Genomic DNA, 111,885 nt, shown 5'->3' with positions numbered 1-111,885 from the left:
TTACCAGCCCCGAGCATGAAAAATTTTCTTCCTACATTTAGAGGACGTGGCTTTCACTCCCGAGAATCGTGGCAACTGTCGTTTGTGAAGGGTGCTGAGAGTTGTAGTTCGGGGGGGACGACACTAAAGTTCCCAGGATTCTTTGGTGGGGAAACCATGTATTTTAAATGTATGCAACCACACACGTGTACGCAGATATCAGGAGAGACTCGAAGGTGCTTTTGGTCAGGTGTGCTTTTTATTTGGGATTATTAACCTAGCAAAAAAGCTTTGTTATACCAGTTTTGTGGCAAAATAAACCCTGATGTTCCTCTTCTAAGATATCTCCAGGTATTGAACATGAATGGTTTTGTGTGTCCAAGTTTTAAAGCAAAACCTTTTGGCTTCCGCCAAAACCCCATCCTTTGATTCAGACATCAGATGAGCCGGAAAGGGCGGGAGCTGATCTATTTTGCTTTCGAAAGGTTAGTGTGTTTTGTTAGTCGATCTAATCCATATGGTTTGGGTGATTAACGGAGTCCTTCCACCATACAGGGAAAACTTCCTTGTTTGAGGCTTTCACCCTTTATATATATGCCCAGTGGTTGTTTTTAGCCCGTCAACCTGGCCGTATTAAACATTTCATGTTTCCAACCGCCCTGTGATTTCCGGGTGAAGGGCGGTATATAAACAGAATAAATAAGAATTGAAACTGAATTGAAATTGGGCTGTTAGGCTGCTGAATGAAAAGATAACAACAGGGCATTGAAATAAGAAGATACCATTGCGCCCTTATTGATTGATTGATTGATTGATTGATTGATTGATTATTAAAAAACCATGCTTGTAAATGCCCACACGCCCTGTGACGTAGCATTATTCCCGATTCATGGATCCCCTCTCTCCCTGGTCCCCCTGCCTCCATTTTTGGTCCTCGCCGCAATACCCCTGCGAGGTGGGTCAGGCGGAGCGAGAGGAACTAAGCCAGTGGCTCAGCCCAGCAGCCGCAGGTGGCGCCTTCCATCGGCAGCGTAGCTTGGGGCTCGCGGGCGCGCCACAGCCCAACCGGCGCTCTTTCCGGCACCGCCCGCCCGCCCGCCCGGCGCTTCTGCTTCTCCTCAGATGTGACCATGGTGGAAGTGAACTACCTTTTCCTGCACTCCGTGAGGGGAGGCCTCAAGATTGCCCGCATGGTATGAAGCCGGGCTGAGGGGAGGGGGGGAGCTGAGGTTAGATTTAAAATTAAAAACAGTTTTTAAAGCCTTGGCGTGTGGTGGTGGGTCTTCATATGTGCCTCCCTGCAGTCTCTTTGTAACCTCAGGGGCTCAACAGTGAAGCAAGAACAGAGGGGGAGGCAGTCTCTGAGCTTGTGCAGAGCGCATTCACTTTAAACCCCAGGATTCTAAGTTTTGGGAGGGGGACGTGGAGGGTAATGTTTCCAGATCCCTGGCATCTTTGCCTCTTCTGTTTACAAATTAAGTGCCCGGTAAACAAATTGTTGTATTTTGTGTGAGAGTACATATATTATTATTATTATTATTATTATTATTATTATTATTTATATACTGCCCTATACCCTGGGGTCTCAGGGCGATTCTCTGAGGTGGTGAGTGCTACTTGCATATTTATATGGATGTTGACAAGTTGGTTCACACCCATGAGGTGACTGCTGTCAAGCAATGCCACTCTGCCCTGTGTCTGTGTGCCTTAGTTTAAGTGAGCCTTCAAAACGTTTAACTTTGTTTTAGTGTTGCTTTCCAGCTCTTCTCTTTCACTGGAGCAAGGAGTGTTCCATGTTTGTCATTTTTAAAGGAACTGGAAAATTTCAGCAATGCTGATTTTTGCCTCTTGTAGCCAGCCATCTATTTCCACTTCTCTGGATGTCACCCTGTTAAACTCAAATAGGACCTGCTTTGGAGTAGATTTCTGGTGTTCTGGTGTTACAATACAAGTGTTGCCAGATATTTATTTATTTCCATGTATCAATCGCTTCTCATAAAATATCTCAGAGCGATTTCAGAACGAGAAGACCAGCACCAATTATTGCTTATATGAAAGTTAAAAGATGTTTGAAAATGCTTTTGTATGTAAACACAGTATAAAATCCAATACAGATATAAACTGGAATAACACATACATTCTCCTTTATCTGACTATTAGAATATATGTGTGTGTGCACGTGCACTGTTAAATCCCACTGCCTTATTATGATTATTTAATTCTTTGGGGCAAACTAGATGACAAGTGAATTCACTGAATATGTTTGGAGTTTTTGTTTTCTAAATAGCTGCATCTAGTCTGAGGTTTTTGCCACACGACAAAAGTAGCGTTCAAAACCATATGGTAGCTGTTTGTGTTCTTCAGTGCACACACATGCACACTTCTTTGGGGACCCATGTACAGAAGGCACCTCCTTAGTCTCTTTTTTTCTTTTTTTTTTTGAGGAGGGGAAGAAAACAGTACATCTCCAGATCTTTGAATCATAGGGAAGGCAAGTTGTATTCAGGCCCATTTTAAAGACACACGATAGAGCCAGTGTTTCCAAATAAAAAATTGATTGAACAAATACCAAATTTTAAATTTATAAATTACGGTAGGATTTTAAAGCTTGGGTGTGATTATTTTAGTATCTTGAAGGTAATAGCTCAGGAAGAGAACAACTGCCTAAAACCCTGGAAAGTCACTGCCAGCATTTGTGGCAAACAATACTGAGCAAGATGAACCAGTGGTCTGACTATATGACAGCATCCTATGTAAATAGTTTTGCAACATTGGAATATTTGTAGCATGATTATGTATGTATGTATGATCCTAAGTCAATATTCTGTCTTTCTTTCTTGCAGCTTGTAGCTTTTATGGCAATCATCTCTTTTGCAGTTAACAGATCTCATGAAGCATTTTTAGCACTCGTGATCATTGAATTTGTCATTACTTTATTATTCTTTTTACTATATCTGCTGAATCTGCAAAAAAAGCTGAATTTCTTGTTTTGGCCCTTGGCTGTAAGTATTAATGTGCACAAATTATTGTTGCGTATACATGTCTTGCAAAAGTACAAAACCAAACGGCGGGAATTGTGCTGGTATTTCAAACTTCCGCCCTTCCATTTCCAAAACAACTGTTGGGAGTAAGGAGCATCCTCCTCCCACCTGTCTTTATTACCACAATACAAGACAGTTATTAATATTCAGACAAAAGAAAAGCTACACTATTGAATACCGTACAGCAAAATAAGAAACAACAAAATGTTATATTTTCAGTCCTTTTAATTGTTTATTTATTTTTAATGCAGCTAATTCAATTTAAAAACAAATTGAACTGAAGAGTACATATATAGAGGTGGTTTTTAACTATTATTTTGGGGGGCTCTGGAGGTGTTGCCTCCCCCCACCCCGGCCTTCTGAGGACAGAAATGTGGCCTTAGGGGAATCAGCGACAGATCTGGGTTGGCTATAACATATTGTTTTGCTCTCTTTCTGCATCTTATGGCAGGGAAGGAAGTACTTAGCATACCTTGGGGATGTATTCAATTTTGTTGTTGAAACAGAGATTAGGTTCAAACAGATCTCTTTCACATAGAGTATTATATTTGGATGTAGGTGATTCACACATGCATATCTCCCAGGCTGAAATCCTAAAGACACATTTGCAAAAAAGTAAATTCCACTGAACACTCTGTGATTAATTCCATGCATAGGATTGCACTGCATGCCGATAAGACATTTTAAGCATATACTTAAAAATGTAAAGCATGAATGCTACAAATGCATGCTTGCAAACAGAATTACACTACCAGGGAGCAAATAGAGGCAGTACCTCCCAACTAACCATACCTTCACCATCTGAAATGTGTGAAATGGCCCTCACATCTGTTTGTATTGCAGGTGAAGTCTATATGATAGGAAAATTATGTGCAGTTTAAATTGCAATGGCAATTTAAATCGCATAAATGCAAATGATTGCTTGGTGATGCAATCACTAAGTGCTGAAGAAGTGTGTGAAGTTAAAATCTAAGCTTGTTATTTTATTTTGCGCATCTTATTCTGATCAATAATAATAATAGTTCACCGCCCTTTTTTGTTTGAGGCAACATGTTTACAGTGTCATATATTACAAAAGTGAATAATGTGCCTTTAACTATCCTACTTGCCCCCCCCCCAACCATATGGTTCAGTATTGTTAACTTAGTTAAGAAACACAAGGTTCTGTAACCTACAACAGAATATGCAGCAGAGAAATGATAGCCAGAATCCTGCTTGATTGTGTTTGAGAAAGTAAAATAATAAATACTTAACTGACCAATAACGTCGGTTCTGCCCCCCAACATAGTCTTGCCCTCCCAACAAAAAAACCTGGCTACAGCCATTTCCAGATTCAAGGGATGTTCTGACAAAGTCCCATCCAGGGGTCTTTCCCAATGTCTGTGGGTTTATCAGCACCTTCATCACAATCTCAGCTTCTGCCTTCTGGAAGAAGGTATAGGGTTATAAAGGCCAGGACTAGCCGCCTGAGAAACAGTTTCTACGCAAATGCAATTCTGGTTCTAAACGCAGCATAAGGGGTCTCTATAGTATAGTGTATTTTAAAATGGGGTTTCAGAGTTTTAGTGTATTTTAAAATGGGGTTTCAGAGTTTTGAGGGGTTTTTGAATGTTTTATGTAGTTTTTATGTAGTTTTTCAATTTCATTGTTCTACATGGGACAATGACAATAAAGGTATCGTATATATATCGTATATCTGCAGGCTATGAATGTGAACTATCTGCTATTTTAAGTTTCTCTTATAGTACCACTGCGGGCCACTGCTGGGAATTTAACATGGCAGATGGTTCACTCACCCACTACTAGGTAGGGGGTTGGACTAGATGACCCTTAAGGTCCCTTCCAACTCAACAATTCTATGATTCTATTAAATAACAAAATCCCTGATCATGGCTCTCCCATGTAATGTCTAATTTGACCCTAAACATGCAGATTAGAATCTGATGAGCGGTTCACTTGGGGATTTTTTTTTTGAAAACAATGAACTCTGAACTCTACTGAGACAGCACTACTGAGAGAAGGCCACTTGGTGTCACTGTTGCTTGGATTTGGATGTCTATCTCCTTTTATCATCTTTTGAGAGAGCATAAAATGATTAAAATAATGTAGATTTGCCATAGAAGTCTTCGTTGCTGTCCAACATAGGATTATTTGAATTGAATACATATATTTAAGATTGGCACCAGTCAGATTAAACTGTAATTAAAAAGTTTAAATTATTCCCCCTGCAAAAAAAAATAAATCCATTTTTTTCTCAATAAACAAAGGTAAACCTGGGGGGAATACAGAAAAAGAGAGCAGAGAAATGGGGACAAAAGATGAGAGAGTGGTAAGCAAAAAGGGGAAACTGAGCCTGTTGCACACCAGGTGGTGATGGGGTTGGGCCTTCTTTGGGATGGCACTCAGACTCTGTAATTCTAACCCCCTCGGAATGTCCCAACTTTGATGGGATTTGGCACCTTGTTAAAACGTGTGTCTTCTCCTGGACATATGGTCATTGCAATCTAGGCTATTCAAGGTCTGAGGAAATACTGCAGTTACATGTGATGGCCTCATACCTAACTGATAATTTTAGTTTTTTAATTGTTTCTTTGCATAATGTGTTGTTCTATTATATTTTGGTAACTGCTGCATGATTCTTTTTTGTAAATAAGGAACAGTCTAGATGTTTTGATAATATATAAATATCCTTGTATCTTGGGTGCCAAAATAACTTTCCTGGCCTCACGTATGTACTATGCACCCTGGCTTACAGGATGCCATTGACTACACAACCTCAGGTAGCAAAATGCCTGGTCCTGGAGTCAACATTAAGCCATGTTATTTGCTATATTTTTCAGGATGCTTTCAACTCCCTGGTGGGGGCGCTGTTTCTCTTCATTGTGGGACTGTGTGCAACAGTAATAAAAACCGTAGTTGAAACTTTGGTTGGAGGGGTAAGTAAGAGAGTCTGGATAGTATTGTCTCATAGAAATGAAAGCCAGAGGAGCCTTTCACATGTGACATTCCCAGCTTGGTAGACCATGGCTTGCAAAATTATGACTGCTTTCAGACACTATTTTAATCATTTTCCCTGACATTTCCTTACTTGATAATGTTTGCTTTTATGTGATCTTTCACACAATATAAAAGCCAGTTTTGGAAATCTAGCAAAATCTGCTCATTTTCATGTTAATTGTTTCCATTTGCAACACTGTTGACCTGGAAAATTGTGGGGTGGGATTTTGGGCAGCATCCTGGCCACTAGTCATGTCACAAATTTTGGGGTGGTATTCTAGCATATATTCCAAAATGTCTGTCAAGGCATTTTCATGGGTGAATCCGGGGGGGAGGGAGTACATGTGCATAAAGGTTGGGGTTGATAGCATACCATTCACTGGTGTCATGGTGGTGTCTCTTGATCAAAAAGCCACAGTTCCATAATGTAGTGTAAAAAGAATGTTACTTACTGGGACAGAAGTGCTAGCATCATAACCAGGAAAACCAACCCAATAATCCCCACATCTAAATGCACTCTGTGTTTGGACTCCAGCCATTGGTGAGAACTTTTCTCCTAATACAAATAGCTGGTTAGGACGGATCTAAATCAGGACTATGGTGAAGCATTTGAATCTCCTAGAAGAGAAGACTCCCTGGAAAAGACCCTGATGTTGGGAAAGATGGAGGGCACAAGGAGAAGGGGACGACAGAGGATGAGATGGTTAGATAGTGTCTTCGAAGCTACAAACATGAGTCTGACCAAACTGCGGGAGGCAGTGGAAGACAGAAGTGCCTGGCGTGCTCTGGTCCATGGGGTCACAAAGAGTTGGACACGACTAAACAACAACAAAATCCCAGGCCAGGATCATGATTGGACCTCCCACACCTGCTTTTTACTCTTAAAGAAAAATATCAGTGTGTTTCTAATTGCGTCAGTGGAATTACGTCTAGTTTGGCACAAGTAACAGTGAAATCAATGGGGTTCTGCAAACATTAATAATTTCATTCAGTGAGTTGTTATTCTACCAGTGGGGCCAATAATAGTATTTTCGGCATTAAAACAGAACAATAGCATACAAGTTCATATCACGTTTCTTATATGAAAGAGAAGAATATAATTTACATCCAGACTTGCCAAGTGCAACGGTGCCCAATCAGTTCTGTTAAAGTAGGTATGTTATCCTTCTCCACCATCCCCATTTGTCAAAGGTGCAACTACAGTGGTACCTCTGGTTGCGAACGGGATCCATTCTGGAGCCCTGTTCGCAATCTGAAAGGAACGCAACCCGCGTGGGTTGTGATTCGCTGCTTTTGCGTATGCACGTGACGTCATTTTGTGCTTCTGTGCATGCACAAGTGGTGAAACCCGGAAGTAACCCTTTCCGGTACTTCCAGGTCGCCGCGGGACGCAACCTGAAAAAATGTATCATGAAGCAAACGTAACAAGAGGTATGACTGTACTGTATCCCTATTTTACCATGGTCAGAGTAGCCTATTGAGATGAGTAAGTAATAATAATAATAATAATAATTTATTATTTGTACCCCACCCATCTGGCTGGGTTTCCCCAGCCACTCTGGGCGGCTTCCAACAAAGATGAAAAATACACTAAAATGTCACATATTAAAAACTTCCCTGAACAGGGCTGCCTTCAGATGTCTTCTGAATGTCAGGTAGTTGTTTATTGCTTTGACATCTGATGGGAGGGCGTTCCACAGGGCAGGCGCCACTACCGAGAAGGCCCTCTGCCTGGTTCCCTGTAACTTGGCCTCTCGCAGTGAGGGAACCGCCAGAAGGCCCTCGGAGCTGGACCTCAGTGTCCGGGCAGAACGATGGGGGAGGAGACGCTCCTTCAGATATACTGGACCAAGGCCATTTAGTATTGGAGCCTACTGGAAGAATACAACTGATAGAAGTCAGGCAAGGTCAAACCGGAGACGATTTCCCCAAAAACGTTGGGGCAGAGATTACTTTATGGAACACAAGATAAAAAGAATTCAGTTTTTTTCATCTATCACAAATTAAACATTAAAATTGAAATTCACAGGACAGGACTCTTTGATGAGCTGTGGCAGATGCTGTAAACTAGGCACAGGCTGTTGCTGTGATTCAATAAAGAATAATGCCCAGAACATTTTACTGGCATCTGAACTACTTTCTTTTCATTTGCAGGTGTTTTGTCTGATCCTGTGTGGTCTCTGCATAGTAGATGCTGCTTTTCTTTTGAGGAAGATTACATTTAACCAAGGAGCACCAGCAGGGGATGATAATAACAATTAGAATGATCAATGGCCAAAGTCTAATTTATAAACATTTGGAAAGCCTGTTTCAATAGGCTGCTCGTGCCAAATTTTATTTATATTTTTCTAAATCTGAAGAACATGAGCTAGCCAGTAGCACAAGTCAAACTGATTTCAAAGAGAGATTTTAAAGCAGAAGCTTAACTCTCCCAGGAAAGTGAGCAGGGTTCTGAAAATGTTTTTGTGCTCTTAGATTAGAAGAAACTTATTTATGAATGTTAATATATGGTATTCTCATGTACTACTTTTCTAAACTTGTTTACCTATTCACCTGTATGAGCCATCTTGAATTAAGAATAATCCTGTGAATTTTATTCTAACCAACATTACATTTCAAATTATTATCAGATGCAGCTTTATGAACTGGTTTGTGTTAATGTTTTTAATTAAAAAAGCTTTATCTGTAATAATACTGAATCATAAGTGTATTGTATATTGTTGAGCACATTCCCAATTTCCCTTAAAAAGTGCAAGGGTGGGTTGCACTGAAGGGTTTTATTTCTGAGTAAACATACATAGGATTGCAATGTAAGTATATTTTTCCTGAGAGAATATTGGAAAGTCGTGAACTTTTTGTAATGCAGGGGTGGGGACCAGGATTTGACCTGCATGCTATTTTCTGAGCTCCCTGCATCCTCCAACGGGCATTTAGGACTTCTGCTGAACCTTATTTAGCCAACAGAGTAGAGGTTCCCCATGCCTCTTGCAATGTGTGCTTTCCAGGCAACTCTCTGTTTGCCTGTAAGAGTGTCTGTATATACAGGCGGCGAACATTCTGCACGCGTCCAATTGACACATGGCCGCCAACACATAGAGCTCAGTGGAAGCAAGCAGATTCCTAAAAACCAACAGCACAAGCTCAAAGAGCAACACTGTAGCCAGTCAAGAAGCCAGTGTAGTTAAGTATACAGTGTTAGACACAAGCCATTAGTCGGTGACCACAGGCCAGTCACTCATTCTCAGCCTAACCTACACAGGAGGCACCATGTCATTTCTTTACATTCTGTTTTAGCCAAACAACCCAAGGTCAAACCATTATTGCTGATCCTGGTTTGTTTCGCTCAACCATAGTTAAAATTCATCATAGTTCCTTCCTACTTTGGACAGAATGACAAACTGCTGTTAGCTTAAAGGGGAGTAAGGTACATATAAAGACAAATGGACTTATGATGTCATGGTTTCATGAATTACTGGAGCTTGCTTCTTCAGGTGCATGATACCTGCCATCATGCATCCAGTGGCGTATATAAAAACTTACATCATTAGTAGTAGTCGGACCCTGCCCATCTGACTGGATTGCCCCAGTCACTCTGGGCAGCTTCCAGCATACAGTGGTACCTCGGGTTACATATACTTCAGGTTACAGACTCCGCTAACCCAGAAATATTACCTCAGGTTAAGAACTTTGCTTCAGGGTGAGAACTGAAACTGTGCAGTGGCGGCAAAGCAGCAGCAGGATGCACCATTAGCTAAAGTGGTGCTTCAGGTTAAGAACAGTTTCAGGTTAAGAACAGACCTCCAGAACGAATTAAGTTCTTAACCTGAGGTACCACTGTATATAAATACATTGTAAAACATTAAACCTTAAAAAGCTTCCCTATATACAGGGCTGCCTTCAGATGTCTCTGCCCTCCCTGCCCCCAAGAAACAATACTTCTGTCTTGTTGGAATTCAACCTCAATCCATTAGACGCCATCCATCCTCCAACCACCTCCAACCACTCACACAGGACATTCACCGCCTTCACTGGATCTGCTTTAAATAAGAGGTAGAGCTGGGTCTCATCCGCATACCCAGCCCAAACTAAGTCTTCATGCCATTGTTATTTTTGCTGCCAACAGGGTGTGACTGGTGAGAATGTGCTGCTTGTGAACATTCAGAGTCATCTATATCACATCCTCACCATATGGTAAAACACACTCTTAAAAACCACTTCAAGAGTCACTGATATTCCTGGGAAGTGTCATTAGTGTGGGGTGCTGGGAACCAGGAGTGTCAATTTAGTCCCATGGGTCCCGGGGCTGTGGGTGCCATGCAGTGTGCATAGCCCTGGCACCAAAATTTGTGGGTGCCCGGACCCTTCATGGGGAATTTTGTGGGTGCTCGGGCACCCTGGGAGTTGGCAGCTATGCTGGGAACTGAAGTTCTGCAAAGCCTGTACCCTTTAAATCACAGTTCCAAGGTTTCTTTGCGGGAATTCAAGACTGTTAAAGTGGTACAAGCGTGTTTTAAAAGTACCGTGTGGGGGTGACCGTGGCTGCTGGCCGCTGGGTGCTCTAGGAAACAGGGACCAGGTGGATCTTCCATCTCTGATGCAGCAAGGCTCTTCGAATCCTTCGAAGCAAAATTGCAGCGGGGCGCCAGCTCCCCGAGGGTCACGTCCTGGGGTTTGCAACAGCTGCGCACGGACTCGCCTGAGGAAGTACTCCCTGTTTCCAGCAGCTGCACGAGTCGGGGGCGGGGGTCGCCTAACGTGGCGCCCGCCCGGCTCTTCGTCGGAAGGGGCGGGGCGCACGAGATTGCCGCGCGGCAGCGGCTGCTCGGCAGCGTCCCCAGCTGTAGATTTGGCAACCGCTGAGGAAACTTTTTTTTTCTTCGGCTCGGCGTTTTCTGCCCCCCATTTCCGCAGAATCAGGATTTCCGTTTCCCTCCCTTTGAAAACGAGAAAAAAAAAACACTCGCAAACTCGGCGGGGCGCTCTGGTCTCCGCTCTTGGCTAGGCGACGCCTCGCTCGGATCCGCGCAGCCGAGCATGGAGCGAGACGAAGCGGAGGATCCCGAGTCCGGCGGCGCAGTTCCGCCGGGGGATCGCCTGCTCCTATCCTTCAAGGAGTTTCTGAGCTCCGGCAAAGGGAGGCTCCTGCTGGCCGAGGCGGTAAGATGGGGCGCGGAAGGGGGGGGCGGGGGCGAATGCATTGCAAACTCGAGTCAAGGGCTGCGCGTGAGGAAGGGAGGCGGAGAGGACGAGGAAGTGGGGCGGCGGCGGCGGCGGAGAAACTGCAGGCTCTGCTCGCAGTCTTTTCTGGCAAAAGGCTTCCACGCCGCGGGAAGTTTGCCAGGAGCAAAGGAGGGAAACGAGGTCGGGTTCCTTTGCCCTGAACGTGACCCTCTCCCACAGCAATCTTTCCTGTGCCCGTGGACTCAGAATCGAGCTCTGTCCAGTAGGCGCTTACTCTCAGGTAAACCGTGCGCGCTGGATCGCAGCCTGAGGCCCTTGGAAAAGCAAGACTGGCTCCAGCAGGCGTCCTGTAGGATTCGCCTAGAAACGAGGATTTTTTTTCCTCGCCTCGCAGGGACCCCGATGGTGGCCACCACGCCCACCCCGGAGGGGAGAGGGAGAGACAAGAGAGGGCAAAGGCCCGGGCGACTTCTGTACTAGTAAAAACAAAGAAAGAGGCTTCCGGCACCCTGGAAGCTAAGCAGTTTATTACGGCGCAAACGCTTTTCTGGGCGAGAGTCCACTTTGGAAGCATGAAGTTGCGGATGTGAATAGCACTCGTGGCGTTGGGGTTGTAGAATAGTGACGTATGAGGGAAAGGAACTGTATAAAGTCAAACAGATAGTGAGGACGGGGGTTATTAACGGTGGCCTTTTCCAGGCTGGCTGTATGTTGCAACCGAAATCAGTTTGCATCCTGTCATATTCAAGTTGAGCAATTAAAGTGGATTTGGCGCTCTTGGGCAATGAATGTGCTTAGCACACACACCCCCACGCATACACCCCACAGTCTTTTTAAGTTGGTGGTCATTTTAAGTTGAGGGGGAAATGCATTGGATAACATTTGGTTGACGTGAGGTCCTGGCAAACAAATCAGAATGAATGCTCAATACAACATTGTATGTGCCTATAACAGTCCTAAGGGCCGGCTGGGCATGGACTGAGGCAGCCACTTTGAGCAGTGGATTCCACACAGGTGTGGTGTCCCACCGCCCTGGAGAAGTGAGCAGAGGCAGCAGCTTCTGCTGAGATGTCGCCACAAAGTACTGTGGCACAACCCTGGTAAGCAAGGGTTCAGTGGGGGTGGCAACAGGAGGGGCAGCGAAACAACAGAATGAGCCACCCCTGACATCTCGGCAAAGTTTGTGCAAGCGGATGAGGATTAATACTCAACAACCAGGCCTGGAAGAAAGCAGTGATGGTACACAATGTAGGCGATAACACAAATCCTATCGTGGGTAAGTTAATTAACTCACTGTAGCGTGATAAGGTATGACTATCTCATTTAAAACCACAAATGATAGCATTCAATCCCTTGATAAATTCAAATCCAGCCGTTTCATGTTGTAGTCTTCCATTGAAGTTCCTTTGTTTGAGAATAGCTGCATTAAGGTTATACGACCTGGTTTAAAATAGCTTCCTTTGCTCAAGTCTCCCCTCATCTTGCCCTTAGAGCTTTTTCAGGGCTGCAGATTACCTGGATATTCATACCTGGTGATGCAACTTTTGAGAGGGATAATAATATAATAATAATTTATTATTTATACCCCACCCATCTGGCTGGGTTTCCCCAGCGACTCTGGGCGGCTTCCAACAAAAGATTAAAAATACATTAAAACATCAGTTATTAAAAACTTCCCTAAACAGGGCTGCCTTCAGATGTCTTCTAAACGTCAGATAGTTGTTTAATTCTTTGACATCTGATGGGAGGGCGTTCCACAGGGAGGAACTTTTCACACAAAAATTGAAAGGGGCAGAGTTTTGGGTGCTCTGTTGATTGTTCTAGTGCTGAGATCTCTTCTAGGGAGTCTCCTAAAAGCATCTCCATCTCTCTCTCTCCCTCCCTCTCTCTCTCTCTCTCTGGGTGGGAATATATGACATAACTTTTACAAAATGATGTGTCTTGTACAAAAAGTGGATACTAGATAGAGAAAATTCTATCGCTGCCTCTCCCAAAATCTGGTGTTAAGTGAGTCATCCAATGAAACTAAATTGGCAGGAGATTCAGGGCGGACAATGGAAAGGACTTCTGCACAAATCACATAATGAAATTATGGGATTCACTGCCACAAAATGTGGTGGGGATCAGCAATGCAGATAGCATCAGAAGGGGATTCAATAAATTCACAGAGCTCCATCAGCACCTGTTTAGTCACACTGGCTACCTGGGACCTCCTTGGTTCTCATGGGACTTGGTGGCACTTTTGGGGGAGAGGGCTATTACCTTTGTGTCCAACTTGTGGGCTTCCCAGAGGCAACTGGTTGGCTGCTGTCAGGTTGTTGGACTAGGCGAGCTGTGGCTCTTAAGGTTACCAGATGTCCCTGTTTCCTGGGGACAGTCCCCGGATTTCCAAATCAGTCCCCATACAAAATCCATTGAAGTTGAAAAGTGACACCGGATACATTGAAAAAAATCTGGTAAAAAAAAGCATAAGTTCTGATGCTTTTTCCAACCCCATGGTAGTGGTGAGGAGGCTCAGGGACCTCTAGGCCTCTCTGTATGGCCCTCAGAGCTCTCCCAAAGCTCTCTTCTATCCTGGACTCATTGATGATTGTTCAATGTCCTTATAAATTACTTGGATGAAGGAATTGAGGGGATGCTCATCAAATTTGCAGATGACACCAAACTGGGAGGGGTAGCTAATGCCACAGAAGACAGAATCAGAATTCAATATGACCTTAACAGATTGGAGAACTGGGTGCAAGCTAACAAAATGAATTTCAGTAGGGACAAATGTAAGGTTCTGCAGTTAGGCAGGAAGAAACAGATGCACAAATACAGGATGGGGGACACCTGGCTTACTAGCAGTACATGTTCAAAGGATCTAGGGGTCTTGGTGGACCACAAGCTTAACATGAGTCAACAGTGTGATGCAGCAGCAAAAAAAAAAGCTAATGCTATTCTAGGCTGCATCAACAGAAGTATATTGTCCAGATCAAGGGAAGTAATAGTACCACTCTATTCTGCCTTAGTCAGACCACACTTGGAATACAGTGTCCAATTCTGGGCCCAACAATTCAAGAAGGATATTGGCATGCTGGGATGTGTGCAGTGGAGGGCAACCAAGATAATCAGGGGTATGGAAACTAAGCCTTAGGCAGGCACTTGAAGGAGCTGGGTATGTTTAGCCTGGAGAAGAAGAGACTGAGGGGAGATATGATAGCCATCTTCAAATATCTTAAGGGCTGTCACATGGAAGATGGTGCAAGTTTGTTTTCTCCTGCTCTGGAAGGTAGGACTTGAACCAATGGCTTCAAGTTACAAGAAAGGAGATTCCGACTAAACATTCAGAAAAACTTTCTGACAGTAAGAGCAACAGACTCCCACTAGAGGTGGTGGGCTTTCCTTTCTTAGAGGTTTTTAAACAGAGGTTGGATGGCCATCTGTCATGGATGCTTTAGCTGAGATTCCTGCATTGCAGGGGGTAAGACTAGATGACCCTTGGGGTCAAATCAAATCAAATCAAATTTTATTAAACGGTCACAGACCAGATTAACTCGTACAGCTAGTCAGCAAAGCATAACACCGGAAAAAACAAAGGACAATTTCAATACAGATTAGGCCATAACAGCAATTTAAAATTAGACAGCATAAATAAAATTAAGTATTTGCCTTCGCCTGCATATTGGCATTGGAAAGCTCTTGTTTCCTGCGCCTAATAGCGGCTACACAGAATTTGGCAACATTGATCGTAATTTCAGGAACCTTATCTTCTACCAAGGCTCTCATACGTTGGAGTTCTGGTTCATTTTTAAGCTTTTGTAGAACTGGGGCAATAAAGGTCAGGCGTAGATCCTCGTAGTAACTACAGTGCAGCAATACATGCAGACTTGTTTCCACTTCCAATGAGCCACATGGGCAAACACGTGACTCATATGGTTTGCCCTCATATCTGCCTAGCAGCAGGGCAGAGGGCAGAACGTTAAATCTGGCCAGGGTAAAGGAGTGTCTGTACTTAGGTATTTGTAAATCAGCCAGATAATTTGCGGGTGAGAACTCTCTCCCAAAGTCTCTAATTGTGGCATGTTTATCCATTTTGCCCATATGACATTGCAGCTCTATGTCCCTAATGCGTTGAAGCACTTGACTTCTGGCTCTCTCATATCCTGCCACTATCAAGATCTGCGGGGAGATTCCCAAGCTTCTTATCTTTTCAAACAGGGAAGCTTTCCAGGTAGAATGAAAGGTGTCTAAGAGTGTTAAAGGAGCCAAACCGGCCGGGGAAAAAATAAGTTTTAACCAGTAGTGTATCTTTAGAATCCACAACCGCGCGTTAACGGGTGGTTGTCCAACTTCTAAGCGGACAGCTATATTAGATACACAGGGGGGGATCGATAGAATTTTGTTTGAAATGCCTCCATAGGCGCAAAATTTTTAAAACTGCAAACCTGGGATCCATAAGTGAGTTGTGGGAGTATTTTTGCAGCAAAAACCTGGGAGGCCGCCGGAACGTATTTACCCCCTTTCCCGTGAAAAAATCTTGTAAGGGCTTTATTGGCCCTTCCTGCGTTGCCAATGGCGTTTTCCATCTGTTGGTGCCACGAGACCCTTTCCTGAAAAGTTATTCACCCTTGGGGTCCATTCCAACTCTAGAATTCTATTATTCTCTTGATGTAGTTATTTCCCATTTTTTTGTTTTCCCCTTCTTTGTCCTCCTCCTTTCTGCCCTCCCTTCTAATACAGACGTCACAAACAGTTGTTGACAATGACTAGCAATTTCTTGCGCAAGATTTGCTTTTTCTTCATTTGCTGTATTTTTCTCTAATAATTATTGTCTCTGCCAAAGTGGCTCACATCAAACAGAAAGAGGGAGGGGGAGACAGGCCCAGCCATTCAGTTTACAAACAAGAAAGACAAGGTACGCAAGGAAAAAGGGAGTGGAGGGAAGAGGTAGAGGCAGGGGGTCAATTCAAGGCCAGAATGTTTGATGTATCATTGGAGAAAACAGTACAAGGCACTGTGAAACATTAATTATGTCCGGTTCCTTTCATAAGTTGCATGAATAACTGCGTAGATCCTCACCTACCTGCACCATGCCATGTGGCAACATGGAGGGGTTACTAGATGTGAATTTACCTGTGGATTGTGTTGCTTAGTGATCATGGTATCACAATGGGATATTATCTTTTGCATTTGTGCATTACCTCTTGAATCGCACTGCAACTTTGTTTGGTTTGAATTTAAAAAAGAACAAACCTTTAATACATGGGGGAAGCAAAGGAAGGTCAGAAAACAGGGGTGAGCTACAAGAGGGTCTTTATATCCAGTTTGGGCCACGCTGATCATCCCTTGCTGCTGTTCTTGCTTGAACAGCAATTGGTAGCTCGGTTCTTTGGCTGATGGACAGAGCCAGAGTGTGCTTTCCCTTGGCTTCTGCAGCCCCGAACAGCAGGCAGATGGAGCTGGAAGTTCTTTCAGGCAGAGACAGAGGAAATGATCTCCTTGCAGCTGTTCCTTCTTTGACCAATGGATGATGCCTGGCTGGCCTCCCCCATGCCATGATGTGATTCCTGGGAGGCAGGCTTCCAGTGGCCCTAAGAGAATCTACCTCAGAGTGTGCTTCCCATCTGCTCTCAAGTCCCAGAGCAATAAAAAAATCCCTACTACCTGAGTTGCCCACCGTGCCATCACTGTGCCATTTGGAACTCCAGAAAGGAAGGTCTGTGTGCATATGAGAGACTGTGTATAACGCAAGGAATATAGCTTCAAATATAGGCAGCGATATAAACACCCCCTCCCCCCGGCATTCTGTGTTCATCACAATCAGCGCTGCATCCATCCTGCATCCATTTGGCTTCTGCTATCCCCTAATGCTGAAAGTAATGTAATTAATTACACAATCAGTTTTAGTGGAATGGAAATGTCAAAAATGTTGAAGAAACAAGTGTCATTTACAATTTAAAAAAAAAAACATAGCTAATACCACTCGCATTTGCCTTTGTGGTTTTTGTTCCTATAAGACAAATCATTTCCAGATTCTAAATAAAGCATGTTGTATTACTGTTTCTGAAAACAGTGTGACTCTGGTTTCCTCAGAGTAAGCATTTGCTGCTTTGCATTGCTTGCTTGGAGTGGTTTAACAAATCTTTAAAAAGGAGGAAGTGCTGTCTGCTTCCTCTACAGAGCTTCCTTGGAACAACTGAGCAGAATAAAATTAAGATGGACTCGTTTGCTTCCTGCTGTCTCTCCTGCAGTGTTTACTCAGAAAAAAGTTTCCCTGTGTTCAGTGGGCCTTGCTCCCTAGTAAGTGAGTTTAGGATTGCAGCCTTAATCTTGCTTTGCCATAAAAATGACATTGCTTGGAGGTTTGTGCTCCTGGTGATGCTTTAGTTTGCCATATGTGGACTTCTGTGTTTTAGAATTGGAATCTACTGATCAATCTCTGGCTGATTTCCAGGTAGACCAGGCAAGAGTTTCAGATTCCCGGGTTTCTTTTAGCAATACTAACTTCCCAGCTCTACATTAGGCTGATGAAACTAAAGCAGTTTGGAAAGGGGGAAGCAAGGAATGGATGTTTGCATGAAAGGGCTGAACTCCATTCTGAGACTCAAAACCAGTTCTTTTGCTGAGTATCAGAGGTGCCAAGTTTGTTAACCCAACATGTCCTTTGAATCTTTGGCTCTGATTGGTGGATATTGGAGTTCTAATAAAGAAACAAGGCAGGTCTTGTAAGCCTGAAATGGGCCAGGCCTGTTCTAAAATACAACTTAGAGAAAAGTGCAAGAGAAGCCCCAAATAGTGCATTAGTGGTGGATTTCTACTGGACTGTCTGCACATCATTCCACTTTGTTGGTTGTTCTCCAATATGACTGTGTTATTCCCATTTAGAAGGGTACTCTTGCACTGTAGCACAACAAAAGCAGGACATGAAAAAACCAAACAGAGCATTTGTGGTATGAAAAGTGACAGGATTTCAACAGGAAAATATGGGACATGCAGTGCCGGGCGCTGTGGGTTAAACAATAGAGCCTAGGACTTGCCGATCAGAAGGTCGGCAGTTCGAATCCCCGCAACGGGGTGAGCTCCCGTTGCTCGGTCCCTGCTCCTGCCAACCTAGCAGTTTGAAAGCACCTCAAAGTGCAAGTAGATAAATAGGTACCGCTCCGGCGGGAAGGTAAACGGCGTATCCTTGCACTCCTCTGGTTCACCAGAAGCGGCTTAGTCATGCTGGCCACATGACCCGGAAGCTGTATGCTGGCTCCCTCGGCCAATAAAGCGAGATGAGCGCTGCAACCCCATAGTCGGTCACAACTGGACCCAATGGTCAGGGGTCCCTTTACCTTAAACAAGCTATACCTTAGGGTCCCACTCTCTTGGGGGCCCCAAAAATATTTAAAGGAAAACAGCCACAGTGTTTTGTGTTGTGTAGGCTCCTATTTGTATGTGCAAATGGCTTTAGATACCTATTAGGTCCATAAATTACCATATAGCATATATTAAAGATAAAAAACAGTGACAATTTGTTGGTGACAAATGGCAGCTGGACATATAAAGGGCCCCATTACCCCCAGTAGCTTAGGGCCCCATCAAACCTAAATCCGGCCCTGGTGATATGTCCCTATCTGCAGGCACAAACGGTACTGAAGGTGTGATTGTGTATAACAGCCCCAATAATATAATGAGCACAAATTGCAATGAATGCTGAATAACAAGGGACGCCTGGAGGAACCCACATGCTCTGAGCTCCAGATGACCAATAATGTTCTCCTTTGTGTTGCAGGTGCTGTCGTTCATCATCTTCATCTGTTATATTGCCTCCTCTGCTGGGTCTTTCCTGATTGTACCACTGTTAACCCTTCTGGCGGCCCTGTGTTTTTTCTTTGCATATTCTTTAAAGCTTAATGAGAGGTTCAAAGCAGTCTATTGGTTTTTGGCGGTAAGTGTGTGGACACATGCGATCAATCTGAGGCAAGTCAATGAAATGGTGGTTGGGGGCGGCAGGTTGCCAGTCACTGTCTAGACTGGGCAGTAGGGAATCTGTGGTCCTCCGGGTATTGCTGTCTGGAACTGAGGGCAATTGGGAGACTAACAGCTTCAGGAGAGTCACAGGGGACCATCCCTGCATAGCCTTGGAGTGAATATCCAAGGTTGGCAAGGAAGATGTGAAGGAGGTGCACATTTGAAGTGAAAGAATGATGGGTAGCTGAGAATTTGGGGAGAGCCTGCAGTGTTGATGGGCATAACCTCCTAGTATCATGACTGCTTTAGCGCCCAGCTACCACAGGCAAAAACGTGCCCATGTTGTCTCCCAGGATGACTTGTAGTGCCAGGCTGAGAGATTAATCTTGTGCGTAGCAGTCACTGTGTACCATATGAGATCTCTGAGGTGCACATCACTGTGTCTTAAACTGTTCAGCTACAACATCATTTGTCAGTTTTGTTACTGTGTTTGGATGAAATCTAAATTTCATTATTGCCATCATCGCCAGTTATCGCAACTACAAGTGGAATGTGCAAAATGTTGCCGTGGGGAATGCTCCTTGTTCACAGTTCCAACCAGCTGCCCTCCATTCCATTCGCCCTGTGACCACTACCATGCTCAGTCCTCACTGAGTGGTTTGGGGGGTAGGCTAGTTGCTGCCCACTTAGAGGGTTTTCCATTAATATTGCTTTTTTTTCTTTAAAAAAAGTTTAGGGGTACTCTCATTTTCCTCTACTTATATTGAAATACTGCCCTTCAATGAGGCCAAACTTAGATTCACAAAATGTTTAGGGGTATGCGTACCCCTGCGTCCCCCCAGAAAAAATATATATCTGCAAACCTTGGGATTCCCCCCAACACACTGGAACTTCCCTGTTGCCTTTCAGAGGTTTCATTTTGATGGCAAATCTGTTGTCACTTACCATCAGAGCTTATTTTTAGATGGAGTTGAGTATTCATATAACATAGTGACTGTGCAACTGAACCTTTGCAAATAACTCACTAGGTATCCTTAGACAAGCCACTCTTCCCTGACATTAGTTCTCAAAGATCTTTGGGGAAGTCTCTCTTAGTGGTCCCCTTGGCTCAAACACATGGCTTGCTCCCACCAGGAGCCATGCATTTGACAAAGACTTTCCTATTTTAGCAGGCATTTAAAGGTATTTTTATGTTTCTAGGGTGAATTTTAATTGTTCTCATTCTTTGTATGGGTTTAAAAGATTTTATATACACTTAGAAATTCTAAATATATAAATACCTTAAATAAATACTAAATAAATTAAAATTGTCTTCCTCCTGACTTAGCCTACCAATAGTTACTAGCTGCTCCTGAAACTGACCACTAGGTGCTGCTCTGGCTCCAAACAAATTCCCTATTTAGCAGTGCCATGTTTGAAAAATGCAAAGCTGCACTCCAGCTTAGTTTCTCAATGACAGCATATTATTTCCCATCAGCCTCTTGATGTTTCTTCCTGAGAAGCTGCCGTTAGAGATATAAGCAGCAGAGCTAGGCGTTTGCTGTAGAAACCCAATGAGGACTTGCCCCTAAACATTGCCCCATTTTATAAAATACTTAATAGGATGCTCTCCAAACAATTGTAAAAGGGAGAATTAACAATAAATCATTCTCCTGAAAAAAATAACACAAATGTTTTGCGGGGAAACTTCTCTACTAAATTTCAGTGGATTTCAAGGTAATGAAGCAAAGCCATATGTGTTGTGTCAAAAGAAGGCACTCAAGTATGCTTCTGTGAATCAGTTTTTGTTTCAAAAAGCATCGAGCAGCTTTTCTTTTCCTTTTAAGCCAATGAATTGTCTCAAACTAAAAGCACCCAGTGGCACAAATCAAGAATAGACATTGTCACCTGCACACTAGTAACAATGGCATAGAAAGATGATACTGTAGGTTTGCTTTTGTGGAAATTCTGCAACTGCACTGCAGGGGTGAGGTCTGAGTAACATTAGGTCTATTAACAGCAACTGTGGACAGTTCTCAGCATGGTTCATAATAGCAACCTCTTTCTGATCTCCAAAGGATTTCAGATTCTTGAAGGATTTGCATCTTACGATGGCCAACTAGTTCTCTCATCTGTTCTGTGTACTAGAACTTGGTACAGAAGATCTCCATGTATATTGCTTCTCAGAGAGGCTGCAATGAAATACCCTTCAGCCCAGTGTAGTAAGAGAGATTCACCTGGAAGCTTCTTTGTGACCAGCCAGTGGGCATGTTTCTGTGTTGTTCAGTTCATCTGGGCCCCACTGAACAGGCCTAAGGGTCTTTGATTCATTGACACATCTCCATATGGAACCTCTAATAGTTGCATATGATTAGAGCTGGATCAGGGCCAGTTGGTTTGATTAAACGCATGTCCTGCTTAAGAGCTTGCTAAAGGCAAGAGAACATATTGGTCCAGCGTATTTTGCTGCCCAGCACACTTTGCGGCTAGTCAGGTTCTAGACTAAATTCTGTGCTACTCAACACTGGGTTCCAACAGTGGAGCCATTGCTCTGCTTCTTGTTCTTCCCAAATAAAATGCCCCAGCTTAGGTGAAGGAGCCTATGCAACAGGTGTAGCTGAGAACACCCCAGCAAGTGTGCAAAGGAGTGGCACTTTTGCGGTTCCCATGAGAATCCAGAATTAGTAGGGTATCATAGTTGAGGAGCATGTGCATCTGAGTCTGGCTGAAAAATCCAGCGCAAAACCTAAATAAACCTCATATGCAGTTGGGTGCAGAAGCTTGATCGCATCCTGTTAATAACTTGGTAGAGCCGCCAGTGTTGAACTAAAAGTGATTTGGGGCTGTCAATTGACTATCTGGTTTGCAGCAATTAAGGGGATATGTGTTTTGCATAACCTTGCCACCCATCCAGCTTAAAACTTTGTCCCTAACTTGATTTCAAAACTCTTTGTCTTGCAGGACTTTTTATGTGGCATCATTGCTGCTATTATATATTTTGCCATCTCGATTGCCGCAGTCTCAAAATATTCTGACACAGCATCCAAGGCAGCAGGAGTAAGTTGATGTTTCAGGCTGGTTCATACCTGGGAGTTAATGATAAGGGGATAAATTCTACCTACCTACCTGATACTGATAGATGTCTTGCATCCATTCCATGCAACTAAGATTAAACAAAACGAAGGAAGATCTGTTGAATGGTATTGAGATACTCATGCAAAGGAACAGCTATGGCCATCTTAATATAGAAAGAAGAGCTGTGGTATTTAATCTATTAAAAACTTCTGATCACCTCACTAATCTTCCTGCCATCTCCCCCACATTAACCCCCTAGAGCTTCCCCTGCCTACTAAGCTTAATGTTTACCTTCCCAACCTCATTTCTAGAGCCCCTTTTCTCCTCTATTCTGCAGCCTCACCCATTTTCACCTTCACCCCATTATCTATGCTTCCCTTGCCCCTCCTTTACACAAGCCTCTTACATCCAAACAAGCTCCATGATAACCTCCTGCATCTTCATCCTGTCACACAATGCAGCTACTAAGCACCCTTTTCACCCTCCGCCCATTTAATGAAGCTCCGTGGCCACTGCTGTTGTGCAGCCTGCCTTCACAGTTGCTCCACTACATCACCCTGACTTCATGCAAATGCAGAATTGTGGTGCAACACAACAAATATTCCAGTGGGGGCTATGTGATTATATTATTATGTTTTATTATACGAAGAGGTGTTTTGCAATACACCCACACCCATATCTGTGTGCGCGCGCATGCTTCAGAACTACAGTTTTTACAAGAGCTGAATTCAACTAATGTTTATTTCTGATATGACGGGATATGTTTTCCTTACACACTCCCACTCTAAGAAAAAGACCACTTTGCAGAATTTATTCTAAATATATTTTATTTCATTTTTGCAAACCCGCCCCCCCATATCCTGGAATGTCCCTCCAATTTCTTTGCCTGTGATTCGGGTGGAGGGTTTTGAAAGGTCACTTCCACACAGCTCTAGTCTTCACTCAGATGTAAACTTTGTGTTTTAATTGTTAATATTTATTTACGTTTGATAACTGTCATGCTCGGAGTAGATTAACTGAAATTGTGACCCTTTAAGTACCTCCTTATGAAGACTAGAAATGCTTGAAATTCCCTAAAATAGGGACACACACAGCAGCTGATGCCAGCAGGGAAATGTTTTCAATAAGCTGTTCCTGCACAATTTTTTTCCTTTCATTTGTGCTTTCAAAAACTCTGCTTTTCAAAACCTTTTGCTCTTCAGGTGCTTGGATTCATCGCCACAGTTGTCTATTGTGTTTATGTCTACCTAACCTTTAATGACCTGATGACATATCTCAAGCAAGGAGCTTCTTCAGATGCCCCTGAGCCACGTAAATCAGAAGGTAGGTACAAACCAGCTTTGCATTGCCATCAGCCACAGATCCAAGCTCATTTGTGGGCTATATTTGCAATAGATGTAGATCTGCAATAGATGGGAGCAAGCCTTCTCTCCAGTATTGCTTCCTCTGTTTAGAAGCTAAATTTTTAAAAAAAACAACCTTCAGCTTCTGTATTTAGAATAAATGATCTGGCTGTGTTGTGCATCACACATTTCAAATTCCAATTTTTAAAAAAGTTATAGGAATGATAGGGTATTACAAAAGATACCAAGGCATGGAAGGATGGTTTGTTGCAAATGCAAAGCATTTATATTCACATATAAAATACAGTGGTGCCTCGCAAGACGAAATTAATTCGTTCCGTGAGTCTTTTCGTCTTGCGATGATTTTCGTCTTGCGAAGCACGGTCCGTCGCAACTGCGCCTCTTCAAGCGGCTTTAAGAAAAAAGCGAACAAACTCGCAAGACGTTTTCGTCTTGCGAAGCAAGCCCATAGGGAAAATCGTCTAGCGAAGCAACGCAAAAACCGAAAAACCCTTTCGTCTTGCGCGTTTTTCATTTTGCGAGGCATTCGTCTTGCGGGGCACCACTGTAGGACCCACCCCAACCCTGACATTTTTATTGACAACCTCTCTCTCTTTCAGATGATGACTCGGATTCAGATTCCGACTGAAGCAACAGTGCCTTGAGAAGATTGTAGAGCCAAAAGGGGTGGACAATGGGTACACTCTTCTTTTAGCAATTGTAACCTTTTTATGAACTTTTATTTCCATTGTACAGATCATCGCCCAAAGCCACTGCTGAGGATATGCTAGTCTCATGAAAGACTTCCTCAGAAAAAACTGCTGCTGTTTGAGCCTGGACATGTTTTCCTCTGTCTTTTCTCATTCAGCACTACAATGTACTGTTCAGTAAATTTTCTTAACCTTTTTTAAAAAACAGACTATAGTCAGGGTTGCGTACATCGATGATTGCATCAGACAAGCATGAAACCTGTTCAGTACTGGACACAAAACTCTAAACCAGTCTGAACTTCAGCACTCTTTTAAAAAATCAATTCCTTAGATTGAGATTTTAAGCTAGAGAGAAAAAGGAAATATGAGAAATGGATTTTTTGTGTGTGTGTGTGTGCTGGAGACCTCTTTATTACTTAATAGATGCAGGAAAAAGGCTATGAAGAAGACATATTCCAACATTATTGATACTTTACATTACATGCAGATGCATGGAAGCATCTTGTTTTTTGTTTAGAACAATGCATTAGAACAATGACTAAGAGACATAGGGATACTTAGTTTTGTCTTACCCACAATTTCTGAACACCATATGCCTTGTCTAGACATAGAGATGCAAGGTTCCAAAGAATCGGCTTGTGTTTTTGTTTTTTAGCAAAGGTTGTGGAAAATAGCTGGAGTAGGGAACTTGTCATACTACATATAAGCAGGTGAGAAAGTGGATAAGTGTCCCAACTTTCACCACATTATAGTCCCCCTTCTATCGCTTTTTGTCTTTTGAAGACCAGCTTCAAAGCTCTTGCACAATTAGTATGCAAGATGTAAGTACATACAGTGGGACCTCGGGTTAAGTACTTAATTCATTCTGGAGGTCCGTTCTTATCCTGAAACTATTCTTAACCTGAAGCACCACTTTAGCTAATGGGGCCTCCTGCTGCTGCCGCACGGCCAGAGCACAATTTCTGTTCTCATCCTGAAGCAAAGTTCTTAACCCGAGGTACTATTTCTGGGTTAGCGGAGTCTGTAACCTGAAGTGTATGTAACCTGAAGCATATGTAACCCGAGGTACCACTGTATTTGATTCATGGCAGTAGGCTTCAGGGATGCCCTGTTTTGCTGAGTTGGGTGGCATGTGCTTGAGTTTCCTATAAAGCCTTTGTTTGGTAATTTTTTAAAGTCAGGCTGTAGGTCAGTGGTAGAGCACACGTTTACTCTCTATTAAAAGGATTACAGAATCTAACATTTTCCTCCTATGTTATACTCCTGCTGCATCAGGGTAGACTTTGCAGGATTAGATAAGACCCATGGCAACTTCATGTACCTTCATGATATATCTGGCTTAACAAATAAGATAGCCAAGGATATGTAATGGTGATTTATTTTCAAGCAATGAATTGTTTTAGAGAAAGCAGGCAAGGATGCTCAGTATCTGTAATTCTTCCACTGTATGGGACTTTAAGCAATAACAGCAAATGAGATCTTGGCAGTGACAATCTAAAGGTGCATCAACTTTGTCCTTGAGATGATGCACAAGAAAAGTTTGAATTTCTAGGGGGGGGGGCAATTACTAAGCTTTTATGAAAAGAGGATAATCTTAACAAAACTGAACTGATATGAACAGGCCTACACTGTTTGAACCAAAGAAGCAGCTGGGAAACATGCTTAATTAGGATGCAGTTTTCCTCTAAATCAGGCATCCCCAACCTGCAGCCCTCCAAATGATCCCTAGCTAACAGGACCAGTGATCAGGGATGATGGGAATTGTAGTCCAAAACATCTGGAGGGCCAAAGGTTGGGGATGCCTGCTCTAAATCAACTGTTATTCAGTTTACAGAAGTGCATTTGAGGAGGTGGAAAAGAGAATTGGAATCTGCTTTTAATGTGGTAGCTTAAATAATTTACCAAAAAAAAACTACAAGCAATAGCGATCCTGAAGAACAGTAATACAAGCTGAACAGCACTTGTGGGGCAAAATCAACTGGGTACATCCAAGTGAGAAAGAAGTCACAAATACCTGCATTGTTTTTAAAGTGAGCTGCATCAGTAGCCCATCCTTAAACTGTGAGTTATGACTATACGTTGCAAGCCTGTATTTCTTTTTCCACTTTTTCGTCAACTAAAAGGTTCATCTGTTTTGTATTTCCTTCAACAATGTATTTCTACACAGTATTTACCACATATGATAAGCCGCAATATATTGATAGAGTAGTTTTGTAGATACATTAAGACTGGGGGGTGTGTGTGTCCTTATTTCAGTGACTTTTGCTAGCAATGCACTAGAGGTACTTTTTTCAGGCTTAAAAATGACAAAAATACTGCCCTCTTGAAGGCTGGCTCCTTCACAGGGTAACTAAGTGTCCTGTCTTAGTCTAGCGCATGGGCTTGGGAGTCTTGAAATGGGCATTTTATATTTCTGTCTTTTTTTACAGACACTTGAATGTGATATTTTTTTTAATGTGTCTTCACTTGACTTTTTAACACTGCATGTCAAAGCTGGCACAGAATTTATGAACCATGCTGGAATAAACTTCATTGATATGAAATGTGTAGCCTTACTTCTGATGTATTTTTAAATCTTCCAGGCAGCTCTCACAGGGTATTCAATAGGGTACAGAAATACGTTGGCATCTTGGGACATTAGCATCTGGAAGTGAGCAGGACCGACCCTTGATTTTTTAAAGGCTCCTTTTCCAAAGGAGATATTTCAGGAGCCGGTTATAATTCTTTCTCTTCCCCCCTTATGAAGGGTCTTCGGGAGGCATTTAACCCATTACATTTATGTAAATAAAGCCACATGACTGTGTGCAAAAGGTTTATTAGATTACATTTATTGAGTTTATATCCTGTCCCCTCCACCACAAGGAAATTTGAAAGCTCAGCATGCACACAAAGTATCCATGGGGTCATGAATAGCCACCGGAGGTGGGGTGTTCTGTGTTCATCTCCCAGCCTCTGTCACCATTGCAACTTTGTTTGTGACACTGTTGCAGATTTGAAGAGCTGCACTTTTGCTCCTCGTGGGTTTTGTACAGTCCCTTGGATTTCATTGATACTTATGCAAAAAATGAATCAATGGCCATTGCTTTTAGTCAATTTTGCCTGAATGGTAAAAGTTCTCAGCATCATTAAACTATTCAACAACTCACTTGGAGGTGGATTAAAGTGATATGTCATTTGAGGAATAAGACAAAGGATGGCACAAGTTGCTCCTATCCATTTATTAAACAAATCCTTTACGATGATTTCATACAAGATTAGGATTCAGAAAACCTATGGTTTTCTCTACATACAAAAATACAGATTTTTAAAAAACACTATGAAAACAGACATGTACCATGAGATTATTTTTTGTAGAGCTCAGTATCTTGGTGTATCAAAAAGAACAGAGGAAATATTAGCATTGATCAAAACAAGACAGCCACATTAAACTGTAAATTACCAATAAAAAGTCATGCCAATATACAAAGCAAAACTTACAGAAGTACACCGCTTAAGAATAAATTTTAAAACGGACAAGATCAAGCAGCGCTTTAGTGATTGCATTCAGTATCACAAGAAAAGTAAAAAATCATTACTACAATCCATCTTGAAATTTATAAAATGTATATTAATATTGCAAATTAAAAGGAAGTGCATGGCATACAGCTATCACTTGTCTCCATAATGATTTCAGGACCAGTTGAACTAAATTTTCGAAAGGTTTCACAGCACATATAGGATTCTGCACATATGGAACCAAAGGGGGTCTGTGCACAGGAAAGCTTCCTGCATACCCAAGTTAAATATTTTTTGCTGCTAAACCAGGAAGGCAGAAGTCGTCATCTGAATGCAGAGCGAAGTAATATAATTATGGTGCAAATCTCTTTTGTTAGTGTAAAGGTGCTGTGATTTGCAGTGAAAGCATCTAAGGAAACTGACTGATCTACTAGTCAGAATAAAACATTGAAGGCCTAGGTAGGATGAAAGCCACTTTCTTCTGAAGTCTACAGCAAAGCCTGTAGTGACTGCAACAAGATGGCAACTGGAGCAACTTTCTAACCTCTGTTCTTAAGCACATTTACTGTAAGTTAAGTCCCAAGCATTTCAATTATTATTGTTTGTTCAGAGTGTGCTTGGTATTGTACTCTAGGCACATGACTAACCACAGTTATTTGGAAGTAAGAACATTTAAATCCTTGGGACTTGCTTCCAAGAGTGTTTAGTGTGCTGTATACCAAGCAATGGGTTCTCTTAACTCTCTTCTGTACTTAGCTGGAATGTCTGAGTTATTTCACAGTACCCAATAAATCAAGAGAATTAAGGGCAGCTGCATGCTACCAAAAAGAAAACTGGATCCATTCTACCTAATTCAGGAATTGACCGATTCAAAAAGTTAACTCTTGAGTTAACCAAAAGATTCTTCTGCCACCATTTGAGAAGCCCACAATTTGCATTAAATTAAACATTTATAAGCAAAAAGTTAATAGCAACTTTCTGATTTTAAAACAAAGAGTATTTCACATACTAGATAACTTAATATTTGAAAGCAAACTAAAATTTTGAGTTCCAAAACACAGGCTTCTATGGTCACAAATCTCATACTGAACAAGAAATATCACAAAATGCAACAATGTTTTTGGTCACCAGAGTTTTGGTTTGTGAAACAGGTCTGCTGGAACACAGCATCAGTCAGTGGGAAGGGAACTGAGACACAGATTGCCACTACTTGGGGTTTGAATTTCCATGTCTAGCTCAGGTTTACAGGATTTCAGAGGCAGTCCCTTAAAAAGCAATATGTGTGGAAATGCAACCTTACTACATGTTTGAAACTGCTTTAAAAGAAGGGAAAATGACCAGTTCACCCACTAGTGCTACTTTCAATGTACTGCCTTGGGTTGGCACATAAACTGGGTATCACTCCTTTACTGCCAATTTCAAATTGGTTCCACCACTAACCAATTTTACTTTCTACGTAGATTAATTGGGGTCTTCAAAGCGCCTATACTTCCTTAAAAAAAACTTTAGTTTGGACATGACAGCACAATTGGAGCATACCTTTCAAGTCCAACTGGAAAGCAGAGTACTTAAGTGCATATTCCAAAAAGAAGCCTTGTTATTTCATTAAGGCTGGTATTTAACAGAAGCTTAAAGAAACTACAATTTAAGAGCCGTTCATGGTTACAAAAATAGTGTTTGTGTGTAGGATCTTAATTTGACTGAGCACGCACACACACGCGCACACAAAGGCACCCTAGGTGAGACTGTGTCTTGTTCATCAACAGATATGAAAAGGCATAACAAGTGTCAACGTCTCTAATCCAAACTGGGATGATACTATGAATAATAAATATACAGTTTACCTTTTCAATATTGGTATATCAGTTACTTAAACTTCAATATATACAAATAGGTTCCATCCGCAATAATGCAGATGTGAAATTTGTCCACAGAAGACAACTTAAGTGCATCAATTATTCCAGGGTGTCTAGGTGAATGGGAGCTATCCAAGAGTCACTAAATCTGATAATATATGCATTCTCCCCCTGCAAACTTTCACCAAAAGGTGCACTAACGGCAGTGCAGGAGTGCCCTAGGTGTTCATAACATGCAACAAGGGAAATACCAATACACATTCAAGTCTGAAACACTGGACAAATGAAGACAGTATTGAAAGGCAACAATGAAAACTAAGATGTTACAGTGTCTACTGGCCCTGGAAGTGTCAGGCTCCATCTAGTTTTACTGAAATGTTTAGACAGAGAAGTCCTCAGACGGCAATAGAAAGTGTCTGTGGCACACAAAAGTGATTAGCCTCCCCATAATAGACAACTCACACTATAAACATGTGTACTCAAAAGTGTCTCGCTGAGTTAAATGGAGCTTACGCCCATGTCCGTAGGTATATGATTGCAGCCTAAGCCACATTAAACATGGCTTGTTGGCAGAGCTCATGACTCCTGTCTTACCAAAAGGCCCACTTCAAGAATTGAGAGATTTCATATTACATCTTTGCAAGTGAAAGACATTTACAATCTTTAGTTACAATCTAAGTCTTTTGCTTCAGAACAGCCTTGCACTCTTGAACTTGAACAGGACAACTCCAGAGTAAAAGATTGGTGGAATGTATAGAAAAAAGGAATCAGATATTTCCTTCAAACCATCTATTTCTGTGCCTCTCAAGACATTTGAATTAAACTGCAACAGCGGTGAACTGTATTTTACAAAATCATCAGCTGTTTTTTTAAAAAGTAGATCCCACCCTTTTGCTTTTCACCTAGAGGATATTAGCACAGCTGTAGGGACCAGCCCTAACTATAGAAGTTAAAACTCCAAAAATATCTACATGTTGCCTTGGGTACTTACGTCTTCATAATTAACTACAAAACAAAGGCTGACAGCAAGCTTTAAAACAGATTGATTAACTTTCCATGAAAACCATAGGGAAGAAATTAACTCAATATCGAAATCACAAAGTCCTATAATATAAATATAAGAATCAAGGCTACTGTACAAACTATGCATAAAAAAACTGCTTTTGCCAAGTTTAAAATGATGCATACTTACAATGGGTAAAAGCAGGGGCTAGGGGAGAGAAACAATTGATGTGGTCCAAAAGGCGTGCGAAAGAGTTATTCAGATACTATCAACTACTAAAAGGAATTCAGCCACCCTTCCAGGACAGATTAAGAAAGGTACTATCCCAGATAAGTGATTAACATATACATAAATCAGGTTCCAAATAATATCACACTTTATAAAGTGGATAATTTTGTTTTGGACACAGGTTCAGTCATGCTTTTGAAACAACATAATAGGGAGTGAACCATTCCTACTAGGGCAAATGAATCCATCTCGGAAGGAACACAAAATCTGATTCTCTATAGAATCTACAGAGAGCTAATCAAGGTATACACGGTTAATCTCTTACATCAGTGGATACTCCCAGCACCATACAGATCACAACATTTAGCTGGACAGGTGAGCACATATGCATAATGGAGTGAAAAATACAATAAATTGCTGTACTAGAATATACATACATATGACAGTCACTCAGACACTGTCGCTTGCTGCATTTTATTACTTAAAATCTTAAGTTGTGGTGATACTGAATTTAGTCATACTCATAGTGTACCCACTGAAATCAATGTACTTAAATCCATTTATTTCAACAGGTCTGCTATCAATATGACTTCGCTGGATAGCATACATAGGCTATGAAAAGGACACTAGATCTCTAAGGCAATATCAAGTATCCCTGTTCTCTACCACAACTTTAAATCCTGTAAACATTCAATCAAGAGTCATCTTTGTATAGATCATACTCACACTCCCAAACAGAACTGCGACTCACATGGCATTAAGAAACTTCCTTTCAACTTAAGCTAAACTTGGCTGAAAATGAAAGCAAGCAAACAAATCTCATAGTGCACAAGGCTTGTGCAGCTGAATCAGTTTGCCCTTAAGCAAGCACTTTCAGAATAATGTAACAAGTTGAATAACGTTTGCAAACTTGAAAGAAAATGTCCAGTTTTTATCTGCAAGTTCTTCAGATATCATTGTCATCTCGTTTTCCTATCTCTCTATGTAATATTTGTGCTGGTCTGACATCACACTGTGATGGCAGTCCAAGTCGCTACGGTGTGCAAGAGGCACATGGGCTGAGCAGTGACTTGGATGTCAGCCCTTGCAGAATTTCATCTCAGAGTCTGAATGGATCACCTTAGGAAGAGGATGGTGGGTTGGAAAGATGCTGCTATGACCTGCCAAGGGGAAGCTCTCTTCTCTGGCACTAACATAGGCTTTGTCTGGCAGTTGAGAAAGACAGAGAAAACTGGGGAGGGGGCACGTTGAGGTGCGAAAATTAAGCAGGCAGGGGGAGTACTACCTAGTTTTAACTTATGTACTCTGGACAAAAAACTAGAGAGCTCTCATCACTGCCAATGGGATCTTAATGTCCGACTCCCTCACTAGCAGGTCATATTACAAATTGCTCTTGAAACTCCACTCAGTTTCAAAAACCGTTTGCTAAGCAGCTTGATGATTTGCTATTCAAGCAGTGCAAGGTCAAAGGACTTCTTGGAAATATGGATCTATGTGCATAATTCTTGGGATCACTGCTTCTGCGTCTAATACTCCCCTCTCTTCCCCCCAAAATCAAATAAAATCCTAAAAAGAAAGCCTTGTCATAGTATCAGGGACACTGCAGGGGAAATTCAGAACAAAAATGTTCTTAAATGTGTGTCCAAGCAGTCTGTGCTTCAGGAATGCCTGCATTTCGTTGGAGCATATTGTCAAAGCATACCATAAAATATACAATCTTTTTATATTAAATATGTACCATCACACCAAACCTATCCCTTTCAAATTACAAATGTGTCTCCAATCTAAAAATGTATAGCTATTCTTTGGTCCCCAAAAAACCCACTAGAACAAAAAATGGTTTTCTGGTAGCTTGAGTTCTTTTTCTTACTTTTAACAAATTGGGCAGAAATCAGAATACACCCTTGTTATTTGAGGAAATCAGCCATGGCAATAAGCAGAGTACTCTTGCATTACACAACTTTAAATAAAGTTACCATTCAAAAAGTAGAAGTTTATATGCTTTCAAAAGGTTCTGGGATTATTACTAAAATATAGCTCTGCACATGACTAATAAGTGACTAGCATATCTTATACTGTTTCTGCTGACAACAGGACCTATGCAGAGGACTGGATTTCCCTCCAGTCACTCCAGGGACAGCCCACAATTTTCAGGCTTATCTCCACCGCCTCAAGGAGTTCAAAATAGCTTTTTTGAAAAACGGAAGTCAATGCATTCTTAGGATACTGAATCTCACCCCAGCAGCTGGTGTTGAGATCATACATAGCCTTGGACAGTCCCAATTTTTACTTTTATTTTAGCATTTACTTCAAGTGTTAGGAAAAATAAAGGATCTTCAAGGCTTAAATGTGCTTTTAGGATCCAGAAGATTAGAGGGCTCACCAATATCATGCAACATGGTCAACATATATAAAAATGGGGACTCTCACACTCTACAGTCAGTGACATTCCACAGACATTCACAATTCTACTTCCTAGCTTTCAAGGTGCATACACAACTGTCCCAGGAATAAGTGTACCTCCACTGATAACTGTTCATCATCATAATGGAAACATATTGAGAAGAATTACTGATTTTATATACTCATTTTGTGGCTGACCTAAACAACAGATGCAAGAAGCATGAAGCAAGAAGCTAAAGAGAGATTCTAATGACTGGTTCCAAATCCCCTACCCACAGAGTACATTACTTTCCCCATGAAACACTGCTGGGAAGATTGAGGGAAAACCGGAATTATATAGAATGGTATGTAAACTAAATGAACCACATAAATGCTACTCGGCAAAATAAGTCTTCATCTGTGGACAATTATTCAAACATTTTGTAGATCTGCTCTCATGCCTAAAAAAACCTTACTATTCAGATAACTTTAGCAAAATTCATAAAAAGATTCTAATTCAGAAAATAATGCAGAGCAATCTGGGTAATCAAAATTTGAAGTCAGACACACACTCTCAGGGTATGTAATTACAGTGGTACCACGGTTTTCAAACATCTCTATTGATAAACATTTCGGCTTTCGAACGCCGTAAATGCTTCGGTTTTCAAACACACCTTGGAAGTCAAACATGCCATGCGGCTTCTGCTGAGTGCAAGATCCTGAGGCTTAGCTGTCGGCTATTGGGTTTTCGGTTTTCAAACTCGAACAGTCTTCTGGAATGGATTACATTCGAAAACCGAGGTACAACTGTATATAGTTTTAGGAATATTGCAGTATGGATATGAACTCAACACAAAACAACCCTGACCACAGTCGGTTTTCCTATGGTTGAATGTAAGAGGAACAGAGGGGCTCAATACCAACTTCACATTATTCCCTTGTAAAGTGGAAAAGGAAATCAATGTGTAGTGTTTTGAGGTGTTACATCCCAGTTCATACCTAGTTGAGGTCACAAATGGAGTGAGCTTTGTGTTTTCTGTTTAGCAGAAAGCTTATTTTCCACCAGTCAATCCTCGAACTAGCATGAATGGCTGTTATAGATACACAGTGGAACTGTAGGAGTGTGAGAACTAAAGTTAATTGGGGAATCTAGTTAAGGGAACATACACAGTGGCTGTGTAACTCAATACCTGATTTATGTTATTGCTATCTCTTTCCCTGATGCACTATGTCTACGGTTGGAAACTCCATTTTCAAAAGAAAAATCTTTTGCCAGTTCTAACTAGCATATTTCTACCGGATGGTGGGAATGTAGACTGAATACCAATCTTCTCTCTGGCTCTGCTAACTCAAAGTACTGTGCACCAAGACAATTCTTCACTCTAATGTATCCTTTTCTTCATTTACCACATTTATGGACAAGTATCTTCATTTGAAAAGTTCCGCAATTATGGCCTTCATGCCAATAATTTCTCAAGTCCTCTCTGTCTCTCTCTTTGTACATGCAAATGCTCACGGCCACCACATGCTCCTCCTTTTCCTATAAAAGTGAACATTTATTTTCTTTTTTTAAAAAAGTCTGCGGGCTTTTATTTTTCTTCTTCTGGGAAATCCCATTTTGTGTGAGATTTTCACCCATCCAGACGCTGAATCTCTGGGCGATGATCCACTTCTCTGGATTCTGTCCGAGCACGCATATAATCACTGGTCTGCCTCGTGTTTTGTTGTCGGCTGTTAATTCTCCAATTTTTAACAGCTAAAAATAAATTCACAGCATAAACTGCAGTTGCCAGAAAACCAAATATCTAAACAAAAAAGAAAAAAGAAAAAGAATGACATTTTATTGAAGTGATTAAGAATTTAGTAGTTTTATACAGAAATATTGCAGCCGATTGTTGGCTTTTATGTGTGTTGACCTTATACCTTCAATTATAATTACATAGCGTACATTTATCCTTCATGCTACTTCAAAGTTCTTTAAAAACAAGCCAGACATATTAAGTCTCTTCATTTTGTTGATTGGGTAATTAACTGCTTGCCTTTTTGGAATTGTCTATCCTGCTGGTACCTTTAATAAAGGGAGATCCATTGATAAGACAATAAGGCACAGCACCTGAAAATTACTAATAGGACTTCTCTAGAGACCTAAGTTAAGGAATCCATATACCCCAACTGCTTCCACTTATAACAACAGGACAGTCATTTAAGCATTGGAAAATGGTCGATGAGCTGATGTCATGCTAGATAGAATAAAAGCCTTTCCCATGCAGCTGATGAAAAATTATCCAATCATAGATTTGTTAATCTTTAAGGTGCTACAAGACACTGTCATTTGGGGGTGGAGAGTTTTCCTTTATTATCTAGAGCAAAATTTTGCCCCTGAAACTGGTGAGTGGAAGGCCAAGAACTGCATGTCAGTGGGCTTGGGAGGAGCCAGCAGTGGACAGACCCATTTGCATATATACTTATGGGGATGATGGGCATAGGACACTGCTAGACAATATTGGTGATTTATGGCATAGCACTGTCTACTTGGAGTTGCAGGTTTCACCACTGTTGCAAACTATTGACTAGACTAGCACGTCAAAGTTAGCATCCTATTAATAGCCTCCTCACTGCTTGCAAGCCGACTAAAAAAAAATAGCAGGAAATGATTAATCTTCAGAAAAAGAAAGTTGAGCAAAACATGCAATGCTGTTTAGCACTGTGAAAAGGATACAAGTTAACCGGTTATCTTTCCTATAAACTAATGAAAATAAATTAACATTGTTTCTTACCACAGCTGCAATTTCTGCTCCTTTGTTATGGTTTAGAGCAGCAAGTACAACAGATGCAATGAAAAAGAAAAAAGTGCAGAGTCCAGTATTGACCAAATCCTATTAAAACAGAATTAGGCAAGTTATTTCACAGTGATAATGTCTATGTGACTGGTTGAAAACAACAATTTTAACAGTTTGCACACAATATATTCTTTATGCAAAAGAGGTAATGATACAGAATAACACATATTATATACACCAATAGATAATTACTGCACTATAGTTTAGGGCCTGGCACTGTAATGAACAGGGAGGGAAACTGCTAAGAAAACAAGTAAAGCTTTCTGTAATTTGTTTAGAGCTTCCTTCCATTCCAAGTGATGAACCTTTGTGCAACATGTTTATTCAGCCAAAACTACTGTCCTTTCTTCAAGCCACAAAAATGTTCATGACCGAGCTATAGAGTATATAGCTCTATATATACTGCTAGCTCTCTGGAAATTAGAAAGTAACTCACATGTCTGCCACATGCATCTACTACATTATATAATACAGGATATATGTACTACATGTTGACTTTTTATTTGAATGGTACAGGATCTGTGTTGACATATATGAATATATCATTTCACACAGTGAAAGAAAAAAATTTAAATGTGTTATTTTCCCTGAAACATAACAAAGCTTTCAGAAACTCCTGCAGTTCAGTTTCATTGACTTGCTGTTACTTAGCAAAGAAACTCAAATAGTTTCAAGCTCAAAGCTTTCCAAACTATCTATTAATATATTGCTACAGGCATAATTATAATTCTGAGGAGTTACAGACATAAAGAAAACTTGCTTGGTATTTTATTGACTTACCAACATGCAAATAACAAAAACAAACAAACAAAATACATAGAACAAACACTCAAACTGATCATAATTTACATATGCCGTTTCTACCACTGCCAACAAATTTGGTGCTCTGGTTAGTGATACAGACTATATTTTGGATGCTCTCTATCACAAATACAAATTTCAATATTACTTTTCTCCCAGCCTAATGTTTTATAAACAACTTAAACTCCTTCAGAAAGTAAAATCCAGGGGTTCTCAACTATTAGCTTAGGCAAACCAAAATGGGGAATTGTAATATAGCAGAAATATGTTTTGGGTTCAAATTGGCCATTTCCTTGAACATAAACCTGTGAATTACCGTAGGTCAACATGCAGAGATTTTGGGGTTGTATGGACATATGTTATTAACAACATAGTGAACTGGTGAAAGCAGAATGCAACGAATACAACACTATTCTCAATCTCATGCTCAAATAAGTAGAAGACTTGTGTAATTTGTACATTCACTGAAACAGAATTTTCTGTCTGCAAAATATGTAATCATACAAGGGAAACAAGGAATCAAGTTTGCATTATTGAAGGCTACTATGCCTTTGAGCCTTACTGTTCTGGCTTGAGAACAGTGCAAATCAATTTGATTCCCAAGCAAGCAAATAAGAAGAGAAAGTTCTGTCTACAACGTATAAATGCAACTCCTTAACAATGCATACAACAAGCATCTCACCTTCCTCTTTCCAGACATGCTTAAATTGCTTATTCAAACCCACAGAATGTTGGCTTCAAGTTTTACCCAGACCATGTCCTGACACTATGGCACAGAGATAGCCCCAAGGACTTAAGGAAAGCAACAGTTCTGATGTCTACCAGAAAACTTCAACCTGTTGTACATAGCATGAATGGGGCTGGATTGGAATTGAGCAACCTCACATAAAGGGGATGAGGACTATTGCTCAAATACTAATTCCCCATGGAAATTTAATACTTCGGGGGCTTATTCAGAAAGATGATACTTAAAAATTCTTCTAAACCAGTTCAGTTAATTAAAAAGAGATGAGGTATTCTGAATTATGTCTCAGTGCAGGCTTTACTATGAAATCTTGTAGACAACACACACATCACACAGATGAAAGCAATTCAGCTGAAAGAAGAGCAGCTTTGAGACAGCAATTTCTTTAGTAAAATAGTTCTAGGATAGAAGAGTCTGCAGGACAATCTAGGAGAAGATTCAAAATCAATCTAAACTGCAAATATCCTTTATCTCATTCATAACTGATTTAATGAAAACTGCAGTTTTCTGTATTATTTCAGGTCATCTTGCTCCATCATTCAAGAAGTCTTATTAGCTGCCCCGGTCAAAAGGAAAGCAGCGTCTAAAGAGTTATGGATGGAAAGAGTTATTTTATTTTATTTTATTAGTCCAGTGGGCAAACTTTGGCCAGATACCTAGGCAATGCCTCCTAAACCCCAAATTACAAAATAATTCCCTAAGTGCCAGTTTCTTCAAGTGTTGGCAGACTCTGAGCCTTTCTATCCAGCGGCTTCATGTGTTTATTTTACTTGGGCAGGCAGAGTGTTGGCTATCGAAACAAGACTGGGCTTTCTGAGGTGATACAAAACAAAAGCAAAGGAAACTTTTCTGGACAATGCTGAAACTGAACTCTTTGTGCTAAGTTCAGAAAGACCAACATTATTATTTGGTCTCGTTCCAATGTCTACCAAGAAGGACAGGCAGAAAAGTTTATACAGGAATGATACAAAACAAAACCACAAATATCCAAGATACTGCTTGTTGATCTGTTATACAAAAGCTCTGTGGATTATTCTATCAAATGTAACCATCTACTGTATATGGTTACACTAATTTTTAAAAAGTTACCTTGCTAAGGAAGATTAGCTCAGATAGACCTCGTGTAAAACGGATGTTACGTTACCTCACAGTGACTGAAGGTGCAAGCATTAGTGAAGATTAAATATATTATGATATATTATCTGCACATTTTTAATCACTAAAGTCAAGAAATTGAACTATTAAAAGCCAATTATAAATTCCAATTCATTGTTAACGTGATTTTGGTAAAAAGGGAACATTTTTCCACTTATGAAGGGAATGCCCTCTGGCATCCATATTCTGGCCAGATGTTTTTGAAGAGAGAGAGAGAGAGAGAGAGAGAGAATGCCCTATTCAAGCCTCCCCACAATTTGCCATTTTGATCTAATGGAATGACCAAACAGCAATTTTCTGATCTAAGGAATGTGGATGCTGGCTGCAGCAATAACTTATTTGGCACAGAAATGAAAGATGCTACACGACTTAAAACTTCTCATTGTGGTACAAGAATATGCAGACTCTGGCTATTGCAGAGAAAATAACATTTCTAGGCTGTTCGGTAGGGTTTCATTTCTTATATGTCAAATTCATAAAAGCTTAACATGTAGCACGGGTTTTGGAAGAAAGTGTAAGTAAACCAACTGGCTGAAAATAAAGGCAGATGATATAGTTGTCTGCCTCATTCTGGTGTCCAGGAATAAGATTCCTGTGGGGCTTGTTACGAATAGGCTGCATGGGCTTGCAGGTTTTCCAGTTCATAAAAGAAATAAAGAATGTTCCTGTTCCATTAGAATAGAAGGGTAGAATACAGTCCATCCACAGCATTTGACAGACTTCCAGTGCTGGCCTATGCAGGAAGGCCTACAACAATACAGAGGCAAGTTGCCAGCAATATAGAAACAAGAACAAAAATGTTCCTTTACAAATCATAGATCTCTCTTTCTTGTATGTGGTGAAAGCTACTAATGGGCAGAACTTCTTATCCACAACCTGCTCTTCTGTTTCCCTAAAGCAACTGCTGGAATTCCGCTGAATTAGAGAAAAAATAATAAAGGGTTATCCTGAGTGCAGGACAGCTATCTCCCACTCTTGAATAGCCCAGCCTGTCTCCAGAGACAAGAGGTTTCTTAGCCAGTATTAACCTCTTCATTGGTTATTTTAGAAACAGACCACTGGCCAAGGGACACGTTAGATCACTTAAATGCCAGATACTGGCATTTAAGGGCAGAAATATACAAAATCTCTAGGCAGCTGACAGTTCTGAACAAAAATATATAAATGGGTTCTTTTCTCTTGACACTGGCAAAGGGAAAAAAAAAATTTCCCAGTCTTAGTTCCACATACAAGATGAAGGATGCTAGGAATCTAAAAACAAACCATTTCTTTCATTAGCCCGTATAATTCTAACATCTACAACCAATGAAAAGTAAGTGTTTGATTACACTTCACTATAACAAAATAAGTCTGCACATTGCTTTGATGTTAGCTCCTAGGGTATTTATATAATACAATACATTTCACCTTGGCACATTTGGTCATTAAAAAAATGCAGAGCTGCTGAAGGTCAATGGCCAAAACTTTCCATTACAATATGGAACAGGGAACTAAGCTGATTGTGCAGGTCACAGAATATCATTTAGAAACTCTGAATAGATACAGCAATTTTCTTATATGCATGGCAATTATAGGTCTTGTGTTTATGTTAGACGTAAGCCAAGAGTCAAGCACATTTAGCCAAAGCCAGAACATAATGGCACGGCATAACAAGCTTTCATTGAAATTATCGTTCCATGCTCCCATATACAAAGCTGGTTGAAGTTCTATAGAGGAAGAACAGAAAATAAAGGACTAAATGAAACAAACTGCAACAAAAGGATAAGTAAGTATATTTTATTGAAAGATTCTGAAGATGCCCACAATGACTTTTGCTTTCAGACCTTCATTTGAAACACAACATCTTTCTCGTTGAGCTATTTCAGCAACCTAGGCATCTGAAATCACTAGTGGTTAGAGCAACCTTAGAATTCTCTTAGATATGGATACCAAAAAAAAATTAACATGGAGTTAAATAAAAAATGTATTGCAAGGGGTGATTATCTAGCTTGGCTCATGACAAAGAACAGTTCTCTATTCACTTCCCTTATTCCTGATTTCACATATTTCTATTCTATGTGACTGGACCAACTTCTTTGCCACATAATGTTCTTTCCTTGAAATCCTCACTCAAAATCAATAATTGCTTTCCAATGCTAAGTCAAATTTCTAACATTTAGCCAAACCATTTGTTGTCAGAATCTTAGTGATTGAAACTAGATATCATCCTGTGCACTATTTGAAACATGATCTAGTCAAGCCAATGATATGGGAATGGAAAAGGGCAATTATAATAACTAAAATACATAACTTGATTATTTTCAATACATTTAAGCAAGCAGTATGAGTAAATATAAACTCATCTGAAACATGTGTTCAGATGCCCATCACATTCCTTTACGCTACTTGCACACATCCTTGCAGAGCTGATCTATTTGTTTTATTTAACAAAGGGGAAATTTCCACTATCATTTTTCATACTCTCATAGCAAAACTATCAGAGACAGGAGTATGACTTATCCACTCTTTCTCTGGACGCATTTTTTTCAGTTTTCTTCCTAGCATGCCATACTACAGTCCTTTACAAGCTTCACCTTCCATTTGTTGCATTTTGAATAATATTTCAGATGGCATGCAATTCCTCAGTTAGGATGTAAATGGGATCACTGCTGCCAAATGTAAAACATTTCTCTCTCTATTCTGTTGCTGCCAGAAAGTTGTGAATACTCATCATGTACAGTAAGACAAAGGAGGCAGAACTTCAAAATACAGTGTTCCTTAATCTAAACAGGAACAGAGATTAAGGATCATTGACTGGTCTAATGATCTAATTTACTGTGGCCAGCAGCTGAGACAGACTCATGACGCCACATAGTTTTTCCCCTTTCAAAGGTTTTCAGCATGTACACACAATTCAGGATACATACTAGAAGGTGGAGCACACACTCCTTGGCCTACCAGAATCCAAGAGATCGATCAAGGAACCAGTATTCCAACCTGCCAGTCTCTCATGCATACCCACAGAAAGGATGGGAGGACAAATGAAGTAAAATAATAAGCTACTGAATGTATCTGTTGAAAGAATTGCTCTGGCTGTCAGGCCAAATTCAATGTACTGGTTTTGGTGTACAAGGCTGTATACAGCTTGGGGCAAAGATACATGAAACATAATACCAGTCCTTATATGCTCAACTGATCACTGTGCTCTGCAATGAGGGCTTCCTGCAGATACCATCTTATCAGGAGGTCTGTTCTACAAAATGTAGGAATTGGGCCTTTGGTGTTGTGTCACCCACCCTTTGGAATTTCCTTCCCTTGAATATTAGACAGGTGCTATCTCTGTTGTCTTATTGGTACCTATTAAAGACCTTCTCTCAGCATGCCTTTTAAATTGAGATCTTTCCCAGTTAATTATGTATATTGTATATTGTTTTAGCATTTGTTGTTTACCACCCTAGGCTCATTTGGAAGGAAGAAAGGATATAAAGGTAGGGTCAAGAGGAAACTAACCAAAAGTTACAGAAACTGCAAAGGACCAACAAAACCCATTGAGATATCAGAAGAGTGTAAGGTGACTTTTTGGATTTGCCTTATAGGGATTCTAATGAATTCTAAATAGACCGTGTGCAACAATTATGTGAAATTTATGCCAAAAGGAAAACAGTGAAATCTGTGGCCCCTATCAGTTGCTTTCCACATTCTGGCCCTGCTCCTGTGTCTGACATGCAGGCATGTAGCAGGAGAAACTTTTCCTACTACTAATCTCCTTACCAGGAAAAAAAAATATCCCCAGCCAAATGCCTGTCTTCAAAAGAGTACAAGAGCAGGACTTGTGAAAACAGTGGCAACCCTATTCCTAAAAGAATGTGAGAAAGAAGATAAATGCATAAAGCACACACTTCCAACTTCCAAACTCAGAAAAGCAGGTTAATCCCAAAATATGACTGTTTTTAGAAGAGGGATTGATGGCCCACAGATTTACAGATTGACTCTACCTTGTAGTATGCACTCATTTCATATTTAATTTTTTAACCATTTGTAAATATAAAGTACAGTATTAAACAAAATCTGCAGACTATACTTTCCTCAGTTGTGAACAATAAAGACTAGCATTGAAGGAAAGTCTGCATTATGCAGGGAAGGGGTATGATTTTACACACAATTTCAGCTTTATATACTTTATCATCCAATATTTCATAATCCTTATTGCACCAGTGGGGTTCACTTTGAATATAAAGCAGCACATGAACTCTACTTGCTGCAAATAACATTTACTAACGGTTTCAAGTTTCTGTACAAGGCAGGCAGTGCTTGAAGTCTAAACTTCAAATGTTTATTCAGCTATTTTTATAAAGTGAAGGTTTGGATGAAAACTTACTGTAATGTTCCAGTTGATCTGTGGTATTCTTGCATGGAGATTTAGACTGAACATAAGCAACAAAACTCCAGTAACTACCGATGCACTACAGCTGACAAATTCAAAGAAATAAAGGCCTTCACAAGGGGAGCATACCATGATGGTTTCTATGCAGATGAAGGAAATCAATGCCAAAACCTACGGGGAGAAAAAGTGGTAAAATATAAATAGTTCTGTAACATTCTGAAGACGGCCACAAATTATCCTGAAATGTTCATTGGGAATTTGATACTCAAGAATGTGCAATGAAACTTCAGTAAGATTCACAGTTTAAAAGAAGAAATCAACACAAGATGCTTGTCTCACTCATATACCAAAGCATATTTTAGTACTAAAATAGCAATTCTGTGCACACTTACTTGAAAGTCCTACAGAACTCAGTGGGTCTTGCTTTCAAGTAAACATGCGTATGATAAGGCCCAGTTTAGTGATCCTGTGGCCATCCATATGTTGTGGGGACTCCACCATCAGTCCCAATCAACTAGGCCAATGACCAGACATGATAGTAGTTGGAGTTTACCATCATCATCTGGAGGGCCACAGGTTCCCCATCCCTAGCTTAGGCTGTAAATCGATCCAAGTAGTATTGGTACTGGTCCATTTCTCCTACTATAAAGAATATGCCTTTCATTCTGGCTTTTAAAGGCATTTGGGGGTTCAGAATAGTTAGCAACTAAACTTTACTGAGTAGTACTATGAAGGCCTATTTCAATTCAGCAAAACTATACACAAACAAGACTAGGAAGAAACTAAAGAATTCAGGTATATATTTGGGAGGCTAAAATGATATGCAAGGAGATAAGAGCTAAAGAATGCACTGTGTCTCTTATTCTCATTTTCGTATTCTTAAAAGGGGGCAGAGGTATAACAATCTCTCCCCTGGTTGATATGAATACGAAAGTGATCTTACCCGACTTTACCCAAGAGAAGTTGAAAGTAATTGAAAGAGATAACAAATAATACTATAACTAGTATTGCACTGAGGTCAGTAGTCAAAATATTACAGACGTTAATTTAGATTTCACTCCTTTCCCCCGCTCATCAGAGCTATAGAAGTAAGATTTGTTTTGAGTTCCACCAGATCACATCAAATGAAGGGGTCCTTAATTTCAACATGTGTGACAATTATTTAAGTCCTACTGGGATGGCCCAGAGGCAAGGAGTGGAGGTAACAGTGTAAAAGGATACATCTTGCCAACAAGGTGTGGTTGCTAAACCTCAGGAACTCACTCAAGGGGCAGTTAGCAGGAAACAGGGATGTATTCTATGTTTGGCCCTTCTTCTACTTTCTAGGCCATGAGGTGTTTTTTGACCCAGACTTGGCCAGCATGGCCCATGGTCAGAGATGGTGGGAGCTGTAGTCTAGTAGTATCTAGGAGACCACTAGTTTCCTATCCCTGCTATAGGCCTTTGCTTCTAAAAGATTCAATGACTTGGTGTTTCAGAGTGTACTTGAACCAACAGTACTAGTGGTTCAGGCCCAGGATATCTAAATGAGGGATGTGTCCTCTGTTAACTCCACTAGCAGTAGGCCTGAAAATGTCCCCCTCTCCCTCATTCCCATTTAACCAGAATTTGGCTCAGTGAGGTCATCTGCTCTTTTCATATTTCGCTGCCATGTTGCCAGAGCAACAGAGAGACTAGAATCAGAGGTATAGTAAGGAAAGGTGTGGGATTCTGACAACATAAGATCCTCAAATATCTTCTTTGCATACCAGTGGGAAAAGATGGGGGTTTCTATTGGATCGACAAAGGTTGCTCTAAATGTGCACACCTGGATTTCCAGCATTAACTTTCCTCACTTGCATTTCTCACATGTTCATGTCTCCTGACACCTGAAAATCAATGTTCCTTTTCAATCAATACAGTTCATGAGTTCAGTTGCAAATCTTTGAGTAATGTACATGCAGGTCCTGTTATCCGAAATTTCAGTTATATGAATGCAAATAATTATACCCAAACCTTACTACACTGCTTCAGATATCTGAACAGCCACTTCCTTACTTATTCTTGTTTTGCTGGTCGGCGGCAGCCATTTCAATAGAAAACCATGGAGGGAGGGAGGGAAGTTGGCCACATCACAGATTAGAAATGTTCCCATAGAAAATAATGGAAACCATCAGCTGACAAATGATTTTCTGGAAATGCATTGTGTTCAGCTAGTCGGATCTGCATGCATGAGTAAACAACATGCTCTTTACTGGAGTTTGGACTTGGAGTTTGGGAGTGTCCCAGCATGCTATAAGATAGATGAACACATCTCTGTCATTGCCCCCTACTTCCTAGTAACAGTCTCACTTTTCTGTCACCTGATAAATCATTGCCCTGGTTTTGTCTGTATTTTTTGTCTTTTTATAGAATCACAGGGCTGGGACAACAGAGGTCTTCTAGCCCAACCAATGCAGGAAGTCCATTGCTATAGGCAGTCATCCAGCACTGCTTAAACATCTCAAATGAAGCAAATTCTCCCACCTTCCATCTGTTCTACTGTGAAGGTTCTTGTTACCACTAGGAATTTCTCCGTAATTTTTGGCTGAAATTCCCTTTTCTGGTTATTTGAACCTGTAGGTTTGGGTCCTATTCCATCCTTCAATCTCATTCCATCAGGCTGCCTTAGTGGGGGGCGGGGAGGCCAGTGCTTATTCCACCAGCTTTGCCAAAAGACCAGCTCCATCAGGCACCTCCTATCCCTGAACTCTTTATTGCCAGTTGGTCATTATAAGAGCTACTATTTAAGGAACAATTCCTGAGTTTGTTTTCTTCTTCTTCCCTTGTGTGTAGTGGTTTTAGATTGCAAGCTTGTGGGCAGGGACTGCTTTGCTTTAATAGATTGTAAGTAAGCCACTCTGGCTAATGAGTGGAGCACAAATGCTGTAAATAAATAAGCAAGCGATCCCAGGACTTTCTCCTACATAAGTGATATGCCAAATACAAGATTGTTGAAGAGCATCCCATCTTAATCTACACCACTAAATTCTACCCCAAAGAAACCAGACCCAGGGCAGAGCACCTGCACACATTAAAGGAGAGAGAGGGAAGATAATGCAGAATTATTTCTTTCAAGATAGCAAGCACAATGTTTTTGCTTATTCTGACCATAGTAGAAATGATCACCAGACCTTGCAGTTCAGGTTCACATGAACATAGTAAAGCTGAGAAATCTGCATCATGTTATTGCCAATACATGCTCCTGAAACATGGATGTAGTATAAGTTGCAAAACACCACCCCTGCATTTCTCCAAATCCTTTCAAAGTACTGCAGCCAAAATAGTTTACCCTAATATTTTCTCATACTGGAAAACAATGTAGCAGAACAAGTTTCTGCATTTAAAATGATAATGTAATCTTATTATTTAAAAAAGGGAAATCAACTAATGAAAGCTTCGATCCTATGCACACTCATTCAATTCAATAGGTTTTTTTTCCAGTAAACATGAAAAGGAACAGACTGGAAATGAATTATTGCTGCACAAGATCCTCTTGGCAAATTGTCTATACTAATTATGACCGTCAGCCTTTAAGAAAAATGAAGAGAATGCATTGCAATATGTATTCAACCTCAACAGAAGACTTCATAAGGAAGAAAATTGCTACCACTACATTTTCTCTATTAAATATCAAATTTGCTGTGTTTTATTTTTTGATAAATCAAGCAACATAAGCACTAAAAATAGTTCCCTCAAGATTTTTAAAAGAAAGAAAATAGCTTTCCTGTTTATTTGAAGAGGCCCACAAAAAGACTTATTGTGTGGTTCAATCACATAATTACTTATGATTTCACAAAAACCACTGAATAGTGAACATTTTTCCTGCTTAAGAATACCCACAATATTTTTGTAAGAATATTACACTACTAGGATTTATTACTTAAACTAGTGGTACAGTATAAGTAGTCATATACAGCATAGATATAGGTAAAATGCTTTTAAAGGTAAAGGTAAAGGTACCCCTGCCCGTACGGGCCAGTCTTGACAGACTCTAGGGTTGTGCGCCCATCTCACTTAAGAGGCCGGGGGCCAGCGCTGTCCGAAGACCCTTCCGGGTCACGTGGCCAGTGTGACAAAGCTGCATCTGGCGAGCCAGCGCAGCACACGGAAACGCCGTTTACCTTCCCGCCAGTAAGCAGTCCCTATTTATCTACTTGCCCCCGGGGGTGCTTTCGAACTGCTAGGTTGGCAGGCGCTGGGACTGAGCAACGGGAGCGCACCCCGCCACGGGGATTCGAACCGCCGACCTTTCGATCGGCAAGCCCTAGGTGCTGAGGCTTTTACCCACAGCGCCACCCGTGTCCCTAAAATGCTTTTACACCTCCTCAAAATACACCCAAAGACATTTTTGAAAACCTCACACATTCAAATTTAGATTTATTGCTTTCATTTAACTTGGCCAATTCAACAGTCTAAATCTAAGTAGGCCTCATTCCTTGTAAAACGGGTGCATTTCTCACATCTAACACAGCTGGCATAAATACAAATATTTCAGTAATATGGCTTCAGTGAATCCCTGCCTCTCCAAGAGGAAACTATCTTTCATCACAGCAAAAATATGATTAATTTTCCACCTGGCATCACTAGGGCTGGATTTGCACATGTCCATAGGTGCACTTTTTTTATTCTACCCATGGAGTCCTCTGTCATGTACACAGGAATGCAAGAAAATGGGTCAATCCATTTAGTTCCTGTAATACATCAACAGATTCCACACCCCTGACCAAAAGCACCTACATGTGTTACAGAGAATTCCTTTTTACAACAAAAAACATGGCACAGTCCTGCTTACTTTCAGTGGAAGCCTCACAACTGTTTTGTGATGCAATTGCAACATGTGAAATTGTACCAGCCAAAGAAAAAATGTTAAATATCTTTAGTGAGGCAAGCAAAACAAAGCCCAAAACATTCCAAAGGGCTGCCTGCCACATCAAACACTGTCATGCATGGCTGCTGTTTGATAGTGGGGAGGCAGGAACTAAATTAGTTACATGGGCATTGCTGTTGCTTTATTCTGACGAATATGCTTCTTCACTCTTGTGACTTTTAAGTTAAGATTTCTTAATAGTTCAGTCGTAAGTTGTCATACTTGATCTACCATCCTTTGAAAAAAGTATACAACTAGTGCAAATATTAACCAACTGCTGCTTAGCAGCTGCTTTGCCAATTTGGCTATTTGGCTTGTGATGAAGTCTGATGTTGCCCTGTGGTAAATAAGTCGGCATCCTCTTGGTGAAAATTTTCCTTTCAACTACACCAAAATTGGCAACCATTTAAAAGTATTGTTGTCATACTGCTGATGAAGAGTCTAAATATATAATTATGTAAGAATATCACCTCTTAGAAAATTATATTTAAAATAGGATTGCATTTGTAAAGTGCTATTATTAAATTTTTATATACATTTATATGGCTTTATTGTTTCTAATTAATAGAACACTGTGGAATCAGAGGCATCAGTGTGCAGAGAAATACTGTTCACATGTTCTTGGATATTATAATAGTCCATGTCACCAGTGCCATTGCCCAATCTGATGAGGCTGATGATGATGATGCTTCTGTTATTTGCATTTGAAATATAAACATGTGTTCTGCATTATAAAGTTTGTCCAAAGCATAAGGTATGCTAATGAATGCAGTTAACTACATGTAAAGTCTAAGTATGAATTTTTATTTTCAACACAATCCCTCCCCCACACTTTGAACAGAAACCTCTGAAACAACTTTCACTGAGGATAAAGTGAGGTAATTCATAACTCTTTGTAAGCCATTTTTGTTGGATTTGTGGTAGGCTCTGCATTAGCAGTGAAGGTATATTTTGCTGTGGCTCTATAAGCTTATGAATGTAAACACAAGATGTAATGTAAACACCTTCCTCCCCCATAGCCACAGGTTTTCTTCTAAAGTCCCCCCCCCACCCTTAACGAATGATATTTTAAGTAGAGAAGGCTTTCAATGTTCCAGTTTGTATGTACAGCAATGGAGGCAACTGAGCTGAAACATTAATAGCACTTCACACTTTTTCTTAGCTTTAAAACGCACTGATGTAATGATGAACAACAATTTATTGTCGCATGAACAAGCTTCGGATTCATGTGTTTCCTCCTCCAATATGGCTATGAGGAGATCAGAAGCTTTCAATTTCAGCATTATGCCCAGGACTGAACATACTGTGGTTATACCCAACTGTGGTTTGTCTGAAGCTGACTTGTTTTAACTAACTATACTTAAAACTAACCACATTTTGTCTAGATTTGGATGTAAAGCTTAACTGATTATTCTAAAATGGAAAAGAGACCTTTCAAACTATTCCTCCCGGTCACTGGAGGGGGAGTAAAGGTAAAGGTAAAGGGACCCTTGACCATTAGGTCCAGTCGTGATCAACTCTGGGGTTGCGGCGCTCATCTCGCTTTATTGGCCAAGGGAGCCGGCGTACAACTTCTGGGTCATGTGGCCAGAATGACTAAGCTGCTTCTGGCAAACCAGAGCAGCGCACGGAAACGCCGTTTACCTTCCCGCCGGAGTGGTACCTATTTATCTACTTGCACTTTGAGGTGCTTTCGAACTGTTAGGTTGGCAGGAGCAGGGAACGAGCAATGGGAGCTCACCCCGTCGCGGGGATTCAAACCACTGACTTTCTGATTGGCAAGTCCTAGTCCAAAGTTCACTGTGGCTAATTCCTTTAATGATAAGCCATAGTTTATTGTTACATCAGAATGAAGTCACACAGACTAAAGAAGAAACTCAACTATGTCCTTAGATTAAGAACTCTAACTTTATACAGGAGTCTTATTTTAAGATTTTTCTTAAGTAAATAACAAGTATTCAAATTACATTGCCAGAGAAGGAAAAGTATTTTAATGAGAAAATAATCAGGAGCATAGTGTGACCTGAAAGGACCCCATTATACAAGAATTTTAACAGCTCAGATAAAAGTATTCACAATCCTAAGAATCCAGAGTTGTAATCTGATGGCCCCCTCAGATGCCATGCCTTAAAAGGCAAAATGGTCTAGACATACCAGAAAAACAGAATCTTACAACAAAAGCAAAAAAAGATAAAAAATACCGGCCACAATACTAAGAGCACTCTCAGTTATACCATAAATGCTGAATAGTTTCAAGCTTGCCCTGCCATTTCCTGTGCCAGCCCCAAACTCCGTTAAAAGCACTATGCGAAATAAATTAATAATAATAATTTGGCCAAAAGGTAAAACAGAAATTATCAGGCTTACTAGAGGTTTTGGTTTCTCCTGTTAAACCTTGTGGAAAGGCACAAATATCAAGTGGATACCATGTTTCAATTACAATTTTTGTATCTAATACAAAGTCAAACATTGCTTTCTAATTATAGGTATAGATGTGGATCAGGGCCAGGAAGTCCCTAAAACAATGAGGAGCCATTTCTAAAACTCAATACTTTCTTTGCATATTTAATGACTGCACCAGCACTTTGAATGAAATACAGTGCACGAAACTTCAACGATCAGTTTTTGCACTCATCAAATACTGAGCTTAAGTAAATACCAGAATTACTGTTTTAAATAAATTTAATTTGAAAGAATAACTGATCAAGATGCGACTCCAGGAACATTTGTTTACAAATAAGTGAACTAGAAACAACAAGTCTAAAAATAAAACAAAAATGTTTTTTGGACACAGTATGCTATCTCTTAAGAGATAAACACCTCCTCTATTTTTGTTGGAAGCCACCCAGAATGGCTTCGGCAACCCAATCAGATGGGTGTGGTATAATAAGTAAACCATCATCAGTTATGGGGCTTTACTTTCAGTTAAATGTGCCTGATAAGACTGTCAACATTATAGCCTGATCCTTTCCATTCTTCTTTGGGAGTAAGTTTCCATGAGTTCAACCATGAATGGGGCTTAATGCTTAAGTAAGTATGCACAGGATTCCAACTTTAATATTTCAATGCAATATTTTAGAATGAAAAGTAGTTTGATTTAGTTGCTTTTTAAAACAAATTGTAAAATGGCAAGTCTTTTCAGACTAAAGGAAACACTCCTTGCTTTTGAACTACAACTATATGTTACTTCAGCATAGCAGAATACGAGGAGTTTCTTCAAACTTAATAATCCAAAAATGGGGCAACAAAAAACAGCTTCCGCCTATATTAGGTTATGTGGGTGACAACTCTTTCCCTGTTCATTTTGATTTTAGAAAAGCTGACATTAGCAGGGGTCAGGTATACAGAGAAGTGAATTAAAGTGGCAGAGAAGGTGATAAAAGGAAGAAAGTGCACAAAATAAGAGAAAAATTAACAACTAAAAGTGCTCAAAAGTTTGACCAATAATACATGAAATATTGGTTCACTTGTACTGAAAAAAATAATAGTATACCAACACCTCAATGAGCAATATATGGTGAGACATGAGCACTATTCACTAAAATATCAAAAGTGAAAATGCAGGGGATCCCAAGTACCTGGCTCGGGGTCTACAGTGGGTCTCAAGTGTGAAGACCGCTGCTGTAGGGGATGACCAAACATGATCATTTATGAGTCAGGAATAACAAAAAAAACAAACAAACCTTATTTTCTCTCTTAGCTAGAAAGCTATTGTATCTTTTAATTTCAAACTGAAGGAAGCCTTGTAAAAAGTTGTCTGCCTGGTTGACCGTGGCAAGTAAAACACAATTAGAGGTGACAAGGCAAGGGATTTTTTTCAAGGTTGAATTTGGAGAGCTTATCTGTACAGCTAATCATTTTACTAGGAGTGACTGTTTTTCCATGTTTGACAACTGAGCTCCAGCAAATACACTATCAAGCTGAGGCTAAGATCTAGCTTAAAATATTCTCCACCAGAAAGCTACAGAAAGATAGCATGCCTGATTCTGCAACTGTATCCAAGAGTCTGTTTCAGAAGTGTGTGGGGGGGGTCAGTTTGAGGTTTGTATTCCCTTCTGTGTAACCTTTTGGGGGGCTACATACCACTTCTAGATGGGACCATAAGGTAAATTAGGTGGAGCAATGAATGTAAATGTTACCTTTGTAGTAGAATAGTTCCTACACACACAACCTCTATCCTCCCTCCCTGCAAGCATGTTCAAGTTCAAGTTCAAGGACACATTCCAGAAATGCAAAAGCTCTCAAGAAGGCATGAAGAGGGCCAAGTGAAGGGTGTGGCCTAGGGCCAGGGAGGGCGGGGTACAAATTTATTATTCTTAGGGAAAATTCCAAAAGCCAGATAAGAGATGCTTGGAGGACAACATTCACCCACCAGGGCCTAATGTTTCCTACACCAGTCTATAACAAAAAAAAGAATATATGTGAAAAGTATTTAGTTCATATCCTTCACTCAGATCTTCTCTGTGAAGCCCAAATCCTTAGCATTATATCCTATATCTTTCAGGACCTTTGCTGCTTTTATTATAGCAAAATACTCTTTCATTTTTGTAGAATATACACTCAATCCTATGTTGTAGTTAATTGAGATCAAAAGGACAACACTTTTTCTTCCTGAAGGTTCTCAAAGTAATTAATTCTAGTAAGTTGTAAACATGTCCAAGAGGCACTACAGGATAATATGCTATAATTTGAAGATTCAGGTACTTAATTGCATAGTTACCAATCCACAGAAGCATCAAGTCTCAAAAGCTAAAGCAACAAATAGCCACATAAAGCTCAGTTCAACTGCTGACTGCACAGTCTCATTTAAGCACAGGGCAAAAAACAATTAAAGGACAATTAAATAGGCTACAAAAATCCCTAAGTATGGCAAAAGTATGGCTAAGTATTAAGGGATAGCAAAATAATAGAAGGACCTGCACTAGGGCTACATGAAAGAAGTTAAATAAAGTAGACTTTGTTTAGATTATCTGAATAGATGCTTAAACCTTTTTCTCTTTCATATTATATTCCATTTGTTTTGGTGTTACCTTCCACTAACTTTTTATCTGTAATAGAATGAATAGGAATCATGGGAATAGAATGAATAGCAACCAAGTGAAGAAGCTGCTGTTTGTGGAAATTGAGTGAAACAGTGGAAGTTAAGTGCTTGGGATGAAGATGCAACATCAGGACTCCAAAGAGGTTGCTGGGATGCGGAAAGCAGCCTAAGATCTTGTGGATTTCAGCCATATGAAGATATCTCCTTAAGAACTTTAGATGCAGACATTCCAAAGCAGGAAAGGGAAACTGTAGCCCTCCAGATATTGTCAGACTCCAATTCCTATACACCTCAGTATTCCCAGCCATCATAGTTAATGGTAACTTGTGGTGGGAACTGTACTCTAGTAGTATCTGGTGGGTCATAGGCTCATCAGTATTTTCCTAAAACACAAACTCAGAATGCAGAGAAAGCGTATTGAAACTACTTCTATTCTTTCTTGACTCTCACCCATTCCTTTCCCAAATGTCTCACTCATTAGAGCATGACAAATACTATTTGACTCAATTGCACAGATCTCAGGTCAAACTAAGAACTCAACCAGAAGTGGTTCTGTGCCAGCAACATCTAAACATCCTCTTTAACCCATTGCTTACTGCAATGTTGAGCCATAAATAAATAAATCCAAAGACCACAGTCATAATTGTACACTATGTCCCTTTCCCTAGTTTCAAGGAGCAAGAGTTCCCTTTAAGAAACACAGAGTCTAGGCTTGTGGAATGCAAACTTTAAAATCAAATCAATAAGAGGCTGAGAGGACTCCACCTATTTGAGGTTTAGAGATTGTCATTAACTTTGCACAACGAAAATACCTTGCCAGCCAAAATGCCTGGCTGCATGGCCTACACACATACAAAAGCAAGAAGTCGGGCAGAGAAAGAGAAAGCTTTGTGGCAAATTACTTCAACATGTTCAATATACCAGCAACAGTATTTTTTACCAGATAACCTGTAGCTAACAATTCAAAACAGGCACTCAATGCTACAATCTATAGAACATGACATGCTTTAGGGAAGTAATGCACTACAGGAGATATTGATAAGTGCATTAAAATCCTGGACTGCTCAAATAATAGCTCTTGACTGTGGTTTGGACACACTCAGAACACTTCAGCAGCTTTTTCAAAGGACTTTTGAAAAACTACCTTCTACCCTTGGCTGAAACAAAGCCACACAAATGTGTTTCAAATTATGTCCCAAAAGTACACCCTTCCACTGTCTGGTTTTTTAAAATATATATTTATTTCATATTCCCTACAGTTTTGAAACTTCCCGCCATAATGTTTAATCCATCTGCCAATAACATGTCAGGAGGCCTCCAAAGCTGTAATAGTACTAGCTATATCATATTTTTTTCCATGGGGTGAGGAGGCCTCTAGCAGATCTTTTCCAAAAAGATCACAAATTTCTAACAAAATGAAGGTATGAAAGATGCAAATTTCCACTTGTTATTTCTTTAGCCACCCAAAAAAAGTCCAAATGAATCCTAGAGAACACAGAAAACACTGATGACCAAGGCATGCACAACTTGTTGAGAACCCCTGCAACTAGAATATCTCCTAAACTTCCAGTATCAATCATTTCATGTGCCTGGAATCTTAAATCAAATGGTGTCAGTAAAGCCCAGTTAACACCCAGGGTATGCCCAGGATTAAGACACTAGACTGCAATTTAGCAGAAGATGCAGTTTTAATTTTAACCAGAACAAGGCAGCTTGCATGCTGATTTTGACAACCAATAATTTGTTTCTGATACATTTGGAGATCACAGTAAGAGTCCCATTCTGCTCTAAAAATAATTTCAGATTCTTCAATCACAAACCTTGCATTTCACAGCTCCAAAAGCAAGCTACACAGTCATGCATTTCACACAATTTGCATGGCATCACAATGTGGAAAGATGTGCACAATGCACATCTGTCTGTGTTGTGAAGGGATAAGAAAAACAGGAGTTGGATTCATGGAAAAATGTTGAACTCAAGGAAATGGGTCATATGAACAGTCAGTGAAACACTGACGGAAAGCTATTACATGAGGAATGATTCTCAACTGAGCCCTGGAAACCCCTATCTGATGGAATATTCACAAAGATCATTTCTATTTTCAACCACCAACTTGGTATGAAAAATAACATTATCTAACTGTCCTAGTTTGCACACAACATTAAGCCAAACCATGGCTAAGTTATCATTGTGTGAGCATGCAGGAACTCATAGAGAAAACTGCAATGCTTCACTCTTCACCTTGTCCCACAACTGCTGCACTTCCCAGAGCTATCATTACATCCCAACACCAGCTTGTAGTTTATCTCCTGTAGATAAACCATTAATGGTAAGTCAAGAACAAAACTTGCTTTTTCTGGATCAAGACAAATCATGACCCTGGGTTCTGACAGAATTATTATTATTATTATTATTTATACCCTGCCCATCTGGCTCGGTTTCCCCAGCCACTCTGGGCAGCTTACGACACATATAAAACATAGTAAAATATCAAACATTAAAAACTTCCCGATATAGGGCTGATAAGCCAACCATGAAGCTCTCAATAACATAGCAGCAGCAGAACCAGGGGAGGAGCAAGGTGGCCATGATTTTTCCTGTGGGTATCTGTATGCTCATTTGTTTATGTCTGCTCTGTTCCCTGATATAAATGAATATTTGGTATGAAGAGGCATATTATGTAGAAAGGCAAGTTAAGCATTACAGAATTAACCAAGTTCTGAATTGCCACTGAAACCTTTCTGGTCTTTTATGGTATAAAAGGAAGCCACACAGCTACTCCTTCCATTTCACATGCCCTGAAATTTTCATTGATTAATGCTTCTGACTGCCAAGTTTTCATGTTTTGCTCCTTAAATATAAGGGCTATAAACTTATTCTTTAAAATGGAAATGGAAATACTCAAAATTCTCCTCAGATAACTGCACGCCATGGTCACAGTAAACTCTGAATGACGTCTCCATCAGTACCCATTTAAAAACATATATTTTTGTGGCATGCTGACACAATAGTTTCAGCAATCCCCATCTGTATTAATCTCACCTTTTGTTTGTGAACTCTCTGCCGCTGGTCTGAGTTTAAATAAGATGTTAAGACATTTGTTTCACTGCCTTTGAAAACAGTTCAAAAACTGCAGCTCATACCAAATTTGGCAGCCAGTTTATTAACTGGGACCATGCTGTCTGAGCACATAAACACCAATTCTAGCTCAACTACACTTCCTGCAAATTTGTTTCTGAACCCAATTCAAAGTGCTGATTTGACCTATAAAGCCTTATAGAAATGTCTGAAGGGTGGCACTAAGAGGCTGGGTCTTTCCAATGGTAGCTTCCCTACTTATGGAAACACACCAACCTGTCATCTAAGAGGTTTCTCCAAACATACACAGATCCTAAAATTATTTTAAACGAATGGAAAAGTTAGCAGCACTTTAAAAAAACCCAAAAAAACAAGTAAACCAGGGAACCAAGGAAAAGGAAAATTGGGCCTTCAGCCATCTCGTATCTAAACAAGGAGTAAAATTATGTGGATCACACATGTATTTAAATACCACTCCAAATAAATTTATGCAGAATGCTTTTTTTTTTTTACAGTAAAGACAAATTCACACAACTAGACTCACCCATTATCAGACCCTACACTATTCTAGGAATACAGATACAAATAAATTATATGGGTGTGGCTAATGATATGGTTCCTTCAAACATGAACAGTGTCCTAAGTGACCTTCCTATTCAGGATACATTCCAGTGACCATCCAGAATGCTTTTATGTCTCTTGCTAAAGCTAAACACAGTTCAAGCCCCACAACTGGAATAAGAATTCTGAGTATTAAAATATGCAAATTTATAGGGCCGTTTATACATTATCTGTCCCTATAAACAGCCTAACTGCAGCTTTTGTACCAGCTGAAACCTCTGGACCAGGCCCAAGGGTAGCTGCACAAATAGTGCATTGCTGTAATCAAGTCTTGAGGTTACCAATACATTAATCACGGTGGTCAAGCTATTCCAGTCCATTAGCTGGGGTTTGCTTACGAGCCATAACTCGTAAAATCACCATGGTATGGTGTGCAATGGGAAGAGTAAGTAAACAAACCCAAAGTTCCTGGATGATTATGCATGCAACACAAAACTATGGTTTACTGTCAGAACATTTTTTTGTGCTCCTTTGATCTGTACTTCAGAGCTTGAAATGTAATTTAAAAAATAGCCTGTATTCCAGCAGCACATTGTTTAAACACACCGATAAGAACAGTGGCACCTAAGCAAAGCACACAAAGACAAGCAACACTAAGCCAGTCTAAATACCCTCTCTCACACACATATCCTTTTGCCAATTACATTTACATCAACAGACACATGAAAGATAGAATATGGACACAATGTTAGGATATAAATCTGAGGTGCCACTAAAAGGTTACAATTAGCAAAACACAAAATGGCACCAAGCCAGGAAAGCAGAAGCTAATGTTCACAAAAATAAACAATACTATAGCAGACTCAATACACAAGATTTTATTTTAAATATTTTATATCACTATTTAAAAAAATCAAAGCAGTTCACAACATAAAAACATACACTAAAACCATTTTAAAAAAATTAAAATATCAGAATTACTTTGTAAAAAGTCAGTAGAATTCAGTGTTAATGATTAGGATTAGGTGTGCTTTCAGGAAATGTCCAGAGCATGCTACTGTCATTGTTCCCAAATAATTTGGGGGGAGCATCCCAGAGGAAAGGTACCACCACAGAGAAGGCCTGTTTCTGACAGGTGGCAATTTGCAGTTCATGGCATAGCTAACAAGGTGTCCCATGAAGATGCAATTGGTCTATACATGAGGAGGCAGTTCTGTACGTAACCTGTAACATTAATCACATTCTGTACTTTTCACGTTTAATAATCATCTACCACAACTATTTTTATGACTCCCAACTTATACTATCATCTTTTATGCCAGAAAACAATGGGGGCCATCATAACTGATTCCAGCCACAGAAACATTTTGAATTACAGATAGGTAGCCGTGTTGGTCTGCCATAGTCAAAACAAAAATTTTTTTTTCCTTCCAGTAGCACCTTAAAGACCAACTAAGTTAGTTCTTGGTATGAGCTTTCGTGTGCATGCACACTTCTTCAGATACACTGAAACAGAAGTTGCCAGATCCTTCTATATAGTGAGAAGGTGGGGAGGGGTATTTTGAAGTCACACTGCACTTGATCCACATGGCTTGTGATCGTGCAGATAGATCAACAATTGTCTGATCACAGGAAAGTACAAGTCGGCAACCTTGATTTCAACCCTTGCTAAATCAGCTGATCTTATCAGTGCTATGATCTATCAGAACAAGGATATTGAGACTTTTTTATCACAAAGAGGCTACAATATGTCAGCTTGTGCTTTTTAAAACAATAGTTTCTCAAGAACATATTTAGTATGTAGAAGGCACTACCCTTTTCCCCTTTAGATTACAAGCTTCTTTTGAACACCTACATATGAATCACCTGACCAGTATCTGGCAATGGTATTTAAAGGCAGAATTTTAAGCAAAGAAATATTCTACAAGTGTTTGCAAAATGTATGTAGATGGAAGTCAAATTAAATACCCCCCCAACAGCTGTAGCCATAAATGAAATTTTCCTGGTACTTCTAACTCCTCCAAATCAAAGGGCCACAGAAACATGAAGATAAAAGTATTTTAATGGTGCAGTTCTGTGCAACTTACATGAGAGTTTTACTGAACTGGTACTTAATTCTGAGTAAGCATACATAAGACATATTGTGGCACAAGTCTTTATAGATCAAAAGACTACTAAGTAGATTAGTGATGGGAAAACTCTGACCTTCCACATATTGTTGAACTACAACTCCCATCATTTATAAGCATTGGCTATGCTGGGTTGCACTGACAGGACAACAACATGTGGAGGGCCACAAGTTCCCTATCCCAGAAGTAGACTAGGTGCATGTCACACTTAAAAGACTAAGAAGATGACAGGAATCATTGGGTCAAGATGAGAAATCAGACCGTGCAACTATATCCACCCAACACACCCTAGAAAAACAGGAAAGGGTAAGAAGATGGAACAGGTGACCTTATAACATCTAACTGCTGTTTTTTCATCCAGTCACAAAAGGTGACCTTGAAAGATTACATAAATCATCACCTATCATCTAACTGCTTGCTCCCTTTCCCTCCCTAATTCAAATTCTTGCCCAACAGGATAAACTCTGGAAGGAATGGTGGTACCATTGCAGAAAAGATGGGGAAATATGTATCCTTCCCAAAAAAGAAAAAACTTAAGTAACAGTCAGAAGAATAGAAAGGGAAAGGCCAGTGTTACCTTACTGATGAAATACCTAGAGAGAATCAATACATAGTTGTGAAATTTGCCTTGCATTTAAATCAGACATTTTCAAAGAGGGATGATTGGGGCAATATAGAATGCTGCATTTATTTTAAATGTAACCCATCCTTCCTCTCAAAAAGGGTCAGACAGGTTTACTTCTCTAAATCTAAGTCTGGTAGCAGTTGACAAAAGAAGCCTTAAGGAGCACCTTAAAGACTAAGTGATTTTATGTGACAGAAGCTTTTGGGAACTAGCATTTTATCTGATGCAAGAAGCATTATCCTCAGTTGCCAGAGAGACGCCAGCTGTTGAGGAATGTAAGCAGTTTAGCTAAAATAAAATACATGAACTGCACCTTATGCATTTCATGGTCTTTTGCTCCATTTTTTTATAGGGTCTTCTATGCTCCCTCTCCCCCAGGTATGTGTGTATTTGCATCGCTCTACCAACTGGATAACACATCATGCATCTGGAAAAAAAGTGTGTGCTAGTCTATGAAAGCTTCTGCCACAATGAATCTGTTACATCTTTTAAAAAGTTATATCTATAATCTGCCTGCTGAAACAGAAATCCCACTGAGTTCAATGCAGTTCAACCCTGGGAAACTGGATATAAGATTGCAGCCTTAAGGTACCCCGGGTTTCTCTCCTTTTTTGTTGGCATCTGCCTAATACATTATTCATTTCAGCTATTTTTATCCCCCATCCTTCAGCAACAAATATGGCTAACAAGTTCAGCTAAGAAACCCAGAGTGTCCACCACCTTAAAAAAAAAAAAAAAAGATTTTAACAACCACCTTAGGAGGTAGATCAAGCTGACTGGCCCCAAGGTCACCCAGGGAGCTTCAGTCCTGATTTGGCATTCTGTTACTACTACTACTATTACACTCGAAGCTAACCCTGTGGTATTTGGCTGGAGTGGTAACAGCACATCTGGAGCCTCCAAGCCCATTCTCTAAATATGGGAATCCGCGAGAGTCTCTCTGAGAGAATCTTTTGGGTTGAAAAAACAAGCCTTCTCCACTGGAGGGGGGCGGGGGTGGGAACAGCAATCACCATGCTATGCGGCCATGGCTCAAAAAAGGAGGGCGACCCACACAGGAGGGCGATATTAAACCCAAAAACTCTCGTGTGTGCGTGTACGTGTGTACGTACACACGCGGACACACACGTTAACCGCCGTGACGATAATAATTAGAAACAGCGATAAGGAAAGGCGACCCCCCCCCCCAGACTGCAAACGACTCCCCCCCCCCTCGCGGCTCGGTACCCACCACCTGGGCGATCTTGAGCCTTCCGAAGGTGCCCCTCAAGTAATCGGGGTCGCAGCGGAGGCCGCGCAGCCCGTGGCCGTGACTGACGGGCTCGGTGGTGGGCTGGTACGGGCTGCTGGCGCCCGAGATCATGGAGGTGCTCGACGCTTCCCCGTCGAAGCCCTCCAGGTCCTCGGCGCGCCTCATGTCGCGGTTGCTGCTGCTGCCTCCGCCGCCGCCCTCCTCCTCCTCCTCCTGCGCCTGGGGTGGGGTCGGGGCCGCCTGGGAACTTCGGCTGGCAGAGGAGAAGAGGAAGGGGAAGGTCTCCTCCTGGCTTCAGGCGGCGGGCGGGGAGGGCGAGGACAACAACAACAACGGGGGCGGCGGCGGCGGCGGCAACGCCGAGGAAGCGGGAGGCATGTTGGGTCGCCGCCGCCGAGGCTGCCGAAGCGAAGCGGACCGCCCTGCCCTGCCCGCTTCGATCCCGTCCGCCGCGGGCGTCTCCCCTCCCCTCAGGCCGGCCTTCCGCCTCGGGAGCCCCACAGCGGGCGGCGTCGCCTGGGTCTTCGCTTCCCGTCTCTCTCACGAGGTGAAGCTGCAGCTGCGGCCACCAGAGACGCCGCCGCCGTTCCCGCAGCCTGCCTGCCAGCCTCTCTCCCTCCGGGACTTGCCGCTGCTCCTCGTCGGCGGAAAGGGAGGGAAGAGGAAGAGGGAAAGCCCGCCCTGAAGCGGAGTCAAGAAGGGGCTCGGCTGAGGAGGCGGCAGCCGCCGAGGGTTCTGCCCCCTTAGGGAAGGTCCTGAGCTGGACTCAGGCCCGGATCCTGTGGGGAAGGCAAGGGCTGCGCAGAGGAAGGTCGCCGCCGCCGCCTCGCCATTTCCTCCTTCCCCGCCAACGCGAGGTAAATAGGGAGACAGAAACACGCGCGCACACACAAATACCCGGTATATATAGATGCACAAATACACATACACAGAGGGATTTTTATATACTCTCTTTCCCCACATATTCAACAGTTAATTTGGGGGAGGCGGGGTTCACCTGTTGAATTCTTAGGCGCCAGTTGGAGCAGAACAATGACGCATCAGTCAGCTGCGTCCTGCAAAGTTTTCAAAAGCCACAAATACCGGTACTCTCAAAGGTATTTGAACACTTAACATTGAAAATGCTGATACAGTTACACCCCCACCCCAGTCTCCATGAACAAGTCAAGATTCCAATGCTCCAGGCACTAACCCCAAGGTTTATATTTCCTTTGAAAAGAGAGATGTCTTTATGATACGTGGCTTATATACAACCTGGAGAGACACGCAGCATTAACACTCCAAGAGGTTCTTGCTTCTCCCATGGCCAGTTTTGGATGCCACCAGAAATCAACCGTGACCCTCTGCTCAGCTTGTAGAATTTTACCAGCTGCCACTTTTCTCTCCAGCTTGCCTCCAAGCCAGCTGCAACCCTAAACCACAACAGCAGGAGCCTGGTGTTTGTCCTGCTAACTAACCCGGAGCTGACCCCATTGATGACTGGCAGAGAGACTTTGCCTTTTTAATGGCTCATCACCTTGCCTTTTGTTCTCTGTGATGGCTCTTCTCCCAAGTGATTTACTCAGCACAGAAAAACTGGTTTGGCCTAGATTTTGATACTGCTAAATTCAGTGTCTTGCAGCCTCTCTTAATAAGCCAAGCATTGATTAAACTACAATACCCACTAGAACCAGAAAATTATGGGAGAATCTGGCACCCAGGAATTTAGGGGAGTCAAAGCACCCACCAACTCTTAATATGAGTCAGTTCTTCCTGGTTTTTTGTTGTCTTTATCCAAAGGGAAACCTGCTTTCCTTTGCAGCCTTTGAAGATGCCCTTTCATGTGTTTTAAGGAACTTTCTATGCTCAGTAAGCTCTCACAGCTGCAGATTAGAATGCACATCTTATTGGAGGAACTAGCCTACTTGGTTGATTTTCCATCTCACATCTGTAGTGAAAACTACTGCCAAGGTGGGTTTTCAGTTTCCATGTCAAAAGGGAACCTTGCATGAATCAGAGATACAACAGGAGCAGTTTTAAAGTATTAACACCCCGGTTCTAAGCACGTTTACTCACTTACCCACTACATTAAATAGAATTTACTCTTAGGTGCATGGGATTGAAGGTTCAGTATTTCCTATCTATCCAAGAATGTATAACCTGTAAAGTATTCTGGGATCTGCACATTTGCAGCAAATAGCAGAATAGCCTTAAAGTGATCTTTATGCTCTTGAATATGATCTTAAATACAGGAATGCAGCTGGAGTGTGTAAAGTGTAACCCAGCCATTTTATAGAACAGTGTTTTGGTTTATTAAGGCTGCATCTTTTTATGTTATTTTATATTATGGTACATTGCTGCAGTAGCTTCTGGCTGTGAAGCAGTTTATAAAGCTATATCTTAACCAAAAGGCCAAGAAGTAATAAATCTGCAAAATTAATTCAAATAAGTTGGGGTTTTTTGAACACAAGAAGGAATTTAAATCATTACGGTTTAAATGGCCATAAAATAAAACCTTGCATTAGATACCCGAAACTGTGGGGGGGGGGGTCACTTACAGTAATGAATCTTAAGACAGAGAAATTCTGGAACAAAATTCTGAAACATGCCTTTGTTATCCTTCCTTATAATTACAGGAATTTAAGGTGACGTGTGCGAGAGAAAGACAGATATAGAGATATGAAACATTAAAAAAAACACCTGTAAAATTAACATTGGCAGTAAAAGCAAGAAATCTCACACAAAAAAACCAGAACTGTCACAGCATTAGATTATACATTTAAGTCTGGACAAATAAAAAGGTCCATGGTTACCCCATAAAGCTGTTTTTAAAAGGAGATTAGACAAATTCATGGAGGTAAATGCTATCAATGGCTGCTAACTATGGTGGCTATGCTCTGCCTCCACTGCCAGAGAATTATGCTTCTGAAAACCACAGGAGAATGCACTTGTGCTTGTCTTGCTTGCAAGTTTCCTACAAGTTGGCCATTATGAAAACAGGATGCTGAACTAGATGGCCCATTGACCTGATCCAGCAAGGTCTTATTCTGCTCTTGCCTAAGTTATGTAAATCTGCTTCAAGTTCCTTATATCCAATATCCCATCAATTGATATACCAAGTTCAGTGTAATGGACTTGAGACAGCTTTTCCTTTTTCACTGCAATTTTTTTTAATCAAGCGTAAGGCAAGAATAAAAGGCTACTTGAGCTGCTGGCAAAATAGCTTATTTATTTCCTGGAAAAAAATTATTGAAAGCAAGATATTTTTGGCAAACTATAATCTCTGGTTCCCTCACTTGGAAACAATTGAGCATACAGGACACGCTCATCATTGGAAAAAATGCACATTTAGTAATAATTTTTAAAAACTCTATTCCAAGTATGTACCCTTTTATCACATCTGATAATGAATGAATCCAAATATATATTGCCTAGTTTAAAACCAGGGTGTAAAAATCCATAGTTAATAGGTTTATAAATATTGGAAAAAGGTTTGTTTGTTTGTTTAAAAAAGTTCTAAAGCCTGGATGCCAACAGAGATGAAAGCAAAACAGTCACACCAAAGTGATGCAAAGCTGAGATGGGTGCTGCTGTCATTTAGGAACGATCAAAGGCTGCCTGATCTAAATAACTTTCACTTTTCTCCTGGGCACATTGCATATTTATGAAGGCTTTTTGTATTAAGTTGCAGAGGACATTTGTGATTTCTACTGCCCTGATGTTTAAAACTACACAAGCGATAAACTCCAAAACACCAGTTTCTTCATTTCTTGTAACTCTTGGTGGTTTAGTTCAGGACACCAGCAAGCAAAAGGCTAGGAGCAAGACTAGTTTGCCAGCACATCATGATTTGCTTAGTATCCTGAAGGTCTGATGGTCAATTCCTCCAACATCTGGAGGGCCACAGAGCTCTTCTATGCAATCAGTCTATAGTCCAATGAAGTATAGTGGAAATAGGATAAAGAAAGGTACAGGTGTAGCAAAACAAAAATTTATGAAATCTGTTTGGAACAAATTATATGAAGAACCACCTTCCCCCAGATGAATCTGCTCACACACTGTGCTCCAGATCAGAGTTCTTCCTCCATGTCCCCTTGCTATCAGAAGTTTAGTTGAATGGGACATTACTCATGACCTTTATAGGCACCCAATTTGTGACATTTCATTTCCCGGCAAGCCCAGTTGACTCCTTCCTTAATAGTTTGCCAATGAATTGTAAATAACATTTTATTTGGCCAAGCCTTCATTTGGACTTTTAAGTATTCTCCAAAGTAAGTATATTTTAGCATGCTGTATACATGTTTTATTTCATTTATTGTATTTTGTTTTTGAAATCGTATGCCACTTTGGAAACTTATTTGGGCCAAAAGACAAAGTAAAAAACAACTGGATAAATAAAATGGGTGGTGTTTGTGAGAAGCTAGTTCAGAGGTAGCCAATGTAGTCCAAAACAACTGGAGTGTACCACAACCCCCCTGAAGCCCAGTGGGTAAGGAGGATGGGAGTCCATAACATCTGGAGGGCTCCATGTTGGCTATCCCTGGGGTAGTTCATTCTGTTGCTCTGGTGTGATGTCCTGAATAACTTAACCAGCACTACATAATGGAACCATGTTTATTTGCCCTCTGTTCAAAAAGCAATAGACACAATAAGCTTCTGAGTGGTTTCTCTCCCCACTCTCATTACAGTATATCTAGCTTCACAATGCGAGACTAATCAGCAAATTAATCACCAATTCAGTCTACTCATCTTGTCTTTTCATCCTTCAGACACATTAAAAAAAAAATCTTGAATGCTGCATGCCTTAAACTTAAATGTGATTTCAGCCATCTGTTTGTTTGTTTCAAAATACAATATTCTGCTTTGGGGAAAGGGAGTGAGGTTTGTGATGTCTCAGTTCCTGCCACTCAGTTCAATAAGTAGAAAAAATAGGATCACAGCAAAAATCCCCCAACAAGCTGATGACAAAGCACCAAAAAGGGCTTAATAAAAATGTAAATGTATACAGGAAGTTACCTATATGAAAACCACAGTGCTTTATATTTTGTATCTAAACAGTAAACAGAGACCCTTTGTATGTGATCTTGTATAAATGCACATGGTCCATCATTATGTATGTTAGGGCTAAGGCTTCTTCTGAAATGCACATCTTTTAGACTGAACAAGCTGATTCTCTCCTCACTTCATCAGGGTTTCAAAGAAAACTGCATTGTAATGCTTGTGATTTGTCGTAAGTGCTGCTACAGTCCTGTTTACTAACAGCATTTCAAGCTACAAAGCTTAACGCTCACCACCCAAACTACTGGTATGTCATTATCCCCACCCTTTTTTGTCACCACCATCAAAATTGTTTGGGTCTTAGGCCCCAGGCTGGTGGTTAGTCCCACCACCACCACCCATCCCAGCTTTGTGAGAAGCAGTGAATTAACTCATAGAACAAACTGGCAGATTGTCACAATGGCTCAGCCATTAGTCCGCTCCAAAATGGCAGTTATTGTGCACTGCAAGGCAGCCATACAAACAAATTATTGTATATAAAGGTCAAAACATCCTTTGCCTCAAACCACAATTTGAGAACTGCCCTGCTTAGTAAAAAAAAGCAATTCAACACTGGTAAAGCAGTCTTGGTTGGTGTTTATTGAAGCCATTAATTAAAGAACATGTCCTCATTTTTGCCAGCACTAGAAAGCAAGATTCCACATGACTGCACCTGGTTAAAGCCATACAACTGGACTAAGGGTTGTGTTGGATACATCTGCAGTCCTCATTGGAAGTTAAAAACATCAATAAACTTAGTCATATAGGAGAGTGAACTTTCATTTACAGCATGGATATGGTTAAGTTCAGTCACTTTCAATGTAGTTAAATTAAATAAAATACAACAAGTTCTGTTCAGTTTAAACAAGTTTTAAAATGCCAATAAAAAGTGCAAACTTTAAAAAAAAATCAAGCAGCATAAACATAGCATTTTGATGGAGGGCCAATCCTTAATCCTTTATATTTGCCTTCTCTCTTCAAGTTGAATAGATTATTACTTTAAGTTTTAAACATGAACATTAGATGCAATCAATATACCGTATATAAATATAGCCATGTAATAATTTTAACAGTCTACCATACATGTGTATCCTGAAAAATAAAGTTAATTGTATTTTTAAAATGTAAAGGCTTTTGCAGTTTGGCCTTTGGTTCCAATGCTTGAGAACACCAGAAAAGACAACTGTGCAGCTTTCCAAAGTTGCTAGACTTTGGCAACCAAAAAACACTACATTACTTACAGCTTTCTTCCTTTGAGAAACTAGGAGCATTCACTTGCAGAGTTTCCTTAAGTACTATCCGAGTAGAGGTGGGAAATCAACTTCTGTTTGGATCCAAGCACTCTTTTGCACAACTGGAAAGTGGTATGTTACTGGCTTTTGCTCATTTGCAGCAGTTCTAACATTCATTTTATGAAAATGAAGAAACAAAAAAAAAAACCCAGTAGCCACTTGTACACATTATTGATATACAAAGTGAATTATCTGCATAAATGACAAAAACATTAACAGAAAGAGGCAGTTGTGTACTGAAGTTGTGTACTGAAGGCTTGGATTGGAACCGCATACCATCACAAAACACTTGCTTGCCCAACATACTTGTTTCCAATATGTTATGCCTTATCTCTAGGCAGCCAAAATCAGCTCTAGACTGGCCAGCCAATCATAAGGCTGGTTCTATGCCTTTTGCACGTGTGGCAAGGAGATTGAGACAGTGGTAAAGTTCCCTGTGCTAGAACCCAGCATGAACTCAACCATCCCAACATGCCATGCACTTATGCATGGCATAAAACGTGCAGCTGCCTAACAGTATAATAAAGCTGCATGCCACGAGGACAGGATGCAAGTCACATCTGCTAGAGTGGCCACAGTTTTCTTTAACATACATCTGGCAAATCATATGCCAGCAGAACCACACACCAAATTGCCCCAACCACAACTCGTCAATTTAAGATACAGGCAACTGTGGATGTAACTGAGGTTCTGAAATTATAAAAATGTAAAAAAAAGGAAAGGAAAACAACAACACATAACTGGCACAAGTAAACATGCTTTTAAGTTAATGCAAGTAAATACTCTTAGCTTTCTAGATAGTGTTAGACAGACTTACAAAAACAAAGAGACGGCCTCTTGATGTAACACAGGGTTTGCAATTACATCCAGTACTGTGTTAGTGGTCAATTCATTCTGTATATTTAACAATATATATATGTATGTATATATAAATATTAGGGATGTTCTATTCAGAAACAAGATTCAGCATAACACACAAATCCTTATCAATAAAAAGTAAACTCTGCATAATTCATACGGTGGTTTTTTCCCTTCTGTGTGTTGATTACAAAGATGTTTAGTACTATAATGCAAGGTAGTGTTTCTTTTTCAAATATATTGTACAGAAACTCAAAAGTGCCATTTCAGTTAACTGTGGGAGTCTTTCATAGCTCAAGCTGGCCATGGGTAATTATTTGAGTAGCAATGAGGGACAATTGTAAGATTCCTTTCCACATTTAAAAGGCTACACTAAAGGGCTATAATGAAGTCATTAGTTTCTATGCTTTAACAATGTAAACCTACAAACACTAGTAATTTACTGCGAAGTGGAACAAAAAATTTGGGAGCCTATAAGAAAATTATTACAGGTTTCACAAACCTTAAGGCAGGACTGAGTTTTCAGCTACTAAAAGAAAGATTTGTATTTCATAACACATTTCATCATGGGAAAGTGATATGTCACTCATTGCTCTTAACAGGCCATGTGATTGGCATTTAGAAAAGGGAAGAAAACCCAAGGCAGAAGCTATGAGAAAACAGGATTCAAAATTATACATTACTATAAAAAGTTACTGAGTTATTCAAAGTAAAGTCAAACAAACAAAGACTGTTTGTACTACAGTGCACAAGAGGTTCAAGCACCTTCCAAAAGACATCAGTCACTGTGCCAGGCACTTGGTCTAATCAAGCTTCTCCCTGTGTCAGCTGTGACAAAAAGGGCACCCACCACATTTCATGTAGCTTCTTGTTAAAACAAAAAACAAAAATGCAATTTATAACAAGAAAAATTCCCATGATACTCAGCATATAAGCTTTGGACACTTTCCAATTGTAAAGGCTTTTGTTTTTAAAACATGATTATCTGATCTCTATTCAACACAGGATGTATTAACACTGCTTTTCTCCAGTCTGTCCAACATACTTTTCACTTCTGAGCCAGATCTTGCACTTATTTTAAATGCAGCATCTTACACTTTCTTCATCTAACCATCACTCTACTACACCAGATTCTCTCCAAGTATAAATATGTTTTGAATGGCCAACTCCGGTATACTTGGAAAAGGGGACTTCATTCATCCTTAGTGCCAGCAGCCACTGGTGGCTTTTCAACAGGAATCCCGCATCTCACTTCTCTGTGCTCTTCCCTAGGAATTGCAGCTGCACCTTGTTTGCCACCCAAATCAAGAGAATTGCCCTATTTATATTCTAAAATGGTTATCTTAAAACAGAGGAATTTTATATGCAAATCTTCCTGAATGTGCACTTGATACTGGGACAAGCCAATGAAGGTTAAATTTCATTTCCCCCTGCCCCAAGAAAAACTTATAGCATCTGCCATAGCAGAGAACTCCTGGTCTTATCAGATCAATGTACATAGTTATTTGGTCATTTACATATGCAGGTTCAAGCATTAATCAAGCTTCGTTCTCTGTCGGAGAGGAGTTGGTCGTTACCATAGAGTCTGGTTTGCGAGTCATTCTATCCAGTTCTTCTTGGACATTTGTCAAAACCGTTTTTTGCCCTAAAGAAAACTTGAGGTTACTATTTCAGCCAAAGCACTCAAATAATAAAACAGTTGCAAACATGCTTTCTATGTTGTCATGGAAGATTCTAGAATCACAACAATAAGCAGAAACCAAGGTGTGGATAATGTAGACTGGGAACGGCTTAATTCTCTGTGAGACACAACTCTAGGTTCATTTATTTATTAAAATATTTGGCTGTGACATTAGCCAACTATCCATGGATTTCAGTGTGGTCTATGCAGAGTAAGTTAATATGAAAAAATATTAATGCTTTTAGAAGCATAGAAAACTTCCTTATACTGAACAATCTGAGTATTGTCTACACTGACTCGCAGCAGCCCTTCAAGGTTTCAGACAAGTGACATTCCCAGGCCTACCTAAAGATGCTACAGATTGAACATAGGATCTTCTGCATGCAAAGCAGATGTTCTACCCAAGCTAGGGCCCCTCCAGTGCTGCATTAGGCTCCAGACAGTACCTGATTTTTTGGCTGTGGTCTGCACTCCTCCGGCACCAGGACTCCCAGGAGAGCCAGTCTTTTTACTCAAGAGACTGTTGAAGAAGCTGGCTAGCACACCTTCACTTGCAGCATTATCTAATTAAAAGGAGGTGAGAAAAGTTTGAAACACACAGGACTGTGGCAGATTAACAATCCTTTATGTTCAAAATATATGAAAGGCATAAAATGATGCGTGGGAGGGAAATGAATGTTACAAAGAATGTAATTCCTAACTGGCATATCAACCCATTCCCTTTTCAAAGAGGTCTATACAAAAAATTTAACATATTTAAATACAGTGGTACCTCAGGTTACAGACACTTCAGGTTATAGACTCTGCTAACCCAGAAATAGCACCTTGGTTAAGAACTTTGCTTCAGGATGAGAACACAAATCGCGCCACGGCAGCAGCGGGAGGCCCCATTAATCATCAGGTTAAGAACAGACCTCCAGAACGAATTAAGTTCTTAGCCCGAAGTACCACTGTATATTGTCTTATATTTTATTCCTGCTTCCCAATTTACTGGCTCTTCGAGCAAAACTGGTCATCACTTCCATTCAGAAATAAAACTGTCTTCCTTGTTGGGTCCTAAATTGTGGCAAGAATATATCTATTAAATCCCATTACTTCAATAGTCAACGAAATCTGAATTTTTCTGCTATAATTTATTGTTATTATAGCAGATTATTATAGTTATATTATTAAACTATGGATACAAGTATCGTTCATAATTCTCTCTATCCCTGATAACTTAAAAAACATTTTTAAGCCCCAACAGCTGCCCACTGAGTATGCCACATGAATATTTGATTTTATCACTAAATTAGTATCTTCCTTTCATCTAATAAGCTCAGTGTTCCAAGAAAAGATTACAAACAAAATAGGTTGTTTAAGTTGCAGTGCATACTTTTAATTGTTGGATCTGGCTTCTTAACAGATGCTATTGGCGAGGCACTGGGGACAGTGACAGGGCCTGCCCTGCCCTGGGGTCTCGGTGATCCGGAAGGCCCTCGTGCAGGAGATTCCTGGACAATCACAAATTGCAACAATGCAATTAACAATAAAGGAAAAAAGGAAAACAATGCAACTGCTAAAGTGTACTCCAGCACTTCTTTGCTCAGAGATTCCCAAATTACACCAGTGAACTTCTCCAGATTAAAGAGAATTGATGAAGCAACAGCAATTTATATTTTCTCCCCCCAAAAAAGTAGCAGCTCTCTGCAATTTAAAAGTAAAATTTCAATTGCAAATCTAATTGCATAAATTACTTTATGTTTGGGTTTAGTGAAATATAAGGAAAACTGCTATCAGTTAAATTTTAGAGCTTCCACTATTTTTGAGTGATACTGGCTGCGTTCAGACATAACATTAATCCACAGAGTGTGGTTTGTTTAAAATATGACTAGTTTACCTATGCATGCAGTTTGAGCACTTCCACTCTGCTCCTCCCTTCCTCTGCTTCCTGATCATGACTAGTTTGGAGAGAAATAAACCACCAGCACTGCCTCACACATAACACTAAGCCTGCTGTTTCATAGTTTGCTTCCCCACTCAACTAAGGGTGAAGTGGGAGAGCTTTAACTGCACATACCAATACACTGCTCATGCACAGTTAAACAAAGCATTCTTAAAATGAACTATACTCCAGAGCTTACTGTTACATCCCAATGCAGCATACTAAGTTCTCAGAATGGGTTCCCCCTGCAGTGTGTTTTCTTTCTTTCTTTTCTCTTTTTAAATGTTCAACCTCTTTACACATACACAGCAGACGTCGTTCTCCTCCCACTTTATTTAGTAGCTTGTGCTTCCCTAGTCAATTGCCCATATATCATTTTGAGAACTCTGGAGTTTGCTGTAGAAATTGCATGTTTTCAATGATACCCCATTTATCACTGTAAAAAGTTAGTCGATTTCAAGTATCAATTTTTGGGTATATCTCAGGCACAGATTTGTAAATACATTCAGCTGCTAAAATGATCTATTCACATAGTTAACAAACAAACACCTTCAGTTGCTTGGGATACTTTTTAAAATGTTATGCATAAACTGCATGCAATATTCCAAAAAGATACTAAGCAAGCATTGCAGTAAGGTTTGATAATTTCAATCATTCAGGCTATGGGGCTCAGGCTTACATTTTAAACTACAAATTAAAGGGTAAAGGTAAAGGCACCCCTGACCGTCGTTAGGTCCAGTTGCGGACGACTCTGGGGTTGTGGTGCTCATCTCGATTTATTGGCCGAGGGAGCCAGCATACAGCTTCTGGGTCATGACTAAGCCGCTTCTGGTGAACCAGAGCAGCACACAGAAATGCCGTTTACCTTCCCGCCGGAGCGGTTCCTATTTATCTACTTGCACTTTGACGTGCTTTCGAACTGCTAGGTTGGCAGGAGCAGGGACTGAGCAACGGGAGCTCACCCTGTCGTGGGGATTTGAACTGCCAACCTTTCGATCGGCAAGCCGTAGGCACTGTGGTTTAGACCACAGCGCCACCTGTGTTACATTTTAAACTACAAATTACTTTCCTACAAACACATACTTACAGAAGCTCTTGTAGGTGTGGCTGGCTGCTTGGCAAGGTGAGACTGAAAAAGAACAAAGAGCTCTTAAATATACTGGGGAAAATGTCCCAAAATTTAAAAACGTGTGGCAATGATGCTATCTTGCGAACTTGAGCTTAACCTTACTCAATGTGACTCTGACACTTTTACAAAGTTATTCCCAAATGATATCACTGGAGGGCACCAGAATTAAACAGGAAAAGAGGTAGGATTCTGCAGTACAGTTGCATTACATAGTAAGTGGGGGTTAAGTTCCAAGAGTCATGTTTATGCAAAAATGAAACTGGTGATATATGCTTCTCAAGATGCTATGGAATTCCTCATGCTGTTGTTAAATGCTTCATGTGATAAAGTTGGGTCGTATCTTATACACATTTAACATGCAAATTCAGCTCAGCTGCAGTCCATTTCAGCCTTTTTCTTCTGCCAGCATCTCCCTCTGCCTCCCTCCTCCTCTCTTCTGCTGGCTTCTACCAGTCACTTGCATGGAGGAGTCAGGGGAGGCAGTGGAGACATGGGAGAGGCCTCCCCAAGGGATTTCCTCCCCACTTGCCAGCAAAGGAAAAGTAATTTTGGCTATATGTTATTTTCTTACCTGCTGCTTCATGAGAAACACTTGTTCATCTTCCGCTGCAAGTTCTTTGTCATGAACTAACTGATGAGAAGAGGAATGAAACACAGAAAACTTCATTATAAACAAAAAATGGCTGCACAAATTATAAGGGGGGGGCATTACCATGAAAAGTTGTATATATAGTAAATTATCCCTTCAGTGTCCTAATAATCTGGAATAATTCCTACTCTCTGCTGTCTGACACAAGTTATGTAGTAGACGTGTGTGTGTGTGTGTGTGTGTGTGTTTACATGCATGCAACTCCAGTGAGGGAATCCTGCAGCAGGCACAGCCGGAGAGATTATCTTCCTAGCAGCAAAAATTTAGTACCACAGCTGCTATGCCAACATTCCCACACTTAGAGCCCCCTCAATGTTTTGTGACTCCAGTTCCCATCAGCCGCAGCCGACATGGTCAATGGTCAGTTGGTGGGAGCTTTAGTATGAAAGATCTAGAAAGCACCATGTTGGGAAGGCTGTACTAGCCATGGAAGCTACAGGAAGACAGGGAGCATGTGGAAGCTTCTGGCCACAACAACTCCTTGCAATTCTTTCTGACTCCTTTCTTGCTTGGCTGGTTTCAGAAGGGGGGGGGCAAGAAGTACCCCAATTAGTATTCCATTCTTGTTGGATTAGTACCCCAAATTCATTAAGTCCTTAAACACATAGCAGCAGTAGTAGGCTGTTTGTTGGTTAAAGAGAGGATTTCCAACTTGGAGGGCTTGAAGACAGATTCAGTTTAGAAGTGTCCTCCACCCCAAGTTCCCCCCAAAATACAAGACACCTTATCCATAGACTCAATTGGAATTTAACAGATATGCTGTGTAGATGTCAAGAATTTTTCAGAACAAAAACTTTTATATGCAAAGTCACAAATATATATATATAGTCTGTGACCTGGCCTCCTCTTGTGCATCATTATTTTTTTAAATGTATATGGATAACATTCCCTAGGCAGTTTACAAAATTTAAAAGGCAGGGTGGTATTCAACTAACTCATCCTCAGAGCAGACCCCCTGCAAACTGTAGACTTGGAAGTCAATTAATTTAAATGAAGCTACTCCAAGTATGAACAACATATTTTAAAATATGTTGCTTTAAACATCAAGATTAATAAAAATCCAGGACCAGCTGTTCTGCCAACAACTCCATGGGAAATTATGATTTAGACAGAGCTGATCTACTGGAAGAGGTTGAGCCTATGCATTGGGGGGGTTCAGACTACAGGTCACATACTAAATTCCCTATCATCCTGATTCAATTTCACATATTGTAACACAACCCCAAATACACTGCATACATACACCAAATACACAGCAAGCAGTCTACAGCTAAAGCTTGCACCAGGATATTTAGAACTACATTAATCAATTTTCTTCTACTCATAGTACATTGGATCCAAGCCACCATTCTTTTGTCTCTTCCCATATGGAAATGCAATGTACTATATTTTGTCAGGGATTGAGAGCTGTGTTTTGTTTGCTTTTGAAACCTTTTGCATTAGTCCAATCAGACTTCAGTACACCTGCCTCACTGCAGTCCCCAAAGGGTTACAAATGTAAAAGGAATACTGTAGCCTAGGCAAAAAAATGAGGGTGGCGGTTTATAAAGTCAAATTATTGGCTTAGCATTCTTACCATGGCTCAGGATACTGAATTCACTGTAGTGGTTACTTACAGCCCTGCACACTCGATAAAGTAATGTATAATTCAATGGTGCTTACCTTTCTTACAGGAGGTTTTACAATGAAGTCTTCATATGGATCTTCTGGTTTCACTGTTGTGAAGTTTTCATGTAGAATTGAAATTTTCTTTTCATTGTCCCAGCCAGCAGGTCTAGCAAGAGAAAGGATTCATGTCAGCACATCAGCACATCCTTTTTTTCAGAAGTACAGCATAATGGTGACTGGCACAGGTACATTTTGAAAATATTTGTTTAGCTTGCCTTTTCGCATTTGAGAAAAATACAGAAAAGTGTTATTACACTGTTGTACATTAAACGGGACATTCTTCATTCTCCCACAAAGCAAAACTGTCCTAAATGAAGTAAGAAGTATGATGCTAATTCACGTTACTGTGAAATGCATGAAACCAAAAGAGACCAATTCCCTGGATCACCTTACAGTCAACTGCAAGCACTACAGCACATCTGGGTGCACTGGCAAGCACACACACAGCAGGAAGATGGAGCCAATCCTGGCTCTAAGTGTACCTGCTTTGATCACATTTATACTTTTAAAACTGTGCAGTGTGAAGTGACCTTACAGCTGAAGAACTGCACCTATGCCTAGAAGGCAAGGATGAATTTGGTGCAACGTGCCACAAAACCATCACCCCTTTCCTTATGATCATTTGTAATCAGATAAGCCCTCAACTCCTTGGGGAGGAAGGAGACAGAAATATAACACACAAATGAACGTATGGTTTGTGTTGGCATTGGCCTTTATATTGGCCAAATATCCCAAAGAGAATGTTATGTGGAGTCATATTAACTTAATTTTTCCAGAGCAGCACTACTATCCTTGCATGACACACCTGTGGCAAAAGACATTCAGGGATGGAGAAGCACCAGAGCAGCTTATTCTACTTCATGGTGGCAATGGGAAGGGGAGATACTTGTCTCCTTGCAGAAAGAACAGCAACTCCACATCAGATAATATAACCTGGTGCTTCAGAAAAGCAGTTCTAAAGTTCAGGCAGTAAGTTCAGGCATGCAATCTTGAGTGTTCTTATTGGAAAGGAACTTCCATTAAATCAACGTAGACTGACTTCTGGCTAGCATGATTAAGAGTTGTATATATATTGTGCTATCTTATTTATGTTTAATCTACTACAGTGTCTCCTTTTCATCCATCAGCACCCCCCCATCTTATTCTCAAATTAAAGGGGATTTTCAAGTCTTAGTGTAAATGTACAAGAAATTGCTCTTCAACTTACATGAAAACTGCATCCTTTTCTACCACTAAGGCAGGTGTGATAAAATGAAAGCCATATGTTTTATGTACAATGTACTTATATAACAAATCAAGATTCTTTTCCTCTTTAACTGATGAATAGATCAAGGCTGCACCATCTATTAATTTGCATTAAGGAAAACTTTGAAAATGTTATTAAGATCAATTGAAATTAATCTGCTAAATTTGCATTTTTTGTTTTTTAAACAGAGCAAAGTTTCCAGAAATGAAATACTTGAAATACTGTAATGGGATGGGCCCTATGTGCAATTCCTTAACATGAAATGGGCTGTACATTTCAGTGTCTAATGAAATACAAAGGGAACAGAGAGCTTGAAAGTAAAAAAATTAAGGTGGCAACATGACTAAATGCAATTTGCTAGGTTTAAACAGAAAGTGTCATTCCTAAGCGATCCACAGTATTTACTAATATATGTATATATCATATAATACGTGTATTAATTCCTACTTATAATTAACTAATTGTACTTACAGCACAATTCTATGCATGTCTACTCAAAACCAAGACCCACCATGTTCAATGTAAATATGTAAAAATGGAGCAAGCATGGACATAGTGGGATTTAATTCTGAATCAACATGCAGAGGATTGCACTGTTAGTTGTACATTTAAAAAAAAAATCTAAGATTGAGCAAATTTATCTATCCTTAAAGGCTGCCAGGCTACTACTGAAAAATAAAGTGTGGAGATAAATGTTCGTCTTTAGGTATGCAGTACAAAAAATGAAATATACAGGAAACAAATGGTTTTTTCTTTCAATAATGGGAAAGAAATAGCAGACTCAGACCATACATTTGGGTTGAGATGATGGCATACTGAGCTTTATGTAAAGTGACAGTGCTCAATATGGCACTGTTTTTTATTCCACTACTTATGCTCAAGTAAGAAAAAGATACATTGTAAGCAGAATCTACGAATGTGCGACTGAATGAAGTCAAAATGTTCTTCTCTGTAGTCAAGTTCCTTTTCTAATACACTCATTGCATCACACTGAAAAAGAAACACAAAGAAAAGTCTTAAGAATTCTAAAAGCCTGAAGTGAAAAATGTGTGCAGAAAATACACACTTTTGCATAAATTAGTGTTCAAAGCAAGCTTGGTTTGGTGTCATTAAGCAAAATACTTCAAAAGCCATCAGATATTGTATACCATCAAGTTTGGACAGACAAAATATCTTTTATTAAAATATCACAAAAGCACACATTTAAACTTTATAGACATCACATACTTTAAGACACCTTACTCCTCACCTTTGAAACAAATTCAGAAAGGTATTTTAATTTGCATATTCATGCTTCAGAAGATAAAAGTTTACAACTATTGATCACACTTTAAAGTTTGGGGCTTTTCTGTGGTGTGTGTATAAGATTAGAAACTGATCTTCCATTCTCTGAATTTAACTGACAGATATTTTACAGATTTGAAAATAGGGATAATAACTAATAGAACAGAGAATCCTGAAGAAAGAAATGGACTGCACTCAATGCTCTTCCCAGACATACTAAAAATCCAAATGTTTTTACATAAACACACAAATACTGACAATTACACTCTTTTAAATGGGCAGTGACAAACACTCACAATGTATATCAGGATCACAAGAAACGCAAGAGGGCAATAAAACATATCATTAGCAATAACCAAAATACTTTCCAAGAATTGCCAGTAAACGAGAGCTCAAACTTACCTTTGTACAAACTACTATCACAGGGATGCCGAGGTTGTGAGTCAGAACATTATCTCCAAGTGGTAGAATTACATTTTCGTCATCTTGTCCTGATGGGCCTCTTCTCTGCGGTGACCCCTGATACCCATCTTCAGGTTCTACATATTCCTGAAAAGCCTTCACAACTATGATAAAAAAGAATAGTTTTACATGTAATTATAAAATACTTTGGGTGATACACAGCACTGGGTGAGGGTAATTTCTCATTCCTGCCCCTTCCACTTTGGAGGGTCCCTCAACCTTTTGGAACCTATCTGGTGGGCACACAGAGCCTGGAGACGAGGGGAGAGAAGAGGGAATTCTCTTTTCTGCCAAGCACCACCTGATAATCACTCTTTAAAGTTATGCAAAGGGAAATATGTTTTGAGGTTAAGCAAAATGTGGAGGTTCAGTAAAACTATTTATTGTATTTTAAGCTACCCTTCATCCTTTTGGATACCAGGGAAGTTTGCAAAATAATCAAACAAAAATACAGAAGAGTTACTAAAAGATTAAAATGTCTAAAAGAAATTACACTCATAAACAAAATCAATACAGAAGAAGCAGCATATCAATTGTGAGATTCCAAACAATGTTTACCTCTCAGAGGAGAAGATGAGTCCTCAATTGACCAGCTAACTGATCAGGAAGGACTAGTTAACAACATGCAAAAAACCCGAGATCCTGGTCTATGGTTCCCAAAGAAGCCAAGGTGCTTTTAAAAAGGTCTGAAGTTAGCATACAAATCCAGACTTGTTTGGGAGAAACAAACCAGGATTCCTCCCAGGCTCCCACATCACAACAGGCTAGCAGTTCCTGGTTAGTTTTACCCACCTGCACAAAGGGTGGGGGAAGTGAACCAGCTGGATGCACCAGCATGCTGATCACTCACAGTAAGCCAGGATAAGCCAGGAATCCTGGCTTATTGTGAAATGCAAATGCAGCCTTTAACTTGCAAGTTTTCTTTTTAGCATAAAGCAACACTCTCTCCCTGCATAAATTATTTGTCATTACTGTAATGAGTTTTAATTCAGCATTCAGAGACCATTTGTGTACATCTTGGTTTGAAACTTCAACACTGCACCATTTCAGGAAAAAAATTAACAGAGACTTTGAAATGGTATTCCATTAAACATGTTATCACTAATTAGTAGATGAGCCTTGGCAACTCATCCAACAGGCCCCACAAGCAGAAGTGAGGCAGGCATGCGCTGGAATGCCTTGTGACACTGACACTGCTGCTGCTCTCCTTCCTGAACCCACACGGGAGGCAAACAGAGCAAGTAACAGTTAAAATCGTGGGCAAGGGTTAAGCACAGCTACTTCTCTTGGAGCAACATTTGCATTCCGCTGCTGTGGAAAACCAGGGAAGCCTGGTAGTGTGGACTGGAAGGGAGGGAGGCCTCTCAGATAAGAATTGTCCACTGGCAGCAGAGATGCATGTTAGAAATAAGGCGAGTGTCCGAGTCAAGGAAGGGCTGCAGCAATAGGATCCTTAGGCTGCCCTTAGTTGCTGCTTTAGGTACAATGATCCTTCTGTGGGGGAAAAGCACAGATCAGCAATGCTCTTCCCTCTGCATTTTTCAGCAGTTTACTTGGCAGCTTCCATTTCAGCAAAGGAATGAACACCACAAAAACTGCATGAAATGTGACAATGGGGAGACACAGAAATGGCAATTTATTTTGCTGAAGCTCAGAAGCAGGCATTGACTTTGGTCACAATAGGCATCATTGGCACATGACTTGCCTCATGAGACAGATATGGAGTGACGTAATCCCCAATACAAAATGTACTTCTTGGTAGGAAGAAAGGGATTATTTTGCCCACTGAATTTGATAGGATCGTCTTGGTTTAAAAAACTGCACAATACAGCTTTGACAGCCACCTTTTACATTGTCCCACTAGTTTAAAATGAGTGCACCGTTAATGTGCAAGTCTGCAAAAGCATTGGGAAATTCTTGTCAGATTGCATTTCTTTACAAAGAAGCAAAGTGTCAGAAAACTTTGGGACAGACAATGAGAAACCATTTATTTCAATCAAACTTGCTATACTATGAATGAACTATATTTTCAGGAACATTACGGCATGGTGAAGAGAGGTTCTCCAAGTTCCAGTAATAAGTCCAACCCTGTGCAGTGGAAAAACATTCCGGCACTGTACCCCTTATCAAGGGAATGTGCAATTAGATACCACTGTCTCCTAACCTGAACTATCATCTATTTAAATGACATTTCTATTGTGCACAAATTCTGCATAGGTATTTTCATGAGCACACTTTCCACCTCATTGCATTAATATATAAATACAGATTCAAGTTTTTAATATAGCAACCAACTATGCATACCCGAGGGCTCACACAATGAAGAATACTAAGTCGCAACTGTGGTTCTCCTTACAGTCTTTTTATGAACTTGGGGTATTATAACCTTGAAATTGATGCTATCAGTGACAGGAAAGCCAATACTACAGGGTGTTTATTGGTTTCACAGTTGACTATCTTTAAATTATGCCTGTTTCTGGAATTCAGCAAACTGCCACTATGCAGAAATGTTCCATACCTCACTCTGACTGTCCTCAAAACTTACGGGACTCCTGCATGCATTAACTGATGACCCATGATTACTCACATGTAAAAACCTCAAGTCATATTCTCTTAACTGCACTTCTCCCACCTCACAGGGGGTCTACCTTTGTTGACCAAGCATGACTGAAGCTGTACAACCTGAATATATTTTAGTAGGGCTTGCACAGATAGACCATCAAAGTCTTCTAGATGTGGAGATACTTTAAGAACCAGACAAGTTCTATTATTTGCTATCAATCCCCCCCATGTATGTGTGCATATGTGCACATTGCTCTGAATTTAATAGTCATTATTACTTACTAGTTTATTGCTCTTAGGTACTCTCTTAAATTTTGCAATGGATTTTATTATTATTGTAAGCTGTTCTGATAGCCAGTTTTGGCTGGAAAATGGAGTAAAATAATAAACAATCTCCATGCTAACCAACCTTCTTGCCAGAGATTTCTAAAAAATATTTAGCAACATAAGCTCTTGATGATGTTAGCAAGTAATTAAGTCAGTTTCTTAAGCAGCCTTCAGTGTGTCTTGCTCCCCAAATATATGTTTTATCTATATTATTCCAAAGTCTCCACACCTTGTTCTGCAAGGATATGGAAAAGAAACTGTATTTGATTTGTTTACAAATCTCAGAGTTTTCACAATTCCAAACTCTGTACAGTGATACCTCAGGTTACAGACGCTTCAGGTTACAGACTCCGCTAACCCAGAAATAGTACCTCGGGTTAAGAACTTTGCTTCAGGATGAGAACAGAAATCGCATGGCGGCGGCATGGCAGCAGTGGGAGGCCGCATTAGCTAAAGTAGTACCTCAGGTTAAGAACAGATTCAGGTTAAGAACGGACCTCCGGAATGAATTAAGTTCTTAACCCGAGGTACCACTGTAATAGGAATGACATTTTACAAGTCACTTGTGCATTAAACAAGTCCAGAACATATGCCCACAGCCACAATCCTCACCAAACTATCTATATTGTTTCAATTCATCTGCCAATTCCAAACTCTGTACTAGGAATGAGATTTTACAAATCACTTGTGCATCAAACAAGTCCAGAACATATGCCCACAGCCACAATGCTCACCGAACTATCTATATCGTTTCAATTCATGCGCAAAGCCTAGCTGAAAGGAAGACTCCCAAACATGAACTGCTGCCAGGGAGAATAAAGACAATGCTAGGATACATGACCACTGGTGGGTTACAATAAGGCAACTGCATATGAATTTAAAAGTGATCATCCCTGAAAGTTGTAGGGATACAAAAGAAACTTTCAGTCTCGCATTACTTACATTGCTGTTCCATATCTCTCATCTCTTCAGGGGGGATTTTCAGCTTATCAATATGTTCACGCAATACACTTGCCCATTTCTGTAAGGATTCCATAACAGTCCATGGTCTAGACATATCTGCCACAAAAATGACAAGGGTCTCTTGCAGCGATTCTGCCGAAACAGCGAATTTCAAGAGCCCTTTATGGTACAAGTCCCCATCAAGAATCCAGACGTTACAACGGGTCTGATCTGAAAGGAAGGAGAGATGTTCTCATTAAGAAATCATTTTCCACAGTTATTAGTATTAGCATCACCACCTATATACTTGGCATTTTACAAAGAATGAGAAGACAAATCCTTAATCCCACAGGGACACCTATCTCAAATTTGACACAAGTGAGACAAAAAAGGAAAAGGAAGGAACTGGAACCAGGATCAAGCAAATGATAGTATATGTGTGTATTGCAGTCACACACTTTGGCTTAGCTACAATGGATATTAGGACTAAGGGTTACTCCACAGAAGTGATGGGGAGCCTATGGCTCTTGAGATGCTGCTGGATTACAACTCCCATCATCCTTGATTATTGGCCACACTGGCACTGGCTGATGGGAAGTAGAGTCCAACAACATCTAGAGGCTCATGTGTTCCCCACGACTGTTCCAAAGGCTTCACAGAAAAAGTGGTTTTTTAAAGGAGGGATTTGAAAATAAAGGAAGGACATGTCTAGGCAGAAAGAGAGGAAGATCAAGGTAATTTCAGGGAGCAGGAAACTTGATGGTGTTGGAGCTGACTGAGAAACAGTCACAAATATGAGTATTCCAAGATATTAAAAGCAGAGAAATAAGAAGTGGATAGCCATGGAGGATTTTCAAGTGAGGACAAAAGTCTTGTGCAGTATCCAGGAGGGGAGAAGAAGTGTAGGGATTTAATGAAGGGTATCACATGGCTAGAGCAACAACAGAGGTGAATCATTTTGGGAGCATTTCTCAACATATAAAGAACAAATGGATTAAATTACAGCTGCAATTGTTATTCTGGATAGTGGTGCTCACCCTTTGGAATGCCCTTCCATCAGATGTTAAGGAGATGAGTAATTATATAACAGGAAACATCTGAAGGAAGCCCTGTATAGGGAAGCTTTTTAAGATTTAATGTTTTACTATGTTTTTATATATGCTGTAAACCACCTAGAGTGGCTGGGGCAACCCAGTCTGAGGGCGGGGTACAAATTAATAATAATAATGATAACAACTATTACTACTATTACATATATTCACATGGGACTAAGCTCTGTTGAACACTGTTGAGACTTAATTCCATGTGAACTTGCATAGTCAGAGGCTTTGAGAAGGCAGTAGAAAAATCAGCTGCCCTTTAGAAGAGGCCAGCCTTCAACTTTAAGCACAAGACATGCAAGTAAGGCAAATACATTACCATCTCTGTCTTCATCATGGATATTTAGGTACAGGTATTCCAGGCCTCTTCCTTTCTTCCCATGCTCTGCTCCTTGGATTTTAGTCATTAGTGTTGTTTTGCCCGAGCCATCATCACCTGCCAATAGGTTTAGAGGGCAGAAAACAAACATCAAGAAGCTCATCTCTTCCAGGAAATGATCAAGCCTCCGAGCTGAGAATTTAGTGGGCGCTGGAGAAACAACTCATTTATTCTGTTATAGGGTAGCAAAACAGCCCCATTACAGGAAAGAGAGACTCTCTTGGATTCAGCATCACAATTCACATTCATAAGCTGAACTTACTCTTCCACTTACTCTACAAAAAGGTCACATTTGCATCTTTAATATCTTGAATGTATCTTCTTAAGGCTATTAACATGCACCACAAGCTCTTTTGTCAATACATTAGATCTAAGATATTTTGTCAGCACAAAAAAAGATACAAGATCAACTTTAGCCTGACTATTATTTTATTACTTGCCTCCAAATAGGCTGTGTACTAAATTAAACAGCTCATTTTGTTCTATCAGTTAAATTTGTCTTTAAAAAGTAATCCAGTGTCAGAATTCCCATAAGAATCTCCCACTATTACTCACTGATACTTACCAAAGACAAGAATATTTTTGCCTGTGGGTAATTTAGACCTGGATCGTGTGGCAACTTCACTCAGTATTGAGTGCCTGCATAAAACAAGTTCACTTATTAGTTTGTCTGAGACATAACACAAATCAAATGAAACAAAATAACTGTCAAAGGGCATTTCTGTGCAGGAAAGGTTTATGTATTTCAGGGGTGGAGAACCTCATGCTCAGGGGTCAAATGCAGCCCTCCACAGGCCCCTCTCTCTTGCCCTTGGAACCCTCTCCAGGCCTCCCACTACCCCCAAGCCACACTGCCACCGGTCCTGTTCAGCACCCTCCTCAAGTGCCTTTGCTTGGCTGAAACATGTCCTTGAACTGTGATAATACCTCTTGCTTGCCAGGATAGAACATGGAGACGGTCAGGGGTTGGATGTGCAAGTGTAGAAACCTCTGGCTTTTGCATGGCTGGAATTTAGCCTCTTGTACAAATGTAAGAACTGTGTCCATTGGTTTACACACTTTTACCTCTGACCCTGCCCTGGCACACAGACTATGGGCCGAAAGAAAACCCAGAAGACACCAACCTATCACTCACCAGGATCATCCGCTGACTTCCAAGTCAATTAAGTCAGGAGGAATGAGAAACCTGCTTCAGCCAAAGGGACCAAATCCCTCATGAGCGACCTTCCAGGTGCCATATTCCAGCAGTGGATGGGGCAAGAAGCAAAAGTGGACAGAGTAAGAGATGTAACTTTTACCTTCGTACAGGCTACATTCCAGCCATGCAAAAGTCATAGGTTTCTGTTCACACACAGACACTTCTCCATCTTCCATCCAGGCAAGGAAACAGCATTATCACAGTTCAATAATACATTCCAGCCAGGCAAAAGTACTTGCAGAAGGTATGCTGCAGAGCCAGTGAAGGGTGTGGCCTGGAAGAGGGTAGGGCAGCCAGGAGAGAGTCCTGAGGGCCTAGAGGGGTTGCATGTCCCTTACCAAGTGAGCTTGCTTAGTGCTCCTGCATGTGTACGGAGGGCCAAACAGAAATCCACTGATTTCACAATCCAGCTCCTGCAGCCATCCCTACATAGATACAGTTGTGTAGTACAAAAGGCAGGTGGGTGACATGGCCAGAGGTTTTGGATTATGTTCCCAGATTGTATAAAGGCTCTATGCTGTTGCCAACCTTTTTTTTAATAAAGCAACCATTAGATATGCATGCTTGTTCAGGAAATGTACAATGTACAAGGAAACTTTATTTAAATCAGTTATGTTATATGATTCTATGTAAGTTGTCTTCACTTAAAATTATGTATTATTTATTTCAATACAATCAGAAAGCTCAATCCATCAGTTTTGGCCTATAATAGAAAACTACCATGACTGGAACACTGTGATGAGTTATGTGCTGTTTTTGTCTATGCAGCACTGCAATGACACTTGGTAGCAAAGGTGTTTTTGGAAACCTGACCTCTCATGAAATTCTGCTACTCTGAAGACAGCTGATTCACTGCTGATTGCTCAAATGATAGTAGTATATTTTAAGTCCACTAATCTTGTTAGTTTTGCTTAATAAATGAATTTTTAAAAAAGCAAAAAAAAAATACAATTTGTTTAGTTTCCAGTTTCACTTTAGTTACTGTGGATGAAATTTCTGGTTTTGTCTGTTTTAAATATACACATATATCTTCAAGAAAAGCAGAACTCACTGATAATGCTGTCTAATTCCACTATGCAGGGAGGGGGCTATGCTACTACCGTCAGATTCTTTATTACTACAACTAATGTTTTCCTTAAATATTGAAACTCAGTAAAAAAAAAAATTCAAAAAAAGAGGGGGGAGAGAAACAGTACTACTGAGCACCACTATTCTGAAGGGAATTTTCAATGTATTCCTAATTGTGATATACTTCTAGCAATATGTCAGCAGACCTGTATCCACCAGAATGCAAACACAGACACTCATGGGTAACAGATGCTCAAATCCCTAGCCACTTAAACCTCATTAGCAATGTGCACATTAGCCTTTCCTTTATCCTCACTTTAAATTCTACTGAGTGGCTTTGCTCAAATTCTAGATCTTCTCCTAGAGCACAGAAGTGGAGCTGGAAGATACATTTTTAGGCCAGACTGCCAGGTTTGGCCAACTTCTACAAAACATGTAGGGTTCCAGTAGCAGCTGAAAAACAAGAGTAAGCATCTGTCCAAATAAATAAGACCATGTCATACTAAATCACTCAGATTGCACATATAAAAACAAAACACAATAGCCCTATTAGTATTTGTTTGTATAGATCTGATATACTCTCTCTTGCTCAGGAGTACATCAAGTTATAATGCTACCTCCTTCACAATAGTAAAATTCCCCCAAGAGATAAATCAGTGGCATTGCTTTCAGATGCTCTCCACTGCAAGAGGCAAAATCAGAACCCATAATGCTTCAGTGGTCACAGAGCATATCTGATACAGCCTCTCTGTATATCACAATGTAACTATTACTACCTATTCCTATAAACTCCCAAGGGAAGTTACATAGTATTGTTAAAAATATTGTGCATATGCCAACACCTGAGCATAAACAAGAATAAAGGGAGCTTCCAAGCAGAGCATGAATTTCTGTAGTGCTTGCTGAGGGTCAGTTCTGCAACTTGATCTTGCAGTCCAACAAACATACACATTTATTTATAAAACTATTTATAGACCACACCTCATACAAAATTCTAGAGCAGGTTACAACAAAATATACAAAAGATCTAAGATACAACCAAAAACAATACAAAATAATCCTATAAATGAAGACTGGATGCAAAAGGTGCTGCACAAGAGAGAATGTGTGAAAAAAATAGTTGATCAATATAGGGTATTTTTTAATATAAATTAAGCTATTTTACAATGGGGCTACAGAATCTCAAATATATTCACAGGGAAAAAATGATTTCATAATAATTTAGTTTAGTATTTGCACCTCTCTTTTCTATTAAAATAAAAGTCAAAGCTGCTTACAAGAAAAGATAATGCCATAATTGATTTCTCCAAGTTAAGAGCATTATGTCCAGATCTGGGCACTACACTTTTAAGAAGGATATTGACAAACTAGCATTAAGATGATGACAACCTGGATGGTGAGAGGTCTGGAAACCAAGCTCTGTTTAGAATGGTTGAAAAGAATGTTTAGTTTGAAGAAGAGAAGGGGAAGTATAATACCAATCTCCAATTAGCTAAAGAGTTGTCACATTACAGATGGAGCTCTATTGCTCAAGAGAATAGGACCAGAATCAATGGAGGGAAAATGCAGGGAACAAAGATTTTGTCTAAATGCTAGCGTAATTTTCATATTGGCAATAGACAGTGGAACAAAACTGACTGTCACATGAGGAAGTGGGCTTTCCTAAACTAGGCATATATAAGAAACTGGACAGTCAATGTCAGGGGTGCTGTAGTTGCAAGATCCTGCACTAGGTGGGGAGGGCTCCTAGGTCTCTTCCAACTCTATAATTTAAAGAATTTTTATTCTTAATTTGACTGGCACTGCATTTTCAATCTACTCCATCTTCTAAAGCCGCCAAGATTTTATAACCCAGCCTATCAAGCAGGTGTCTGTGGGCAGTTCTGCAGCATTTGAAGAGTCCTTTGTCAGAGTGCTGTAGCTGATTCTACATTAAGCAGGTGTTTGGGCTAGATATCCTCCAAGGTCCCTTTCAATTCTATAGATCTACAATTGAAGAAAAGAAAGACCAGCACTAGCTACTTCAGAGTTCAGCCTGGCACAATATTTCTGGACAAAAGCTGTCAGGCTAGAACCACACATTGGTTTAGATATTTTTCTCCGTTTAAATAGATGGGTCTGAGTGTAGGAATGTTGTTTTTAAATATACCAAGAGAGTAGGCTGGGTGAAAATACAAAGTGCATCCACTGCTCATCTAAACCACCATCACATGAACACTTGAGAAGTCAGCCCTGCTACGGCATGGGTTTCTGCTGCATTCACACTGAAAGGAATCATCAACAAAGCAATCCAGAGCCTGTCATTTTATCTCATTAGCTTTTTCAACAACCATGGCTGCCAGCTAGGTCAAGATTAGGGCTGCTGGCATCGCATTTTAAGTGGGCACAAGAGGGTAACGCTGCATTTTTGTTCCTGGGCCTCCATGGGGGGCGGGGAGGTCCCTGCTGCATAATCCTTCGATGGAAAGCGGGGGTGGGGTGGGGGACAGAGAAGAGATAATCCTACTTGAAAAGGGATGCTCTGGACCCCAGCCTAGCTTCTTGGCTTCGCTGCCTACAAGGCTCACATCTATGCACCTTTGTAATTGCACAGCGAAAAAGAGACAGGGAGGGAGAAGCAACCCTTCCTACCCCAACCAGCCCTTCTTCCTCAAAGCTCATAACTGCACGAGGCGCCCCTCCCAACACTAGGCAGAGCCGGGCTTGAGCTGTCAAAGAGCCACTGGCGGGATCCTGAGGCCTCCAGGCAGACCCGGCGGAGCCCCGGCAACGGCTGCTCCCGGGAGCACGGAGGCTCCGAGCCCATCGCTGAAGCCCAGTCCCTGGTCAGGACTGTGGAAGGCAGACAGAGCAACCGCTGCCCCTCCCTGGCCAATGCCAGCCCGGCAGCCAGGAGCCGCCAGGAGCCCAGGCCAACCTAGTGCGCTTCCTCACCAAAGGCTCTGCCCTTCGTCCTCCTCGCTGGCGAACTCGGCGGCCACGGGCCCGTCCGGCCCCAGCAGCTTCTTCTCCGCCAGCACCGGCGCCATCTTGCCAACGGCAGCCACCACAAAGAGTGACCTCATCCGCCCAGGCCCCGCCGAGAGGACCCCGCCTTTCCCACGCGCAGCGCCGAGGACCCCGCGCGTCCTGCCCGGTGCCGGGTCGCCGCCACCCACTCAGGGCCCTTTCTCCGCGCCCAGCTCTCGTGGGCACGCTTGGCGCCTCCAGCAGCGGCTTCTCCGTGGGGCCAAGCGGCAGCTTCAAGGCGGCGCTCCTGCCTGACGAAGGGACGGGCGCTTCGTTCTAGTCAGGCAGCGTCCTGGGCTCCTAAGGAGCGGTACCATATTCTGGACGATGAGTTCAAGCTTTTTGGGGCCGCCGCCCAGTGTTTGTACGGAACAGGGACCCCTAGCGGAGACGGAGAGCGGCGCAGACTCTGCCGGCTACGCCCAGGCTTCGTAAAAGAACGCGGCGCAATTGTCGAGGCAAAATTGACTGGAAAGCTTGCATGTTCACAAATTGTGTATCGCATCTACACTCATAAGTGGAGTACAGGGAGGGATGCTGTCACAGATGAGGGGTTGCCCCAAAGGTGCTGAAAACACCAGTTTCTGGGGAACAAGGGTGGGACGGTGCTTCTGCGCTCGTGGTGATGTTTGCAGGCTTTCCTTAGGCATCTGGTTGGCACGATGAGAGCAAGCTGCAGGACACTTCTTAGGTGAACATGCAGTGTATGGAACAGCAAATATTGTATGCAGTATGGAACAGTTGCATCGTGTCATAACAGATAGTGAGGTGCGAATTCAAGCCTGCATTAAGTTTGTAAACTATAACAGGCAAAGTTCTCAAGGCAGCTGTCAAAATTTTTAATGCGCCTGATTTGCAAATTCGCCCATTCGATGGAATGATTTAGAACTCGGGGGACGACTTCACCTTTTGACTGGGCGCAATACCAGCAAACATCACAACTGTCCCCATAGGCAGGCTTGTTTATCAGGACTGTCCCTGTATGCAGTAGGGCTTATGAGGACTCAGACCCATAAATGGCAGCTTCTGGCCTGGCAGAGTTCCAAATCTTGGATCATAAAGCCAAAGCCCACCACAGGTGGCAGGTCACCACCAGCAGGGCAACCCAGGGGTTTTTGCGTAACTCCCTACAGGTCACCCTGCAAGGCTAACTGTAGATAAAGAGGTGACCACTAAATGAGAATTAAGGATTGCTCACCAGGGTTAGAGGCTGGCCTCTGGATGAATGCCACATGAAACTGGCCTTACTGACCCTGTGTAAGAATCGGGTTGAGCTGTATACTTACTACAGGGAAAGGGACCAAGTTCTAATATTGTGGCAATTCTTATATTATTAGAGATTATCATCTTGCATTACTACTTCACTTTATTATAATTGCACCTGAACCTTTGGAAACCTAGACTGGGCACTCAGCTACATTGGCAAAGAAAAAATGCTTTATATGCACTGTTTAAGCATTTTAACACTGTGACATCAGATGGCGTTGTGGAATTCCATTTTTGCTAACCCGGTTTCTCATACATAGTTTGCAGCATGTTTGACTGAAACGCTTATTTGATGTGTCTAGATTCAGCCTTGAAATGAACTTCTTTTTCTTGTTCATTTCGTAGCAAAATATTTCTCAGAATGGGTGCGGACTTAAATTTGAGAGAATGGGGAGATACTGGTTGTAGAATATATGAGTAAAATCAGAGGAGAGATAGGAAATGGGGGGGTGCCTATGGTTATACTCAGGGGGACAGGGCACTGGAGGTTGGACATAGCAGATAAGGAAAAGATGGGATAGATAGGTGACAGATCTATCTTCTGATTCTTCTCCCAGCCTATAGGATCTATGGTGCTCTATCAACCATCTGTTTAGAGATTTTTTAAATATCAAGCAGTAAAATCAATACTTTTAAATAAATAAACCATTCAGCCTGATCAAGTCTGCAACCACCCACAATTTAATCTTGGATGAAGGAACTGACCTAGTATGTATTACAGAAACCTGGGTGGACAAGTTGGGGGTGCGATTGCTCTTACCCAGTTCTGTTCACCTGAGTATTTGGTGCAGAACCAGCATAGGCTGATGGGGTGGGGGTTGCCATGATCCACACAGATTCCATCTCCTTCACCAGGAGGGCCCATGTGTTTGGATAACAGATTTAAAGATACTGGATCAGAAACACAAAACTGGGATGCTACTGTTATATTATGCACCCCGCTGCCCAAAATTATCCCTGCCCAAGCTAACAAAGTTGATTTCTGGGGTGGTACAGGAGAACCCCAGCACTGTTGTTTTGGGGTATTTAAACATTCAAATGGGGACCACCTTATGTAGAGCTGTTTGGGACTTCATGGCCACAACCATGGGGTTGTCCCCATACATCACTGTCCCAATGTAAGTGGCAGGACATGTCCTATGCCTAGTCTTTGTGACAGGGCATTTGGGGATGGTGTTAAGAACCCTTCCCTGATATTCAAATGGTCCACACATGAAGACTGAATCCCTGAATGCTCTGGAGGATTTTCTAGCTGATAGATGGTGATTCTGTTGGAACTCAGGTTTCACTATGAAATGGCAGGATGGAAAAGGGTAATAGTAGCAATGGCAGGGAAAGATAAAAAGGGGGAAACCAGTTATACCTTAAATGCTTTTATCCACTGAGAAAGTGAAATGCCCTAATAAGCACAAAATGCATATTTAAAGTATAATGATAAGTTTTAGCAATAAACTTGTTTTTAGCAATAAACTTGTTTTTCATTTGTGTAGCATTTTCATATTTATTTTTAAAGAACATTTATATCCAAAGCAAGTAAAAATACTGTAAGATAGAATAGTTACCAACTTTCTTGATTATACATATTGATAAATTATATTCAAAATAAATTTACTGATTAAGAGGACTTATAGCACACAAAATAATCAAGTACAAAATGGAGTACTCTCTTTAAAATAAAAATACTTATTACATTTTAAACAAACGAAAAAGAACCAACTTGATCCTGTTTCCTTGACAGAATACACGTAACTTATAAGATGTCATATGTTTTTCTCGTTTTTATTTTTCTGTGAGAGAGAAGAGAAAAAAGGAAACTAGACAAGGCAAATGTCAGTGCATTGGCACAGACAAATATTTGTTATCAAGTTGTGATTCATATGGCTATACAGGCTGGACATATCAGGTGAGAGGAAGGTATGTGAGAGAAGAATGTGGCTTTTTTAGAGCTCCAGCTCTGTCAGTACTTTATGTTGTGTTAGCAGTCAGAGTCAACATTTGCTTACCTGACAATTTATGTGACCCTGATAAGGGCGGTTTCTGCCATATGTTAGCTGCATGACCTACTGAGGAGAAAGCCAGAACCAGTTGCACAGAAAAGCAGAGCTGCTGGGCTAGTTTTGGCAAGGGACATCTTCAACTGACAGCGCAGCAGACTTTCTTGTATGGAGAAGAAAATGTAAACTGGGTGCAGAGGAATGGGAAGAGCTCCCAGGCTAGTTCTGGGAAGGAGGCATCCCAGGCTTGGAGCATCCACTTGTCAGGTGGCAATAGTAGTTTTGTGTGGAAATTTTCACGGGATGCCACAGTGCTGCTTTACATCTTGAATAACTTCCATCACCAAAGGAGAAAGGAACACTGGGCATAATTCCATTAAATGGGTGGAGCTAATCCAGGCCCTCTCAACAATTGTCTCATTGCTACAGTACATATCAGGTGTCTCTGACTCCCGGTCAGTAACATTCTCCCTGCTGAAATACAGAAGGTTCCATTGGTATTGGCGTTTCACCAACTCTTGAAGACATACCTGTTTGGACAAACATTTTCCTGCTATCCTGATTTGATTGCTGCTTTAACTGTTTTAGCTATTGTGCTGTTCTGATGGGCTTGCTTAGGTATATATTTTAGTTATGGATGTTTTAATGTAGTTGTTGTGCTAATTATTTTAATTACAGGTCGCTGTATTTTTATAATTGGCTTTATAGTACAGTGGTACCTCTGGATACGAACAGGATCCATTCCAGAGTCCTGTTTGCATCCAGAGCAGAACACAACCCGCATCTGCACGTGCGCGGGTCGCGATTTGCCGCTTCTGCGCATGCGTGTGACATCATTTTGACCATCTGCGCATGCGCGAGTGGCGAAACCCAGAAGTAACACGTTCCGTTACTTCTGGGTCGCCATGGAGCGCAACCTGAAAACGCTCAACCTTAAGCAACTTCAACCCAAGGTATGACTGTATTTTTCTTATTTTGTTGGCTTTTATTCACTTGAAAATGGCTGCTTACCCAGTCACAGGGGTGGGTGGCTGTTGCAGCCTGTTGCGCCAGGCCCCTCCCCCTTGGGAGCAACATCAGGGCTATGCAGCTGGCTGTGGGGGAATTCCCAGGCCAGCCACGGGAGATTGGTGGGCTTTCCCACCATAGGCTATTTGATTCCTAGCCAATCCAGCCAGGCCAGGTGGAGCCAATACGCCCAAACCCAGGACAAATAAATGAAACATTTTATTGAGAACAGCCTTGGTATTTCTTCTTGAAATGAAATGTACTATCTAAATGCTTTTATGGAAATGGTCTCATTGTAATGAGAGCCAGTGTGGTGTAGTGGTTAAGAGCAGCAGACTCATAATCTGGTGAACTGGGTTTGATTCCCTGCTCCTCCACTTGCAGCTGCTGGGTGACCTTGGGCCAGTCACACTTCTTTTAAGTCTCTCAGCCTCACTCACCTCACAGAGTGTTTGTTGTGGGGGAGGAAGGGAAAGGAGAATGTTAGCCGCTTTGAGACTCCTTCGGGTAGTGATAAAGCGGGATATCAAATCCAAACTCTTCTTCTTCATTGGTTATAAACAATAAAATTGATTGAAGTACAATCAATTAATATTATTGCAAAATACTATTGAGTCCCAGCGATGATATTTGAGTTTAATATAACCATACTTTCATAGTTTACACTAACAGAAGTAAATGGCTACTTGGATTCAAGTTCTAGTTTTTACTCAGTGAAAGCCACTCCCATTGTAGGGGCAAGTGTCATTATTTGTGTAGTCCTGCCTCCAACACTAATGGATAACCACCATCCACTGAAGATGGTGGTTCTTTCCTTTCCTCTCATCCTATCCCAAAGGTGTAAAATACTAGCACAAAATTAATCTGAAATATTACCTGTAAGTGGCAGTATTTCTTAGCAAGGTCAACATTTGTCCTTCCCTTCTGAAACGGGTAAGTCCATAAAATTAAATTCCAATGATGGCCCATTTTCTTTACACCATCCAAAAGAAATCTTATTTCTTCTGATGTAAAATTTTTCCTAGTTCTCCGTTTGCTTTTTTCAACAGCTGCTGCAGGTATATCTGGCAGATGAATATCAGTTTCCTGCATCATTAATGAAAACAGTACACATTCAGCAGATGTGCCAGAGCTCAATGGCAATATGCATACAAGGAAATAAAGAAGGTCCTATGTTCAGTCCCAAGACCAACACAAGCATTGTACAGGGATGTATTTCCCCAAAGTGGGGCTACCAGAGCTTTGGTTAAACTGTTTGTTTGTTTATTAACAATAACTTGTGGTTTACGGATATCCTTTCACCAGTTATGAATAATATTTATCAGTGTGCTGAGGCTGGGTCTCAGTTTAGGCAATAACACTTATTACAAATAACACTGTCATATGTATTAGAACATATACACAAATGTAAACATGCAGAACATTTGCCATTGAGGTGTCCATACCCCATCTTCAAATGAGAAAGTATGATCTTCATACAGATCCTGGTCTCTAAGCCTGTGTTTCTGTTGGATTATTTGTTTCTTTGAATATGCATCCTGTTTTGTTTGAAGATCTGCTGTTTGAAACAAAACATTTGCTTATTTAAAATTACTGAAAGTTATGGAAGACAAAGGCCAGAGCTAGATTTCATGAGAGAAATGCAGGGCTCCCCAAATCCTGTGTTTTCCATCATAGCTATGGGGAACTTTTGGCCTTTCATATGTTGCTGATCTATGGCACTGGCTGTGCTTGCTGAGGCTGATGGAAGTTGTAGTTCAGCAACATCTGGAGGGCCAAAGGTTCCACATACCTGCTTTATCATGATGCTAATGCTGGGATAGGCAGCCTTTGTAGGGCAGATTTCGTGGGCAGGCTTAACCCTTTTCCCAGCTGCTGAGTCTCCCCTGCAAAGGTATCCCTGGACATGTTATTTTACTGGCCCTCCCCCCAGGTTTCATAATTAGTAGAAGCCTGGTTGCAACAAAAAAATGAACCAGGGAGGGCTCTGGGAGGAAATTCAGCTAACTTGGGGGATCTGTGATTGAAGTCAGGAGATGACACATCCATTGAATTGAATTGAATTGAATATTGACATATATTTGCATTCTAATTGCTTCTTTTATTTCTTACATTTTATTTTATTGTATTTTGTTGTATTATAATTTAAATTATATGAAATATAATAAAATGCAGTATATAAAAAATTAAAAGGCAATAAATATATACCGGTAATTAAAATTCATACAGCGTATTGCACAGCATATTACAATTGCTGCAACAGGCAGAAAAATCATTAAGTGGTCTGCCAATACCCTCAGCAATTTTCAAGTGGTTGGGGGGGGTTGGAAACCACTGGGCTTGAGCATGCTCCACATGAAATTTTATGAAAAATTATTACTATTACCATTACAGTCTGTAGAAGTATTCTTGCTAGAGATAATAGATCTTTTTATCTTCCTTTTATATTTCAGTTCAGTTTCTAGAGTAACTTTGTGTTGTTCACATAGATATTGACAAGACCGCAAAATCTTGCTAAAATTTCGGCTGTTTAAGGGAATTCCTACTGTTATGCAACCTGAAAGATATAGAATATTACTAAAATAGCATGTGACTCTTTAGAAAAAGCATTTTAAAAAGGATTTCAGGCTGAATTTTTCATATCTGCTTTTAGTAAATTGTGATTTATATATTCTGGTCTTTCCAGGTTTAACATCAGTAAATTTAGCAAGTACTTTTTGGGAATTCATTGGTAAACCCAATATTGAACCAGTAAATTGAATAATAGAATTGTAGACTTGGAAGTGGCCTTGTTATTGCTCAAATATTCAAAATTGTGGAGTAGGATCCTTCTTTGCTTAGATTTCCAAAACAAAATTGCTAATTTTTAAGACACAATACAAAGTGATTGTGTCTTTAAATGTAAAAAAAAAATTCTGCCATTTTAAAGAAAAGAACTACAGTGGTACCTCGGGTTAAGCACTTAATTCGTTCTGGAGGTCCGTTCTTAACCTAAAACTGTTCTTAACCTGAGGTACCACTTTAGCTAATGCGGCCTCCCACTGCCGCCACGCCGCTGCCACGGGATTTCTGTTCTCATCCTGAAGCAAAGTTCTTAACCCGAGGTACTATTTCTGGGTTAGCAGAGTCTGTAACCTGAAGTGTCTGTAACCCGAGGTACCACTGTATCTGTTAGTGTCTAGAAGCCTAATTTAGGCTTCTTACAAAACTGAACAACAACAAAATCACCTGTGCACTGAAACTCCGCTATTTTAGAAGCAGACAGATTACAGTTTATCCTCCTGCTTGTTATTCTTGAACATAATGGATCTATAAAAGAGAAATGTTATTGGATTAATATGAAACATATGGTTAAGAATTCAGATGTTATGTATTTTATGTAGTTATAGACAATAATAACACAAAATTAAGATAAAGATAAAAAAGAAGCTGCTAAACTAAGTTATTTAGCCAGCATACCAGATGCAATTTCTAAGGCATTAATTTGTTCAGTTGACAGTGATGCAGGAGCATGGAGTCCAAGTCCATAGCACCTAACATAGTTTCCAGAACTTTATTACAATGTGTTGGAGGGACACACAAGTACCCCTTTAGGTAAGGTGGGTAGCCAACAAAGAAAAGTCCAACATTATGAGACTTCCGGGTTGGTGCCTCCGGCAATGGCGGAGCTCCTCCGATCGTGAAAAGCCGGGTCTGACCGCCACGGTGAAGGCGGAGACCCATAGAAATCACAGGCAGGAGAAGCCTGTGAACTTGGGATTCGGCTGGCACCCTTTGTGCCTCCCCTACTCGCGGGGAAACCATGTTTTGGGGATCCGGAGCGACGTGGGGTGAGTGGCGCGGTGCTTTGAATCGACCGCTTCTTTCACGGAGTGAAGCCGCATTGCTGCTGCCGGAGAGCGCTGACTTTTTCCTGTGGACAATTGGGATTTCAAACGATTACCCGTGAGTAGAACGAAAAATTGGATCTTGAAACACTAATTTGGCACCGAAGCGGGAAGGTTCTAAACAGGAAGTCCGCCTTCCGCTTTTGTAAATAGATTGAAGCAAAGACGCTACAAAGATGCAGGAGAGGAGAGAAGGGACCAAGTGCACAAGCCCAAGGCTTAGCATGATGTGCAAATGCAGCCACTAAGTATGGTATATGGTAAATATATATGTGTGCTTATTTTTCATCCAAATTAAAAAAAAACTAATTTCTAACAACGATCAACTTAGTAAAATGTCAGAAATTGAACACTTTTGATTAACAGTACCTACCTGTATTTTGTACCAGTTGAGTTCTTCTTTTACCTGCAATATCTGTCTGTTTACACAATAATTCACTAAAAGGATAAGAAAGACATTCTTAAAACTTGACCTAATATATACTTCATTGTGTTGTATCATGCTTCTCGACCCCCACAATTTCCCACATTGCACTACAGTGAATAATGCTAACCAGGGAAAGGGGGGCATGTTTCATATGCACATTGAAGCTTGGGATAATTTCATTTATTGCCTGCATTTATCTAATATAAATCATTTTCTTACACTTCGCTTCAAATAAAAATTCTCAGGGTAGCTTCCACACATGAGGCTATTCAGTAGCCATGAAGAAGTTCAAAAGCTGAAAGTAAAAGGTTTCATTTTGAAAGAGGTCTACAGCTCCCTATATATTCCAGATGGAATTTCAGTCCATTAGAGTTCATGACAAAGTTTAATAATATTAAATGCAGTTTGCTAATTTGATTCACAATCACGATTTTAAAGTATCAATTTAAAGTTGTATGTAGGATTCTAGATACAGTACCTTACTTGTACTTCAGACTTGCTAGATTCACCAACAGTGGTTTTATCTATAATATGTTTATGTTGGTGGGTTATGTTGGGTGTCCTCATTTTATCAGCTGCATGAAGATTAAGTTCATTTCGACTGACTGACGCATCAGTTGGATTCCTATTGGCAGGCTTTAGAAATTCATTCTTTGAATAGTCTTTTACAAATTTAGTAGCAATCGGTTTAGCAGACATGGAATCTAGTAATTGTTGGTTCACTTCTGTATGTGTTATGTCACTTGAATTTGGCTTGCTTGCATTTTCTTTAAGATGCATAGGGGTAGTCTGCAGAATCACTTCTTTGGGAATATCATCAATTAATATTTGTCTTCTCACTTTTTTCTGTGTTTAAAAAAATAGCAATTGAAGGTCATACAAAATACATCCAGGGGTGGGGGAGAGTGGAAAAAATGGCTACTTATATTGAAGGTTCAAGGCAGGAATGATCAACTCAGGAAGTTGACTTGACCTAGTTTCACACCTAGTCGTAAAAGCCAAACTTTGTGGATTAGAATGAAAACATCACTCACACCCCATTACACTCACACCCCATTACTTCTTTCATAATCTTATTTAACATTTCAGGTATGTATTTTTCCTGTGTTGTTTCCCTTTAAGTTGAAGTCAATTTTTATTTGCTGAACTCAGTTCTTGTTTTGACAATTGCATTTTGGTTCCACAATATTAATATTACTGCATATATACTTTGAAGCAAGAAGTATTTGTCAAATTCAGGTGAAATTGTTGTTGTTGTCTTTTCATGCTCAAGTCCCTTCAAAACAAGCAGCTGAAAATACTGCATAAAAACAAGACTGGGGCATAAAAATAATGAAACCTAAGAAATCATCGTCCTAGCGGGACGCGGGTGGCGCTGTGGGTAAAACCTCAGCGCCTAGGGCTTGCCGATCGCATGGTCGGCGGTTCGAATCCCCGTGGCGGGGTGAGCTCCCGTCTTTCGGTCCCAGCTCCTGCCCACCTAGCAGTTCAAAAGCACCCCTAAGTGCAAGTAGATAAATAGGTACCGCTTTATAGCGGGAAGGTAAACGGCGTTTCCGTGTGCTGCGCTGGTGCTGGCTCGCCAGAGCAGCTTCATCATGCTGGCCACATGACCCGGAAGTGTCTCCGGACAGCGCTGGCCCCCGGCCTCTTAAGTGAGATGGGCGCACAACCCTAGAGTCGGACACGACTGGCCTGTACGGGCAGGGGTACCTTTAAGAAATCATCCAACACAAACAAGACTTAGCGTTCCAAAGCATTTCAGAATGTGTAAACAGATAAGGAAGATGTTTCTTCCTGTGATATCCTAACCTTCACCGATCAAATTAAAATATTTTTAAAAATTAATAATTCACTACTGGAAATAACTGGAATTAAATTACTGAGGGAAAGCATGTGATCACAGAAGTTCATGTTGAATCACCATGACTATGTGGCTGAAGATGGGGAAGCAATAATTTTACAGGTGGGTAGGATATTTTATCTGAAGTACTATAAGTAGCTGAAATATGTTTGTTTGCATAACAAAGAATGGTCATGTTTGTGAATTTACACAAGCTAGGAATACTAGAATAGAAACAAACATCTTTAGCTAAAAAGTGAAGCCAAGACAGGATGGAAGCTTGAAAAAGGTGCTATTCCCCACAGAAGGCATACCATAAACTTGTTTTTGCTAGCCCTACCTTCTGGACTGACTGGGAGGAATAACCCAGATGATGATATCCTCCTTCCACCACAGGAAAATGGGGGGGGGGGGGCATTTTTTAAAAAAACTTACCAGACTTAGGCTTCCCTTTTTATAATTCACTCAGACACCATTTTCTTGCATAGAACTATTCCTCTGTTTTCAACATACTGCATCCTGTGGAGTTTGGAACTGACAGGGTTAAAACTCCGTGGTGTCCTTTATCTGGGAGGAGCTTGAAGCAGAGAAGTGAGTCACAGCGTGTGTCTGCTTTCAGACTTGCTTTCGTTTCTGACTGAGACGCAGCTCAGCTCAGAGGCTGTGTGTGTGCTTTTGGAGCACGGGAGAAAATGCAAGAAAGCTCCGATGGAGAAAGACTGATTTATGGCTTGTAAATAAACGCTTCTAGAGATAAGAACCGAACTGTCTCTGGACTTGATTTATCCCTCATCTCACACGGACACAGGACCGCTGCTACTCTGCTCTCCTGCCAGGTCAGCTCCCAAGCAGAGCCACGCAGGGAAGCTTACTGGACGCAGGGATTTTTTACGCAAAGGTTATGGTGGTAGCAGAGGATGGTTGCGATCTCCAAGGGAGAGGCTCCGTATCTCTCCAAAAGGGAGTCCCAGGACCCCTCCAAAGGTCTCTGTCAAGTCTGAGCTAGGGAGTGAATCATCCTCGCCAGCGGAACCAGCTGTTCGCCCTAAACGGCGCAGCAGGTCAGAGGGGGATGTTTCTGACACAGTGGGTGGTAGGGTTGATCCAGGTGATTCAGGCGCAGTTCCAGAATTCACGCTGAGGAGGTCAGCAAGATCAACCAAAGGGAAGCCACCTGAAAGGTATGAAGCCACGAGTGTCTGGGTTGGTGTGGCTAGATGTGAACCTGAATCCTTTGAGGATGTTCAGAAGTTGCCTCGGGAAGAAGCCAGCAAATGGCATGAGGCGATGCAGAAGGAGATGAACTCAATGGAGTCTCTTGGAGTGTTTTCACTCACACAGCTGCCGGCTAACCAGCAAGCTGTGAGTTGCAGATGGGTTTACCGACTGAAACCCACAGAAGCAGGAGAACCACAGTATAAAGCGAGATTAGTGGCCCGTGGATTCACACAGAGGAAGGGTGTCCACTTCACAGAGGTATATTCGCCGACCTCGAGAGTGGAGACTTTAAGAACGCTTTTGGCGATAGCAGCACAGAGAGGTTGGAAGGTGAACCATTTTGATGTAGATGTCGCCTACCTGAACTCAGATCTCCAGGAGGAGTTGTACATGCTTCCTCCTCCAGGGTTCGAAGTCAGTGAGCCAGGCGTCGTGTGGCGGTTGCACAAATCCATCTATGGATTATGCCAATCTGCCAGGAATTGGAATATGTGCCTACATGAAGCCTTAGAAGAGCTAGGTTTTAAGAGATCTCTTGCAGACAGTTGTCTTTACATTAGAGATTCAGGCTTGCAACAGCAAGTGGCTCAGGTGTTTGTTGACGACATCTTGCTCATGGCAAAGACAGGTGAACAGGTAGAGAAGTTTGCTAAGGAGCTTGGAAAGCGGTTCAAGCTAAAGCAGCTTGGAGATGTCAAGTCCTATCTAGGCGTAGAGATCACAAGAGCAAGTTATGGAAGCTTTTTGCTTCGCCAGAAAGGTAAGATTGAACAGTTGCTTGAGAAGTTCAGAATGTCTGATTGTGCAGGTGCCAGATCACCCATGGAGACTGGGTACGTGAAGGAATGTCAGCAAGTAGAGTGCGTGGTGTTCGAAAATACTGCACTCTTTCAGTCAGCTCTGGGTAGTCTGTTGTATCTGTCACAGTGGAGCAGACCAGACATAGCGTTTGCTGTCAATCTGCTCAGTAGAGAGGCTTCAAGTCCTAGTGTGCAGGCCTGGAATGGTATTAAGCGGGTGCTGCGTTACCTGCAAGATACCAAAGACTTTTGCCTCAAGATGTCAGCTGAGGGTGATGTCAAGCTGACCACCTGGGTGGATTCGGATTGGGCTAACCTTGAGGACCGCAAATCAGTGTCAGGCCTAGTGGTGAAGTTTGGGGACTCAGTGATTGGGTGGAGGTCCCGGAAGCAAAGTCTCATAGCGCTTCCATCTACTGAAGCTGAGTTCAGTGTGCTATCAGAGGTTTGCAGAGAACTGGAGTTCTATGTGTGTTTGGTCGAGGAAATCTGTGGAGAGAATTGTCTGCCCGTTGTGGTGCATGAAGACAATCAACCATGCCTCAAATTGGCTGAGACAGGGCAATTCAAGGCGAGGACCAAACATTTGGACATACGGTTCCGGAATGTATGTCAGAGCGTTCATGAGGGGCTAGTTGCTCTGAAATACTGTCCCTCAACCAAGAACCTCGCTGATGGTTTCACAAAACCATTAACCTTCCAGAAGCACGAGGAGTTCTGTGAGGGTCTGTGTATGGGGAAAGCATTGTTGGCTATTGTCCCCAGATGCAGGACAAGAGGGGGTGTGGAGTTTGGAACTGACAGGGTTAAAACTCCGTGGTGTCCTTTATCTGGGAGGAGCCTGAAGCAGAGAAGTGAGTCACAGCGTGTGTCTGCTTTCAGACTTGCTTTCGTTTCTGACTGAGACGCAGCTCAGCTCAGAGGCTGTGTGTGTGCTTTTGGAGCACGGGAGAAAATGCAAGAAAGCTCCGATGGAGAAAGACTGATTTATGGCTTGTAAATAAACGCTTCTAGAGATAAGAACCGAACTGTCTCTGGACTTGATTTATCCCTCATCTCACACGGACACAGGACCGCTGCTACTCTGCTCTCCTGCCAGGTCAGCTCCCAAGCAGAGCCACGCAGGGAAGCTTACTGGACGCAGGGATTTTTTACGCAAACATCCATTCTTATTTTTTTAAAAAAAACCCAAAAAACAAAGAACCACCTGTTGGTCATTTTCAAGTCCTTCGATTCTACGCAAAATTTCTTTGGCTTTGTCCCAGTAGTCTTCAAGGATCATCTCTCTGTTCTGCCAATCAACCTTCAACTGTTCTGCATCATCCAGTTTTAATGAATGTTTTCCTAACTTCAGTGACAACTTCTCAGCTTTAGGAAAAGTTAGAATAAGGCAAGGTAAGCTGGCTTTATAAAAACAGAATTATATTTCATTCTACATGCCAAAGTCTTAAAATATTGGCTCCCAATGAGAGTGACTTATTTAAGATGTGTTTTATTTTGCCTTTTACATCTCTCTGCAGTATCTAAAGGACCTTATACAAATACAGCCCCAGACATACTTCCTTCATTAATATTTCTGCTTCATCAAGGGAAGATGGAAGCATGAAGAGATCAAATTAACAAGTAGAAGAAAGTGGGAAGGGAAGCATAGAACAGAAGTTGATGATCTCTAACCTGGGTGAAATAGGAAATTTTGCAGACAAAGCTAATGGGCAAGAAGATATTCACAGATCTGCCCTATAAGTTTTTTAAAATAGTAATGAAAATAATGATAATCTTACTGATCTGTTTGCAATTTTGCAGCACAAAGGTGGCAGCCTTATTTAGTTCTTCATCCTGCGATTCAGTTAGTGCCTGAATCATAAGTGGAAGGCCATTGTTCTTGACCAGAGCAAATTGATTTTCCTCTAAAAAAAAATAATACCGTTAGTTTCTTGGAACATATTTGTCCAAACTGTACAGTTGTAACAGTACCTCTTATTATATTTAGAAGAATAAGCAATAAAATTACAATGGGATACAGTTATATTGAATTTTCAGCCCAACTTCAATTAGTCATATCTAGTTTATTTGCATATGCTCAGTAACATGCTGTAGTGTGACTTCATTTACATGAATCTGTCCTATTAGTTTTAATGGAAATATTGCATAGTGCCTTTTTAAGACTTCAGTGTTAAAGCAGAAATTTATACTTAGCTACCACTAATAACTCTAACTTGGCTTTGACAGTTGATTATCAGGATTTTGTAGAAGTTCCTAGATCCTGCACTAGAAATAACCACTAATGAAAAAGGTGCCTAATCATAATCCTATTTATAGTACAAAGCTAACCATGTTTACTTAAAAGTAAGTTTCACTGAGTTCAATGGGGCTTAGTCCCAGGTAAGTGGATATAAGATTACAGCCCAAATGTAGTAAGTTTCAAAGTGATGAGGGATAAAGCAGCTTGTTAAAACCAACCATGCATTACTCTAGTAACATCAGGTTTGGTATCTTCATAGGTTATTATTAAGCACAGTAATTGTGCACTGGAATTCTAATACAAACTGCATTTGAATGCAACATCTAACATGTTCAATTTAAGAAAGAAAGAACCAGTATCCTACCGCAGCCATCTGTACAGTGTCCAAGGGTAAGTATAATACTATTTTTTTCTCCCGGATCCAGATGTTTGTAAGAAAGCAGTGTTAGGAGATTTGGCACAATATTATACCTTGGCAGGTTAATTCCAACAGCAGCTATTGGTACAAAATAAATTTAAAAGGAAAAAACACCCATTAAACTCAACACGCAGTAAAGAAACATACTTTTATAGAACGCCTGTTCCATCCTTTCTTCCAGTTATCTCGAGCTTTCATCCAATACCAGGTACAACACTTAACTACAAGATTTGTGAGGACTGGGAATTAGAAGAATTTGCAACTCCCTTCCCCTCCTTGCAGGATCCTTAACTTATTTTGATGATATTTAATGTTTGTCATGTTAATAAATAAAGTCAGAAGCCAAGGCAGATCCTGGTAATATAAGTAATGAATGATCTGAGAGTACCTAATCCTATAGGGAGGCATGGACCTAACAAGCTTCATTTTCTGTTAAGATATTTATATAGAAAGATATTTCAATCTGTTCACTCACAGTTATCAGCAATACAGGCATCAATCGTTTTTGTCACCACTACGGCAAGTTTCGTGCTTGCAAGTGAATTGTGTCTCAATTTCACAAGAAGCTCATCCAAAACAGCTAATCCACCAACAGAAACAAAAAATTGCTGCATTCTTGCTTGAAGAAACAAAAACAAACCATAAAAATCACCAGTCATGCTTCTATCATAGTTTGCTTTAAGCTAAAGTTTTCCAGGCTTTCTGTCTAATGCAGAAGGTCTCCAGTTCAATCCCAAGCATCTCCAGGTAGGGCTGGGAAGGACCCCGTCTGAAATCCTGGAGACACTCCAATGCAATGTAGATGATACTGAGCTAGACAGATCAGTGCTCTGACTCAATGTAAGAAAACTTTTGTAAATTAATTTTAAGAGAAATTATTCACAAAAATTACTTTAGCTTGATCTCAATTCGTCCCTTCCTCAAATTGTTTCCTGCAGCAGCTCTTCCATCTGGTCATTACAAACCCTCAAGCATTTCTCAGATGAAAATAGGGACGTCGTATTCCATAACAATAATTTTACTATTTACACCCCACCCATCTGACTGGGTTGCCCTAGCCACTCTGGGTGGTTTCCAACATATATAAAAACATAATAAAACATTAAACATTTAAAAACTTCCCTATACAGGGTTGCCTTCAGTAAATCCAGCATTGTCTTTGGAAAATAGGAACACTTGGAAGGTCTGTTATTATATAACACTATGAAAGAGCTGGTACCTGAATGTACTGTTTTTCCTCTGAGTTCTCTGTTTCGTATCAAGACTGAAAGCCATTATTTTAAACTCTAAACTGCCCTGAATGCTTTGGTAGAAAGGCAACATATATATATTTACTATTTTAACAAATGAATATATAGTGATTTATAGAAAATGCAATACAAGCTGGAGAGGATGTGTCAACTCACTGTGCCGTGGAAAAGCCCTGCCCTCCTCTCTTTAAAGCAATACCTGGTTCCACTTTAAGTTCTAGAATTTGAAGATGATAACATCACCAAAGTAGTTGCCCTATTTCTGTACAGAAGATGCATGAAATTAAGCACTAGAAATGGCAAAAGAAATCCCAGCAGGCTTTTCACTGAAAAATAATGTGCTGGTACAATGGTTAGATACTTACAATTATTTGCAACTGTGAGCCCAATGAATGAACATACTGGGCGAACTATCTCAGGCTTTATACTACTTTGCAGCCAGTCTTTTGCATGAGGAAAAACCAAACTGCAAAATTTCTGATTCTCCTCTGTTGGTGACAAAACAATGGCACACTTAGATCTGCACTGAAAAATACTTGTATTTTTCCTCACTGTCATCAAACAAATAATGAAAGGAAATGTTTAACAAAAAAAATTACCATTCTGGGGGTTATTTACACTTGCACAGAGAGCACTGCAAGTTGAAGACCATAGATGATATTTGTTAATTTTTTGATCCAAAAGTTTCACATCACATACTGAAAGACTTGTTCTGTTAGGAAATTTAAAAAAAACATAACAAATAGCAATTAAAGCTTGGGGGAGGAATTTTTAGTTTAGTACAACATTCTTGCTTTATTACTTACCTGAATAATTGAAGCAGAGCATTAAGGCAACCAGACTCTCTCGCACACATCTGCCCACGCTCTATAAAATGACCACATTTTGGCATGTAAAGATTTAAAATAAAATATATGAAGTATTTCAAATATCAAGCAATCAATAATTCAGTGAAATCTTAGAATTGTTTCACACATGTGGTATGAAACATGCTTGTCACTGAGGGCCTCTTTAGACACTTTTTATTGTGCACTTGTGACAATTTGTGCTCATGATGCTAGCAGGGTGGTCATAAGTGATCTTACTTTGTGAGGGGTAAACTACAGTACCCAGAATTCTTTATGGGAAAAGGTATAGTGTGTACACAGCATGGTAGCCTTGGGGAAGCATCTCAGAAAAAACTAAAGCAGAATAAGTCAACCAGTAATGCACTTTATTGTGTCAAGGATATGTTGCTGAATACACCCACAATCAATCACATGTCTGCAGGAGTCCTGAGTATACACCCTGCAGGGAATAGCAGCTAAACTTAAAATGTAATATATGAAATATATAGACCATAGTGATTTATGCACTGCTGAAGCTGAGCATATCCTTAGAAAATATAGTAGTTAAACTTGCTTAAGTACCTGTGAATAGCAATAGGATTTATAAGCACATATCTGTGAATGTAAGTCTAATTGACCCAATTGCAGCTAATATTCATCTGGAGGCTACTCATCATAATTTATATTGTGTTTGTTTGTGTGTAACTGCAATTTCCTTACATGCAGCGGGGGGTACTTACTGTTATTTGAAACCAGTGCTATTAAGAAATAAACAGACATTCTTTTCAAATTCACACTGGAATCATTATTAGTTAGGTGTCTGTGAAGGTCTTCAAATGATCCAGAAGTACATAACGTCTGTTGGCAGAATACTGAAACAAAATAGATATTCCTCTGAGAAATTTATGTGTTATATTACATTAAATTTAATAAAGCAAACAGAATCAAACTTTCTTATAAATTCTACAATAATTGTAGGTATCTGTATCAGTCTGTTTGGGGGAGGGATTCAAATAATAGTAGCCCTTGGAGATTAAAAAATCTCAGTGTTGCCATTTTAATGACAGAGTTGTGTCCATTTCTTCTTTTGTATAGATACTGACCTATTTCTACTGACTGCCAAAATATTTTTTGGCTACAAGGTGGGTGAAGCTCAGAGCAGGGGACACTAAAGGAACATACGTAACAGTGGGGGCGAGACATTTATACACAACTTTGTCCCAGTGCTGTTCAAAATCTAAATGAACCCACTGGAAGTGGTTGTTTGTAGTACACTGATGACACCTATCTCCATTTCTCTATATTATCTGAATGTACAAGCCTTTAACTGATGTTTGGATGTGGTGGTGTGATAATGAAGACTGAATCCTGATAAGATGGAGACTCTATGGACAGAGGTGTCCTGCCTGGTGGGGCAGAGCCTCAGTGCTAGCTTCCTGCCAAGAGTGCTGCCACTGCTTACCAAGAGGGGAAGGGGCAAGGCGGCAGGGAGGTCAAAATAATGCAGGCACACTGGCAGAACCAATCCCAAACTTCCACTCATGAACGTAAGAAAATAAGCAGAGCCTGCTGTGCCAGGCCAATTACCCACCTAGTCCAGCATCTTGTTTTCATAGTGGCCAACCAGATGTCTGAGGAAAACCAGCAAGCAAGACCCGAGCACAGGAGCATTTTGCCTTCCTGTGGGTTTCCCACAACTGGTATTTAGAAGCATTATTGCCATAGCCTTGTCTGCTGTTTGAAGTTTTGTTTCTCAAACCAACTTCCTGCTGATTAGACTCCTTAATATGTTCCTAATTTATCCCTAGCCAGGATGTGAATATTTTAGCATAAGAGTGTTTTTTTACCAGTTTTGGCTGGTGCACCTGTTCCTGAATAAGCACAGCTTGACCACAGGAAGCTATATATTCGTAACCTCAGTATTGGATTACTGCAATGTGCTCTATGTGGGGCTGCCCTTAAGATTGCTTCAGAAGCTGCAGGTAGTTCAGAATTCCATGGGTAGGTTGAAAGGGGAGCATGTAATGCACCTATTGAAGAAGCTGCACTTACTGCCATTTTGCTAGAGTCAAATTTAAGCTTTTGTTGTTAGTATATATACTTGAAAACTAGTCTTTTGCAGAAATGAAGCAAAACATGAAAACTTAGTATCTTCAAATGTGATAATATAATTATATGAAAAGAATACAATTGTGCATTACCATTATTCTCAGCTAAACCTCCTAATGTAAATAAGGCAGCTTCCTTTACCATGCTGTGCACACTTGACTTTGCAAGGTTATATACAAACATCAAACCACCTATTTCTCGAAAATAATCACTTGCATCACCTAGAAAAGACAGAAACAATGGGGAAAGTGTCAACATTTAAAGGAATATATTTTAATAAAACATGGAGCAATGCAACTAGAACTCAGCATCTTACTGTTTTGTTGACAGGCCGAATAAATAGTAACCAATGCCTCTTTCTGAGTAGTAGGATGATCCATTTGATATTTTAGACATTCAAGTAGTAAATTCAGATCAGTTTTCATCTCTATAAGGATAAAGCAAATAGTTTTTCAAATTATTTTACATATTTTATTTTCATACACAATTAAAACTGCTGATTAATTAACAGCCAGAATCCCATTACCCTTGGCAATCCCAACAGAGCTGGCTCAGAGTCCAGTAGATTCTGTGCTAGCCCAGCCCAGCCCCCTTTCCCAGCCCCAAAAACTACATTTTGGGAGTTTCCACTGGCTACCACCAGTTAGGTGAGCACACTGAGCACTCCTCATTTATGGGGTTTCTCAGTGACATATGTCAGTGGAGTCAGGCAGTGCTAGGCAGAAGGACATTTTCAACATTGTAGATCAGGTGCTTGGATCTCTGCAAAAGACTATTATCTTTTTCCTACTTCCATTTGAAGATTAGCCTGAAAGACTACTAAAATAATGAAAAGTAACATGGATATAAAATAATTTACCACATGGTATTTTCTGATCTTTTCCATTTTCCATCTTGACTGTATTATTTTCCTTAGCCTTTAACTGCAAAATAGAGGAGGGGCTGTTGTTCACTGTCTCTGTTATCAAAACACAATTTTGGATTTTTAAAAAGAAAATTAAGGAAAGTATATTCAGTTTAATAAAATCTAACATTTGTATTAATGTTGATTACCACTTCTACAGGAGCACAACATACTCAAGATCACCTAACATGCATGCATAATATAGGAAGAGATGCAAAGTAAATAATTTTTATTCACCCTTCATGGATGGTGTGGCACATCTAGTTTATCAGTGTTTAGAACCAAACTGAGGAATGACTCTAAATTAATTAGCACATACTGCAAATAGATCATTTAATTTTATTAAAATTATATCCCACCGTTCTGTCCATATGAACCTAGAGTGGCATTAAATCTACTAATCTAGAAACTAATTTGAGATTATTAGCGTCTTTAGTGAGTGTTTTGAGAGAAACAAATAGTTTCTAAAAGTTTCTGTTAAACTTCTGGAACTAGTGTCTTTGCCCAACCCACTGGCAAGTAAAGTTGTAATTATTTCGAAGACCATGAAGAACAAGAGCTGGCAAAAACACACTTTAATCTCCTGAGTTTGTACAGCATATTGCCAGCACAATATTAAATATAAATAAAGTCTGCAACATATTTTACAGAGACAGTAACCATTTTGTTGCGTGGGGGGAGTGTCCATCAGTCACCAATTAAAAGAACAGAGGGTCTGTTTTTATTATGGTATAAGTGTTTGTAGAGCAGAGGTTACTTCCATATTATTGAGGTTTAAATAATAATAACTTTTACAATAAAGAAATAATCAAACTTTTTTTTGGTACTCTATTTAGTCTAACTGGATTCATGTACCATCTTGAGAACGTTATCAAGTCAAGCTCTTGTGTTCCTGAACTTAATGACTTTAAGATCTATAACTGATTGGCCTGGAAGTTGATTTACTGATTCTTCACTCATGTATCTGAGAGAAGCCTGTCGTCTCTCAGCCTGACCTGCTTCAGAGGCTTGTTCTGAAGCGAGGCAACCCATATACACATTGCCTTGTGGGTGGTGGGTAGGCTCAAGACAAATAAGTGAATATTCTTGCATTGCAGGGGGTTGGACTAGATGACCGTTGGGGGTCCCTTCCAACCCTACAATTCTCTGAAACACAAAAATAATAAAAACATGTTCGGAAGGGTAGCTATGAAAAGTCCTCTGCAGCAAAAAAAACCCAGCCATGTCTTCTGGCACTTTAAGGACTAACAGATTTATCATGATTCACATAATAATGCTGTATGGAATAACGTGGAATTGTAAGTCTATCTTTTATATTTATTCGTGGTGCTTTTAAATGCGAGGCAATAAATAAACGAATACTTAGCAGGGAAGGAACAGGAAAATGCCAGCGACTTTCTCCCTTTTCCCCTTTCTGACAGGAACCTGCCCATGGGCGTAACCAGGATTTATCTGGGATGGGGGGGGGGGGAGAACCGAGTTATCTGCCACGCAATTAGTCAGTTGCCAAGTATTTCTATTTATTTACTTGATTTAGGGGTCCCCCTAAATCTACGCCCATGAACCTGCCGTTCCGCTCAAAAGGCGTCCCAGATTGAGGGGGGAAGACGTGCCCCGACTGACACGTCTTTATCGTAGCACTGGCGGCGCCCCTCTAAGCAGAAGAGGCTTCTCCTTTTCGCAGCCAAGGCGACGACACTCCGCTCAGTAAAAGGAGATACTCGCTATCTGGGAAGCCTCGCAAACGCCGCTCCCCGCCCCCCCCCGGTCCCGCGAGTGGCTAAACCTGAAAACTCACCGGCCGAGTTTTTCCCGCCTAAATGAAACTCAGCTTGTGAGGAGAGGCGGTGGGCGAGCGAAGGAGCCGAGCGAGCGCCGCCTCATTTATTACCCCTTCCCCCGGCATGGTTTGCCTCAGCTGCGGCGCCGAGCCTCGGCTTCATTGCTTCTTTTGGAGCTGAGCGCTCCCACCTGGGCCAAGCGGGTTCAGCTGGTGGGCCGCCTCCGATTAGGGAAATAAAACACTTGTCATAACCAAATCATGAGCTGGATATTAAACTGAGGCTGCAATCCGAAACATGCTTTACTGGAGAGAAAAAAACCCGTGCAAACCTTAAGGCTTCAAAAGTCCGATAAGGTGTACTTTGCGTGTAGGATGGAAAGACCTATCATATAAAATATACTACTGTTTTTCCTTTCAGAAATCTTAAAAGGTGTAGAACACCCTCCACCCCAAAACGCACTTTATCTCTATTCCTTCTTCAGTATTACTTTTCTGGTGGCAACCTCATCTCTTGAGACTTGAGGGATCAGAGGCTCCAGGCATCCCGAAACTCAGCCCTCCAGTTGTTTTGGGACTACAACTCCCATCATCCCTAGCTAACAGGACCAGTGGTCAGGGATGATGGGAATTGTAGTTCCCAAACAGCTGGAGGGCCGAGTTTGGGGATGCCTGGGTCAGGCTCTGCAAGAGACTCTTCTGCAGTCAGCACTCTCAACTAATTATTATTTTTTTTAATTGGGAGATTGGGAATGCTCTGAGAAGTAAATGGGTACAAATCAAAATCACGTTAGTACAAAATATCATGTGTACTACACACACTAACAGATACCAAAAAAGTCAGAAGTGAAACATTAGAACCTCCTTGAGCCCACAGGAGAGAGCTAGTTTTTCTTCTTAGTAAACCTGCTACACCTCTAATCACACCCCTACCATTGTCATGAAGTAGGTCACATTTCAGAAGGGCCAGCATAGAATTAGCTCAATTCAATTTTTATCCTACATTTAGTCCCAAAAACTCAAGAGTAATGGTTTCCCTTCTCTCCCCACACCTCAGTCTTACTCCATATTTAATGTCTTGGGTAAGGTTACCAGATTTTTTTCAGTGAATCTGGGGACACTTTTCAATTTCCTACTAGATAGATTTTGTCAGGGGACTGATTTGTAAATCCGGGGACTGTCCCCAGGAAAAGGGGACGTCTGGTAACCTTAGTCTTGGGGGATAAAAGTCCTAGGGTAGTTATCTTTTTTTTTAAAAAAAAGTAATATTTATTGAAATTTTAAGGTTACAAAAAGAAAAAACACCAAATTAAACAAAAACAACACATCACAATAAAAAACAGAAAAATAAGAACAATTAAAAAAAACAAATCGAACCTGACCTCCTCACACTTCCCTTTTTTGTATTCTAAGTCAATTATCCATTTCAGCAA

General features: G+C 40.6%; 5 protein-coding genes and 2 long non-coding RNA genes across 21 annotated transcripts; 3 read left to right on the top strand and 4 right to left on the bottom strand.

The window, feature by feature from the left end:
• Positions 1-876: 876 nt before the first annotated feature.
• On the top strand, positions 877-8,709 carry LOC310768473 (chemokine-like factor). The gene is made up of 4 exons (XM_083626595.1): positions 877-1,172; positions 2,823-2,981; positions 5,861-5,956; positions 8,172-8,709. The coding sequence occupies exons 1-4, from the start codon at positions 1,110-1,112 to the stop codon at positions 8,277-8,279; spliced, it is 426 nt and encodes a 141-aa protein (XP_083482721.1). The 5' UTR covers positions 877-1,109; the 3' UTR covers positions 8,280-8,709.
• A 1,974-nt stretch (positions 8,710-10,683) lies between these two features.
• Positions 10,684-26,786, top strand: CMTM3 (CKLF like MARVEL transmembrane domain containing 3). Its single transcript, XM_083626594.1, has 5 exons — positions 10,684-11,174; positions 18,958-19,113; positions 22,077-22,172; positions 23,393-23,513; positions 24,154-26,786. The coding sequence occupies exons 1-5, from the start codon at positions 11,052-11,054 to the stop codon at positions 24,180-24,182; spliced, it is 525 nt and encodes a 174-aa protein (XP_083482720.1). The 5' UTR covers positions 10,684-11,051; the 3' UTR covers positions 24,183-26,786.
• A 660-nt stretch (positions 26,787-27,446) lies between these two features.
• CMTM4 (CKLF like MARVEL transmembrane domain containing 4) lies at positions 27,447-60,850 on the bottom strand (the record flags this gene model as incomplete). The annotated part of the gene is made up of 4 exons (XM_083626593.1): positions 27,447-35,012; positions 35,985-36,083; positions 43,106-43,282; positions 60,665-60,850. 4 exons carry the CDS (start codon positions 60,848-60,850, stop codon positions 34,839-34,841), a joined length of 636 nt encoding a protein of 211 aa, XP_083482719.1. The 3' UTR covers positions 27,447-34,838.
• On the top strand, positions 56,618-66,610 carry LOC310768474. Its single transcript, XR_014551338.1, has 3 exons — positions 56,618-58,061; positions 58,247-63,644; positions 64,017-66,610. It is a non-coding gene; the product is annotated as an uncharacterized lncRNA (long non-coding RNA).
• On the bottom strand, positions 66,282-88,840 carry DYNC1LI2 (dynein cytoplasmic 1 light intermediate chain 2). Of its 2 annotated transcripts, none has more exons than XM_083626589.1 (13): positions 88,405-88,840; positions 83,770-83,843; positions 83,145-83,261; positions 81,726-81,956; positions 77,835-77,998; positions 77,045-77,138; positions 76,110-76,245; positions 74,897-75,008; positions 73,157-73,216; positions 72,544-72,585; positions 70,908-71,025; positions 69,979-70,095; positions 66,282-69,496 (listed from the first exon to the last, which is right to left on the bottom strand). In XM_083626589.1, exons 1-13 carry the CDS (start codon positions 88,533-88,535, stop codon positions 69,390-69,392), a joined length of 1,503 nt encoding a protein of 500 aa, XP_083482715.1. In that variant the 5' UTR covers positions 88,536-88,840; the 3' UTR covers positions 66,282-69,389. The 2 variants fall into 2 exon arrangements, with proteins under 2 accessions (XP_083482715.1, XP_083482716.1); XM_083626590.1 differs by having other exon boundaries at positions 83,766-83,843; positions 88,405-88,562.
• On the bottom strand, positions 78,248-81,717 carry LOC310768475. The gene is made up of 2 exons (XR_014551339.1): positions 81,315-81,717; positions 78,248-81,086 (listed from the first exon to the last, which is right to left on the bottom strand). It is a non-coding gene; the product is annotated as an uncharacterized lncRNA (long non-coding RNA).
• A 2,379-nt stretch (positions 88,841-91,219) lies between the features above and the next one.
• TERB1 (telomere repeat binding bouquet formation protein 1) lies at positions 91,220-111,089 on the bottom strand. 14 transcript variants are annotated; one of them, XR_014551316.1, is made up of 20 exons: positions 110,201-110,442; positions 108,628-108,691; positions 108,085-108,195; positions 107,861-107,989; positions 106,400-106,531; positions 105,639-105,699; positions 105,432-105,544; positions 105,198-105,320; positions 104,058-104,201; positions 103,529-103,660; positions 102,704-102,829; positions 102,127-102,290; positions 97,540-97,907; positions 97,008-97,072; positions 95,976-96,056; positions 95,134-95,304; positions 94,193-94,305; positions 93,624-93,833; positions 91,749-92,213; positions 91,220-91,532 (listed from the first exon to the last, which is right to left on the bottom strand). XR_014551316.1 is itself a non-coding variant. In XM_083626456.1 (19 exons), the coding sequence occupies exons 1-19, from the start codon at positions 110,231-110,233 to the stop codon at positions 91,506-91,508; spliced, it is 2,367 nt and encodes a 788-aa protein (XP_083482582.1). In that variant the 5' UTR covers positions 110,234-110,442; the 3' UTR covers positions 91,220-91,505. The 14 variants fall into 14 exon arrangements, 12 of the variants coding, with proteins under 12 accessions (XP_083482582.1, XP_083482583.1, XP_083482580.1 ...); XR_014551317.1 differs by having other exon boundaries at positions 94,193-94,302; XM_083626456.1 differs by lacking the exon at positions 91,749-92,213.
• Positions 111,090-111,885: the final 796 nt, after the last annotated feature.

Source organism: Podarcis filfolensis, assembly GCF_964270895.1.
Source record: "Podarcis filfolensis genome assembly, chromosome: 8".
Lineage (NCBI taxonomy): Eukaryota > Metazoa > Chordata > Lepidosauria > Squamata > Lacertidae > Podarcis > Podarcis filfolensis.
This window is presented reverse-complemented; position numbering and strand designations above follow the sequence as displayed.

Excerpts from the sequence above, each read along its gene's own strand:
- DYNC1LI2 (XM_083626589.1), bottom strand. The coding sequence starts at position 88,535 with ATGAGGTCACTCTTTGTGGTGGCTGCCGTTGGCAAGATGGCGCCGGTG. Across the intron at positions 72,586-73,156 it reads TGTTTCTCATGAAGCAGCAG|TCTCACCTTGCCAAGCAGCC; the intron begins GTAAGAAAATAA and ends GTTCTTTTTCAG. Across the intron at positions 70,096-70,907 it reads GCCAGATCCAACAATTAAAA|ATAATGCTGCAAGTGAAGGT; the intron begins GTATGCACTGCA and ends CCTTTTAATTAG.
- TERB1 (XM_083626450.1), bottom strand. The coding sequence starts at position 110,233 with ATGGGCGTAGATTTAGGGGGACCCCTAAATCAA. Across the intron at positions 108,692-110,200 it reads TAGGGGGACCCCTAAATCAA|TTAAAGGCTAAGGAAAATAA; the intron begins GTAAATAAATAG and ends TCTATTTTGCAG. Across the intron at positions 102,830-103,528 it reads ACACTGTACAGATGGCTGCG|AGGAAAATCAATTTGCTCTG; the intron begins GTAGGATACTGG and ends ATTTTTTTTTAG.
- CMTM3 (XM_083626594.1), top strand. The coding sequence starts at position 11,052 with ATGGAGCGAGACGAAGCGGAGGATCCCGAGTCCGGCGGCGCAGTTCCG. Across the intron at positions 11,175-18,957 it reads GGCTCCTGCTGGCCGAGGCG|GTGCTGTCGTTCATCATCTT; the intron begins GTAAGATGGGGC and ends TTTGTGTTGCAG. Across the intron at positions 22,173-23,392 it reads CAGCATCCAAGGCAGCAGGA|GTGCTTGGATTCATCGCCAC; the intron begins GTAAGTTGATGT and ends TTTGCTCTTCAG.
- LOC310768473 (XM_083626595.1), top strand. The coding sequence starts at position 1,110 with ATGGTGGAAGTGAACTACCTTTTCCTGCACTCCGTGAGGGGAGGCCTC. Across the intron at positions 1,173-2,822 it reads GCCTCAAGATTGCCCGCATG|CTTGTAGCTTTTATGGCAAT; the intron begins GTATGAAGCCGG and ends TCTTTCTTGCAG. Across the intron at positions 2,982-5,860 it reads TCTTGTTTTGGCCCTTGGCT|GATGCTTTCAACTCCCTGGT; the intron begins GTAAGTATTAAT and ends TATATTTTTCAG.